Source organism: Dendropsophus ebraccatus, chromosome 9, assembly GCF_027789765.1.
Source record: "Dendropsophus ebraccatus isolate aDenEbr1 chromosome 9, aDenEbr1.pat, whole genome shotgun sequence".
Lineage (NCBI taxonomy): Eukaryota > Metazoa > Chordata > Amphibia > Anura > Hylidae > Dendropsophus > Dendropsophus ebraccatus.
The window spans coordinates 51,959,823-52,097,889 of record NC_091462.1 but is presented as its reverse complement, the minus strand read 5'-3'; the positions used below and the strand labels follow the sequence as shown (position 1 = coordinate 52,097,889).

The following is a 138,067-nucleotide window of genomic DNA, read 5'->3' as shown; positions in this document are numbered from 1 at the left end:
CCTTCACATCCACTACAATCTAATTCATATACTGTTAACCCCTTCAGCTCCGGGAATATTTTATTTTTTTCTAACTATATGTAAAACAATCCTAAAATTTTAAAGTGCTGCGGAATCTGTTGGTGCTATATAAATAAAAGATTATTATTATTATTATTATTATTATTATTATTATTATTATTATTATTATTATTATTATTTTAATTAACACCTATAAGAACATAAATGTATTTTGCTTCATTCCTGCACGTATAACCGCTTAAGGGTAACTTTACATTACCGGATTCGCAGCGGATTTCACGCTGCCAGTTTGCAGTGAGATTTGCTGTGAATCCTTGTACTGAGAAGGTGAATGGGGTTCCGCTTCTTGTGATGCAATAAATTTCGCCACATAATATTTACCACCTGAAAACCCGGCTCATTGTCATTTATTTCTCTCATTTGTCTTATATAAGAATCATTGTTACTGTAGGAATTTGGAGTAATGTGATGGGAAAGTGTCTATATGGGGCTATATGTCGCACTATTTGTATCCCAATAAAATCACGAAATCAAATTGTTATCCAATCACACTACCATATCCTAGAAGAACGCTTACTCTCGTACAGATTGTGTGATTTTCAGACATTTTTACTGTAGGAATTTGGAGTAATGTGATGGGAAAGTGTCTATATGGGGCTATATGTCGCACTATTTGTATCCTAATAAAATCACGAAATCAAATTGTTATCCAATCACACTACCATATCCTAGAAGAACGCTTACTCTCGTACAGATTCTGTGATTTTCAGACATTTTTACTGTAGGAATTTGGAATAATGTGATGGGAAAGTGTCTATTTGGGGCTCTATGTCGCACACTTTGAAATCCAATAAAATCACGAAATCAAATTGTTATCCAATCTCGTTACCATATCCTAGTAGAACGCTTACTCTCGTACAGATTGTGTGATTTTCAGACATTTTTACTGTAGGAATTTGGAGTAATGTGATGGGAAAGTGTCTATATGGGGCTATATGTCGCACACTTTGAAGTCCAATAAAATCACGAAATCAAATTGTTATCCAATCTCGTTACCATATCCTAGTAGAGCGCTTACTCTCGTACAGGTTCTGTGATTTTCAGACATTTTTACTGTAGGAATTTGGAATAATGTGATGGGAAAGTGTCTATATGGGGCTATATGTCGCACTATTGGTAGTCCAATAAAATCACGAAATCAAATTGTTATCCAATCACACTACCATATCCTAGAAGAACGCTTACTCTTGTACAGATTCTGTGATTTTCAGACATTTTTACTGTAGGAATTTGGAGTAATGTGATGGGAAAATGTCTATATGGGGCTATATGTCGCACACTTTGAAGTCCAATAAAATCACAAAATCAAATTGTTATCCAATCTCGTTACCATATCCTAGTAGAGCGCTTACTCTCGTACAGATTCTGTGATTTTCAGACATTTTTACTGTAGGAATTTGGAATAATGTGATGGGAAAGTGTCTATTTGGGGCTATATGTTGCACACTTTGAAGTCCAATAAAATCACGAAATCAAATTGTTATCCAATCACACTACCATATCCTAGTAGAACGCTTACTCTCGTACAGATTCTGTGATTTTCAGACATTTTTACTGTAGGAATTTGGAATAATGTGATGGGAAAGTGTCTATATGGGGCTATATGTCGCATTATTTATATCCCAATAAAATCACAAAATCAAATTGTTATCCAATCACACTACCATATCCTAGTAGAGCGCTTACTCTCGTACACATTGTGTGATTTTCAGACATTTTTACTGTAGGAATTTGGAATAATGTGATGGGAAAGTGTCTATATGGGGCTATATGTCGCACACTTTGAAGTCCAATAAAATCACGAAATCAAATTGTTATCCAATCACACTACTATATCCTAGTAGAGCGCTTACTCTCGTACAGATTCTGTGATTTTCAGACATTTTTACTGTAGGAATTTGGAATAATGTGATGGGAAAGTGTCTATATGGGGCTATATGTCGCACTATTGGTAGTCCAATAAAATCACGAAATCAAATTGTTATCCAATCACACTACCATATCCTAGAAGAACGCTTACTCTTGTACAGATTCTGTGATTTTCAGACATTTTTACTGTAGGAATTTGGAGTAATGTGATGGGAAAATGTCTATATGGGGCTATATGTCGCACACTTTGAAGTCCAATAAAATCACGAAATCAAATTGTTATCCAATCTCGTTACCATATCCTAGTAGAGCGCTTACTCTCGTACAGATTCTGTGATTTTCAGACATTTTTACTGTAGGAATTTGGAATAATGTGATGGGAAAGTGTCTATTTGGGGCTATATGTTGCACACTTTGAAGTCCAATAAAATCACGAAATCAAATTGTTATCCAATCACACTACCATATCCTAGTAGAGCGCTTACTCTCGTACAGATTCTGTGATTTTCAGACATTTTTACTGTAGGAATTTGGAGTAATGTGATGGGAAAGTGTCTATATGGGGCTATATGTCGCATTATTTATATCCCAATAAAATCACAAAATCAAATTGTTATCCAATCACACTACCATATCCTAGTAGAACGCTTACTCTCGTACACATTCTGTGATTTTCAGACATTTTTACTGTAGGAATTTGGAATAATGTGATGGGAAAGTGTCTATATGGGGCTATATGTCGCACACTTTGAAGTCCAATAAAATCACGAAATCAAATTGTTATCCAATCTCGTTACCATATCCTAGTAGAACGCTTACTCTCGTACAGATTCTGTGATTTTCAGACATTTTTACTGTAGGAATTTGGAATAATGTGATGGGAAAGTGTCTATTTGGGGCTCTATGTCGCACACTTTGAAATCCAATAAAATCACGAAATCAAATTGTTATCCAATCTCGTTACCATATCCTAGTAGAACGCTTACTCTCGTACAGATTGTGTGATTTTCAGACATTTTTACTGTAGGAATTTGGAGTTATGTGATGGGAAAGTGTCTATATGGGGCTATATGTCGCATTATTTATATCCCAATAAAATCACGAAATCAAATTGTTATCCAATCACACTACCATATCCTAGAAGAACGCTTACTCTCGTACAGATTCTGTGATTTTCAGACATTTTTACTGTAGGAATTTGGAGTAATGTGATGGTGAAATGTCTATTTGGGGCTATATGTCGCACTATTTGTATCCCAATAAAATCACGAAATCAAATTGTTATCCAATCACACTACCATATCCTAGAAGAACGCTTACTCTCGTACAGATTCTGTGATTTTCAGACATTTTTACTGTAGGAATTTGGAATAATGTGATGGGAAAGTGTCTATATGGGGCTATATGTCGCACTATTGGTAGTCCAATAAAATCACGAAATCAAATTGTTATCCAATCACACTACCATATCCTAGAAGAACGCTTACTCTTGTACATATTCTGTGATTTTCAGACATTTTTACTGTAGGAATTTGGAGTAATGTGATGGGAAAATGTCTATATGGGGCTATATGTCGCACACTTTGAAGTCCAATAAAATCACGAAATCAAATTGTTATCCAATCTCGTTACCAGATCCTAGTAGAGCGCTTACTCTCGTACAGATTCTGTGATTTTCAGACATTTTTACTGTAGGAATTTGGAATAATGTGATGGGAAAGTGTCTATTTGGGGCTATATGTTGCACACTTTGAAGTCCAATAAAATCACGAAATCAAATTGTTATCCAATCACACTACCATATCCTAGTAGAACGCTTACTCTCGTACAGATTCTGTGATTTTCAGACATTTTTACTGTAGGAATTTGGAGTAATGTGATGGGAAAGTGTCTATATGGGGCTATATGTCGCATTATTTATATCCCAATAAAATCACGAAATCAAATTGTTATCCAATCACACTACCATATCCTAGTAGAACGCTTACTCTCGTACACATTGTGTGATTTTCAGACATTTTTACTGTAGGAATTTGGAATAATGTGATGGGAAAGTGTCTATATGGGGCTATATGTCGCACACTTTGAAGTCCAATAAAATCACGAAATCAAATTGTTATCCAATCTCGTTACCATATCCTAGTAGAACGCTTACTCTCGTACAGATTCTGTGATTTTCAGACATTTTTACTGTAGGAATTTGGAATAATGTGATGGGAAAGTGTCTATTTGGGGCTCTATGTCGCACACTTTGAAATCCAATAAAATCACGAAATCAAATTGTTATCCAATCTCGTTACCATATCCTAGTAGAACGCTTACTCTCGTACAGATTGTGTGATTTTCAGACATTTTTACTGTAGGAATTTGGAGTAATGTGATGGGAAAGTGTCTATTTGGGGCTATATGTCGCATTATTTATATCCCAATAAAATCACGAAATCAAATTGTTATCCAATCACACTACCATATCCTAGAAGAACGCTTACTCTCGTACAGATTCTGTGATTTTCAGACATTTTTACTGTAGGAATTTGGAGTAATGTGATGGTGAAATGTCTATTTGGGGCTATATGTCGCACTATTTGTATCCCAATAAAATCACGAAATCAAATTGTTATCCATATAGTTATTGTTGTTGGAGTGCTCTTGGTAGACTACTTCCAATTACAGGAGGGACCAGTTTCATGGCTTATGAAGGATAACCATTGAAGGGGTTATCCAGCGCTACAAAAACATGGCCACTTTCCCCCTACTGTTTCGTGATTTTATTGGACTTCAAAGTGTGCGACATATAGCCCCATATAGACACTTTCCTATCACATTATTCCAAATTCCTACAGTAAAAATGTCTGAAAATCACAGAATCTGTACGAGAGTAAGCGCTCTACTAGGATATGGTAACGAGATTGGATAACAATTTGATTTCGTGATTTTATTGGATTTCAAAGTGTGCGACATAGAGCCCCAAATAGACACTTTCCCATCACATTATTCCAAATTCCTACAGTAAAAATGTCTGAAAATCACACAATCTGTACGAGAGTAAGCGTTCTACTAGGATATGGTAACGAGATTGGATAACAATTTGATTTCGTGATTTTATTGGACTTCAAAGTGTGCGACATATAGCCCCATATAGACACTTTCCCATCACATTATTCCAAATTCCTACAGTAAAAATGTCTGAAAATCACACAATGTGTACGAGAGTAAGCGCTCTTCTAGGATATGGTAGTGTGATTGGATAACAATTTGATTTTGTGATTTTATTGGGATATAAATAATGCGACATATAGCCCCATATAGACACTTTCCCATCACATTACTCCAAATTCCTACAGTAAAAATGTCTGAAAATCACAGAATCTGTACGAGAGTAAGCGTTCTACTAGGATGTGGTAGTGTGATTGGATAACAATTTGATTTCGTGATTTTATGGGACTTCAAAGTGTGCGACATATAGCCCCAAATAGACACTTTACCATCACATTACTCCAAATTCCTACAGTAAAAATGTCTGAAAATCACAGAATCTGTACGAGAGTAAGCGTTCTACTAGGATATGGTAACGAGATTGGATAACAATTTGATTTCGTGATTTTATTGGACTTCAAAGTGTGCGACATATAGCCCCATATAGACACTTTCCCATCACATTACTCCAAATTCCTACAGTAAAAATGTCTGAAAATCACAGAATCTGTACGAGAGTAGGCGCTCTTCTAGGATATGGTAGTGTGATTGGATAACAATTTGATTTCGTGATTTTATTGGACTTCAAAGTGTGCGACATATAGCCCCAAATAGACACTTTCCCATCACATTATTCCAAATTCCTACAGTAAAAATGTCTGAAAATCACAGAATCTGTACGAGAGTAAGCGTTCTACTAGGATATGGTAGTGTGATTGGATAACAATTTGATTTCGTGATTTTATTGGGCTTCAAATAGTTTTACATATGGCCCCAAATAGACACTTTCCCATCACATTACTCCAAATTCCTACAGTAAAAATGTCTGAAAATCACACAATGTGTACGAGAGTAAGCGTTCTTCTAGGATATGGTAGTGTGATTGGATAACAATTTGATTTCGTGATTTTATTGGACTTCCAATAGTGCGACATATAGCCCCATATAGACACTTTACCATCACATTACTCCAAATCCCTACAGTAAAAATGTCTGAAAATCACAGAATCTGTACGAGAGTAAGCGTTCTTCTAGGATATGGTAGTGTGATTGGATAACAATTTGATTTCGTGATTTTATTGGACTTCAAAGTGTGCAACATATAGCCCCAAATAGACACTTTCCCATCACATTACTCCAAATTCCTACAGTAAAAATGTCTGAAAATCACACAATGTGTACAAGAGTAAGCGTTCTTCTAGGATATGGTAACGAGATTGGATAACAATTTGATTTCGTGATTTTATTGGACTTCAAAGTGTGCGACATATAGCCCCATACAGACACTTTACCATCACATTATTCCAAATTCCTACAGTAAAAATGTCTGAAAATCACAGAATCTGTACGAGAGTAAGCGTTCTTCTAGGATATGGTAGTGAGATTGGATAACAATTTGATTTCGTGATTTTATTGGGATATAAATAATGCGACATATAGCCCCAAATAGACACTTTCCCATCACATTTCTCCAAATTCCTACAGTAAAAATGTCTGAAAATCACAGAATCTGTACGAGAGTAAGCGTTCTACTAGGATATGGTAGTGTGATTGGATAACAATTTGATTTTTATATTGACAGTGCAAGAATTAAAGGACAAGCTTAAAAATAATGAATACTCTCGGCAAGGAGATAAGAACGAAAGAACAATGCTTTTATTACCTTCCATTGCTCCCAGCACGCCACAGCATGGGGGAATCCCACCAAAGGCTTTTTCATTGTTGGCACTGTGTTAAAACGTCATTCGTGTCACCATGCATGACAGCCAATCACTGACAGGGTGTTGGACAGCGCCCTTTCGTCAGTGATTGTCTGCTGTGCGCGATGACGCATTTGAGTCTGCAGTGAAATTTGCTGCGAGTCCTGGTACTGTGAAGTTCAATGGGGTTACATACTTGCAGCAGAATTTTCATTCCGCTGTGAGTATATGACCCGGCCCTTTTAACCCCCGCAGCCGGCCCCCCGAGCATACATCACCTGCTCGGCACTGCGCGTGCATGAGAGGCGTCTGGCTCCTGTTGGTCCCGCTCAGCCAATCACTGCTGCCGTGCACTGACCGGCTGAGTGGGACCGACTGGAGCTTCACATGCAGCCGCAGTGTCGAGCAGGTAATGTATGCTCCGGGTGGCGGGCTGCGGGGGTGTTAAATTTATGAAAATTCCGCTGCAGGTATGTAACCCCATTGAACTTCACAGTACAAGGATTCACAGTGAATTTTGCTGCAAACTCTCAGCGTGAAATCCGCTGTGAATCCGGTACATGTGAAGCGTCCCTAAGGTGGATATAAGTGCACGAATGAAGCAAAACACATTTATTTTCTTATGGATGTAAATAAAAATTTTAGGATTGTTCAACATATAGATAGAAAAAATAAAATAATCCCAGAGCTGAAGGGGTTAATAGTATATGAATTAAACTGTGGTGGATGTGAAGGGGTTAAAATTGGATGAATTAAAGTGTTGTGGATCTAAAGGGGCTAACAGTGGATGAATTAGATTGTAGTAGATGTGAAGGGGTTAACAGTGGGGGAATTAAACAGTTGTGGATCTGAAGGGGTTAACAGTGGGGGAATGGACCTGAAGGGGTTTAGAGTTTACATTCTTTACATGTAGATGTTCCCCTCTGATCTTCCTGGTACATTCTGAAGCCTGGAACTAACTAGTCCTGGCTATTACCGTAATACATGGTATATAAGAGCACTGCAATTCCTAGTGCTGATAGCGTGACTGCAGTTTTGTGAAGTGCTGATAGCGTGACTGCAGTGTTGTAGGTACAGTGTGCTGCAGACTTATAGGAGAGATCACGTGATAGCAGCGACAGTCTGATAACTCCTGAATGCTGTACATTATATCTATAGGACCCTACAGAGTTACATGGCCGGCAGGGGCTCCACGCTGTGCTGCAGTGTGCCCCAACCTGTGGCCCACCAGCTGGTGCTAAACTACCACTCTCAGCATATCTTCAACAGTCTTCAGCGCTCCAGGCAGGCTGGGAGTTGTAGATCTGCAGCAGCTGAAGGGCCACAGGTTGGGAATCTGTTGGATGGAGCTTATGCACATACATACCTGCTGCAACATCTAGCAGCTGAGGACGCAGCCAGACATGGTCACCTAAAGCCCTCTGCATCTACATGGAAATGGATCAGTGACAGCAAAGACACTGGGGGCCCAGAGGTGGGAACAGGAGTTTCAACCACATGATCCACGGTGATCCACTGAGCTGGGGGCTGTGTTGTAAAGAAGACCTGCTGTGGTAAAGAACATAACCTGCTCGTATGTTCCTATAGCGCCGGATGGAGGATGTCATTTTCTTACCTTAAGCTGCTGTACCATTTTCACTTCAAAGAGGTACACCAGCACTTAAAGGGGAACTCCAGGTAGAGGGGAAAAAAATGAAACTTCTGCAGAAGCAAATACAATTACTTACCTATCTATCCCTGTTTTAAAACTACCAAAAATCTATTTGTTTTGGTGGTTTTTGTTCTGCATTGTGGGGCTGTACTTCCTGGTTGAGCAGTTGTATTCAGTACTACAGGTTTCAGAATGCAATGCTTTCCCTCAGCTGTTCATCACAGTCCTCCACCCTGCACATTCACGGCCCAAATCTGTTGCAGAGCATCTAGGCTGTGTTCACACATTGCAGTTTCAGGCCAGGTTCAGACTATGTAACTTTGCGGCTGTAATTGTGCGGCGGTATTTTTGGTGGTTCATGCGTACGCTGGAAAGTATAGGATATACGGCTGCACAGTGCACACTATGTATGAATCTATGGCCCGATCGTAAACGGACCCGTAAAAAATGAACAAGACCATTGTTTGCGGCTGGACATGCGGCCGAGGATTGACAGGCGGTCCGTAAGGAGTACTTCAAAAATAGCCGGCAATGATGCCGAATGCCGATGCCTCTAATAGTTAATATATTAAATTAATAAAACAGATTCTCTTTGTAATAAATCACTTTCGTTGGTCAATAATTTAATTCTAACGAATCCATCATTTTGCAATTAAATATACTGTTAAAATAAATAGATATATAAATAAATGTATATATATATATTTCTTTTTTGACAGTATATTTAATTGCACAATGATGGATTCGTTAGAATTAAATTATTGACCAACGAAACTGAATTTATTTCATCGAAAATGTGTTTTATTAATTAAATATTAATTAGTACAGGAAGCTCCATAAGCCGTTAATTCATATTGCCAGCAATAGAGCTTTCTGTACTAATCATCACTTTACTTTAATGAAAACATCAAATGTTTCTTCTAATTATGTTATCACAATAGCATTATTAGAAGAAACATTTAGAATTATATGTGCGCTCAGCTGATTGGCTGATCGGCTGAGCGCACATATAATGAGCCGGTCCGCAGCACAGTGATTTCATTGTGCTGCGGACCAGCGAAGAGGACGCATCGGGGTGAGTATAGAGCTCTCCCCACCCCCTCCCCAGCACTGCACCCCTCCCAGCAAGGAAGGGGGGTCAGTTAACCCCTTCCTTGCTGGGATGGGTGCAGTCTGACATCAGTCTGGCCCCCAAGGGGTTAAGGGGGATGCAATACATCCTCCCTTAACCCCTTGGGGGCCAGACTGTAAGCAGCGATCTGTAAAGATGCTGCATACTGTAAGGTGCACAACACCGCTCACAATGATGGGTGTTGTGCTCCTGTTTGTGTGTTTTTTGTGTGTTTCTCCCTTTTTATTTTTCAGATATCGGTATCCTGTGGATTACGTCGGATTACGTGGACTACGTCGATGACCAGCGTTTTTTTAATGTTTTTTTTTTATAAAATGGTCAATGAGGGGTGTGGGGGTGTTTTTATTTGATTAAAAAAAATTTTTAACTTGTGTCTTGTCTTTATTTCTTTACTTTATAGACTTAGTAGTGGAAGCCGTCTAATAGACGGAATCCATTACTAAGTTGGGGCCTAGTGTTAGCCGGTATAAAATGGCTAACACTAACCCCCTATTATTACCCCAGTACCCAATGCCACCAGGGGTACTGGGAAGAGCCGGGTGCCAGTGGTCCCGGAGCGTCAAAATTGGCGCTCCTGGACCGGGCGGCAGCAGGCTGGTAAGATTTAGGCTGGGGAGGGCCTAAACCAATGGCTCTTCCCACCTTGGTGTTACCAGGCTGCTGTCGTTTGGTTTTTAACCCGGCTGGTTATAAAAATAGGGGGGACCCTATGAGTTTTTTTTTAATTATTTATTTATTTAAAAAAAAAAAACGCATAGGGTCCCCCCTATTTTTATAACCAGCCGGGTTAAAAACCAAACGACAGCAGCCTGGTAACACCAGGGTGGGAAGAGCCATTGGTTTAGGCCCTCCCCAGCCTAAATCTTACCAGCCTGCTGCCGCCCGGTCCAGGAGCGCCAATTTTGACGCTCCGGGACCACTGGCACCCGGCTCTTCCCAGTACCCCTGGTGGCATTGGGTACTGGGGTAATAATAGGGGGTTAGTGTTAGCCATTTTATACCGGCTAACACTAGGCCCCAACTTAGTAATGGATTCCGTCTATTAGACGGCTTCCACTACTAAGTCTATAAAGTAAAGAAATAAAGACAAGACACAAGTGAAAAAATTTTTTTATTCAAATAAAAACACCCCCACACCCCTCATTGACCATTTTATTAAAAAAAAACATAAAAAAAACGCTGGTCATCGACGTAGTCCACGTAATCCGACGTAATCCACAGGATACCGATATCTGAAAAACAAAAAGGGAGAAACACACAAAAAACACACAAACAGGAGCACAACACCCATCATTGTGAGCGGTGTTGTGCTCCTTACAGTATGCAGCATCTTTACAGATCGCTGCTTACAGTCTGGCCCCCAAGGGGTTAAGGGAAGATGTATTGCATCCCCCTTAACCCCTTGGGGGCCAGAATGATTTCAGACTGCACCCATCCCAGGAAGGAAGGGTTTAACTGACCCCCCCTTCCTTGCTGGGAGGGGTGCAGTGCTGGGGAGGGGGTGGGGAGAGCTCTATACTCACCCCGATGTGTCCTCTTCGCTGGTCCGCAGCACAATGAAGTCACTGTACTGCGGACCCGCTAATTATATGTGCGCTCAGCCGATCAGCCAATCAGCTGAGCGCACATATAATTCTAAATGTTTCTTCTAATAATGCTATTGTGATAACATAATTAGAAGAAACATTTGATGTTTTCATTAAAGTAAAGTGATGATTAGTACAGAAAGCTCTATTGCCGGCAATATGAATTAACGGCTTATGGAGCTTCCTGTACTAATTAATATTTAATTAATAAAACACATTTTCGTTGAAATAAATTCTGTTTTGTTGGTCAATAATTTAATTCTAACGAATCCATCATTGTGCAATTAAATATACTGTCAAAAAATAAATATATATATAAATATACATTTATTTATATATCTATTTATTTTAACAGTATATTTAATTGCAAAATGATGGATTAGTTTAAATTTAATTATTGAACAACGAAAGGCACTTTATTACAACGAAAATGTGTTTTATTATTTTAATAGATTAACCATGAGAGACATCGGCATACTGCAGAGGATCGCAAACCCCGGTAATAGCAATTCATGTAAACTGTGTTCCCTGCTTTCCCAGATGCATCCAGAGGTGTTTGCATCACTTTCTTAAGATTTTATTTGTTATTTTTAGTTGAACCAGATTTCAAAGTAAATGACCGTATGTCTATTTTGCCGCATGTCTATTTTTTCCCACGGCCGGAGTTTCATCCGCACATTTACGGCCGCATAAAAAATACAGCCACACAGTTACATAGTGTGAACCTAGCCTCATTGTGTAACTGAATTATTTGCAGTACTTTATCATTTCATTGTGGTCCCACCCACACAGCATGCTGTATTCTCTACCTGTAACACCACACAGCACGCTGTATTCTCTACCTGTAAGTAACACCACACAGCACACTGTATTCTCTACCTGTAAGTAACACCACACAGCACACTGTATTCTCTACCTGTAACAGCACACAGCACGCTGTATTCTCTACCTGTAACACTGCACAGCACACTGTATTTTCTACCTGTAACACCACACAGCACACTGTTACTACCTGTAACACCACACAGCACACTGTTACTACCTGTAACACCACACAGCACGCTGTATTCTCTACCTGTAACACCACACAGCACACTGTATTCTCTACCTGTAACACCGCACAGCACGCTGTATTCTCTACCTGTAACACCACACAGCACGCTGTATTCTCTACCTGTAACACCACACAGCACGCTGTATTCTCTACCTGTAACACCACACAGCACGCTGTATTCTCTACCTATAACACCACACAGCACACTATATTCTCTACCTGTAACACCACACAGCACGCTGTATTCTCTACCTGTAACACCACACAGCACGCTGTATTCTCTACCTGTAACACCACACAGCACGCTGTATTCTCTACCTGTAAGTAACACCACACAGCACACTGTATTCTCTACCTGTTACACCACACAGCACGCTGTATTCCCTACCTGTAACACCACACAGCACGCTGTATTCTCTACCTGTAACACCACACAGCACGCTGTATTCTCTACCTGTAAGTAACACCACACAGCACACTGTATTCTCTACCTGTAACACCACATAGCACGCTGTATTCTCTACCTGTAACACCACACAGCACACTGTTACTACCTGTAACACCACACAGCACGCTGTATTCTCTACCTGTAACACCGTACAGCACACTGTATTCTCTACCTGTAACACCGCACAGCATGCTGTATTCTCTACCTGTAACACCACACAGCACACTGTATTCTCTACCTGAAACATCACACAGCACGCTGTATTCTCTACCTGTAACACCGCACAGCACGCTGTATTCTCTACCCTGTAACACCACACAGCACACTGTATTCCCTACCTGTAACACCACACAGCACGCTGTATTCTCTACCTGTAACACCACACAGCACGCTGTATTCTCTACCTGTAAGTAACACCACACAGCACACTGTATTCTCTACCTGTAACACCACACAGCACGCTGTATTCTCTACCTGTAACACCACACAGCACGCTGTATTCTCTACCTGTAACACCACACAGCACGCTGTATTCTCTACCTGTAACCCTGCACTGCACACTGTATTCTCTACCTGTAACACCACACAGCACACTGTTACTACCTGTAACACCACACAGCACGCTGTATTCTCTACCTGTAACACCGCACAGCACACTGTATTCTCTACCTGTAACACCACACAGCATTCTGTATTCTCTACCTGTAACACCACACAGCACACTGTATTCTCTACCTGTAACACCACACAGCACACTGTATTCTCTCCCTGTAACACCGCACAGCACGCTGTATTCTCTACCCTGTAACACCACACAGCACACTGTATTCTCTACCTGTAACACCACACAGCACGCTGTATTCTCTACCTGTAACACCACACAGCACGCTGTATTCTCCACCTGTAAGTAACACCACACAGCACACTGTATTCTCTACCTGTAACACCACACAGCACGCTGTATTCTCCACCTGTAAGTAACACCACACAGCACACTGTATTCTCTACCTGTAACACCACACAGCATGCTGTATTCTCTACCTGTAACACCACACAGCACACTGTATTCTCTACCTGTAACACCACACAGCACGCTGTATTCTCTACCTGTAACACCACACAGCACACTGTATTTTCTACCTGTAACCCCACACAGCACGCTGTATTCTGTACCTGTAACACCACACAGCATGCTGTATTCTCTACCTATAACACCACACAGCACGCTGTATTTTATACCTGTAACACCGCACAGCACCCTGTGTTCTGTACCTGTAACACCACACAGCACGCTGTATTCTCTACCTGTAACACTACACAGCACGCTGTATTCTCTACCTGTAACACCACACAGCACGCTGTATTCTCTACCTGTAACATCACACAGCTCACTGTATTCTCTACGTGTAACACCGCACAGCACGCTGTATTCTCTACCCTGTAACACCACACAGCACACTGTATTCTCTACCTGTAACACCACACAGCATGCTGTATTCTCTACCTGTAACACCGCACAGCACACTGTATTCTCTACCTGTAACACCACACAGCATGCTGTATTCTCTACCTGTAACACCACACAGCACACTGTATTCTCTACCTGTAACACCACACAGCACACTGTATTCTCTACCTGTAACATCACACAGCACGCTGTATTCTCTACCTATAACACCGCACAGCACGCTGTATTCTCTACCCTGTAACACCACACAGCACACTGTATTCTCTACCTGTAACACCACACAGCACGCTGTATTCTCTACCTGAACCACCACACAGCACGCTGTATTCTCCACCTGTAAGTAACACCACACAGCACACTGTATTCTCTACCTGTAACACCACACAGCAAGCTGTATTCTCTACCTGTAACACCACACAGCACACTGTATTCTCTACCTGTAACACCACACAGCACGCTGTATTCTCTACCTGTAACACCACACAGCACACTGTATTTTCTACCTGTAACCCCAAACAGCACGCTGTATTCTCTACCTGTAACACCACACAGCATGCTGTATTCTCTACCTGTAACACCACACAGCACGCTGTATTTTATACCTGTAACACCACACAGCACCCTGTATTCTGTACCTGTAACACCACACAGAACTCTGTATTCTCCACCTGTAACACCACACAGCACGCTGTATTCTCTACCTGTAACACCACACAGCACGCTGTATTCTCTACCTGTAAGTAACACCACACAGCACACTGTATTCTCTACCTGTTACACCACACAGCACGCTGTATTCCCTACCTGTAACACCACACAGCACGCTGTATTCTCTACCTGTAACACCACACAGCACGCTGTATTCTCTACCTGTAAGTAACACCACACAGCACGCTGTATTCTCTACCTGTAACACCACATAGCACGCTGTATTCTCTACCTGTAACACCACACAGCACACTGTTACTACCTGTAACACCACACAGCACGCTGTATTCTCTACCTGTAACACCGTACAGCACACTGTATTCTCTACCTGTAACACCGCACAGCATGCTGTATTCTCTACCTGTAACACCACACAGCACACTGTATTCTCTACCTGAAACATCACACAGCACGCTGTATTCTCTACCTGTAACACCGCACAGCACGCTGTATTCTCTACCCTGTAACACCACACAGCACACTGTATTCCCTACCTGTAACACCACACAGCACGCTGTATTCTCTACCTGTAACACCACACAGCACGCTGTATTCTCTACCTGTAAGTAACACCACACAGCACACTGTATTCTCTACCTGTAACACCACACAGCACGCTGTATTCTCTACCTGTAACACCACACAGCACGCTGTATTCTCTACCTGTAACACCACACAGCACGCTGTATTCTCTACCTGTAACCCTGCACAGCACACTGTATTCTCTACCTGTAACACCACACAGCACACTGTTACTACCTGTAACACCACACAGCACGCTGTATTCTCTACCTGTAACACCGCACAGCACACTGTATTCTCTACCTGTAACACCACACAGCATTCTGTATTCTCTACCTGTAACACCACACAGCACACTGTATTCTCTACCTGTAACACCACACAGCACACTGTATTCTCTCCCTGTAACACCGCACAGCACGCTGTATTCTCTACCCTGTAACACCACACAGCACACTGTATTCTCTACCTGTAACACCACACAGCACGCTGTATTCTCTACCTGTAACACCACACAGCACGCTGTATTCTCCACCTGTAAGTAACACCACACAGCACACTGTATTCTCTACCTGTAACACCACACAGCACGCTGTATTCTCCACCTGTAAGTAACACCACACAGCACACTGTATTCTCTACCTGTAACACCACACAGCATGCTGTATTCTCTACCTGTAACACCACACAGCACACTGTATTCTCTACCTGTAACACCACACAGCACGCTGTATTCTCTACCTGTAACACCACACAGCACACTGTATTTTCTACCTGTAACCCCACACAGCACGCTGTATTCTGTACCTGTAACACCACACAGCATGCTGTATTCTCTACCTATAACACCACACAGCACGCTGTATTTTATACCTGTAACACCGCACAGCACCCTGTGTTCTGTACCTGTAACACCACACAGCACGCTGTATTCTCTACCTGTAACACTACACAGCACGCTGTATTCTCTACCTGTAACACCACACAGCACGCTGTATTCTCTACCTGTAACATCACACAGCTCACTGTATTCTCTACGTGTAACACCGCACAGCACGCTGTATTCTCTACCCTGTAACACCACACAGCACACTGTATTCTCTACCTGTAACACCACACAGCATGCTGTATTCTCTACCTGTAACACCGCACAGCACACTGTATTCTCTACCTATAACACCACACAGCATGCTGTATTCTCTACCTGTAACACCACACAGCACACTGTATTCTCTACCTGTAACACCACACAGCACACTGTATTCTCTACCTGTAACATCACACAGCACGCTGTATTCTCTACCTATAACACCGCACAGCACGCTGTATTCTCTACCCTGTAACACCACACAGCACACTGTATTCTCTACCTGTAACACCACACAGCACGCTGTATTCTCTACCTGAACCACCACACAGCACGCTGTATTCTCCACCTGTAAGTAACACCACACAGCACACTGTATTCTCTACCTGTAACACCACACAGCAAGCTGTATTCTCTACCTGTAACACCACACAGCACACTGTATTCTCTACCTGTAACACCACACAGCATGCTGTATTCTCTACCTGTAACACCACACAGCATGCTGTATTCTCTACCTGTAACACCACACAGTACACTGTATTCTCTACCTGTAACATCACACAGCTCACTGTATTCTCTACCTGTAACACCGCACAGCACGCTGTATTCTCTACCCTGTAACACCACACAGCACACTGTATTCTCTACCTGTAACACCACACAGCACGCTGTATTCTCTACCTGTAAGTAACACCACACAGCACACTGTATTCTCTACCTGTAACACCACACAGCATGCTATATTCTCTACCTGTAACACCACAAAGCACGCTGTGTTCTCTACCTGTAACACCACACAGCACGCTGTATTCTCCACCTGTAAGTAACACCACACAGCACACTGTATTCTCTACCTGTAACACCACACAGCAAGCTGTATTCTCTACCTGTAACACCACACAGCACACTGTATTCTCTACCTGTAACACCACACAGCACGCTGTATTCTCTACCTGTAACACCACACAGCACACTGTATTTTCTACCTGTAACCCCAAACAGCACGCTGTATTCTCTACCTGTAACACCACACAGCATGCTGTATTCTCTACCTGTAACACCACACAGCACGCTGTATTTTATACCTGTAACACCACACAGCACCCTGTATTCTGTACCTGTAACACCACACAGAACTCTGTATTCTCCACCTGTAACACCACACAGCACGCTGTATTCTCTACCTGTAACACTACACAGCACGCTGTATTCTCTACCTGTAACACCACACAGCACGCTGTATTCTCTACCTGTTACACCACACAGCACGCTGTATTCTCTACCTGTAACACCACACAGCATGCTGTATTCTCTACCTGTAACACCACACAGCATGCTGTATTCTCTACCTGTAACACCACACAGTACACTGTATTCTCTACCTGTAACATCACACAGCTCACTGTATTCTCTACCTGTAACACCGCACAGCACGCTGTATTCTCTACCCTGTAACACCACACAGCACACTGTATTCTCTACCTGTAACACCACACAGCACGCTGTATTCTCTACCTGTAAGTAACACCACACAGCACACTGTATTCTCTACCTGTAACACCACACAGCATGCTATATTCTCTACCTGTAACACCACAAAGCACGCTGTGTTCTCTACCTGTAACACCACACAGCACGCTGTATTCTCCACCTGTAAGTAACACCACACAGCACACTGTATTCTCTACCTGTAACACCACACAGCAAGCTGTATTCTCTACCTGTAACACCACACAGCACACTGTATTCTCTACCTGTAACACCACACAGCACGCTGTATTCTCTACCTGTAACACCACACAGCACACTGTATTTTCTACCTGTAACCCCAAACAGCACGCTGTATTCTCTACCTGTAACACCACACAGCATGCTGTATTCTCTACCTGTAACACCACACAGCACGCTGTATTTTATACCTGTAACACCACACAGCACCCTGTATTCTGTACCTGTAACACCACACAGAACTCTGTATTCTCCACCTGTAACACCACACAACACGCTGTATTCTCTACCTATAACACTACACAGCACGCTGTATTCTCTACCTGTAACACCACACAGCACGCTGTATTCTCTACCTGTTACACCACACAGCACGCTGTATTCTCTACCTGTAACACCACACAGCATGCTGTATTCTCTACCTGTAACACCACACAGCATGCTGTATTCTCTACCTGTAACACCACACAGTACACTGTATTCTCTACCTGTAACATCACACAGCTCACTGTATTCTCTACCTGTAACACCGCACAGCACGCTGTATTCTCTACCCTGTAACACCACACAGCACACTGTATTCTCTACCTGTAACACCACACAGCACGCTGTATTCTCTACCTGTAAGTAACACCACACAGCACACTGTATTCTCTACCTGTAACACCACACAGCATGCTATATTCTCTACCTGTAACACCACACAGCACGCTGTGTTCTCTACCTGTAACACTACACAGCACGCTGTATTCTCTACCTGTAACACTGCACAGCACACTGTATTCTCTACCTGTAACACCACACTGTTACTACCTGTAACACCACACAGCACGCTGTATTCTCTACCTGTAACACCACACAGCATGCTGTATTCTGTACCTGTAACACCACACAGCACACTTTATTCTCTACCTGTAACATCACACAGCTCACTGTATTCTCTACCTGTAACACCACACTGTATTCTCTACCTGTAACACCACACAGCACGCTGTATTCTCTACCTGTACCACCACACAGCACACTGTATTTTCTACCTGTAACCCCACACAGGACGCTGTATTCTCTACCTGTAACACCACACAGCACGCTGTATTCTCTACCTGTAACACCACACAGTACGCTGTAATTTATACCTGTAACACCACACAGCACCCTGTATTCTCTACCCTGTAACACCACACAGCACACTGTATTCTCCACCTGTAACACCACACAGCACGCTGTATTCTCTACCTGTAACACCACACAGCACGCTGTATTCTCCACCTGTAAGTAACACCACACAGCACACTGTATTCTCTACCTGTAACACCACACAGCATGCTGTATTCTCTACCTGTAACACCACACAGCACGCTGTATTCTCTACCTGTAACACCACACAGCACGCTGTATTCTCTACCTGTAACACCACACAGCACGCTGTATATTATACCTGTAACACCACACAGCACCCTGTATTCTGTACCTGTAACACCACACAGAACTCTGTATTCTCCACCTGTAACACTACACAGCACGCTGTATTCTCTACCTGTAACACTACACAGCACGCTGTATTCTCTACCTGTAACACCACACAGCATGCTGTATTCTCTACCTGTAACACCACACAGTACACTGTATTCTCTACCTGTAACATCACACAGCTCACTGTATTCTCTACCTGTAACACCGCACAGCACACTGTATTCTCTACCTGTAACACCACACAGCATGCTATATTCTCTACCTGTAACACCACACAGCACGCTGTGTTCTCTACCTGTAACACCACACAGCACGCTGTATTCTCTACCTGTAACACTGCACAGCACACTGTATTCTCTACCTGTAACACCACACTGTTACTACCTGTAACACCACACAGCACGCTGTATTCTCTACCTGTAACACCACACAGCATGCTGTATTCTGTACCTGTAACACCACACAGCACACTGTATTCTCTACCTGTAACATCACACAGCTCACTGTATTCTCTACCTGTAACACCACACTGTATTCTCTACCTGTAACACCACACAGCACGCTGTATTCTCTACCTGTACCACCACACAGCACACTGTATTTTCTACCTGTAACCCCACACAGGACGCTGTATTCTCTACCTGTAACACCACACAGCACGCTGTATTCTCTACCTGTAACACCACACAGTACGCTGTAATTTATACCTGTAACACCACACAGCACCCTGTATTCTCTACCCTGTAACACCACACAGCACACTGTATTCTCCACCTGTAACACCACACAGCACGCTGTATTCTCTACCTGTAACACCACACAGCACGCTGTATTCTCCACCTGTAAGTAACACCACACAGCACACTGTATTCTCTACCTGTAACACCACACAGCATGCTGTATTCTCTACCTGTAACACCACACAGCACGCTGTATTCTCTACCTGTAACACCACACAGCACGCTGTATTCTCTACCTGTAACACCACACAGCACGCTGTATATTATACCTGTAACACCACACAGCACCCTGTATTCTGTACCTGTAACACCACACAGAACTCTGTATTCTCCACCTGTAACACCACATAGCACGCTGTATTCTCTACCTGTAACACTACACAGCACGCTGTATTCTCTACCTGTAACACTACACAGCACGCTGTATTCTCTACCTGTAACACCACACAGCACGCTGTATTCTCTACCTGTTACACCACACAGCATGCTGTATTCTCTACCTGTAACACCACACAGCACGCTGTATTCTCTACCTGTAACACCACACAGCACGCTGTATTCTCTACCTGTAACACTACACAGCACGCTGTATTCTCTACCTGTAACACCACACAGCACGCTGTATTCTCTACCTGTAAGTAACACCACACAGCACGCTGTATTCTCTACCTGTAACACCACACAGCACGCTGTATTCTCTACCTGTAACACCACACAGCATGCTGTATTCTCTACCTGTAACACCACACAGCACGCTGTATTCTCTACCTGTAATGCTGATGTTGAAATAAAGTAAATACATTTTTAAATTAAATTTTTTTTCTTTTTATCTCCACGCACATATTATGATCAAGCATCTTTTATCTTTGGAGTTGAGTCCCACAATAAGGACTTTATCCCATATTATCCTACATGGAATGCACTGTTTGTGCCTAGGTTTTTTCTCCAGGTGGGATTGGCAGTGCTGGTTCTGATCCTCTCTGCCGTTTAGCACCACTTAATTGTGTTACTGCATCATTTTTGTAAAGACGCTGCAGTACTGCAATGACACTTCAACATGTGTGAACACAGCCCTAATTTAACTACAGAGTTTTGTACCAGCATCAGCGAAGTTTTAGCACCTGCTTCTGGCTGGCCAGAGATGGTGAATCAGTCAGGAGATTGGGGCATCCAGCCAAGCCTCCTGTGACATCACGCCCTGCCCCCTGTCTGCATCATCAGCCTGTGCTTAATGTGACAATGTGGATTGGCACAGGGGCCATTTTTCTTCCCTTCCTGGGTTTCCATCAGCTACCAGTGTGGCAGAACCGTACAGATACAGTAATACATTGTATAGACACATCTATAAAACTTTTAATGTACTGTTAATAGAAAAAAAGTTCTCCTTATGTGGAGTTCCCTTTAAGTGCATTACATAAATATGCCAACTCTCTAAAATATGCAAAAAAAAATTTCCACCCCTCAATTTTACCCCCAAAATTACATTTTTCCATGGTTTTGGTATGGTTGAGTCATTGAGTGCACTTGTTTCTGAAAAAGCAAGCCCTTAAGGTGCATTTACACAGAGAGATTATCTGACAGATTTTTGAAGCCAAAGCCAGGAACAGACTATAAACAGGGAACAGGTCATAAGGGAAAGACTGAGATTTCTCCTCTTTTCATATCCATTGCTGGCTTTGGCCTCAAAAATCTGTCAGATAAATCTCTCTCTGTAAACTGAGGAGGAAAAAACAAAAAGGCAAAAATGAAAATTGGCATGGACCTCAAAGCCAAAATCCAGTGTCCTTGACACTGTCACCCCCTTCTGCATTACCTGCCCCGGCTGCAGAGGGAGCTTTATACCAGGGAAAAATGGCTTTTATTCCCCCGGCTCATGACAGACACGGGGGCGGGGAAGTAGTAATCTGGGCGGCTCCCCGTACGTGTCTAGTCACAGGGCTCTGCCTGACAGCGCACTTGGCAGGATGATTGAGAGGCCAGTAACGGACCTCTCTGTCTGTCAATCATTCCCGCGGATGGTCACATGATGGTCACATGAAAGCAATGGGGAAGGGGTGTGTGTTCAACATGGACCAATCAGGAAGTGAGAATCACAGAGCTGTACAGGAGGACAGTGACAGAAACGTTTCTATACAGCAGTGTGTATAGCTGAGTGTAAGTGTAAGCACTTTATTGCAGCAGTGTGTATAGCTGAGTGTAAGTGCAGGCACATTATAGCAGCAGTGTGTATAGCTGAGTGTAACTGCAGGCACATTATAGCAGGAATGGAAAGGATGGGAAACACAAGGGCTCACAGCGACTGCAGGGAGCATGAAGGAATGAGGAGGGCAGATGTGGGCACCTAGAGGGGTTACAGCTGTGGAAAGATTACCTCCACAGTCCTGTCCCCTGATGCAAGCCCCAGCCTGAAATTGTTCTGCTATGATTTGGAAGGTGAGGGAGACTTCCTGGGTGAGAGTACAGGGCTGGAGACCCTGCTATACAGATCACTCCCTCTGCCACTCCCCCTCCCACCCAGTACAGGGAGCTCTTAAACCAAAGCAATGCTCTTAAACCAAGTTACAATTTTAAAAAACTGTGAGCTTTTCTTGCAAAATGCTCTTAAACCAAGTTACTCTCAAACCAAGGTACCGCACTCTCTCTCTATATATATATAATAGTGGTTGCTGATGGGTAGCTGCATTGTGTGGCCAACACATGGTGTGGATGGCATAAAGCTGTCGCAGTGGATGTCACCCAGCTTTCTCAGTGTCCAGAATGGCACCTCTGCTCGGTTATGAACATTTCAGGCAGCCACATACGGAGACTTTTACATAGATTTATTATTCAGCATTTTCTGACGGATTGATGGCACAAGTTGTGGAGCTGACATGGTTGCCCTATAAGCGACTTTATTTCTATGCTGGACGCTCTTAGCGTATCTAAAGCGTGCTCAGTAACCATGGTTACTGTATACGCCCCTCTACTTCCGGTCCCGCTGCTATCGAGTCCCCGGCTGCTGCAGCCAGCAGCAGTAAGTTCCGGAGTCTTGTGTTCCCGCCCGCTTCTCCCCTGCATCATGCGCTCTCTTGGCAGCTTCTTCTTGGTGTTTGGCTGTGCGACCTTCTACCTGTATGTCCTGAGCACCCGCCTGCGCCCTGGCCGAGGGCAAGAAGCTGAGAGGTGGGCACTTACAGGGGGGTGCTGGGTATGTGTATGGGGGCAGCTATGGCATGTGGTAATCGGGTGTCTGACAGGAGTGTGTGCCAGGTAGAAGAGCCCGGTCAGTGCTCATGTGTGCACAGCTGTCAGTCACTGCCTGTCAGGGTGAGGGGTCCTGTTACTGGCTATGGTGTCATACACACTGATGGAATAACACTGGTTATAGTCTGCTGGATACACAGGTACTAGAGCAGTGTACCCTGCCCTGTGTCTGCGCCTGAGGTAGGACTATGCAGGGTGTGCAACACTGCTGTATAATGGGGCACAGGAGACAGCCTATATATGTCATTTTCTAAGGTTTCTATATCCATTATAAAAGAGCTGGTGTTTTATGCTAAGACATTATGTTCATGTATGGCATGGTCACTGCGGATGGTCACTGCGCATGGCATGGTCACTGCGGATGGTCACTGCGCATGGCATTGTCACTGCGGATGGTCACTGCGCATGGCATTGTCACTGCGGATGGTCACTGCACATGGGATGGTCACTGCGGATGGTCACTGCGCATGGCATGGTCACTGCGGATGGTCACTGCGCATGGCATTTCCTATTGTTAGCTGAAATCCCTGATCGCCTTTTTTTAATGTAAGTCAATGGGAAACAGATTCCTCTGTATGGCACACAGCAGCATTTATTTTTTCTGTTAATGTATGTATTTTTCTTTTTCAACTGTATAAAATGCATACATTGACTTTTGTTTGTGCCCCCAACATCTTAGCAGGCCCCCAGATGTCAGAATAGAGTTGCTTACAGCAGCCCATAGCCCATACTCTGCATTATATGGCATTACAGATAAAAAGGGGGAAAAATTGCATCAAATAAGTGGTAAAACAGGTTGGAATGCTGGGGGGGGGGGGGGGGGGGGGGGGGGAGAGAGTATTCCTCAATTATTACTGCGGTCAGAGTCCATTATCAAGTGTCGGAGGCAGCTCCAGAGTCCATTCATTATCATCAGTCTACAGAGTGACCTGGATTAGTCACCCAGAGTCCTTCTACAATACATGTCAGAGTAATGTTTAAGCCTCCGCATTCTAGATTAACAACTTGATCTTCACATTGTTTTGGGAGGCGTTATTCAGTTGCCACACTCTGGCCCCTTAAAGAGTTAGTGAATATTTAAACAAACTTTGCATAGATCAGTACAAGTGAATATAAAAAACTGTGTAATATATCTCATAAGAGAAAAAAAGCTGCTTTCTCCTCTTAGTACATATTATTTCTCCCCCCCTTCCTTGTAAACTCCTTATTTATCCTGAAAAACTGCTTATATCGGTCTGGAGACAGATCAGCTCACTGGGGGTGTTAGTTACCGTTTCCTATAGAAGCTTATAAAGGGGAATGAGGGGGACTTGCTGCAAAAGACCCATTTGGCAGCTGAAAGCCCCAGTAAGTTGTCTTTCCCCATCGACACGACAGCACCACCAGAGAGAGGGACTCTGCCTTCAGATACCGGAAACCTGGAGAGATAAAAGCTCCATCCACAGTGGTTTCTTGTCCTTGTGGGAAGCCTGGAGTGGGACCTGGAGTCTTGGCAATCATTATCTTATCCGATCTGGCCAGGGATCTCTGAACTTCCTGGAGCCGTGGACTTGTCATGAGGTTGAGGGGGATGCTTAGGCGACCATAGTTTTGGTCCAAGACCCACTTACCACTAGCAGCTGGGTATGGTCTTCTCCTTTACAACTGGCCGGGCTGGAGTTCGCCCGTTTGCTGAATTCACAGATTACACTGCTTAATACTGCTCTATAATGTCCTTCATATTGCAGCTGCTTCTTATGGTGTGTTTTGGAGATCTAGTAGAGCAGAATACCCCCTTCAGTGTGTGCAGTGTATGAGATGCTAGACTACATCTACTAGTTATATAACGCAGTTCTCTGAAATGATTGGTTTACTTTAATAGAATGCCATCACATGCAGTGGGGTTCTTCGGGTGCCATTGGTAACTGCCATGCTACATAATCTGTATCGCAGATTTGCAATCGGTAGAGGTTTTTTACACAGGTATGAACAGAGCTGTGGGACACTAAGCTGCATATTGAACCTGCAGCATAAAGAAATTTTTTGTGAACACTTCTATGAATCTTTTGCATCTTAATTGATGTGGGAACAAAGCAAAGATTTAGCATTCTATAAGCACTTCAGCCAGATCATTTATACCACTGGTCTCCCCAAAATAAATGTATCTGATGACTACTCCAGGCTTGACAGCCATGCAGATACCATAGTGTGACATATCCACAGCTAAGTATAGCAGAAGTGTGTGTCTGTGAAATCAGATAGCATCTTACTTGTTAAGTATTGAGGGGAGGGGAGGCCGGGCTGAGGCCTGAACTCTGACACTGTTTACTGCATGGATTGTGCCGCTGGGTCTGGGACTGCGGGTCACTTTCAGGTTACAGTATAACAGCGGTGACATGTTAATATTTTAAAAGAACTATAGAGAAATATTCTCTGTAACATGCTTATTGGTTTGCGGGACACTACAGCTGCAGTTTCCATACTGACAGAACTATTGTTTTTTGTTAGCAGGGGAGCACATCACTTCCATTAGATACACTACTCCACCAAGTAAAGATAATTGCATCCTAGTGGCTCACTTTAAGGCTGCATTCACACGTTCCAGGAAGTTGTCCGTGCTCACGGACAATTTTACAGCCCATTGCTTTCTATGGGGCTATTCAGATGTTCCGTGATTTCACGGATCCGTGATCCGTTCCGTTGAAAAATAGGACATGTCATTACTCGGAACGGATGCACGGAAAGGATTCCCCATAGAAATCAATGAGATCCGTGTTTTTCACAGATGTACACGGATGTGACATCCGTGTTCATCCGTGAGAAACACGGATGTGATGTAATCAATGTCATTTAAAATGCTGTAAGACAGATCCGTGAAAAAAACGGACACGGATACAAAACGGATGCAAAACGGACTTTTTTGCACGGATCACGGAGGTAGCTGCCGGACCACAATCACGGACCGGGAAAATCACTGAATGTGTGAATGCAGCCTAAGGGTCCATTTACACGTTCATGATATGCACATATAAATGTAACTTAATGATGGAACACAACATCAGATCTGCTGCGGAACCTGCCTGTGTGAATGGAACCTAAAGGGGTTTTCTGATCTTATTCAAATGACTATTCACTGTGTGACCCCCCCCCCCCTCATGTAACCACTGCCCCCAGCACCTCCCAACAGCTTGGTCAGAACAGCCTAGATGGCAGGATAGTCATTAAACAACCATTATACTTTAGCATGCGTCACATCTGGTACACTACCCAAAGGCACCAATGTGTGTACTTGCATTTCAATAAAATAACAATTTTGGACATATTATGTGTCCCCCCCCCCCCCCTCCTTCTAGAAAATATATGAATATATTGACAACTGGGTTTCTCAACAATCGGACGCTGTCCAGTCAGTGCTGACATCCTTGACATCCTTTACTAAGGCATATGGGCCTTCCTATGACTTAATCCTTGGTTGATTCATTTAGGAATTTTTATCTTTTTGCCTTCATACACTATTATCAGGTTTCAGCCTGTATTGAAGTATTACGTTTTCTTGCTCACTTATCTTGTTCTGTTTCTTACTATTGCAGGTCTTTGGTGTTTCCTTCAGATCTGGATGAACTTCGTGAATTGGCTGACTTCCTGCAGGACTATAAGAGGGAGCACCAATCCTATGTCACCCTCCTGTTCTGTAGTGCCTACTTGTATAAGCAAAGCTTTGCCATTCCAGGATCCAGCTTTCTGGTAAATCACTAATTTGTTCAATGAAATATGTGCTGTTTTACATTAAAAGGTTTATCCATTATAGAAAATGTATTACATTAAAGAAAACTTAGCTGCTTTCCTGTTAAACAGCGCCACACCTGTCCCTAGGTTGTGTGTAGTATGAGAACTCACTTCAATAGAACTAAGCTACTTTGAAGAAAGCAGCTATGTTTTTCTAATCCTGGACTGACTGGGACATGTCAAAAGATTTTTCTGTTCGGGAAACTAAGCGGGGAGTAGCATGCTGCACTCCTTACTGTTGGAGATCTCCGTTTAGTTGGCCCCATTAACAGAGATCGCTGTGAGCCAGGCAGTTAAATGTAGTAACACACACTACTCCCAGCTTATTTTCCTGATCAGTGGGGGTCTGAGCAGTGAGACCCCAACTGATCTAAACTTTTGATGTGTTTTTATACATGTCCCTATATGCTAAATCTGATGCTGCCAAATTACAAAAATCATAAAAAAAAAAATGCAGCACGTTGTAGTTAAGTTTCCACTGAAGAGCGACTGTTTGTTAAATTGGTTGTGTGTACGTACATTACTGACAGGCACAAGATCGGTTGTACAAAAAAGGCAAGTGGCAAATTCCTCCAATGTGACTATTATAGTTAGTAGTGTTTATTGTACTTTAGTGTCTTGTCTCTCTTTCAATAATTGAACCCTTCTTGTGTCTTGGCAGAACCTGCTGGCCGGAGCGTTGTTTGGCCCATGGATGGGCCTGTTTCTTTGCTGCACCTTGACATCCCTGGGCGCCACATTCTGTTACTTGCTCTCTCAAGCATTTGGCAAACAGATTTTAATCTTATATTTTCCTGAGAAAGTCTCCATGTTGCAAAATAAGGTAACTGTCCCGGTCGCGTTGCCTGATTTAAAGGATTTCCTTTTACATTTATAGCTTAATCTATTAAAGAAGTCTTCCAAAAGAAATTGATGGCCTATCCACAGGATAGGTCATCAATCACTGATCGGCAGGAGTGCTTACAACCCTTATGATTAGCTGCACTAGTGCCTGCTAAAGTTAACAGGGCCAAGAGCAGCTAGCTCAGTTTACCTTGTAGTGGTCAGGCCCAGTTACTGCAGCTTGGCTGCCATTCACTTGAACTTGAACGTCGCCTTCACTACCAGTAAATGGAGACAGCTGCTTTGGGCTCCATTCGCTGTGTACTGCACAGCTCTGGGAGTGGGGTCGTGACATCACCATGTTATCCAGGAAGTGAAGCCTTGATGCAGTCAGTAGTAAGTGCTGGGAAAAAGTATTTCCCGTAATAAGTGTAAAGGCAATACAATACTTTTAATAAAAATTTTGCCGGACTTCTCCTTTAATGTATTTATGTACTGCTGAATAAACAGAAGCATTCCTTAGAAATGTCCTGGCACTCATGAATCTTTATCTATTGGATATGTGGGGACGTCCCTTAGCATGTGCATCATACCTTTACAGATGACCTGCACACACAATGCCATAACATAGTGCTGACCTGTGCACATGATATTATAGCATAGTACTGAGCTTCCGGCACCATACCATAGTGCTGACCTGCACACACAATAACATAACATAGTATTGACCTGTGCACACAATACCATAGCATAGTACTGACCTGCGCACACAATACTATAACATAGTACTGAGCTGCGCACACAATACCAAAGCATAGTATTGGCCTGTGCACACAATACCATAGCATAGTACTGACCTGCGTGCACATACCATAACACTGTTGTACTGAGCTGCTCCTCTACTAAACAATGAAACAAGAGAAGAAGATGACTATATAGTGATGCCTGGAAAATGTAGAAGATGCCTAATCTTATATACACCAGTTTTTTTTTTTTTTAAATTTAATTGTCACTGTCGTTATAAGTTTTAAAATCTAAATCAACAGTAGATGTGAAATAAAGTTTGCAATTTACAGTCATTATTTTTTTTGCTGTTCTCATGCTATAAAACAAAGCAGAACTTACCAGAAATTCAGGTCCAGTCTTCAGAAGGCAGATTTTCTGACTTGTGCTGGTTGAAAAAAAAAAAAAAAGACTAAACACAGGAATTCTGGACAGTACAGAGAGTCATGGCTCAATGTTTCCATCAATCACATTACTGCCTTCTTTCTGTGAGGGCTCAGATGGCCTGGGATACACAGGACTTCCTGTTCTCTGACTGTTTCCTGTTTTTGAGAAAAAGGCCCCATTCCCACTGAGCAAAACTAGCGGAAAACGTTCATTCTTCAGCACGGACAGGGCAGGAGCGCACACCTCCCATTGACTCCCATTATGAGCGGGAGGCTAATGGCATTCCGCCGCGGAATTCCGCTAGTTTTGCTCAGTGGGAACAGGGCCAAAGAGTCAGAAAACAGGAAGTGCCGTGTTTTCCATGATAACTATAAAAAAAAAAAAAAAAAAAATGTAAATTGCAAACTTGCTTTATATCACATCTACTGCTGATTTAGATTTTGAAAGTTATAATGACAGTGACTCTTTAATTTCCTGTCACTGGCTCGCTCTGAAATGCCTGCTCAGCAACTTGGGGCCATCTCTGCAGTCACTGACTGCTGAGCGAGTATTTCATGTGGTGTTACAATGACACGGGAACTCAGGCGACACAGGAGACCAGCGGGTGATCATAAGCGGTAGAGCTACAGGGGCATCTAGATGGATATGTTCCCATCACCCCCTTTACCAAAGACAATTCTAGCAAAGTCTAGTGTTGCTGCAGACACCCGCAACTATCTACTTTAAAAAATTATTATTATTTTTTTTAATAATTGATGCAGAAGAAAAGTTAATTCTGTGCTGCTTGAGATATCAAAGTTAAAGAGTCCCTGTCCCTGACACAAAAAAAGTCTTCAGTTTTCTTCAGTTAGGGTCTGGGTCTTCAGACCCCCACTGATTACTAGAACGAGCTGGGAGAAGCACGGCGGTGAGTACTTCTCTCTCTCTTTCTTGCTGCTGGAGATGGGCCTCATAGACTTGATATAGTATTCATCTCCAGCTGGTGGATGGAAATAGCAGTGAGCCAGGGAGTTACGTGTTCAGCTGTGCCTCTCTCCCAACTCTTCTATAAGGCGTTGGGGTGTGACATTCAGTATAGGAAACACTTCTGGCATATAGAGACATGTAACCCGTTTTGATTGAATGACAGTGACACTTTAAAGATGTTACATTATCCTGGAGGTCATGTTCATTTCTGTTTCCAAATGTCTTTAATATAGATTGAGGAAAACCGTAGCGGCCTCTTCTTTTTTCTCCTCTTCCTGCGGTTGTTCCCTATGACGCCTAACTGGTTCCTGAACCTTTCCTCACCCATCCTGAACATCCCAGTAGGACAGTTTTTCTTCTCAGTCCTCATTGGTAAGTAAACAGCAATAAATTTAAGATGCTATAGTGTGTATGGTACTATGGATAAATCTGGATCATGTAGTCACTTTTTTTTTCCTTTTACCCATAGGTCTCCTGCCCTACAACTTCATCTGTGTCCAGACAGGCTCTATTTTGTCCCAGATCAAATCTTTAGATGACATGTTTTCCTGGGGAACACTACTAAAGTTACTAGCAATAGCGCTTGCTGCTCTTATCCCCGGCACTATTGTCAAGAGGTTCAGTCACCACAGTCCAGGACTAGAAGAAAAAGAACACATGATGAATGGCCGAAAATCCACGTGAAGATTTCTAAAAACCTTCTAAAGAATCTCAGAGACATTAATGGAAATATCTTGGATCGTTATGTGTAAAGTCAGGTATTCTTAGCATCTTTTATATAGGAAAGGTTGCAGCATGAAAAGTCTTAACTCAGCTGTGGGTTCTTGTTGCCGATCAGTCACTTTTCAAACAATCGTTTATATATATATATATAGTGTACGGTAAGACTCTGTAGTTTGTGGAAAACTGTATTTTTACCTCTGCTTTTCATAGAGATCTGCCTAAGGCAGCGGTAATACAGCTAGAAATGCATTCACTAAACAACCCCCCCAACTCGATATTATAGCACCAGCAGTCATATTCTGAGGAGGGCATAGGCGCCCACTCTTTGTGTCAGGTGACAAATGCTCTTAAATAGGAGTCCAGAGTGACATGGCCTTTCGTTTTGTGCACAATCCCTGTCTCCTATTGAAATCAATGGGAAATATCTTTTATAAATAAAGTGAAACTGCATACTTTTTGACATAGAAATCAATGTGGTTTCCATGTTAAAAAGCATGCAGCTATTGTTTGTATGAAGATTACATAAAGAGGTTTTTCCACTGACCTGTACACATCCAGCTGCTGGGATCCCCTACTGATCACAACAACAGAAGTCTAATGTCCCCTTAGCTGAATGGAGCAGCAGTCAGATATACAACATGCTGTCACTCCAGTCAACTCCTTGCGTCTGACAAGGCCAAACTCTGTACTCCCATCTGCGTGTATAGCTGATGAGTGTTGTTGGTGGCAAAATGTTCAAGGTTATATTCACACAATGTATTTTGAGGATCAAATTTCCACTTTCTTTTTTAAGGGGTTACAGGAAATGCAAATATGCAATTTGCAAACCAGCTGTTTTTTTGCACTGTAAACTGGTCACACCGAAATACGTGAGACTTTTTTTTGAGGCCTCAAACTGAAGTATTACAATGTTTTAAAATGAGGTCCAAAATACTGAGTGTGAACATAGGCTTATTGTGATCTACTCCAGAGGGAATGCAATTTGCAGCAGGCGCTCACTTCTCTCTATACACAACACATGTATATTTATTGTAAAGACAATCAGTTGTCTCTCCAGACTAGTTCTATTTTATAAGGGAATTTTCTGTGCCAATATTGCTGCTTATTGTTTTATCACCTATAATGGTGATTTATGTGTGAGTATTTCTCCAAAGCTGACATAAGGCTATATTCACACTACGTAAAAGTAGTGGCAACAACAGCCGTACTTTGTACTTCTGTGAACGCTGCCTTATCTGCTATGGGATCCCGGCCGGAGCGTATACACATTGTATACGCTCCAGCCGGGATCCCGTGCAGCCCCGCAAAGAACTGACATGTCAGTTTTCTGTGGCCGCAATTCAGTGAATTGTGGCTGTAGAAACCCCGTCAGTTCACACAATGAAGCGAGCTTAAGTACCGGCTGGGATGATCTTTGCAGAGACCGGCCATTCCGTGACCCGGCCGGGTCACTGAAAGGCCGGTCTCTTACAAAATGTTAACATAGCCTAAAACTGTAGCAGCCGGTGTTGGGTGACACATAAGCACATTTAGTACTGTAGAAACCAGTACCAGCTTACAGTGTGGAGAAATAAACAAAGAAATACTGAGGACCGCAAGGGAATTTTACCTGTATGTGTCGTATTTGTATGTAAACCTGGGTGTTGGGTTTTCTTGAGGCAGAACTAAAATATTTTAATTTTATTGATTTAAATGTTGGTAACACTAAAGCCTCATCATATTGATAAATTGGCAGCTAACAGGAGGCACTTTAAATTTACTACTTCTGGATCAACATAGGAGCAAACTAGGATCATATGTTGAATTTTGTGAAACTGACTTTCTATAACTATAAACTAAACTATATGTGTGACTGAATCTACAAACAATGACCTCCCCAGTTCTTGATTGTGAATAATTCATTTTCCAAATGAAAATCTTCCTGATTTTTATCTAAAAGGTTAAAATTTCTAAATTCTGCATATCCCTCATATTATATAAACACATATGCTAGTAATATAGGCCTGTGACAATAGCTGATACACACATACCTAGACAGCATAGTTATTATGACAAATGGGCTTTGGCAATACACAGTATGACTCTCTACTGAACCCTTAATCTCTCTTATGCTATGTTTGCACGAAGCGATAATTCGCCCAATCGACCGATTAGCGATTTTGAAGCAACGATTTGGTTTTTATAACGATCAGCGTTTAGATGGAGAAAAATCGTTAGAAGATTCGTAAGAAAAATCGTTATTGCGATCTTTTTTAAGATCGCTTAAGCCCATCTTTTACATAGGGTGAATCTTTGAAAGACTGTTTACACGAAGCGATCTGCGAATTTTTAACGAACGATGATTTAAGAACATGTGGGGGCTGGGTTCACACTATGTATATTTCAGGCTGTATTTGGTCCTCATGTCAGGTCCTCATAGCAACCAAAACCAGGAGTGTATTGAAAACCCAGAAAGGATCTGTTCACACAATGGTGAAATTGAGTGGATGGCCGCCATATAACGGTAAATAACTTCCATTATTTCAATATAACAGCCGTTGTTTTAAAATAACAGCAAATATTTGCCATTAAATGACGGCCATCCACTCAATTACAACATTATGTGAACATAGCCTTTCTGTGTTTTCAATCCACTCCTTGTTTTGGTTGCTATACAGCCTCAAACATACAGCCTCAAATATACGTAGTGTGAACCCAGCCTTATAAAAGATCAAAATTAACGATTTTTCACTCATCGCTTGATCGTTTGCTGTGTTTACATGGAAAGATTATCACTCAATGCAATCGTTTTTGCGAAAATTCGCCCGATAATCGTTCTGTGTAAACGTAGCATTAGGGTCCATTTACACAGAAAGATTATCTGACAGATTATCTGCCAAAGATTTGAAGCCAAAGCCAGGAAAGGATTTGATAAGAGGAGAAATCAAAGGCTTTCCTTTATTACCTGATCTCTGTTTATAGTCTGTTTCAGGCTTTGTCTTCAAATCTTTGGCAGATAATCTGTAAAATAATCTTTCTGTGTAAATGGACCCTGAGTCTGTGGAGCCTATAATAATGGCACACTACCATGAATCTACCATGGGGCGCACTCATAACATCAGTGTAGAGAGGCAGGTACCTATACACATGTTCCCAGCAGCATCTTTAAAGGGGTATTCCCCTCAAAATTTTTATTATTTAATAAAATGTAGAAGCATACTTACATGCAGTTTGTAATATGCATCTATTTTTTTTTTTTTACGGTTCCTGAGTTTGCCACATTAATTCTCCTTCTTGATTGAAGAATTCTTCTTCTATCCTGGTCCTCTCCGACACGCTTCTGTTCTTCTCCCCCATCCGTCGGAGACGGGGTCACGTGCTCCATGGCCTCGGTTAGCTAACCAATGAAGCTAACCAATAAAGCTAACCCAGCCCACAAGAAGACGTCACAGTGACCACGTGGGCGGGTGACAGCCAATGTCATGCTGCACATGGAAGCAGCGGGGCTTTCAGCAGTGACCCGGCAAGCTCCTTCTCCTGCCAGTACTCGGGTCTTACATGGAGGCAAGGTTCATCATCTCTCTTGCAGCAGGCTATGGAGGTTGTGAGTGACTGTGCCCAGGAATCCAGCCCCGTCACTCAGCCTCCACAGAGCAGTGATATACAGCCAGCAGAGCATTCTGTATGACACCCATAACACCCCCCTCCCCTCCCAGAGCAGGGCTGGAGCAGGAGTAGCGGGCGCTGTCACTCACAGCATCGACGGTCTGCTGCAGGGGAGATAACAAACTTTGCGAACTTCTCCCTCTAAAGCTAATGACCCCCTCCCCCCATAATTACTGTGTGCGGTCACCCCTATAATCTCAGTGTTTGCCACCCCAGCCCCCCCATGATAACAGTGTATGTTCTGTTGCACAGTAAACACCAGGTAATGACCTGCAGTGGGCAGAAAGAAAGCAAAGGGGGCGGGTACAAAATCAGGGAGAAGCAATGCATGATGGGAAATGTAGTTTCCTATCTTGGTTATAGATTGGCTTTCAGAAAAACTTTTAACTCAGGAATGGCAGCAGCTAGAAAATCAGGAGATGGCTCAAAATACTCAGGGGGACTTGGTGAGTAAGACCAGCTACGTTTAGGAGCATTTCATTTTTTTAGCCCTTGGGGGGAATACCCCTTTAATGATGACTAAGGGCCTTATTCCACGGGATGATTTTCGTTCAGATTATTTTTAAATCATTCGAATCCAAACAATAATCGTTCGGTTGATTAGCAGTTAACGACTAACGACCAAACGAGAAATCGTTGATCGTTTAATAAGACCTGGACCTATTTTTATCGTTGCTTGTTCGCAAGTCGTTCGCATTAAATAAGACGTCGTTCGCAGTAGTGACAAATGCAATAGCGACTACAAGGCGACAGCAAGAACGATCATAAGTAACGATTATCTTTCCATGTAAATGGATGAACGATTTCATGTCTTTTGCAATAGCAGTCGTTTGGATTGTTTATTGTTAACAATTATGTGAACGATAATCGTCCCGTGGAATAGGGCCCTAACAACCGGACAATGCTTTTACTGTTAATGATTGTCCCTGATATGTCTATGTGCTACCTAATATTAAAGTTGTTTTTTTTTACCTGACTGGTTATGTGTGGGTTCCCCCCCCCCTAAAAAAAACAAACAAATAATAAAGGGGTTCCCCCTATTTTTATAACCAGCCAGGTTAGATAAAAAAAAAAAAAAATAAAGCCGCAGCAACCTAATAGTTCCAGGGTGGAAAAGGACATTTTTTTTTAAAGTTTCCCAGCCTAATAACACAGCTTGCCCCTGCCCAGTACAGGGCAGTAAAAACACCAAACAAAAGTCACCCTAAAAGCAAGCCGTGCAGTCAGAACAGGAAGACTTCACCTACATACACAACTGACGAACAGCATACACAGGTATTATCTTTATGGCAATATCTAGTCATACTAAATGTATATACCTAATATTACTTTAATATAATATATTATTTTAATAAAATATTAAAAATGGAAGATAACCTTTAAAATATCCATATGACCTTTTAGGTTGTATGTTTTATTGCTGTGATATTAAATATATATAAATATCTGAAATTCGCTGCTAAGTATCTGTAGCCACAAGAGATAGTTCTGATGTTTGCACCGCTGTTTGTTTCTAAAACATCTGATCCTTCTACAGAAGTTACATAGTAGATTGTACAAGTTGCATAGTAAATATCCCAAAGAGTTTACAGACTGAGGCTATGTTCACACTAAGTAAAAGTAACAACGGCCGTACTTTATGTGCCTGTGAACACTGCCTCTACTTCAATGGGATCCCGGCTGGAGTGTATACACGTTGTATACGCTCCGGCTGGGATCCCATGCGGACCCGTAAATAACTGACGTGTCAGTTTTCTGTGGCCGCAATTCAATTAATTGCGGCCGTAGAAACCCATGTCAGTTCACACAATGAAACGAGCAGCTCCGGCCACTTGCTTCATTGTGTGCATTGGCAAGTTCTGATGCTGGCGCGCGTTGATGCGCCCGCATCAGAACACTACGGCCAGAAAGATCATGCGGCCGGTACTACAGGTACCGGAACGGCCAGTCTAATACAGAGTGTGAACATAGCCTAAAAAGTATAGCTTTGTATTGAAGCATGATAACTAAAAAAATGAATGTTTACTGCAAACATGCTTTATATCACATCCCCTGGTGATTTAGATTTAAGTATTAACTACAGTGACACTTTTAAGTTACAATAAAGAAACTTTGACGATAATCCAGATTACAGCTATCCCACTTGTCTACAATCACTGTGGGAAAAACAAAGTAAAACATAGGGGGGCTCACATAGTGTGAAACTGCAGCAAATGGGCAAAAATCAAGTGTGGCAGATAGGATGCTGCCCACCTTGGGTGATTGTGCTCCGAGCACAGAACCGCCATAAGTTTTATGGTTTGGGGAGCCGACTGCAGCCCTCTACTCATCCCGATAACCAGTATTCAAATGGCTGAAGGAAGTCCAGGGGCAGAACAAGAGTCCTGGAGAAAAACTTGTGGAAGTCCTGGGCACTATGCGGCTTCAATAGGCTGTGCAGGTTCATGTGGTCAAGCAGACCACGATATTAAAGCTGACATGTTTTATTAAATTAAGGACAGCGTGTTCCAAAGTTTAACTACATCTCTAGGCATGCGCCGCATCTGCTCCTGGTATTGCCCTACTTCCACTTCTCTTCATATTGATACAGTGCTTGATTAGTATATTGGAAAGGAGACTTGTGTTCCCTGCCCCTTGGAAGGGCGGTCACTTGGTAAACGTAATGCTTAACTGGCCCACCAGTGACATGACATATACCATGTATACCATCTCCTGGCCAAGGGGTGGGGAAACTCTCCTTTCCCCTATACTGTTTAAGCAAAGAAGAGGCAGGCATTACATGTCCTCGGTCTACGAGGGGAGGCGGTAGGACTAATGAGCAGAGATAGAGGGGAATAGAAAGAGGGCATTTTCTGCAGCTTTGGGGGGGTAAGTGATGTTGGAAAGCAGACAAACGGTGCAATTTATGAAATAGAAGCCTGTTAGAAAGATGGTTAGTTTAGGGATGGGGATTAGTAAGGCTTTTCCCTCAGTGGAGAACCCCTTTTACCTTCGAAACACATTGTCCCTAATTTAACCCCTTAGCGACCCATGACGTACCTGGTACGTCATGGTGCCGCAGGGGGAGTTCAGAAAGGGGTCCCGCAGGGACCCCGCTCTGAACGGCGCTGCTCCCGGCTGATATGTACAGCCGGGCAGTGCCCCTGTTAGCCGGCCCAGCAACATGACAGCTGCATTGAAGTGCTTTATAGTTCACGTCCCTAGTGTCTAGTGGGACGGATGCGATCGCTGGGGGGAGATCTGTTCTTCTGCCCGGGCCTCAGCGCCGCAATGACGCTGATCCCGCCTCGGCTATAGATTGCTGTGGCCTGCAGCAGGCCAGTGCAATGTATCAACGATCTAATGGATCTTTGCTGTGTATATACACAGCATTGATCTCCATGAGAGATCAGTGCTGTGTATGTACAAGTCCCCCAGGGGGACTTCTAGTTAATGTAAATAAGTATTTTTATTAATAAAAAAAATCCCCTCCCCTAATAAAAGTCCAAATCACCCCCCTTTTCCCATTTTATAAATATAAATAAATAAACATCGCCGCTCACGTAATCGCCCGAACTATTAAATTATCACATTCCTGATCTCGCACGGTAAATGGTGTCAGCGCCTAAAAATTCCAAAGTGCAAAATTGCGCATTTTTGGTCGCATCAAATCCAGAAAAAATGTAATAAGTGATCAAAAAGTCGCATATGCGCAAACAAGGTACCGATAGAAAGAACACGTCATGGCACAAAAAATGACACCTCACACAGCCCCATAGACCAAAGGATAAAAGCGCTATAAGCCTGGGAATGGAGCGATTTTAAGGAACATATTTTTGTTAACAATGGTTTGAATTTTTTTAAAAGCCATCAGATAAAATAAAAGTTATACATGTTACATATCGTTGTAATCGTAACGACTTGAGGAACATGCATAACAAGTCAGTTTTACCCCAGGGTGAACAGCGTAAATGCAAAACTCCCCGAAATCCAAACAAATTGCGTTTTTGTTTTTTTTTTCAATTTGACAGCACAAATGATTTTTTTCCGTTTTCGCAGCATATTTTATGGAAAAATAATGCCTGTCATTGCAAAGTACAATTGGTTTCGCAAAATAAAAGGGCTCATGGGTCTCTCGGTGAAAAAATGCAAGTGCTATGGACTTTTAAACATAAAGGGGAGAAAGCAAAAGTGCAAAAATGAAAATTGGCTTTGACCTTAAGGGGTTAATAAAACTTGTCAGCTTTCATATCACAGCGTCTGCCTTAATTCAACACGTCATCAGCCTTTTGAAGCTGCGGAGCTCCCAAGACTTCCTCAAGTTTCCCACTGTTCTGTCTACTACTCTTTTGCACACCTAGGTGCCTCAATGGCAACAGACTTCAAGCCCTGTGTTCTCTCATTGTGCAGTCATATGTGTGTTGTCTGTCACCAAGGGGGCACTTAAGTTTGCATAAGAACTGTAGACATAAAATGTTATCAAAGAATTGTTAAGTTTAGGTGCATTGTAGAAATCCATTATGTTACCTGTCATTAAACCCCTCTAGCCCATTTTTTTTTTTTACCTGTAAAATGGATTTTTTTTTCTTGGTGAGAAATGGCCCAAAATATGAAGTGTTACCATAGCCCCATAATAACAATACACAGAAGCCATTACTAATTTTACATGCTATCAGTTTAAAATCACATCACAGATTAATTATGGATTCTGGTGTGGACAGTGGACCACACTGATATTGCCTCTCATGTGTAGGTGTCTGAAGTTGCTGACCAGCTTTGTGGTTCTTTGTTCTGTTGTACAGCAGTTGCGTTCAGTGATATGTTGTAATTTGCACTGTACTTTACTGTAGCCCTAGTGAGGTTTCTTAGTCTTACCTGGTCTTATGCACATGTGCCTTACTACTGGTATTGTTTACGTGCAGAACACTGTAAATTGGTTTGATTTATCTTTGTTCTTTTATGTTCTTCTAAGAAGAAATATATTTTAATATATCAAATGCTTTTTGTCTATCTGTGAATAAATCTGTATTATCTTATAGTGTTTGATATTTTATCCTCTGCAAAACCAATGGAAATGTACTGGTTCTTAAAAGGCGAAAAGCCTGGCAGAAATCCGTCCTTCAAAGAGAACTTGAAAGTTCCATTTGATCTATTCTGTTCTAGGCTATTCTATACTGTGCACTGGAAGAGCTATTTCCTTACATTCTGAACAATCTTATAATCTTGCCTCTATTTCTTCCCATACACCCATATAAAGCCCTTTTCTCAGTAACAGAATACTGGTATATGAGCAGGTTGGTTATTATACTGAAGTCAAATGTATGTGGTTTTATATACCAGCAGCACTCAGCAGACCCATTTACTTTAATGGGTTCAATTCTTCTATCCTGCTGCTAGCTCCCCTTTAATCACTCATTTATTTCATTAACAGGAGCCACGGCTGCAACAAGTCACTTTATGAAATGTCTTCCTTCCTAGATCCTTCCATGAGCATCTGTGATTGGTATTATTGGAAAGTGAAAGCGATATGAGTTGAACGACTGTGGTTCCTAAAGTAAAGGTTAAAGTTACACTGAGGTGCATAAAAGTCACAGATTCTTTTCAAACTGCAGAGACCAAACGTCACCTGGTATTAATATCTGCACAAAAACTGTGCCTTGCTGGAAACTTCATAGCAAGGTTTTTATGGCTTAGAAAGCTGCATGCAAGCCTTACATCACCAAGCACAATGCCAAATGCTGGATGAAGTGGTGTAAAGCAGCCGCAAATGGACTCTGGAGCAGTGAAATCTGTTCTATGGAGTGATTGATCACACTTCTCTATCTGGCAGTCTGGGTTTAGTGAATACCAGGAGACCACTATCTGCCATTCTGCAATGTGCCGTCTGTAAAGTTTGGTGGAGGAGGGTAATATCAGGGTTGTGTACCAGAGTTTGACCTAGGTCCATAAGTTGCAATTTTAATGCTTCATCTACGCCTAGGGCTGTGTCCATGTTTTCCAGGACTCCCTAGGGCTGCATCCAACTTCTTAAGCCACCAGGTATCGATTTCCAAGATTTCCGGGTTCAGACGAACACAAGTATGTGTGAGTTTCGCTCATCTCTATTCATCTCTATTCATCATACCAAGACTTTTTGGACAATTGTATGTTTCCAACTGTGTCAGAATAGTTTGGATTCGGCCCTTCTCTGTGATAACATGACTGTGCCCCAGACTATAAAGACATGGCTTGGGGAGTTTGGACTGTACCGCACAAAGCCCTGAACTCTACCACAGCCAACACCTTTGGGATGAACCAGAACAGAGATTGTAAGCCATCCATTCTAATTCAACATCAGTTCCTTAACTTATCTGCCTCCAAAATCTTGAAGAAAGTCTTCCCAGAAGAGTAGAAAACTTACTACAGGACTATACCTGAAACGGGGGTAAGGGCAATTCCATACTAATTACTATGGATTAAGGATGGAATCTTCTATAGGTCTAATGTGTAATTGTTGCAATGCTTTGGTCCATATAGTGACTGGCCGCAACCAAACTGTGCCAGTTGGTTGCAGCCAGTCATATGATATTTTTTCTGTTTTTCCTATCAACAACATTCATGTATGCTCGCCACTTCCTCTAACTCGCCACATCCGCAGTCGGAAAAGTAATACAAGTCATCTAAGGAAATAAAGAGTGACACAATGGGGTAAGGTACACTGGCTTTTTATTCCATGCATTTGTTTGCTTTGATATTCATTCTGATTTTCCATCCCCATACAAACAACAAGAAGGAAAGGTCAGGCTGGTTCAAAGACCAATGTATGAACAGGACAGGAGGGCAATGTAATCAGGAAAAAAGGCTAGAAAACAAGATTATGTCACAAAGATGGCTTTTACACAGAGAACGGTATCATGGCTATTAAAGGAATATGCTGCCTGTAACTTCATAAAGACCTGGACTGTAATGGAGAACATATAGAGGGATCTCTCAGGGCAGCAGTATATAATCTGATATTACAACAAGCCTGTCGTAAAGGGGAGATCTGGTATCTACATCATCCATACCTTTATTCTTGGTACTCTTTTCTTAAACTGCATAACGCATGCGGTGCTCCAAATCCCTATTAATGTACTCACGCAGCCAAGAGATGAAAATAAAAGAGCAAAAGAGAGACGAGTGGGTGATAAGAGACCAGAGTTACTACACAAAGCTATGACTATTCAGCAAGAAGGTGTAGGAATGTTATTTTATGGAGATATATTGGAAAGGACATACAGCACTGAAAATCATATGCAGCTTAATGGTAGAAATATCACTATGCTTGGCCTTGAGCCACAATATTTGCAGGTGACTTTGTTGCATTTGAATGAATCTATTTAGTATGCTGCCCCCTGCAGGGAACAGATTATGTTGCATGGTTAAAAAGTATATGATACTTCAGTGAGTCTACATTCATGTTGTCAACTTGCTGGAAAAATCCCCACCAATATGTACTCTATGAGAAAACATATGCCAAAGAGAAGTCCTTATGTCAAACATTTGGCCAGAATGCATCAAGCTACACCCACACCTGTATTGAAAAGTGTAGTAAACTCCACTTTTCAATAAACACTCTATACAGTTGCATAAGTCTTATTACATGTTCAATAGGACAGTCTCCAACAGTCTGACTGGATGTAAATAACAAACCTGTTATAACGCATTTAACTTAAGCGGTTGTGTTCATGTAATACCCTATTAACATAATATTTTCTGCCTTCATTCTATATACTAGCAATCTTTTAAAAGGGATGCCAACAGATTCCTGGTGGGTCCATTAACTACAATGGGCCGAATAGTGTCTAGTAATAGCTACATTCGGTGCACTTTACTTTTTCTTAAACGGAATAAGTCCAGGAAAACGACCAAACGTAGACTACGTTCAGCCCATTAAAGTAAACGGAACCATGAGGAACCTGTAGGGTCATATTCAGCATCCCTTTTGGATACATTACATCTTTTTTCCTGCCTTCCATGAGGCTATAGAATTGCAAACAGGACCCACAAATACAGAGTCCTGTTTAGTCGTCCAAGAACGACTGTGTTCTTTTCATAAAAAGTATGTTGTGTAAACATAGCCTAACCTTACAACAATGGAGCAAAAGAAATGTAGTATTGCACAATGCCTAATAAAATCAGAAAATCAGATCTACTTGCCCATATCTCCTAACATATGTGCCAAATGTTACATTAAATGTATTTGCACCACATTTCTAAAGCATTTGATACACAATTTTGTGTACTTTGCACCCTTCACTTTAAAATTGCATAAAATGCTCTCCTTTTCGATAATCCCCTTCATTGTGCCCTGATAAGGAGAATACTGTCCCCTAATAGGGTATACAAAAGAGGGTTGTCCTGACTGAATGCTGCTTTAAGCCATACAGGTAGAGGTAAGTGAACCTACAGTATTAGTTGCCAAATCTAATGAATCAGCCATCAATGAATTAAGTTAAAGGGAACCTGTTAGCTGGGAGACTGGGGACGAACCCATCCTACCCCTTAATAGAGCGTCAAATACTTACCCTCTCCTACCGGTGCTGCTTCTGAAGCCGTTTCCACCGTCAAGATATCATGGCTGCTCATATTCATGCTCATTATACTAATAAGCAGAGATGAGTCCAATGTCCATAGAAAATCACTGAGATCATCATCAGAGATGAGTCCGATGCCCATAGCAAATCACTGAGCAGTGATTTCCTATGGACTCCGACTCATCTCTGCTCACTAGCACAATGAGCATGAAGACGAGTGGGACCAGCATCCGAAGCATCACAGAGAGGAGAGGGTAAGTACCCAGCCCTCTATTAAGGGGTAGGGTGGTTTCGGCCCCAGTCTCCTTGCTGACAGGTTCGCTTTAAAAAAATAAAAAAGTTATTCCAATTTCCAAGGAGACCTCAAAGTCTTGGATGTATCCAGGAAACAACTTTTTCAAGACTAAAAAAAATCAACAGCCAATTTATAAGATTCGGATACAAAGTTATTTTCCCCTTTTAAAAAAAGGGTTCTAATAGTGGGGAACATGGTGCGGTGTATGCTTATCTGACTACATATACAGTAGCTGCATATGAAATTCCCCTGCTGTACCTCCAAACCTTCATGGCAACTGAGACAAAACAGTTGCTTCATGATCTTGGGGCCCATCCATGGAATCAGAAGAGTCTGCTCCAATGCAATAAACAGATCACTCTGCACTGAAATCCGTAAACATTTCCATTGATCTCATCCCCATTTGTTCCCTTTCGACACACAAGAATTATTGTGCTGCCAATGATATACACACAGACGTTCCGATCTACAGAAAACAAATCATTACAGAAATAATAATTAAATGTCATATAACTTAAAATCTTAATGTAGTCCTGCTACATAACAAAATTAAATAATTTAAACTTCATACAATACTGTTTCCCATAACAATAAAACATTTCCCTTCATTCGTCCTAAGGTGCTATGCAAAACTTAACACTCGTGGTTGTCTGTCGCAGAGACTAGCTACACAATATGACGCTGCTGGAGTCTCTGGCAGCCACACAGTTAATTATACATTTAACCCCATTGCTGCTGGAAAATCAACACTGATATAGTAGATGAAGCAAAAATTATATTGAGCCAGAGCTGCCGATAGCCACTAGATCACTGGTTATTCCTAACCAAGATGAAGACATTACAGACGGCACCAATTAGTTTTAATGGACAACATGTGGCTTTTATCTGCACTAGGTTTTATAAATAGGGGCATGTATGTGATTGGTGACACTGCAGGAGTGAGGCATTTATGGACAGCACCAGATAGAGTATACTGTAACCACAGACACCAGTAGTCATGTATATAAACAGCACCAGAGTATACTGTATCCATAGACACCAGTAGTCATGAGTCTATAAAACCCAATACACTTTGGCAAAAAGTCAGGCAAACATGCTGATTTCAGAGGGACCGGCCTACTCTCTATGTATAGGGACCTCCCCAACAGATAATGCTATGGGAGGAAACCACCAGGCGTGTTGGATTTCAGTTGCCCGACCCCTTTTTTTTTTTTTAAATTAAGATCTGCCACCTTGGCAGCAGCCACGCAGTACCACCCAATAGAACCAACAACCTAAACACCGTTACCTAATCTCCTCATTCAATAAACATAGGAATGGTACATGGGCACCTTACTTTTGCACTGAACACCCAGATCTAATATACCCAAGTGAATATATAGAAATGCATGGATATATTATGCTACAGTTTATTACTGGGTGGTCACATACATTACTTTATACTTTTGAAAATATAAAAGATAAGATAGCACCAATACCATCTTAAAGGAGACTCCTTTGCCAATACTGGAAGCTGCCATTTTTCTGATCACGTCTGTATGAAGAGAGAAACCGGTAACACATCATGTGTCACCTGGGGTGGCAACTAGAGACAAGTGAACCTGACGAAAAGTTACCTATGGCTGTATTAATGTTTTTTTCAGGCAGTCCTCAGGCTGTATCTACCTTCTTCAGGCAGCGTGATTCAAATGCAGATTTTTCGGGTTTGTACGAACCTGAACGTTGGGAAGGTTTGCTCATCTGTAGTGGTTTCCAACTCCAATAGGATAGCTATGATCACAGAAGAATAGTCAGGACCTCACCATTTGGTCCTATTGCTACTTATCTTTATCAGATGAAAGATGGCCAGAACCAGTCACATTTCGTTTTGACTATTTTGAGAGGACCATAACTGGCATGGAGTCCTAAAAAGGCATAATTTGTCATACTGCTGTATTTACGACTTGAGTAACGTAAATGGGGTTAAAAGAGATAAATTTCTGAACCACAGATTGGCAGCCACCAACTTAACAGATGGAAGACATCAATCTTTAGAATAAGAAGAGTAAGTGAGACCAGATGATACTTTAGGGTGCCACCACATTATTTTACATAATCTATACTATTTTTAAGAAACATTCTGCCCATAATTTAGTGTTTTTCTATATCTTAGTTCTCATGTTAATCCAACAGCAAAGGGGTTAAATGTGCACATATGTGTAAACAAAATATATTAAATCCAGATTCAGGTATATAAATTGGGACTTACACTGGACAAACCAAGTGTAGAGTTGTGCTCCAAGCCCAAATAGAACCAACAACCTAAACACAGTGCAAGATGTCAAGCAGTGGGCTAACGTATTCAGCCGCACAAATTATATATATATATATATATATATATATATATATATATATATATATATATATACTCATTTATACAGTATCTCAGTAGTGATCTTATTAGTGCCTTTTTGGTTGATAGACTGCATAACCACAAATGGCTGTGTACACTGTGTTTAGGTGAAAGGTTCACTTTTAGTCCCAGGTTACATGAATCTGGGTCCTGAGGTTTTCAGGGAAATAAATTACTTGCCATAGAAATAAAAAAATTATGGCTTAATTCACAGAAATAAACACAAACATAATTAACAAAAACGTAAAAGAGACAACAATACAATAAATGGAAGAATGGTCCAATGATCCATACCCTATATTGAATTCTGATTGGCTAATTAACTTTGGAGTGATGTCACCACCCACAGCAGACCCTTCTGACAAGCAAAAAAGTGTGACATGTCCAACCCATGAGGAGCCTCTAAATTTAGATCTCCCCACAGTACAAATGCATGGACCTTTCAAGGCTAGAAACATGTTTTGTTTTTTTTAACATTAGCCAATAAGAAACTTTGTTCCCTTCCCTGTAATGTAAGTGCAGTCTTTTAGTTGGGGTAGTTGGATCATATTTTTGAGAAACAAAATATATATCAAGTCAACATTATGCAAAAAGAGTGGATTTTTAAGCTGAGTAATATCTATTTTGGGGTTGCATACTTTTTGTTGCCTTTGTCAGTTTTGCTGGTTATCTAAACCTATTGAATTGCAAGAATTTGGTTGGAAATATTCTCCACCACATTGACATCTCTGGAACCGTGCATTGTAGCTGGAAGTGCACCAAAGAATACCACACTGGAATTAGCTCTTTGATACTGATCTGAAGCCAAATAATTCACGTCAGAAGGAAAAGAGGGCCTCCCCTCCTTAGTGTGGTAATATATTGTCCTTTTCTCTTCGTTCCTGTATATCCCATCATGTGCTTTTAGTTGGTTGTGAAAGGCGCACCGAAAATGACACAAAATGACATGTATGGGGGATAGGTCATGCTAGAGAGAGAAAAGGTCACCACTATGAGACAATGGGAGGTATGGCGGGGAACTCTCCTGAGCAGGGCGGTGAGTGACCTCTCTACTCCCTGAATCTCATCTGCATCCAGGAGGAACAGAAGATGAATAGAAATCATGGGAGATGTTTCCAAGTGCTGGTGTCTTCGAACAGTTTGTAAAAGCTTGCCCCAAAACATTTACCCACTACAGCTTAGGGATTTCTGCACTTCTGCTGATCCGGGGTTTCATTTGGAAGGGCGGAAAGTTCTTATTAATCAACAGCGACTGAAGGTTTAGGGAATTTATAGAAAACAAAGTTGACTTCTTAGCCAGCAGTTCTGTCCATAAACCAGCCTAGTGGCTTTCTCTTTCTTCAGAAAATGTAACTGCTTTTGTCCTCATCCTTGTATCCACCAATTCTTATTCTATGTGGAGGATCATGCAGCAATAATCACAAACATGAGCAAATCATATTTGTCCACAGCATTATCCTTAAAGATACTGTGTTCTAGGCTTTGTTCTTAAGCATATGTAACCCTTTCATTTTCCTATATGAAGGGTATAATTTCAAGACTAATTTGTTGAAGAAAAACAAAAAAAAAAGACATTTGGTCCCTAAAAACAGCAGCAATCCTCTAGGCATCTGAATGTCCATCAGAAATGAATGCTCCTCCCAGTGTTCCATTCAATTAGTGCTATTATACTTTTCTCCTTTAGGCCTATCGTACAATAAAAGGGTCCAAACACACAAATAAAAATAAATATGGAATTTTACAGTACCTTAGTTTGTTAAAATATTTATCCCTGCCATACATAGAGTGATATGCTTCCACTGTGAAGCTTGTTCATTTTGAGGAGGGGTCTCCCACAAGTCACTAGGCCCTCATTATTGCAGACTTCAGTTAACTCTATTCCTATAATTGGACTGGAGAACCAACAACATATTGCTTTGCAATAATTTGCTGCCCCTCACTTGATGAATATGGTATTCCAAAAGATTTAAGGGAATGGGAAGCGGCCTTTACATTTCTCGAATATGCTGCTAGAAAAGTTCACAATTGGCATATGTAGGGGCAATGAAATACTGGTTGGTGGCAGACTGGTTTCACCAGGTGGAAGTGTTGCCGGGGTTGTTGGTTCGTACGGTTGCGTCAGAACATTCTGCTTCTGAGGAATCACAGTCCGATTCTCCAAAATTCCCTGGGTTCTGCAAACATGAAAATACATTATGAGTAAAGACTGCCTCCCCAACATTTTTTTTTACAGTTTAAGGCTATGTTCACACTACGGATGAGACCGGCCGTTCCGTGACTCCGGCCGGGTCACGGAACGGCCGGTCTCAGCCCAGATCATCACGGCCGGTACTTAAGTACCGGCTGGATGATCTTTCCTCCGTGGAGCTCTGATGCGGGCGCATCAGCACGCGCCCGCATCAGAGCTTCCCATAGCCCACAGTGAAGCAAGCGGCCAGAGCCCCTCGCTTCACTGTGTGAACTGACAGGTCCTTCTGCGGGCGGAATTCATTGAATTCCGTTGGCAAATAATGGACCTGTCAGTTGTTTGCGGCGCCGCATGGGAACCGGCCGGAGCGTATACGATGTGTGTACGCTCCGGCCGGGATCCCATAGCAAACAATGCTATGTTCCACCCTGCAAATCTACGGCTGTAGTTCTGTGGCGAGAACTACGGCCGTAGATTTACGTAGTGTGAACATAGCCTTAAAGGCTATGGACACCTTTGGGCCCTTTTTTATTGTTGTTCCTAAATGCAAAACAAAGGAACAATGTTCTACAATTCAGCTGCTGAGTCTGCCAGAGTCTGATGGACTTTCTGTTGTCTCAGTGCTAAAGATAGCAGCAGGGAGGGAGTTACACACCAGCTCGGAGAGGGGAGAGGGGAACCCTGCAGGGCAGCTTACACAGGATGAAAAAAAGAGATGGGGGAGCAAAATGCCTGCAGGGAGGAATCATGTAGGCTAAGAAAAAATATAGAGTATGTAGCACTCTGTAGAGGTTGTAGAAGCAAGAGTTAACAAAATTATTAATAAAGACCCTATGGATAATCTGATATGCAACATTAGTGTAAGGCAAAAGTAAAAAAAGAAATCCAAGGTTTCCATATCCTTTAAATCTTTTGTTTAGTTTGGATTAAGCAAGCTGGAAACAGATTTTTTACTATGACAGACACACTGAAAAGACATGCAATAGATACAAAAAAGGCTATTATTATAAGGCTGCCCTCCTGATTCTGGTTTATCCCCATCCTGTACCGAGAGAATAGTATAACTTTTGGTCATTTGTTGCCTCTTCTCCCACATGTAAAGATGGGTTCACAATGCCCATGCCTAACCTAAGCAGAAGTCCTCTTCCTCATGTCCCCCCATAGTTGCCACAGTAAGGCTGCACTCACACGTCTGTAGATTTTGCGGACCTACAGACGGAGAATGCATGCAATGTATTGTTTCCCCGCCTGGCATGATATGTCAATACCATGCCAGCAGTGGGGAAACAATCCATTGCATGCATTCACCCTCTGTAGTTCCGCAAAATCTACAGACATGTGAATGCAGCCTAATTTTGTTTAGGTACGTTTTAGAATGCATATTTTCCATTAACCTTCCCCTTACCTCGTAGCTGTGGTCCTCTGCACAAAGCTTGCCCAAGGACATTTGAGTCTTGACCCTTCTCACAGCACACTCTTTGTCAGACAGCCCATCTGACTGTGTGGAGATTTCAATGGGAATCTCTGGTGTTTGGGATAGCAGGTCTTCCAACTTGTCACCCAGTGGGTCCTTGCGGTTGCTTGCTAGGTCATCTGGGCTGTTAGAATGGTCACTAGTGTTTCCCTCTTCTCCGTCAGACACTGAGAAGTTTTCTGAGCTGAAGGTGGAATAGGACTGGCAGCTGCTCATTCCCCGAGGAGGACGATGTCTTCTCGGGAACTCGACTTCACTGTCAACTTCTCCCTCCTCTTCTTCTGATGATTCGTCACCGGTCTGTAGCATAGGTACAAAATTTATGTTACTTACTATACATTGAAAAGTTACATTATACATATAATACTCTACATTATGTTTGCTTTGTTTAGTAGAGCTGTAAGAAAGTTCAGTGTCACACTGTAAAACCAAACTTCTGTGTGGAGGCTTAATATTGAGAAGAAGACATTTTTTCATTCTGGGAAAATTAAGCACCATAGAAATACTATAGAAATGGTACATTCCTAGAGAATTGAGCACTGTGGCTCTAATGTGAAAGGGTGTCAGATATTTTAGGGTACATCTTGCAATACAACTAAGACAATTTTCTGGAATAATAATAAAAATAATTCACCAGCTCCACCGCTGGGGACTTATACCTGCAGATTCTTGCTGGCGATGTGGTAACCTAGGAGGCACATTAACCCATATTTTCTGGACATGTCCCCTCCTCACTCCCTTCTGGGCCCCGGTGATTAAAGCCATTAAAGAGATGTGTGGTGAATCTACTGTTATAACTCCGCAACTCGTACTCTTATGGCTACCCCCTACTGGCACCCACTTGTCCAAACAGAATCTGTTGGTCCATCTCTTCACTGCTGCAAAATTACTTATTCCAACTTATTGGAAACAATCCATACCACCTCCTATATCTGTATGGTATGCAAAGATAGAAAGCATGCGCACTATGGAGGAGTTGGCGAGTTGGACCATGCGCTCCCACACCACCTTTCTAAAGACATGGGCTCCCTGGAAACAATATGCCGTGACCCATCAACTTACGCTGTAGACTGGATTGTCCCCATGGACCTTTGCATCCCCCACCCCTATTCCTCTTTCACATGATATGATGGCAGCGATCCTCAACAATCCTCCCCCTCCACTCCCCCCCCACCTCCACTCCCCCCCCACCTCCACTCCCACCTTCTTGTTGATGTCCGTATGTGTCTACCGTCCTGTCCTGTTCGCCAGTTACGTAGTTCCTCTATTCAATGGCATCACCCTTGCCTCTGACACCACTAGCAGGGATAAGATATCTCACACCCGTATGATATCTACTATATCTTTCTCTTTCTAACTATGGGAATTATACTCCAAAACTAGATAGGAAGACCTCCTCCGCTGCTCCCCCACCTTGGTGTCCTACCCCAAGTTTCATATTGGAATACTATGTACCGATGGGTTGCCTACCAGCCTCAGACTGGTCATTCTGTTTTTATGTTTTTCTGTACTTGTTTCGTTAGGAGAAATATACTACCTGTTTATGACTAAAGTCATTTTGATTCTATGTATTTGTAAAATGAGAAAATTACTTAAATAGAGAATGTTTAAAAAAAATAATAATAATGATTGCACTGAAAAATATGCCACGTACATTAAAAAGGGCTGGTCACTTTAAGAGGAAAAAATAGAAAGTAATTTACATTGTATCTGATGAGATTTAATATTACTTACAGTGCTCTTCATACCCTGTCCGTCTTCATGAGAAAGGCCTCATACAGTGATTCAGTCCATAAAATGGCATGAGATATTCACATTACTATGTGTCCTCCATAAGAATACACGGCACATCAGGTTTGGTGGTGCACAGTGTATTTCTATAGAGGACACATACTGATCCTATATGTGCAGCTGCTTGAGCTGCACGGACAGAAAGGGGAAGGGCGAGCGTCCTTTCTCATTGAGACAACTGAGCACAATGTAAGCAAATTAAATCAAATGAACTAAATGACTTTCTAATTTTTCATATTAAAGTGCCCCTAATACATTTTCTCATAGGAGCCGCATAATGCTTACTTATTTTATATTACCTACTACAGACGACTATTTCAAGAATCTAACAGCTCGCTCCAATGTGACACCATATCGCACTCTCACTATGCTACTCACTAATGCTACCCATTATGCTAATGTGTTTCCATTCTTGCATTAAACAGTTCTGTGGCATTTGTGGCCAGGAGTGATTACTTCCTCCAAGCTGTTTGTGCTATTACCCGCTGGCCTTCCTCATTTATGAAATAGTAATGTGTGTGTGTGTGTGTGTGTATTTTCTATGAAGCCATATAGAATTCATGGATTGACCCTTTTGCCCCCTTTTACTCTATAGGTAGCTTCTAACTAGAGATGAGCGAAACGGGTTTCCGAACCTGAACGTTCGGTATTTGATTAGTGGCAGCTGCTGAACTTGGATAAAGCTCTAAGGTTGTCTGGAAAACATGGATACAGCCAATGACTATATCCATGTTTTCCACATAGCCTTAGGGCTTTATCCAAGTTCAGCAGCCACCGCTAATCAAATGCCGAACGATCGGGTTCGGATCGACTCGAGCATACTCGAGGTTCGCTCATCTCTACTTCTAACTATCAGCATTATGTAGACAATTGTAAATAATACAGCAGTATGTAGACAATTGTAATTAATACAGCAGTATTTCTTATATCCTTGATCCATTTATATAAGCTTAGATCTAAAGCTTTCTGCTCAAAGGTATTAAGACATTATGGGAAAAATCTGTGTCTATAAATGAATGCCCACGGTGTGAGCTGATCCCACCCTCACTTTACGAGGGAAAGACAGATTGACTCCAGCATACTTATAGGTAGTGTTGAGTGGACTGGCTGAACTGTTCAGGTTTCGGCAACATTGTCTGAACCTGAACACTCAGCATTACTAGAGCCTGTGGCTGTATCCCTGTTTTCCAGGACTCCCTAGGGTGACACCCAATTTCTCCAGCCACCAGGAGTCAAATGCTAAGCGTTCAGGTTTAAAGAATGCTGCAAAATCTGAACAGTTTGACAAGTCTGAAACATGTTCTTTTTTTCTTATCTGTTCTGCTTTCTGTTGTATTTTATTATTTGTACATTATTATGGTAGGGGTCAAATATGTTTTGTCCCGACAAATAGTACCAAAGTCCAGTGTTTGGTTTTGGAGAATGCAACCTCCAAAATGTATTTCTGAATAAATGAGATTATTAATCTTACTATTAGTAATAATAGTAATAATAATAATAAGATGAAGCAAGCCTAGGGTTGTTATCCCTAAGGCCCAATTTTAGGCATGCTCTGGGACCTGTGCATAGATAAAGATGCAGAAAGGGGAAGAGGGTAAGCTCTGAGCATTACCTTTTGTGAATAATGGATCCTCTGTTATCTATATCCTAGCATCACCCTGAACTCTAATCCTGCATGTGATAATAAAGAGGACACTGCTAAAAAAAAATTTCTTTTAAAGAAAAAGACGTGGCAGCTTAATATAAGGCTTAGGAGCCAGACTGACAACTGCGAGATTTGAAAATTATTTAAAAATGTATATGGTAACCCAGAAAATTTGAGAAAAAAATCACCAAAAATCTTAAAACAAGATAAAAACAATTGGTCATTTTCTAATGTAATATTCCCTTTAAAACAAGATTTTTCAAAAGTACGTACAGAATACAGTAACATTTGCATCATTATCATGTCAGGGTTTCTATGAAGCTTTGTTCGACCCTGCTACAGACCTATGCTATATGAGTCCAAATATTGCTGTATTCTCCATAAATTTCTTAATATAAAAAAGTTGCTGAAACTATTGTGCATTCCTTAATGTAATATCTAAAAATATAAAGACTATATATAAAAATATAAAAACTAGAAAAAAAGAATATCCAAAGAGATATTATAATACAGTTTGGTCACAGTTCATACCTTTGATATATAAGACATATATCCATATATATGTTAAAGTAATTTTCCATTATACATGTTTATATAACACTTCATTGGCAATCATTGCAGGCCTCTGCCCTAGAAGCTCATTCGTAGCTAAGAAAGCTTGTAGAAAGAAATGTCCCTGTCCCTGTGAGCAGCACTTCTGCAGCCCAATGCTTCACTGAGAGCCCGCAGCCTCAGAAGACACACATATACTGATCTAATTATAGGCTGCATGGCCAGAAGCCATCATATGATTTCCTCAGCCACAGTCATCACACTGAGCAGTGACTTCAGATTCAGTACTGAAGAAGTTGAAATTACCTTTCTAAGGGTCCGTATTCTTCGGGGAAGAGCAGGAGGTGTAGGAACAGCGAGGGCGCTCACACCTACTGCCGCCCTAATTGTAGGAAACTGGTCGACTCCACTCTGCGGTGGCTCAGATGCCTCCTCTATTTGATGGTGTCTTGGAGACTCTGGAGGGTTTCTCTCCGAGTTCCTCTGCTCTGTATTATCACTTCTAGCATTTTCCCAAGTTTCATGGTCCATATCTGGAGGATGGGAGGCCTCTGGACAACCAAGACAGGGTTTGTAAGGATCTTGTTGACAGTAGTCCCAGTCTGTTTCTGACTGCATGCGAGTGTCAGCTTCCAGCGTGCTGGACAGAAGGTCAGGGCTGGAGCCAGACATACACCTCTGAGCATGGCAGCTAAGAGGACTTCTTAGTGCAGCTGCTGGGCCAAAGTAACGCAAATTGTTGGCACAGTTGGCAATATTCTGCCCATGCACATTGAGGGTTTGATGGCGGGTCAACACAGGCTGAGCAGGCTCATGCCGAGGGCTGGGAGGGGTAAATGAGGGAGTAGCAGGAGGCAGATGATGAGTAGCTTGAGATGGTGAAGGAGAGTCCTGGTTTTTTATTGCACCTATGAAGTCAGCATGACTGCCCTTGCTGTTCCCTCGCCGGTGACGTGGTTTGCTTCGGTAACGATTCTTTCCTCCTGAGGATATCTTTGGACTTCCAGATATTGGAGAAGAACTAGGGACGTTTGACTCCACACTAGCAATACCATCTGATTTTAATAGGTCAGGCCTACAAAAAAGACATCTAGATTAAAGCTCAAAAAATAAAATTGGTCAGCAATACAGAAATTATGACCCTAATAGTTACTTACCGTCTGGTCTGAGATGATGATTTAGAGCAAGCACCTTTCTTTTTGATAAGTTTCTCCACAGCATTAGGATGAACTATAGGGCGAACAGGGTGCCGTTTATATGTCCCAGGGTATTTTTTCTCTACAGCTTGTTCACGCCTAGAAAAGTCAATGCTATTTTATATTAACTTTAGAATATATAAATTAATGTCTAAGCAAGATTATATTATATAGATTTATCTTTAGTATAAATGCTTTATTCAACATGTGTGATTGGTCACCTGACACTTATCTCTCCCATCCTCCAATCTCCCACCCACATGAACATTCAGAGTGACCAACATTCTTGTGTTCCTTATGGGAAGGCTACGCCACAGCCAGACTGCTTTGGTGGAGGCTTTTCCCTTTGAAAACAATACAGTCAGGCACTGAAAATCCATCATGCCCAACCCTTCTTACCAACATTATCTGTTGGCAGAGAGTCGGGAGGCTTCCATACACCTCATCTGACTTTGCTAGCAGTCACGGGAGCACACAGTCTTCTACCGAAGGAGAACTAAATTTTTCAAACTAGTTTCATGTGCACATTGAATTTATGAAATGGTTAAATGGGGGAGGGGTCAGAGAAAAAGAATAAAAATGGTGTCCATTTGGTTATAACACATCAATTTTGTTGAGTTAACTGTAGGCTCAAGCAGGGCTGTAGAGTCGGAGTCGTGGAGTCGGAGCTAGTTTAGGCTGAAGTCGGAAAAAAATGTACCGACTCCAAATCTTAAAAAAATGTAGAATTAAATTTGATATGAATTTTACAAGTTTTGCTCATGAATATATATTATGAGCAACATTCTAATAGGACACTGGCCCTATTAGATAATGGTGGTCATGGAAAAGTTGTCAGTCACTATTTGGCAGTTTGTTTCTGAGCTGGAAGAGTCCATTGTGTGAGGGGAGATCTGTGCTGTTCTCTTCCTGGATGCTGGATGATTGTATATGAGCAGCAGTGTAATATTAAGATATCCTGTGTAATATAGAGGAGGAGGAGAAGAAATAAGTAGTGTAGGTGTAACCTCTGTCCTCAATGTGGTGTTTTCTCTCTGGGAGAAGTGTGTGTGTGTGTGTGTGTGTGTGTGCTATGGCTGCAGTAGGCTGTGTGTGTGCTATGACTGCAGCAGGCTGTGTGTGTATGCTATAGCTGCAGCAGGCTGTGTGTGTGTGTGTGTGTGCTCTATGGCTTCAGCAGGCTGTGTGTATGTGTGCTATGGCTGCAGCAAGCTGTGTGTGTGTGTGCACTATGGCTGCAGCAGGCTGTGTGTATGTGTGCTATGGCCGCAGCAAACCGAGTGTGTGTGTGAGTGGTGTGTGCAATGGCTGCAGCAAGCTGTGTGTGTGCTATGGCTGCAGCAGGCTGTGTGTGTGCTATAGCTGCAGCAAACTGTGTGTGTGTGTATGCTATGGCTGCAGCAGGCTGTGTGTGTGTGCGTGCTATTGCGTGCCCCCACAGTGACCTTCTATATCACTGTGTGACCCCTCTCTATATCACTATGTGTGACCCCTCTCTATATCACTATGTGTGACCCCTCTCTATATCATTATGTGTGACCCCTCTCTATATCACTATGTGTGACCCTCTGTATATCACTATGGCTGACCTCTATATTACAGGTATCTGTCATTGTTAGCAGTGTTTCTTTAAGTATGGTGAATATTTAGTTAGAAACATAGAAGACTGTCAGCAGGAAAAGACTACCTGCTCTATCTAGTCTAGTTGCGAGTAGTTCAGGACATGGAGGCTGAAGACTGGCTACATACACTGCAAACACAGGAAAATCTGCTTTATATACAGTATTCCTTTATTTACTCAGAAGTCGCCACAGGATCATGTAGGACATTAGGGAGAAGCTGCTGAACCAGTGTGATAAATAACTCCCCTGGTATATGACTGGCCATTTATGAAGGAGCAGGAGTCTGAGTCGGTCCTGATAAAATTTAGGAGTCAGAGTCGGGAGTTGGCCCTGATAAAATTCAGGAGTCGGAGTTGGGGTCGGAGCTGCGGCTTACCAACTCCACAGCCCTGGGCTCAAGTATAGGGCACACATCTGACTTGACACTGCAGCCTGATTTCTCAGTTTACTTATACATGTACTAAGACAATTCTATTATGTAACTTTGCTTAAGTACCTGATGAGTTCCTTCTCACGGACTTCCAGCTGCAGCATGATTGCACTTAGCTCCATATACAGGTTATTGGCTCTCTCCAGCTTGCGTTCATAGTGCTCACGGATATCCAGTGCATGCCTAGTGGTGATTTACAGATTTGTGTCAAATACCAATACTGACAAAACAAATGCTGCAATAACAAAACAGTCACATATTAACATAGTGTATAAGGCTGAAAAAGAAACCTACGTCCATCCACTTTAACCTATTACCCTGAAGTGTTGATCCAGAGGAAGGCAGAAAACTTGAGGTGAGAAAATTTCTTTTTTATCTTAAGGCTATGTCCTGACACTGCCAAAATGACAGGCGTTTTTAATGGAAGGTTGTCATTTAACAACTAATATCGTCCGTTGTCATCCAATAAAGACGGCAGCCATTTTCACAGTGTGTAAACATAGCCCAAATCTGATTATCAGAACAAATGCCTGGATAAACCCCTTCTCCAAACCCAAATATCCAGACACTGGTTGCTACAGGTAAATTTCCTGTCAAGTAAAACTCTTAAATCCTTTTCCATGTGAGTGTTATCCAGTAATTTCCATTAATATATCATTGTACCATACCCTTCCCATGTGCTAATACACAGTAAGACCAGTTACTACCAACTCGTAGCTCAATTGCTACCGGTCTTTTAGACTGGTCTTTTTTTTTTTTTTTACAATCAATGGTTTAAACTGTTCCTTGATATATACTAATATACATAGACCTACCGCAGTTCCTCTCTGCGCCTACGGATCAGTTCCTCATCTAATCGATGGATACAGGTCCCTTCGCTCTTGATCTTCTCAAAATGCTTCTTGACTTCTTCTCTCCATTCAGCCTGAAATAGATAAAATAACTGTGTCAAGTAGCTGAACTCATTCATGGGGCCCGACTGTAGCTCCTTATGCCTCTAATTTTATTAAAAAGAAAATTGTGGCATGCTCCACCGGATGCCCCATTATAGGAGCATTCTCCTCTAGGAGTTTTGCTTCTAGGGGAGAATATGTCTGTAATAATGTGCTGTACTATGCCTGCAAAGTGGCATACGGAGTCTTATATAATCTGTCATCATTGTACAGATAATGCACTCATATCAGCTGCACTAGCTGGTGGGGAAGACCATCTTATTTCTCTATTCCCTGTGTCAAATCATAGGAAGCTTTTCAGTAATATATTTGCAAAAATGTAGAGAAACCTGAAATTATATATATATACACATCTCAAAAGACAGAGGCTTTGACTATAGATCCTGAAGGCAAAACAAAGGAGATATCTGGGCAGTCTAAGCACTGAATTAATAAAGCAGAAGAAGAATTGGAAGCAGCAGAGAGCGGAAGCACTCTAGTTCTAGAAGGCTATTAAAGCTCTTTCAGAGGAGCTGACAATACATGAGGAGCATAATATGCTCACAAATGCTCCAGCCACTTCAGCCGTCATCAGAGCAGAAAAATGGGCTATTTTTGTCTTGTGCTGAAAACCTCTGAGTCATGTGCGCACGGAGGAGGCTGCATCAGCTCGCACATTATCTCTAACATTCAAGATGTGCACTGACTCACCTGGGGGCTGCATGGGGCTTGTTTCAACACAAAAGATATAATGATTGCCATGTCCCCCCACCTAATCTACATCATCTTCATGTAAATCATTGAGAATACGTCACCAAAAAGAGAATAAATCAAAACTATTGGATTTTAACTGCTATTAAAAATTGTCTCAAACTGCAGATTTTTCTTAAAGGGCTTTTTCCAAACTTATTATTGCCACTGCTGACATTGATACAGGGTGTGAGAGGTTGTTCAATCCAGTAATTGGCTGCAGCCAAGTGAACCTCATAGCTGCAGCCAAATGAACAAACCTGGCAGGGGGGACTGGAGCGAGGGCACTGGATGTAGCAGGGCTTAAACAAGGTACTATTCCTTTTATTATTTTTACCTGTATTTTGTAGTTTTTTTTTTTTGTTTGTCCCAGGCTATTTTTACCTGTATTTTGTAGTTTTTTTTTGTTTGTCCCAGGCTTTTGTTACCTGTATTTTGTAGGGTTTTTTTGTTTGTCCCAGGCTATTATTTTTTACCAGGTATTTTGTAGTTTGTTTGTTTATAGTTTGTTTGTAGTTTATTTTGTTTGTCCCAGGCTGGCTTGAAAAATAAAAAAAAATAACTTATGCTCAACTTCCCTGATTACCCCTCCCACTGCTGTCCAGACATTCCTTCAAGCTCAGGGCTGCCTGTTTTTTTCTGTTCACAGGAAATGCCCACTTAACCAGTCACTGACAGGTCTGTGCTACAGTCAGTGAGTGGCTGAAGCATTAGGCAGTGGAGGTGGTATGGACAGCAGTGGTGGGGGATCAGGGCAGGTGAGTGTAAGTTTTTTCTTTTTGTTAAAGGGGTTGTCCGGCGATAAAAAATTATTCACAGAATAACACACATTACAAAGTTATACAACTTTGTAATGTATGTTATGTCTGTGAATGGCCCCCTTCCCCGTGTCCCACCACCCCCACCCGTGTACCCAGAAGTGTGGTGCGCTATACATTACCTGTCACGTGCCGACCACGGTCTCCGATCCTCAGCAGTGACGTCTTCTTCGGGAGGCCAGCGGATCTTCCCGAGTGCCGGCCGCCCTCTGTAGCGTCATCCGAAGCTCAGCCGCGATTGGCTGAGCATAACTGTGCTCAGCCAATCGCGGCTGAGCAGATGATGACGTGGCCGCGTCATCAGCCGCTCAGCCGCGATTGGCTGAGCACAGTTATGCTCAGCCAATCGCGGCTGAGCTTCGGATGACGCTGCAGAGGGCGGCCGGCACTCGGGAAGATCCGCCGGCCTCCCGAAGAAGACGTCACTGCTGACGATCGGAGACCGTGGACGACACGAGATGCGGTGAGTATAATGCACCACACTTTGGGTCTAGCGTGGGTGGGGGGAAACACGGGGAAGGGGGCCATTCACAGACATAACATACATTACAAAGTTGTATAACTTTGTAATGTGTGTTTTTCTGTGAATAATTTTTTATCGCCGGACAACCCCTTTAAGCCTCATATGCTGGATAAGAAGCCTAGCTTGTACAATAAATTTACAATATATTAAAGGGGTAGAAACAGTCTTTTGATACAATACTGTTATCATGTAGTGACAAATAGGATGGTGCCAGAGTTGACTGCTCAAATGAGACATGATACTCTTTGGCTAATATAGAGTGATTTTAAGATGGTGGCACTCTGTTGCATTCACATATGCAGTGACTGTCTGGGTTGGCTAAAGAGGTTTCATAGGCTATAATATGATATTTCTGAATAATTAAAACAAATGAAGTATAACACCGAACTGCCTGACTCTTCCCAGAAACTGAAGAACAATATTATCTTTCTTGCAATCTTCTCTGGAATATACAGCTGTAACAAGATCCAGACAGTGGGGAATGCAGAACCAGATCTCAGTAATCACAATTATTGATCTTCTTGCGCTTACAGAGGAACAAAAGGACAAAAATATAACACATCTCTTCTTATACCTGTTATACTGTTGTAACCTGTAAAATGCAATTTGTGTGGGATATAAGCTAAATCTAGTAAATAATACTGTCATACCTGTGATTTAAAATACGTCTCCTGAGGTGTCCCCAGGACATCGGCTGAGGCTATGTCCAGGTGCATGAGGATCTGTCTGAAAGAAGGACGGTTCCTGGGTTTGCTTTGCCTATAGAATCAAGTTAAAACTGTTTACTAGATATCATATGATGCATCCATTTGGGGGGGGGGGGGGGGGGGGTTGACAATTTTCTCAAAGTTAACATCCATCTTGTGGGACTAAAAGCACAGAAGAGCCCATTTTCTGTTTCGCAAAATTAGGCTATGTTCACACTATGTAAGTGCCGTAGTGATCACAGCCGTGATTACTACAGTACTTACATAGTGCAGCCTTCTAAGGAATCCAGGCTGGAGTGTATACACATAGTATACACTCCAACTGGGATCCCTGGCGGCACTGCAACTATTCATTGAATAGCGGCCGCAGAAAACCCTGTCAGTTCACACAATGGAGCGTGCGGTGGTGGTAAAGTTTATCCGGCTGGTACTGCAGTATGATCTTTTCTGATACCGGCCGATCCGTAACCAGGCTGGGTCATGTAACGGCCGGTCTCTTACAGAGTAGGAACATGGCCTTAATATTTTCAGAAAATAGACCTAGCATAGTCAGGGCCAGCTCCAGGTTTTTCAGGCCCTCAGCGGGCCCCTCATCCATCCATCCACTATGCCCAATTAATTAAGACACCACTTACACAAACTCACATTACTGACACATACACTACTAACTGAGACACACACACACACACACACATTACTGACTGACTGACACAGACACACACATTACTAAATGAGGCACACACACACATTACTGACTGACAGACACACAGCACTCCCTCTTCCTATCTGCCCAGCCAACCTCCACACTGTAATTAGGTTGAGGACCTGCGGGTCATGTGATCAGGTCCTTCATTCCTCTCTCTCTCTCTGCAGGAGGCTGGCAGGTCCTGCTCTTTCTCTGTTTTCTGATGTTCAGCTGCTCCTCCTGCACTACAGTGATCAGGCTGAACATCAGAACACCAGGCCCTTCTCCCTCTCAGGGCCCCTACACTTGCCCGGGTAAGCCCTGTGATGACGCCGGCCCTGAGCATAGTCATTAGATGACTACTATAATAAAATGAGTGGGCCCATCGGGAGCATGCTGCTGTATACAGTGAAAGGTTTCTAATATAGACCCTTAAATATACAAAAACGAACTGATGGGTACATGGTCTAATCCTTTTAAGGCTTATTTACATTTGTGTTAAGCATTTCCACCATTTTGCTCTGTCACATGATCAGAAGAGTAACCTGCCAGTAGTGCTGGATCTGTTAAAAGACAGCAGCAAACAGCACTCAATGGACCTCATTGAGTAGAATAGTGTCTGTTGGGTTTCCGACATAGTGTCCCATATATTACTGGTCAGAATACCACTGAAAGCTGCACTATCTTGTCCAGGATTTTGACTAGAAATGACATAACAGAACCTCCAACACAGATGTGAACAAGGCCCGATTTACATATATTTTTTTTAATGTAAGAAAAATGAAAATACAAAATATTTTATGTATACAAATCTGTTAAAACGTTCTGCCTACGAACATCATTCACCAATCAATATCACATCCTGCATATCATCTCCAGTCATTAACATAGTCTGCATGAAATATTAATACCTATATTCTGTACAAGCTCCTGCCAATGTAATTTATGTAAACTGGAGGTATAATTAAAGCCTCTGTATATAGAAGAAGCAGTGATTACAATTAGGAGGTTGAATAGATTAACAGAGATAATTACTGTATAGAGGATGTAAATAAATGTAGGTGTCGCAGTTCAGCATAATGGGACTAAGATATGAATACAGAGATTTATTTCCTGAATGATACAGATATCATAGGATTTATGGGGAAAATTGTGGATTTGGCCTGGGGTATAAAGAATGACAGAGTTGTGCTGAAAGGTGAAGATATCAGGAAATCAGAATGAGTGGGGATTTATCTCGAACTTTAGACTGCCAAATGTTATATAACAATATAACAATGACTGGTGTCGTACTATACTGTATTGAGTGACTGCTCTTGACTTCATCTCCAACTCCATCTTCAGCCATTTACTTTACCTTTGTTTATCATACACTACAAAAAGTGAACTGCAGCTATACAACCTATAGTTGTGATAGGAAATTTACTGTTTGGCACAAAGGCCATAACTGCTTGGGTGTACTCTACATCTAATGTATAGAAATTACACCCTGGATAAGCTAAATCATATAAACAAGGCCAGCCTAGGAGGCGTCCTATCTGTATGATCACACAGTGCAATTCACAATTGATGGATCAAGGGGGCGCCACCTTCTGTGGACTCCCCATGTAGCTATGTAAACTATACAGCCCTTTTATTCCCTGATGACCTGCATGCTCTGCACATAATTGCTGGTTTCCCATATTGTTACTATGAACAGACAGACCGGATAGACTGGCACGGGGACACTGGTCTATTACCGAGCACCAGCCGGGGGTGAAGCACTGCAGGTGGGCCCGCCCAGCACCAGTGTGATGAAACCCCCTTCCATCTGTGATGCAGCTCCATTAGAATCAAAGGGGGAGGGCCAATCATCACACCGGGTGCGAGCGGGCCCACTTCCAGTGCTTCACCCCCGCCTAGTGCTTTGTAATAGACCAACGCCGCACGTGGAAACGGAGTAACAGTTCAAAAAAAGGACCGCGGCACTGGCGTCCCTGCATCGGCGCCAGTCTATCCATGTAAAAATCACAAAAGCGATGTACTGGTGGTACATGGGTTTTAACACTCATGTGGTGCAATCCTAAAGAAAACCCTAACAGTAGTATCAACATCCTGACATCCTATATGATACTGATTTATCGGTTATATTATGATCATTTATTTAAATGCAATGTGTAAAACATTGTATGAGTTATAGACAGGTTTTATGTTAAAAGTATGTCAAATAAATCAGATAATAGACAATAGAGACACTAGAGCACTCTTACCATGTCTGCTTCATGAGGATTTTGAACCCATCAGGACAAGTAGAAGGAACTGGAAGATGGAGGCTGTTGCTTCCTACACCCCAGATAATGGCTGATGAATCCACATCCTTGTATGGGATCTCCCCGGTCAATAGCTCCCACAGCAAAACCCCAAAAGACCTGAAATATCATAGGTGCAAAGTTATTTCAATAAAACTTCACAATACGCCAATAAATCATTGAAAATGAACATGGGATCAGCCATTGTGCACAGTGATGAAAACCAGGGTTTTACTGGTTAAGTCCTGCCTTTAAGACAAGCCCATCAAACATACGGCTAAATGTGAGTATGGCCGCCTTTTACTACACCCTCAACTAATAATCCTTATCCAAATCCAATGTGCAGTTAACCTGAAGTTTAAAAACACCCATAAAAACTAGAGACCGTTGTATCTGTCCTCGGCATCAACATTCTCTTGGATCACAGCACTGCCCTGGACCCCAATGCATGTTTCGCACTAGCTTAGTCTGGGAATCTTAATTTGAAACTTAATTTAATAATTTACCGAGGAGGCTGTAAACATTTGCAGAAAAACCCTGTGCTACATTATGTCTATTACAAGGAAGATATCTCAGTAATAATGTGTCCAACAGAACAAGGTATAATCTTTTTTCTGAGTGTCTTACTATGAAAAAAAAGATATATGGGGGTAGAATAGGGCCCCACAGACTTCTTTGGGAGTCATGTTACAGCTCTGTACAAATCTAAGGATGTATGGAACGGCAATACAGTAGTGTACAGCAAAGCCCTTATGGATATAACTATTTTATTTGTGTGCCTTTTAAGATATAATATAAATCTGTGCCGGTACAAAAGAGACACATGACATACTATGTTCTTATACATCGGCGGCTACTCACCAGATGTCCACTTTTTCTGAGACAGGCTCATTACGGATGACTTCAGGAGCCATCCACGCCACAGTACCGGCAAATGACATCTTGGTGCTTTTATCACTAAGTTCTTTGGACGTTCCAAAGTCCGAAATCTTCACTGTGTCTGTGTGGGTGACTAGGACACTGTAAGGAATACAAATATAATCAGTATTTGCCTTCAATTTCGCACAAATATAGAAATCTACACATAATTAAGGATGTAAATCTAATAATACTTTTTCTACTTCTACAACTACCAATACTTTATTTCTAGGGCGGATTCAATATTTGCTTCAAACTTACTTGGGTGATTTGAGATCCCTATGGATTATCTTGTGCAGATGCAGGTAGTTCATGCCGCTAGCAATCCCACTTGACCAGTCCACCAGGAGCCGAGGGGTGACCTTTCTTCCAGCCCTGAGTACCTCATAAAGCTGTCCATGAGCGCAGTACTCCATGATAAGGCAGTAACATGGAGCCTGTGTACAGACACCTCTGTATGGAACACAGGAGACAATATCAAAGACCAGGTTAACAAAGAGAGCATAGAAGTTCTCACATAAGGCAGTAACCGTATATGCAGCAAATAAGATCTGAGATGTAATCATAGTACAGCAGTGGTATTGTGTCTTTTAGAGTCAATATCTGGTGTACAGTCATTAAATGACATTATACATGGGACCGACAATAGCTGATGTAATGTGAGAGGCCAAGACAAAAGAGGGACATTTGTCCGTGTATATGGCGGGCGGACATGATCAATAAAATCGCTTTAAATTTACAAACAATGCTAAATTACCCCCTATCTGGCATCAGGATTGCAGCTATTGGATATATCCCCAGTAAATATAATAAAATGATGGACTCTTGTCTTTTTTCATCCTTAATAAAGAGGTTATTCAGCGCTACAAAAACATAACCACTTTCTTCCAGAGACAGCACCACTTTTATCTCCAGTTTGGATGAGGTTTTGTAACTCAGTTCCCTTGAAGTGAATGGAGTTTAATTGCAAACCACACCTGACCTGGAGACAAGAGTGGGGCTGTGTCTGGAAGAAAGTAGCCATGTTTTTGAAGCGCTGGATAATCCCTTTAACTATGTAACTATGATGTGAAGTTATAATCACAAGTAACCATAACTCTGTATTTCACGTCAAGCTTTAAAAAAATCCATCTTTTTTGGGAAATCAAAGTTACAGCCTATGTATCCTCCACCATAGGTTTCTACATTCTTATCCCTGTCTAAGTACATATCTCTGCTGTTAGTACTGTTAGTATGTCAGGTACAAAGTGCTCATTTTTATTGTAGTGCCTCCACGGGGGAAACATAGCATTAAATGATATATACTGAAATCAATAAGCTGTCTGTCCAATCAATAGACAGGCTGGGTCATCCAGAGCTGGAGAAAAGAAGAGAGAGATGCTGTATGTAGATGCTTCCAATTCTGGCTAACTTAAAGGGAATTCTGAGTAAGGATTTCCCGATTATTAACTGAGAATGCCTTCACAGGGTTTTCCAAACCAGACAATCCCTTAAACCACAGAAAAGTTTTTCCAAAGTAGAATTTCCTATGATCAGCAGAATATTACATGGTCTCATATAAGAGATGAAGTAAAATGACGTGGAAGCAATTATTTTAGAATTCGGAAGAAGTGAAATTACATAAAATAATCCTTCTCGGGTCCAGCGATTGTTACTGATCCAAACTACTGTGAGATCCCAGCAATACACCTAAATATTTGCTAATTTTATTTGATAACTGATAAATTTTTGACTGCAGAATAGGTGGAGGGCGGAAGGAAGATTGAGGAGACGGTGGTGTAGTGCGCATCTGCATACAGTGTCTTCTGAACATCCTAACTTTCCAGCCTCCCTCACCTTAAATGAACCGGTGACGAGCTCCGGCTTGTTTACTGTATGTGCCACAAAAATCAGATAGGGGGAAACAGAGAGAAAAGAAGAACAGGAACAAAAGGCGTACAAGAAAATACAATGTATCAAGGCGACTACAAGCGAATCGGGATTACTCAAATGTGAGCAACAGCAGGTTAAAAGGGAGCCAGCAATGTTAAGTGAGCAGTGAAGAAGACGGGGAAAAAGAAGTCAGGACGAGATTATGGCTGTGTTTACCCATCAGATTAAAATCCAACTGGTATTTCTGTGGACAAAATCCGAGGCTGAGTACAATACATAGTTGCACTGCGTGTGAATAGGGTTGTGGGTACCCATTCAGCTGCATGGGATTCAGACAGTCATCAGCATATGTTGGATGAATTACAAATGCTGAGGGGAATTTTACATAGGTTTGGTTGATAAATTTTATGAAGATACCGAGACAGTCATTGTAATAATCTGGGCCTGACAATCTAATGTTGTAACAGATTGGTCATACCAGTTTAAGAGCCAACCTCAGTTACTGTGGCTTCTCACAGCCAGGGATCCTAGCTGCAGAAACTGCAAAACTGCTTCCAGCAGATGTTGATTTGTTTTATGTGTATGTGAGCAGGTGTAAATCATGATAAATCCGATGCGATAAAAGGCCACGCCTCCTTCCCGCCTTGTCGCACCCCTTGCCCACCCATCAGGCTAGCAGGGATATGACTGGTGTACGCCACAGAAAAGGGATAAATCTGACCCTTTTCTGTGGCGTACAGCAGTGGTAAATGTCCCCCCTGGAGTTGAACCTACAAAGAGAAAAACTACACTGGAAAGAAGTGCTCTTCTTCTGTGTTTTGGCTTACAAGTACAAATGCAAAACACTGACCAAAAAATCAGAACGGAAATAGCCCTTTTAGGGTACGTACCGGATCCGCAGCGGATTTCACGCTGCAAGTTTGTGAACGTGAATGGGTCCCATACACGCAGCGGATCCGCTGCGTGTATGGGACCCGCCCCCTTTAACCCCGTTGCCACCAACCGCCTGCAGCTTGCAGCCCCGGCCCCTTTAACCCGGCCGTCCACCCGCTCGCAGCCCCAGCCCTGGCCCTGAGCATACATTACCAGCTCGGCGTCGCGGCTTTGTGAGGCTACCGGCTCCCCTCGCTCTTCATCCAGCAGCCGGGAGCTCCATACAGCCGCGGCGCTAAGCTGGTAATGTATGCTGGGGTCTGCGGGCTGCGAGTGAGCGGGCGGGGGGCCGGCGATGATGGGGTTAAAGGGTCCGGGACCCATTCACGTTCACAATACAGGATCCGCAGCGGATTTAGCTGCAAACTCGCTGCGTGAAATGCGCTGCAGATCCAATACGTGTGAACATACCCTAAAGGTCTTCTTCATACCAAATGCACTAACTTCACAATGGTCATGCAATCCATATGAAGGAAGCCTGACTTGTTACACGCAAGTCTGTCTGTTGCACGAGCTGTGCACTAAAGAAGAAAAAAAGGTTGATGACTATTTTCTCCTTTTTTTGTATTAAATATGTTTTATGGTGACAATCTGTATTTTTCTTACTCGTAAATTGAAACAAGTAAGGCATCATCTTAAAAAGGATTATTACTGATGATTCATTCACAGGATTCAATAGGTATCTCAATGAGTCATGTAATGGGCGGTAATAGCGGTACATACTTGAAAGCAATGATGTTGGGGTGCTTCAACTTCCTCAGGTGCTTAATATCAGTCTCTTTTTGTTCTCTCACTTTCTTTATTGCAACTTCCTCTCCTCGAAACTTCCCCAGGAATACTGCTCCTTGTGCCCCGCTGCCAAGCCACTGCAGTTCCGAGATCTCCTCGAATGGAACCTCCCAAGTGTCTAAGAAGCAACAAAAAAATATTTACATTATGAAATTATATATATGACACAATTCATGTACATCTGGCGTACAACAGTTCGATATGCAACTTTTTTTTTATTTTTTAAAGGGTACTATTACAGGGGCCGATCTGCTAGATCGGCGCTCGATTACAGGGCTTATGACATGGCCCTATAATCGTTTAGCAAGAGCTGCAAGGACATTGCTAGTGATGTCCATGCAGCTCTTACCCAAGCAGTTACCGCTCCCGGTCTTCTCCTGCACTCTACATGCTTCCCGGTCCCGCGGCTGCAGCTTCACAGTGGTCTCTGAGCTGACAGGCCGCTTAGCCAATCACCGCCTGGGACCATTGCGGCCCCCTGTCAGCTCAGAGAAGCTGCAGTGCGTGGTGCCGGGAAGAGAGCAGAGACCAGGAGCTTGGGCAGGTAATGTATTAACTTTTCAATCGTTAGCCATCGGCCGTGCATCGCTATTACACGTAGCAATGCACACCCAACGGCCAATGGTTTTAGGTCAGAGCCTAAAGAAACGATCAGCCGATGATCGTTGCAGCGGCCAATTGTTATCTCTATTTCACGGATCAATAATTGGCCAAATTGGCCCAATTCGCAGGATTATCGCTCTGTGTAATAGGGCCCTAAAACTTTTAAAAAAGAATGCGGCATGGCTTCCCGTAACCTGGTGTTGAAAAATTGCTAGAAATTGTGTCAGCTCCAGCTCATAAGTATGTTGAACAGGCAGTGAGAAAGATGTGCCAAATCCTTGGGGGTTTCACTAATCTTGATAACATAGTTGACTTTCAAATAGCACTGCAGGCTGCGCTATTCCTAATGGTAAGAATACCTGAATGCCAAAAAGAACCCCCAATGAAACACAATAGGGCACTTGTGAACAGAGCCTTATATACCTCTGGGGTCCCCACCTCAGCTGCTGACCGGCTAAGTAGACCTGACAAGTCACAACCTGGGTGACCACTCAGACCAGGAAACTGACGGGGACTGGATCAGCAGTATGAGACCACCAGCGCTGAAGCCAGGGAGGTGAGAGCTGGTTATTTCTTTTATATTTCCCCTCACCGGCACTTGTGAAAAAAGAGGTCTGCCCAGACTACTCCTTTAAAAGGGTTGCCCATGAATCGTTTGGGATTCCAAAACAATCCTAAAAGACTGTTAACAGCGGTTTTAAAGGAATGTAGAGTATTTTATCCATAAAAAGGTCTTATTTAATTTTTTGTTTTTGTGTGTCCCTAGAGTGCTGCTGGGGGCATATTTTTGGGCAGAATCGCTCTTCTTCCCCCTCTGGCAGCTGATAATATATAGTGTCTTCCTATGTCTCATGGGGAGTCTCTGCTTCATCCCTGACAAGTAGGACAGATTCTATTTCTACTGGCTGCTGGTGGCAGAGACAGGAGAATGATTGTGTATGTGTGTTCACCAGCACACAGCCCATTATGTGGACATGCACATAGATATACACTCTGAATAACAGGTACATTTTTATAAATGTACATTTTTAGAATCTATTTTTATTTCTATTTTATGATGGGACAATCCCATCAATTTAATTTTAAGTACTCCAACATGTTGTCCTAATGGGTAATCTATGGGATTATGTGTATATGCTTCTTCAAATATTCCAAGGCATGCCATTAGTGGGACTGGTTCATAAATATCATGGGTTTTCCAAAGGTGATCAAGCCTATGCATTAATACTTCTGTGTGACCATGGAATCCATCTTGGATGTTTTTAATAGATGCAATACTGTGCAAAATAATTTTATGGGCCGAAGTGAAGACATTTAGAATGACAGTACTGCTTTAACAAAGAACTATGTATTGTACTCTGTGATGTTTTAGCACTGGGTTACCTCAGGGCCTGTTCTCTATCGCTAGCCTATTTATTACCAATGGATATGCTAGTTACTGTTTATATTCTTTGTTCTATCCCCCTGCATGGAAACATGACCTGCTCTTTTGCTATCATTTTTCATATCTAATAAAATACCTAAAAGCAATGAACTATATCTCAAAAATAAGGTCAACCTTGCAGTTTTACATTATGGGCATTAAACATGTGCTGTTGTTAGCTGCTCTTCTCCCTGGCTCATAGGGGGAGGATGGAACAAGCATGGCTTCCCTCTCTATCATGTCCTAATAGGACATGCGGAAGTCAACTTAGTGTTAATTATTTGCTTTTTGTACATTCTCCTCTTCTATAATTATGTTTGGCCTGGTGAACAGAAGGGCATCTAGCATGCATAATAGTAGGGCCTATACTGTGTAGTATAACCAAACAGACATGCATAATCCGTTACTGTCCAGGGACTAACAAACAGCTGCCAACTATATATTTCACCCCCTTCCTAATAAAGAAAACACCCACATGTCTGTCATGGCAGGCCCAATCCCCCTGACAGCAGAATATATTATAAGCTTCTGTGTCCTAGACCCCACTCCCACCTTTGCAGCCTAGCCTTGCCCTCCACATGACTAGAAGACATGGACACAGACTGACACACAAGCTCCTCACTCACTAGTAAACAATAAGGGCTATAATCCGTGTCCTGCTGCTGCAGACAATAGTCAGTGGAGGGGAGGGGGTTAGCCATCTGCTCAGCGACATCAGGAAAGATGGAGAAACTTCAATGCATCTCTCCGACTAGCAAAATACAGAGATCTGTGCCACAGCGGGCATTTATTTTTGTATTTTGCTGATGCAATGCTGATTGATAGGGTCCAAGCGGATGCTGACGGCGAGATTTGTCTATTTATTCCACAAACATTTGCAGAGAATTATAATACAGCTGCATTTACCCCTAAGCCTTCTCATCCGGCCTGCTGAGATCTGTGGGGCTCTCCTGCAGCTCTTTCTAAATGACACATCAGAAGACCCTGACACCTGAGAACGCCTATAATATTATAGCTGGAAAACATAGGTAATAATTTAAATGGTAAAGCTTCACCACAGGTTTCACCAGTGACTCCATTGAATGAAAAATCACAGATGGGTCGTCAATAGAGATGAGGGAACCTCGAGCATGCTCAAGTTCATCCGAACCCAAACGTCCGGCACTTCATTAGCGGGGGCTGCTGAAGTTGGATAAATGACAATGACTATATCCATGTTTTCCACATAGCCTTAGGGCTTTATCCAACTTTAGCAGCCACCGCTAATCAAATGACGAACGCTCGGGTTCGGATGGACTCGAGCATGCTCGAGGTTTGCTCATCTCAAGTCGTCAATCATGGACCCCAATGTAAGGTAAAAGGTAATGTATGATGCTGTTAAAGAGGGTTTAAAGACCCGGAGTTGTGTCTGTAATACAGATGCAAAAATGCACTCATGTGAGACCAACAATATTCTTACTTTTTTGTTCATTCCCATTCTTTCTTACCTTGCTGTTGCAGCTTATAGTCAGTAGAATAAGCCTTGCCTATCATATTCCATACTGGCCGCAGACAGCCAAAAAGTCCCTCCAAGAATCCTCCATTTCCACTCCCAGAGCGACTAAAGTGTATCTTGATGTCTTCAGTACCACTATTACTGCCGCCATCTCCTGAGTGGCTGCTGCCTTGAGGTGCAATGTTCTCCACTTCATCTTGGTCCCTTAGCTGCAAGACACTGTTCTCAAACTGATCTCTGGAGTCCTCGCTGATGGAGGTCAGGACTGCTGCAGTGACTGGGCTGTTGGCATTTTCTAAGTTATCACACTTCTCCTGAATCTCCTGAGACTGATGGTGACCGGATGTGGTGTGATCACCATAATTCACTATGTACTCCTTATCTTCCCGTAATGTATCAACAATGAGATTAGGAGAAGATGACCAACTCAATGGATCATGCGGACTGGCCATGGTACCATCGATGTGCATGAGGCAGCCAACCCCAAGACACCAGATCTTGAGGTGGTTTGTTCAGCTCAGCTTTGGAACTGGAAGCAGTTCACATGGACCTGTAAAAGAAGAAATACAAAGTAAATGTATCATATCTCCCTGTGTGAACAAACAGTTGGAGGTAACTTTTCAGGATAATGGTAAGTCTTGTATGTGGAGAAAGAAGATTTTTTTTCAGATAAGATATATTACAGTGTTTCTTCCTGTATTTACCATAAGGTATGGGTTGGCATCATTTATCAGAGGTATCAGGACACCTCAACTGCAACCTGAACTTGACTCGATTGATTGACTTTTTGGCATATTTTGTCCATTTTTCATGAAACTATACTTATATGATCCCTTATCAAGGTTGAACATACAACAAAGGCAGCTGCTACAGGGCCCATGAATAAAGGGACCCAAATGAAGGTTTCTTCTCCACAGAGACTTTTACATATGAGGAAAGAAAAAATAGCTTACAAAAAGTCCCTTCTGTGATTGATAAGAAGAGTTACAGGCGACAGACTGTCCTCATTCAAGAATGGCATGGTAGCATGATGAACCACCAGCAGCAAGCCCCGCTTCACTGTCCTATAGGGTGAATATTCTCTTGGTCTATCCCTGCCCCCTATTTTGTGTATTATTAGTATATTCCTTTCATGGTTGATTTATTCTGTGAAGGAATGGGTTAACGCATAGTAGAGCTTTACTGCATGGATGTAACATTTCAGCTACAGACAGACAAGCCAACTAGATAAGTAAATAAGTGATATGGCTATAGGTGGTGTCCGCTTTTACTATGCAGACTCTGCCGATGCCCTGTGCAGTGCTCACATTCAATTACCCATAATGCACTGTACAGGAATTAACAGAGCGTGACTATATCAGAGCAGAACCTCTGGTGACAGCTGCCTACCACAGCCTGTCCTTGGGTGGAATAAACCCATTCAACTTGAAGTTCATTAGAGATGTTCTGCAGGTTTATAGGAATGTGAAGACAACCCTGCGTAATGACATACCCTGCAGTCCAGCGGCCGCCTCCATCTTCTGACATTTCTAGGCTTTTAGCAGCCTCTTTAATACTTTCAAAAATGAACATTTTAAAAGCTGCTTCAGAAGTAGAATGGAAATTGTTCACTATAGTAGTAAGGAATAAGTGCACGCCATCTAACTGGCATGTACAATACCATGATAAGATGTTGTGTGTATCAGGACAGCGTAACACAACTAGACAACAACAGATCTTTCCTTGGCTGTCAAATTGTATCTGTCTCTAAGGCTGGGATCACATCTGGGTAGGATCCCCTATCCCATACTCATTGTCTGCCAGTCTCACAGGGTCACTGTCATTTTTGTAGCATGTGTATTTTTTTTCTAGAATGACAGATATCACAGCAGAACCCAGTGGATCCCATTATACTGTAAGCATATTGGGTCTGTTAGGTGAATTTGGTGCCTGTCATGGAACAGATCCAGCAATATCACCATCTTCAGTCTATATGATGGAATGAAAAATTGAAATTTAAAGGCAGGTGGGATCCTAGCTTTAGAGATATCCATTTCTAGGAAAGGTAGCTTGTAGAAACTTCAAGGACATTCGGGATTGTCCAAACCCAAACTCTTGGCATTTGATTACCGGTGGTTGAAGAAATTCTTTAGCCACTGGTAATGAAGTGCAGAGAGTTTGGGTTTGGACAGACCCGAGCACACTTGAAGTTCTCTCATCTCTAGTAGCTAGCTCTCACTACAAGTCTTCCAGACTTCTACATAGATGCAGAAAATGTCCGGCACAGCTACAACAATCATTTACCACCAAGTAAGATAATATGGGACCAGCAATGTGTAGCCAGCTCAGTTCGGATCGGATAAACTTCTAGTGGTGCTCTGCCTGAATAGACTTCTCAATATAGCAATTTTAGATAAGTGAAATAGGCGGCACTCACCAACTGCGATTCAATGGTTATTTATTGTAGAAACAATCACCGATCATAACACATGTAAGAGACAGCTAATAGCAGGCAACAGCCATTTTATCTTATTTACCGTTTCACATTATTCACTTTATTCTGGCCAGAAAATGCATGAATAACGTAAATCGCAGTTAATGATTGCCGCCTATTTCACTTATCTAAAATTGCTTCAACATAGAAATACAAAAATACCCTTAATTTGTCCGTCAGTTTACAAAGTTTTTGGGATTGTTAGGTGAGGCATTTCACTCCCCTTCGTCTTCATCTCGCTCTTACTAATCCTTGCAATGTCGGGGAGTGGGGAAGAACAGTGGAATTAGGGTGACCAAGCCCTCAGGAACTACTTTTCCTGGTGGTTAGGAGTGTGATGGTATCACGCAGCACAATACATACACCATACTCAGTTTTTAACTTAGATGCGCTCCCCTTATGTTCTTCCCTGTTCCTGTTAGTAGATTTGCATACTTTAGAAATCCTCACGGTAGCAGTTTTGTTGTCACTTGGCTTTTCCAGAATCAGAAAGAGAATTTTACAATAATAATTTTTAAAGGCATTTGGGGGGTCCTATACTTGTGCTGTTGATTTGTACTTGTATTCTTGTACTGTTTATTTTACTTTTACTGTTTTCCACCCAAATGAATTTAGTGCTGGCGTGTACTGTCTGATCAGGAGTTCCTTTTTTGTGTAAATATCTGTACACTTGAACATCTTGTAGGACAGCCAAACCAAACAGCATGTGACAGGGACCTGGTAGTGAGAAGAGATCAGGACTTCTATCACACAGAGGGAGTCAAAGTACAACCCAGGTTTCATGGTATCGCACTCTTGTGTACTGAGAAAACATTACTGGCTGTACAAACAAAGGCAATGCTTTCTGGTCATGTGGAACAATTATTACTTATACTGTATAGACCCAATAGATAATTAAAGTGCAGGTACGGTTATAGATTTTGCATAAGTACTGTACATGAGACTACAAACTACATTACAGTGAAAGTATTAGGGCGCTGTATGTGTCGAGTGTGCAGACTGATGCATCACTGTCCTTTTACAAACATGTTATAGACCTATGTCAAAAATGATGATTAGGGTCAGTGTTCAGACCCCACCAATCTCTAGAATGAGCCAGGAAAAGCTCCCATATGGCTCACCTCTAGAAATGGATTCTATAGTAAATCTATGGAGCCTGTCTGATGCAGCAAGCCAGGGAGAGAAACACTCAGCAGAATAGTAGGCATACGTAGGCAGAATGGGTCAAGAAATCCTTGTGTCTATGCATAGGTGAAGAAGCCATTTCTTACTGTTCAATTCTATTTAACACTTTAAATACTGAGAAGAAGTCTTGAGAAATGTCTGTCCCCATGATCATTACTTTATCTTCTCACCTTCTTTGCAGAGGAACTTACTTATACCATTCCATATTTCCTAGAGATTATTATATAAAAGTTTTGTATGTTATTAGTGCATATTGTATATTGAATAAGTCTTGATGTTTAAAAAACATTTATATGCGTCTACCTACCTAAATTATAGCTACTATTAATCTAAGAATGCTCAGGCTAACATTGCCCTTCACTATCATTACCTCCACTCCCAGCCAGCTATCACTTACACTTGTTTCATTGTCAGAATCTTGCATCAGAAACCTTACAAATCTGTAAGCAGACACAGGCTGTTGTGTGGTCTGGATTTTATTGACTGATCCTAGGCTGCCTAAAATTCCAGCCTGTATGAAGGACTATGTTAGAATAGTTGGGTTAGGGCTACAATACTGTCCAGTGGCAGACATATCACTTGTGCAGCCTGTTCAGCTGCACAGGGGCCCAGGCCAACAGAGGGGTCCACAAGCTCGGACTTAGCCTGCCGGGCCACTCCGCTGTCCCGGGCTCATATAGCTGATATGTATAGTCCTGCCACCCTCAGCCCGCCAGTGCCGAGATGCCTGCAGCCGTGGCCCGCCCCACACACAACACTCCTGTTTTGGATACATGAGCCACGTCCGGCCGCAGTGGCACCACGCTCCTTCCGTGCCTCAGGACATGTGCACCAGTGACATCACCTGGTGGTCGCGATCGCGGCACTGAACATCCTTATGACCTGAAGGACCACTGGGGATGGGGGGCAGCCAGGATGGGTTGTGTTTGTGGGGGTGAGGGGCAGCCAGGAATGGCATGGTTTGCTTCTGGGGGGGGGGAGGGCCCAGGCCCAGGAAAATTTGTTGCAATGGGGCCCTATGCAGTCTGTGTCCGCCCCTGATACGATCTACAGACAGCCCACGTCTGCTGATGGACATCTGTAGTGGAAAATATGAAATCTCTCATAACTGTAGAAAATACTACCGGTGTAAGGGCCATATTACACGGTCTGATCAATAATGTAAATGAGCCCCGATAAGAGAAGACTTTTCTAAGTACTGTACATTGTTCTAGAAAAAAATATTTACATAATTCATGGGGTGACTATGGTAAAACTTCACATTAAAGTAAAGCTTAAGTGAAAGTTATCCGATGAGAGGAGAAAGTTAACAAAACCTTCTTCTATATCTTACCATCAAATATGACACTTTACAGCATTTCTAGTTTAAGGAATTTTTTAAGCAGTTTCTTAATATTTGGCAGCACAGTGTTGTGGGTAGTCCCTGGCACATAATATTCTGCCTCTCTGCGTGTGCCATGCCTGTATCCGGCTGATAAATGAGAAGGTGTTCTTTAATGTACACAAACACACTATATCACCTGGGTAGCAGTTAAACACAGGAAGAAAAGCCAGGAAATAGCTCCTCTCCGAGAAGTATTACACCGCTTGCAGGTAGTTTCTGCTGACCTGCGAGCACAGTTTCATAATAAACCTGCAGAGGTTACGGCTGTACTATGGTTACGAGTATCAGTACAGGTATTACTACCAGGGTGCCTTTTACAGTACTGCCCTAAAGCATTATGTTACAGCATATAAAAAAAACTACTTGTTTTCTGTGTATAAACTGGTTATTGCTTTCTGTTTTCACCAGATTTTCTCATTGTCTGACAGGGTTGACAGTCATTTATGTATTTGGCCCCTGCCCTCTCCACCAATCTCTAGTGTTCCTATCGTTATCCCCTTCATACAGTGTCGGACTAGGGTATCTGGGGCCCACCAGAGGAAATGATCCTGAGGGCCCACCAATGAAGAACCAGTGAAAAACAACATGCCAGTCAGTGTAAGTGCAGGTTCTAAAGCTAAGAGTCCACAGAAGGATCCTCCAGTCCTCTGGTGGGCCAGTCCGACGCTACCTTCATACATGGGTAGATTACAGTGCAGGCTAGCCCCCATAGAACATAGCTGTAGTAGGGACCATCAGATCCTGAATCAACTCCTGGCTCCATTCCTCACATCATCCATATATTTATATACTACTGCCCAGTGCTTAGGCTGCATTCACACGTTCTGTGAAGCTGTCCGTGCTCACGGAGAATTTTACAACCCATTGCTTTCTATTGGGCTTTGCAGATATTCTTTGACTGCATGGATCCGTGATCCGTTCCGTTTAAAAATAGGACATGTCATTACTCGGAAGGGATGCACGGAAAGGATTCCCTATCGAAATCAATGAGATCCGTGTTTTTTATGGATGTACAGAGATGTGACATGCGTGTTCATCCGTCAAAAACACGGATTTGATGAAATGCTTTAGGGTAGCTTCAGACACACCGTATCGCAGCAAATTTTCTGCTGCGGATCCGCAGCAGATTTGATCTAAACAACTGAACACAGCATTAAATACACAGTGGTTGCTCAAAGCCATTGCTGCATAATAGGTGCCATTCACCTACTAATGTGCCAAGGAACCAACAGCATTCAGGTGATTGGCCATGCAGCAGCCATTGCATGGGCACAATCAGCTCCGCACAATATGGCACTGTTATCCAACGTGCATGGTTTTGCACACAAATTGCTGCTTACCCGCACAACTGCACAGCTAATAACAATCATTCTGAAAACTATGCGGTAAAACGCATGTTGGCGTAGTTTTCGCCCAGCTCCATGGCCGCCACATAGGAACTCATCCTAATCAACAGCTCGGCCACAGCTGCCAATTAGCTGTACAAAGAAATTTAAAGGCAAATAATCCATAAAATTCTCCCCCTCCCAATGGCACCTTAGGGGCTTATTTCTTGTCTCAACCCCGGTGTGAGACACAGCTGTCCCCTCCTAGTGCCAGCTTAGATGTCTGTTAATACTGCCAGCTGTAATAGTGCCCATAATGTGACAACCTGCTCCACACTCCCCTCTGATACATGTGAACAGTCTACTAGAGAGAAGATTGTTCTAACCACGACAAGACAGTAATGTCTTTAGACTGTAAGGGTTAACGCATAGCAGACAAGAGTATCTTATTTATGTATCTGTGACATTTCCAGAGGCTTTTTTTGCGCACCCCCTTCAATTCCCATAATCACTGTTAAAGTAATGGAAGCTAGATGGACAGCTTGGCCCCATTGTTGTCGTGTCCTAAAGTAGCAAATGGACCCAAATATTCATCAATATAAATAACCTTCTGGTTGTCGTCTGACAGCCTGATGGTATCACTGCGACCATTATACTTCAGTTAAGCTACCGGTTCCTAGAGATCAGTTGTTACTCCAAATTCTAATACATCAGTCAATTCTCTAAAAGTAAAGGCTTTTGTGTACCGTGTTAGCCAGCAAATGGAAGTGATAAAACTTCAAGATTCTCTAAACCAGCACATAAAATATACAATCTACAAATACACATTTAGGTTACAAACCCACTTGGCGGGTCTGCAGCGAGTCTCCATGCTGCGTTTTTGCAGCGAGACTCGCTGCAGATCCCGGCCCTATACTTTTAATGGCAGACAAACACGCAGCAGGGATGTACATCCCTGCTGCGAGTTTGTCTGCAGCCCGCCCCATTAACCCCCCGGCCGCCGGAGCTGATACTTCACCTGATCCCGGCTCCGGCGGTTCCCGATGTCTTCAGCAAGCCGGAGCGGGGACCAGGTGAAGTATATGCTCCAGCCAGCCGCCCGCAGCCCTGGCCGCCCGATCGCCCCCCCGCAGCCCCGGCCGCCCGATCGCCCCCCCGCAGCCCCCGGCCGCCCGATCACCCCCCCGCAGCACCGATCGCACGCCCCCCCCCCCTGCAGCCCCGGCCGCTCGATTGGGGGGGCGTGTGATCGGTGCTGCGGGGGGCGATCGGGCGGCCGGGGCTGCGGGGGGGCGATCGGGCGGCCGGGGCTGCAGGCGGCTTGCTGGAGCATATACTTCACCTGGTCCCCGCTCCGGCTTGCTGAAGACATCGGGAACCGCCGGAGCCGGGATCAGGTGAAGTATCAGCTCCGGCGGCCGGGGGGTTAATGGGGTGGGCTGCAGACAAACTCGCAGCAAGGATGTACATCCCTGCTGCGTGTTTGTCTGCCATTAAAAGTATAGGGCCGGGATCTGCAGCAAGTCTCGCTGCAAAAACGCAGCATGGAGACTCGCTGCAGACCCGCCAAGTGGGTTTGTAACCTTAGGCTATGTTCACACTGCGTATGAACCCATCCGTAGTGCGAACCGCGAATATACGCACGTAGTTTTGAGGTTGATGCGTTCGCTTTAAAGTATACGATATACGCCCGCACAATGCACACTACGTATGAGCTTATGGCCGGATCGTATACGGCGCCGTGAAAAATGAACAAGACCATTGTTTGAGGACGGAAATGTTGAAACTCACGGCCGTGGATTTCCATGCGGTCCCGTACGAAGTACTTATTTCAGCCAAATTGAACTTGATTTTTCGATCCAAAAGGTTCTGTGTGGTTTACGGGGTTGGGCGAAGATTTCCAAGTAAATGACCTGCCTCAGATCACTTCGAAACAAGCTAGGGAAGCATAACTGTACTGCGGGCATATGTTCGCGGTGCGTACGCATCCGGCCACATGCCGATTTTTCGCACGCCCGTAGTTTCAGCCGCACATGTACGGCAGCGTAAGACCTGCGTACGGATTCGTACGCAGTGTGAACATAGCCTTAATCTGGGGCCATAAGAGGTAACATCTATCAGTATCAATAGAAGTGCCACCAGTAATATTTTATGTGCAGTGCCTATATGGCTATAAGGTAAAGGCTACTCTCCTAAGGATATATGTGTGCGTTGCACTTTATAATTGAACGTGTTTTATGTGTGTCTTTAACAGGAATTAGACTGGTTGGAAAGTTAAAGAAGTCAGGGACTGTGGCTGTAATATTCAACAATTCTATATACTGTTGACCATGCTCACCCTCCTCTCCCATGTAGTAGCCATGACACCTTAGCTACAGGGGTCTATGAAGGGTGATCACCCGACTGGGATGGGCGATCAGCTTGCGCACTTTCAAGGTAGGTTGCACCTGAGGTTTTGGCAGAAGTGGTCCATTGGACTATTGATGGCGTATATGAACCAGGGACACACTTTGTAAATATGGTTCATTGCAAGACACATTCAGAGTGCAGCCGGCAGCCAGCAGCTTCTTTCAGACAGCCATGTAGGAAGAGGATTTACCTGTAGTTTCTCCAAGTGTGAAACTACAGGTTTGGGCCTCAACCTGGGTAAGAGCCCCGATTTAAAGAAACAAGGTTAATGTGACAGCTTCACTTTAAAATCCTGTATGTTTTAATGTATCCCAACACAAAAAAATAAAGATGAAAGTTTTACTGAAGGCGTGTTTCCACAGTGAAGTCCTTGTCACAGCTTCTGTATGCAGCATGGGTGCCTGGCATATTTTCTTATGCACCAAACCCTGAATTTCACCTCACAGTGGTTTGGAGTAGAGAATATGACTCTGAGAGCATGCTCTGAGCCTATAAGCACTGGTAATCCTTAGGAGAGCCACACTAAGAGGATTTGGTTGAGCCAGTGCCGGGAAGAACGGATTTCTAGGCCCACGTAACCCTCGTTCTATTACTCCCTAGAGTAAATCTGACAAGCAGAAATTTGTGATTCAGGGAAATAAAAAATACAGATACTGCAGGGGAAGGGATTAGTAAAACAAGCACAAAAATATAAATTGGGCAAAGCAGCAAATCCACTAAAATTGCAACAGTGGGGATTAATGGAAGCAAGTTACATGTAACTACTGGACCAAAATCACTTTACATTAAATAAAGGTTGTTTAAGGTTTTATAGGTGATTTAACATAATAATTGTTATATATCACTGTTATACACAATAAAACACTGAACTTCATTGTACATAGTTCAACACATAGAAATCTTTTATGTGGTGGCCCAGACCTTCTGGAAAAGAAAAGCAGTCTTGGACCATTAAAAGATATTGTAGGTTTTGGCTAAGGTATATACTGTATATATCCGCATAATATATATATAAGTTATATATATCCGCATGATTTCCATAGTGTCTAAGGGCCCTTAAGGCCCTATTCCACCAACAGATCTGACGACAGATTATCTGCCAAAGATTTGAAACCAAACCCAGGAGTGGATTTGAAAAGAGGAGAAATCCAGTCTTTCCTTTATGACCTGTTCTCTGATTATAGTCTGTTCCTGGGTTTGGCTTCAAATCTTTGGCAGATAATCTGTCGTCAGATGTTGGTGGAATAGGGCCTAGAGGGGCAAAATTTTGTCCTCCTATGAATTATGCACTAACACTGCAGACCAGCACCAAACCATCACAGTCCAATGACCAGCGGATGAGGACCCCTAACTTACAGAATTAGTGTACTGCAACAAAAGACTATTATATTTATTCAATATAGATGCAGACAAACAAACATAAATGAACAAAGAGGGGCGCTTATGGTGCAGTAGATTGGCTTAGTTGAAAAAATTCACATCAGGTAAGGCAACTCACCTTCTGGTGTTGTGCGAGCAATAGGCACAACACTAGTAGAGCTTGTAAATACTGTGGAGTCCGCAGCCTGGCACCCAGCATATAGAGGATAGATCCGTCACGATACCATCACTCGCAATACAAAGGGGAAGAGACTAAAAAAAACAACTGGGAATGGCCTTGGCGCTGGACGTAAAATCAATCTCCAATTCTTGTAGAATACTTCTTTATTATGAGCAACGCGTTTCGGCGGCGTTCTGCTTGATAAAGGCGACAGAACGCCGCCGAAACGCGTTGCTCATAATAAAGATGTATTCTACAAGAATTGGAGATTGATTTTACGTCCAGCGCCAAGGCCATTCCCAGTTGGTTTTTTTAGTCTCTTCCCCTATTTATTCAATATAGGCATTTTCAGGGGGCTTTTACACAGTGCAGTTATCCAGCCGTTCTATGATGTAGATCATAATAACTGACATAATATAAAGAACAGATGCCACTTCTACTCTTTTTTTAATCCATTCTTATTAGTTCTCATAAGAGGGAGCTCCTGCTCTGGTAGATTCAATATAAACATCCATGAATTATATAGTTGCACATTCATTTGCATTGGTGCCATGTAAATCTACAGTAAGATGCAGCATAGAAATAGACCACATAAATTAGAAAATTCAGACCAGTGTATAACAGATATCATGGCAAGACAAGTGAAACTGGAGAAGCTTGTACTTTGCGCTGATATAACATTTCCAGGAAGGCTGAAGGTTGATCTATTCACATTTAATATTTTGAATTTCTCACGGAAGTGAAAAGCTTGAGTGATTAAAAGTAGGAATTCAGAGAAACAAAAGACAGATAATGTAGTTTACATTACATTACATTTACAGCTCTATGGTCGAGTGCATTTTCTGTTTTAGGTCTGTGGTCATTAAAACTAGACCCACTTGACTCCATGGCTGCTGTAAAACCACAGAAAACACAGAGTAGTCTCCACACCACATAAACTGCAGACTAAGGAAAAATTATTAAGAGAATTTCCTTTGCTGTTGAGCAAAATATGGGAGGCGCGCGCTCAAGCTCTGTACGCGCTGAAGAATGAACATGTTCATTGTTCAGTGCGTACAGAGCAGGAGCACGCGCCTCCCATAGACTCCCATTATGAGCGGGAGGCTAACGGCATTCCGCGAAGGACAATTCCGTTGCGGAATTCCGCTACTTTTGCTCAGTGGGAACGGGGCCTAACATTGCAAGATTCAGATAGGACTCGATCAGAGCTGATCCAGGTTCCAAATAAGCCAGAGTCAAGTTGTGATTCCAAGGCAAAGGAAGGGAATCAGTACAATATACCTAATATTTATATATATGATCCAGAAAGAGAAGATCCAGTATGGTCAAAACTAGAACTTTTCTTTTCATTTTAGCAGTCTTTAGAAGTCTGTAACACAGCTAACTATGAAGAAAGTGAAGGACTTTCCGAATGCACTGTAACTATATATCACTACTAAGGGTTTTTGTCTATTGCAATCCCAGGAGAGAATGAGATGGCCTGTATGAAAGCATGAGAAGAGTGCAACGCAGCCTGGCTGGATCTCTCAAATCAATAGGGCTTCATTTCCTTCTGTCCCCTGCAATGTCCCTGGGGACTTGCCTGTCAGCAGCTGCCCACTTGCTTTGTGTTATACAACTGATTCATGTCATGCATGTGTAGGTAGAAAAGACTCATAATTCTAAACTGCATACGTGCTTGGGAGAATTTGAGGCCTCCAAAATCGGTATAGTGTAAATAATAGCTTTTATACTGTATGCCAGTCACTAAGATAAAACTGGCATTCAATTATATGTGTAGAAAGAATCCCAATGTGGCAGGTGTTGGCACCACAGAGGGATTAGTCCATTCTAGTAACAGCTGGATCTTTGGCTTCAAGTGTGTCCTTCTTTCTTACAATGTTATCAAGGTTCCCTAAATGTTCTTTGTACACCAAGACTATAATTCATGAAACTTTGTAAATGCTTTTTATTTCATCTCTTGGGCAACAATCTCAAATGAACATTTTTTATTTCCCCTGGATAGTTATTGAAAGTCATTTTATAGCGTCCTCCTTCCATGAACAAACATATGTCTCGTGAGCCCTTGAAGTGGAACAATGCTATCTGCACAATTCAGCACAGCTCTCACATTTACATGTAAGTCTTTATTTAGAATCCCAAACCTAAAGGGGAATACAGTAACAATGATAGCCTAGGTTCCCACCATATCATTTACCAATCTATATATAGATATAATCTATATAATCATTTTGAGTAACATTGCAAATACTTTTTTTTTATAATGTTGGTAAGATATGCTGTCAAATGCAGATTAATACTGGTGGCTACTGGAATCGATCAACACCAGTATGTATTTCAGTACTATTGAGATGTATCCAATGAGATCTGTGTCTGCATCCCATGAATGTGCCTGTTAAGCTAAGTGACCCAATGTCAGCAGTATTCTTACTCAGTCTATAATATAATACACACCAATGAACCATAACATTAAATCCACTGATAGGAGAACTGAACAGTGATTATTACATTACAATAGTATATGGGTCAACAGGGGCGGCTGCTATGGGGCCCACCCCATCAGGGGGCCCCGTGGCCTGCTCCTGCAATACACTGGGCCCCCTGAGCTGTCATCATTTGCAGCACGAGTTGGCCGAGCAGGCCTCCCGGGATCTGCAAATGTCCCTTTAACTGAAAGCACTGGAGTTATGACTACACTTCACGGCTTAGTGGTCAGTAGGGTGGGGGCCCAATCAAAAGTTTGCTATGGGGCCCAGCCATTTCTAGTTACGCCACTGTGGGCCAAATATATTAGGCAGCAAGTGAAGCAGGAAAAATGGTCAAGTGTAAGGGCCCTATTCCACGGGACGATTGTTCGCATAATCGTTAACGATAAATGATCCAAACGACCGCTATTGCGAACGACCTGAAATCGTTCACCCATTTTCATGGAAAGATAATCATTACTTATGATCGTTCTTGCGGTCGTCTTGTTGTCACTATTGCGTTCGTCACTACTCCGAATTATGTCTTATTCAATGCGAACGATTTGTGAACGAGCAACAATAAAAATAGGTCCAGGTATTATTAAACGATCAACGATTTCTCGTTCGTTCGTTAGTCTGTAACTGCTATTCAACCGAACGATTATCGTTTAGATTCGAACGATTTAACCATAATTTGAACAATAATCTTCCCATGGAATAGGGCCCTAAGGATCTAAGTGACTTTGCCAATAGCATGCATGTGATGGCAGGATGACTGAAAGAGCCTATGGCTGTATTTATGTTTTCCAAGACTCCCTAGGGCTGCATCGAAGACTGTTGATGAACCCAAACATTTTGGCCTCTCCACTCAACACTGACCCCTGTAGACTTTCAGAAAGGCGTACAATAAGCATATAACCTAAAATGAGCATGCACGCATCAAAACTGAACCATTGAACATTAGAAATAGTTGACCTGGTCTGACTACGCACATTTTCTTTGACATCATATGGACAGGTGCATATGTGTTGCTTATGTGGAGAGAGTGCACCAAGATGCACTATGGGAAGAAAGCAAGCTGGTGGAGGCAATGTCATACCCTGGACAAAACTAGGAGACTTTGGGACCTGGCATTCATGTAGATGTTCTTTTGACACATACCACCTACCTATACACTGTACAGAACATGTATGGTAATGCAGTGGAATTTCATTAAGGAAGTGACCTCTTTAACAACATATTATGCCCTGCCATACTGAAAATTATGTTCAGGAACGGTAGAAAAATGACTAGGGGATCAGATAATGTCCATTTTAAGATGTGCTGTAAAACAAGTTTCTATGTTATTACACACATAAATCGAATTATCTAGTGTTATTGTCCTCAAATACTGAAGATATTGGAGTCCATGTCTGAACAGGCCTGAGCTGTTTGGGTGGCACAAGGGGAGCTATTAGACAGGTGGTTTTATTGCTATGGCTGATATGTGTATTTGACGTGTAAAATTTATTTCGAGTCAATTGACTGTATGGATAGGTGATGGTTTGTCACAGCTTGGATGGTGTCCAGTGTTTTATGGCAGCTGTAAATGTCCTATTGCCGGTTACCATCTCTAAACAAATTATCTAAAGTGGAAAATGTCTGATTATTGTATGATTTACTAAAACAAACCTTTACACAGATACTCCAAGGAAAAGGGGGGCGACACAGGCATTAGCAAAGAGTGACACAGGCCTCTCTGCTATCACAAACGTTCATGTCCAAGCCCTGGTCCCCACTTTCCTGCTCTTATCCAGCGTTGGTGTACGAGCCATATTAAAGGCACCATGTGTAGCTGTGTAAGGTCCCAACTTTCATGCTGCACATATCACATATATTTTACATGCTAAATATTCACCAGAGGTGAACAGACAAGTAAATGTTCTTTGTCCTTGTAAATGTTCAAGGATGTTTGCCATAATTTTTTCTTAAAGGGGACAGGTAGCATCACTAATGCAAAAGCATAGGAGATGTACCCATAGGTATTACTTTACCCAGGTAAATGATGTATAAGTAAGATTAATGTTTGGACCTGTATCCTCTTTCATCATCCTTTCACACGGTCAATGCTATGAATGTTGCTCTGTTCATGTCTATATTGATGCCATTTATACTTACTGACATTAGATTAGTGGTTAACCTGATATCTTATGGGGGCTCAAATGCAGCCTTTAACTCCTTTGGAGGGGCTGCACATTACACTCAGTCAGGGATGGGAGGAGGAGGAGGATTTAGGTTACCAAATGCAAAAGATGGCACAATAAGTACATAGGAAAACAGGGAGGGAATAAAAAAAGACAGTTCTGTTCGTTGCCTGTCTGTGATTTTTAGAAAAGTTGTCAGCTCTGTGATTTTTGGAAAAGTTGTCAGCTCTGGAACTCTGATGGTCACTCCTGCTCAGGAAATACATACATGCTCACAAGGTCACTTGCTGCTCTCATACCGCTTGTGGGAGATCATTGCAGTTAATACCAAAAAAGTGATTCCAAAGTTTTTGTATTACAACAAGCAAGTCACACTACTCAAAGACCAACAGCAATATAGCCCTTTTAGATGGGCCTATAAGGGGAGGTAAACCAGCACCAATCTCTTCGATAGGCGCTCATTTGCTGAGCCTTTTCACAGCTTGATCAACTGTGGCAGTGACCGCTGCATTATGCTTGCTGTCCTTTGAATTCGACTTTGTGGGGCACATATTGCCCAATGTAAACAGTAACAGTTATTTTATTGGCCACACAGAAAAGTCAATCAATTAACGTATGTTTGTTGGTTTGTCGGCTGAATGCTGGCCCTTTCAAATAGCTCAATTATCGGGAAAGAACATGAACATTTAAGGCTCCATTCCCCTCATGTTTCACCAATATATCCAAGGCATATCCTGGGATATCAGCAATATTGTATGCCAGCACAGTAGGCTTTTGTGTCCTATACACCGTGGGGGGATTTACCAAGACAAGCATACTCGTATGCCGGTTTTAAATTACACCCGCCCCTTTTTCCCCGGCTGAATTCCCTAAGAGACGCATGCCTTTAGTGAATGTGACCGGCCGCACGCCCGACCCTGCGCCGGGCAAACCATATCTGCTTCCAGCAGGTGTAGATCTAGATAATGGTTTATGCCTGCGAGCATAAATGTCCCCTAAAAAGTATTCTTTCATGGACATAGACTGAAAATCTCAAGTGGATTACGTTCAGACCATTAAACTCAATAGGCCTGCAGTATACATTCTGATACTTTTTTTTGCCAATATTCTGAGATATCCCTCATGATATGAATGGGTGCTGAATGGTGATCTGGACCAAATTTTAGAACAAAGTAAATTAAAAGTTTAGGGCACATTTAATGGTCTGTTACTTCAGCCGTACAATTACACTTTTTTTCCCCATAAATTAACTACAAAGACTAAATAATAACCTGGGGATAAAACACCTATATAACTAGCATTCATAAAGCGACAACACTGTGGTCATTCATCTTACATGAACCATTCTATGATAATGGGACATAAAATAATTTTATTATTCCCTATGTAACCCTCCAGACAGTACTTCCAAGGTTAGGTCACGAATGGAAATCAATATAAACATAAAAACCAGTAAGCGGCAGAAACATTTAGCATGTGCATACGAGAAAACTGCAGCTTACAAAGACACGTCTAATCGATGTTTACCAAGTTTGTTAACACAGAACCCATATTACCCTGTGTAGGCAACAATTTACACAAGAAAGTCTTCTTCTGGATACAACAGTCTGTATTGAACATCAGACAACGATGCCATTCACATAGCATATCAGCTCCAATGTGACAGGCACCCAGCAATTTTTCTGCCTGCCATGTGCAGACATACCCAAAGTGCAAAACGCCTGGTCCATGTATTGTCTATATACTGGTCACTTGCTGCATCCATCCAGACTGCCCCTAGGTTTCAATATTACAACATCAGCCTACATTCTAGGGACAAATATTAAACAGGGAAAAGTTAGCTTTATACTCTGCACTGATAGCACTAGAATTATTATATTCTGCAGCTGAGCTCTAATGTGCATCTGATGTGAAACTAGGGCTGGGCAAGTAATCAAATTATTTCCATTCATTTGTCCTAGATTTGAAAATCAGTTATTTTTTTTTTAAATTGCTAATTCAGTTTTCAAAAAAATAAATAAATGTGCCCTCCGACCTGCAGGGGGAGTGTTCTGGGCCCAGGCAGTTCAGTTACCGACGGCCCCCAGCTTGAACATGGAGTGTGACTGTGCCCAGAGTACTCCCACTACAACTACACCACTCCCCACTACTACTACTATTACTACTACTTCCACTATTACTGCTGCCACTACTACTCTCACTACTGCTACCACTACCCCCAATAGTTTCACTACTACTACTACTACTGCTCCCACTACTAGTACTACTACTCACAGTACTACTCCCACACTGGATTCTAAAACTCCCACTATTGCTGCTACTACTCCCACTACTTTTGCTGCTACCACTCCTGATACTACTACTTTCACTACTGCTGCTACTACTTCGACTACTATTGCTACTACTACCACTCCTGATACTACTACTCCCACTTCTGCTACTCCTCTTATCTACTACACCCAAAATCATTAGCAAAAAATCGAGATTTAAATCGAGAATATAAAGATTTTATTTTTTGGCCATATAGCCCAGCCCTATGTAAAACTACAATTTCCAGAATACCCTGATAGCAACAACTGGCGCATCTCAGCGTAAAGACCCCAGATCATAAGACAGATATACCATTTTAGGAATATCTGTATTATTGGGCAAATGTAAGCATGTTAACAAATTTCACTTTGCTTCTATGCATCTCAAATTAACATAGCTATTACTGTGTAATACAGTGTTGCCTATGGGCTGGATAGGTAATTGGTAGGTACAGAATGATCAGGCAGCGGCCTTGCCATGGTGGATACCTGAATAAGTTATTTACAATGTGAAAGTCTCATGGAGAAATTACTTTGTTCTTCAAAATGGATCTTCAGTACAAACCAGTTCACAGACTGTTCCACTCGGTTTACATGCTGAAATTTTCCACCCAATTGAACTGACATGAAAAAAAGAGATTGGGATATTGTGTAGCTATTATAGGGTAGGAACAGATATATATCTTAGGCCCCTACTTAGCAAGTCGCCTGTAGATAGATAGGTAGATTGATAGAGTGCTTAGGTTGGATGTCTAAATCAAACACAACCTTGAATAAAGAACCTGTACAATAAGAGTCTTCTTAGGTTCTTCCACTCAGGTTCTTCCACTTAGCAAGGTTCCCTTTAAAGGGGTTATCCTGAGTTAGAAAAAATCTTGTCTCCAGTGCAGGTGTTGATTACAATTAAGCTTCATTCACTTCAATGGAAATGAGTTGCAAAACCTCATCCAAACTGGAGACAAGAGTGGTGCTGTCTCTGGAAGAAAGTGTCCATGTTTTTCTTATGCAGGATAACCCCTTTAAGTGTCAAAAGTGTTTCTTTCCAAATGGCATATATTGATTAGACGCAACAAAATGTAAGAGATTCAAGGGAGCCTATCACATCTATAAGTACAAATATAGAGAGAGCTGTCAATCACTCAGCAGGGCCGCCCACTTGACCACTTAGCCCAGAATAATCAGACGTTTACATGAATAAATGACAAGTTTTCCTGGATAAATTATACGTCAATCTGCTAAACTTCTCCTGCTCTATAACATGATGTCTGCGGGTTGGAGTGTATCCTCACTGTGGTGGGTTCACTTTAAGCAGATGGGCTGTACTTTTATTCCATGGTACATTAATGTCAATTACATAGTCTTTGGGAACATGAAAAATCAGTGAGGCCTTATTCACACATATAGATGGCACATAGCATCTATATGCAGATTTCTGTCTTGCATCCATATGTTAGAGAGATCAAGGAATGTGTGAACATCCATTTATGACTGATATAGCTAGTGAAGACCTAGAAGAACTGCTTGCAGAAGCCAACATTCACATATAGTAAAGATATTAAAGAATTATTATTAAAAGCCTGTGCTGCACTTATAAGTACTAGACAGTAATTTCATGGCAGGTTAGACCATCTCCATCCAGCTTTACCTTAGCTATTCTTGCCTGGGGGATGTGAATATGGAAATGCAGGCCTTGGAGGTGAAGGAAACGGTTACCTGTTTTTCACTGATATGAAAAAACTGAAATCCTTAGTGCAAATAGTTGTCTTTACTCCAGGAAGGAATCTGCATTTTAGACTTGTCACAATTTTATTTTTATTAATATTAATCATGCAAAAGCAAATAAGGTGAATGCACTCTGGGAAACCTTGTTGACTTTGTTTTTTTTTTCTTTTTTTTTTTCCAGCCACATTACAGATGATGTTTTTACAGGATCTAAAGGTATATCTAAAACTTTGCTTTCAGCCTAGGGTTAATCAGAAATAAGAAGGAGACAACTACTTTACTGCCCTACATGTTCCGGATCACTGTGTGTGTATGAAAGCTTTCCATGGAACGCCTACTAGGCACAGTACATTAGGAAAATGGTGGAAGAGGGGAAATTCAATAACACTGGTGTTTCATATAACGCATCCTTATAATTAGGATAATTTATCAATGTTTGATATGTTGGGGCCAGAATTCAGCCATAAAAATTCAGATAATCTATCTTAAGGATAGGCCACTGATCTTGATCATCTATCGGAAAGCAATAGCCAAACTATGGTGAAATGGTGGAAAGCTCACAAAGGATGGATACTGAAGGCATGGAGATGACTTGATGAAGTCTAAAAAGTTGACTGCTCTAAATCCATTGTGAAACACTGCTGGGGTTCCTGTATGATTTGGTCCAACAGTCATCTCCAAATGTAAAACAAAAGCACAGAAGTATCTGGATATTCTAAGTGACCAACTTCATCCCATGGTCCAGACTTTGTTTCCAAATAGTGATGCAATCTTTCAGGATGACACGTTCCTATCCACACTGCTGAGTGAATTGATAATGGAAGGTGCATTAACATAAAGTTTAGCATCTACCTAGGCCTAACCCAGTCACCAGACTTAAATATTATTGAGCCAATTTAGGGTATTTATAACCCAGAGTTGTGAATGTGGCTCCCTCTATCCAAATTGCATCAAGATCTCTGTAAGTGACCACCAGTGTGATCATAATGGAAGCTAATATACTATTTGACACACAGTCACTGTTTGTACTTACTACAGACTCCATGATAAATGAAGAGCAATACTTGAATTGTCTACTTTGTTCAGTAAACACAACTGATATTTGCAGGACAGAGTCCTGATCTTACGTAAGGCTCTGTTCACATTACAGGTGTGGTTTTCAGCCATAAATGGAAACCATGATGTGGTGCTTGATTCACTGTATGATGGATGTTGGTGTCAACCTCTGGACCACACTGCCTCACAGTGAGGCATGCTGGCTTTCACCACAGTGTCCATCATTTTTACATAAAGGACAGCACTGCATGCTCTGCTATTATTCTTCCAATGATATATGACAGAATCTCCAATGGAGGCAACTAACAGAACCTCCAATGGAAGCGTGAATGCTGCTATAAATAATACATATAAATACATAATAACAAAAATTATAGATTGCTAGTCTACAAACTCGAATAAATGTTCCAGTAAGGCCGCAGATCTGCAACTGTTAAAGAGACCCCAAAGAATCATCATCCAACAAAACTTGACTCCATCTCTTTTCCCCATGGGTAATGTGCAGAACCTCAGAGCCCTTCTTTTCTGCAGGTACTGCAAAAAAAAAAGTGGCCTGAAGAAGAATGGAAGAACGAGTGGCAGGTCCTCTCTGACCATGGTAACAGGCCTATGAACCAATGGCTAGAGGGGGCATCCTTCCTTGTATACTGAAGACTATAGTTGACATTTTATAAGGAAAGCCATCAAAAAAAGGTCTACAAACCATAGGATGGTACACCAATACAGCCATAGGCTATAGGATTTATTCATGTTTTTCCACCCTAGGGCCATGTGCAGACTACGTAAGAGACTGGCCAGGTCACGGAATGGCCTGTCTCTAAAAAGATCATTTAGGATGATCTTTAGGGCCCCCGGAGTTCTGATGCGGGCGCATCCGTGCGCACCCGCATCAGAACTCCCCACTGCACACTATGGAGCAAGCGGACGGAGCCGCTCGCTCCACAGTGTGCACTGACAGGGTTTTTTGCGGCCGCTATTCAATAAATAGCGGCCGCAGAAAACCGACTTGTCAGTTGTTTGCGGCGCCGCTAGGGATCCTGGCCGGGATCCTATAGAAGGCAAGGCAACGTATATTTTCATACAAAGTACAGCTGTTGTTGCCGACTTCAACAACGGCCATACTTTTACGAAAATATAAGTTGTGTTAAAATAGCCTAGGGCTGCATCAAACTTCTTCAGCCAACGTTATTCAAATGGCAATGATCGACTTGAGCATGTTCGAGTTGCGCTTATCTCTAACAACAATCCCTGGAATTCCAGATATATCATATAAGCTCAAACACTAGATGATATATGGCTGTATATCATTTTTAGGGATTACAATAAAATGTACAAGAAAATAAGACAAAAAAACTTTAAATGATTAAGCATCTAGGCTTTATAAATATATGCCTCCGCTACAGCAACGTCTTTTTCCTTTACTCTAAACTAATAGCCGTGCTGTGTCCTTAAATGGCCTATTCAGATGCACCACCAGAGCTTTCTCCTTAGATCATGTGTAAGGTAAAAGATCCATTTATAGGTTGGATGGTATATAGATACTGGAGTCCTTCATTTTTGTTTTCCTAGGATTCTTAATGACAAAATACTAGACAGATATATGAATTCTATAGGGGCATTAATATATGTTATTTAATGTGAAATATGTGATGATCCAGTTCAGGCCCTTGTCTGAAAACAACTACAATACGACAGAATTCTGCATCAGTGAGGGTCACATGACATCACAGGTCTATAGTAATGTCATGTATAGTAAAGTATAGTATGAAATATCCCGAACTATAAATACTCAGACAACGGACACATATAATAATAATAATAATAATAATAATAATAATAATAATAATAATAATAACAATAATAATAAAAAATACAAACCTAAAAATCTCAATTAAAATATCTTCCTTTTCGGCTACATTCAGACCAAATCTAATAAAGTTATGCATAGATACAATTAACTGTAATGCTATAGAAGACACAACAAGTCCCAGCATGCCCTGTGATTTGTAGTTCTACAATAGTAATGAACCATTGGTTGCCTACCATTGCTCTGGATAGCATGAAACACTAAAATGCCTGTATTGAAAAGTATAAAGTGCATGATATATCTGCATTATATTTCGACTCCTCTAGGGATAAGCTGCAAGCAATTCATCAAGGAAAAAAAACATTTCAGTAACTCGCTGCAAAGCACATATATATTAGAAGAGCACAGCAAGATCCCATCAAGTACAAATATATAAGAAGAATCCATTAAGATACCATTCAGCGCAAACATGTAATAAGAATCCATTATATTGTAATCCCTAATAAATGCCACACGTTCCTGCTAGTTAAAATGTTATTTCCATTTGGACACATGATAGTAATGTAAGCGGACAGTACATATAAATCAATCAAATCACCATTCAGGAACAGAGCTGAAAGATTGCACAATTCCATTAGTTTTTCTTACAGTTTTCATCTTATTTCTTTTTTATACTATTTTTATATATTATTATTTTAAAGTTATAGTGTTATATACCAAGAAAGGTGATAATGACATATACAGCCCACCGACCCTGAGGCCTAAAACATACTTCTGTACAATGCATTAAAAGGAAATCTTTCCTAAATGTATTAACCTTTTTGTTAACTCATTGGCTACTACAGCCCTATCCATAACTAGGAATCAGCATACCACTGACACAGAATAAGAATACACATTACCATATATAATATTACAACCAGAAATAAGTGACGGTTTACCAGAACTTGTAGAAGGGATCATCCGGGGCTACTGAAGGTTCCAGATATGTGGTTAGAGAAGATATGGAAGGTAGAAGAATAAAGGTTGTGCGTCTCCTGCAGAAATCTACTGGTCCCCTGCTGCTTATCTCTGCTCAGCTGTGGCCCAGTATAGTCTTACAAAGGAAAATTGCACTTCATTTAGAAGGGGGTTTGACAGGGCAGCGATGGTTACAATACAGCAGCTGAGCATCTGTGTGGCAGGATCCATCCTGCAAGGGAGGTATCAGGTTTCTGGTCCCACAGCATCATTATTTGCCCTAGAGATCTTAGGAGACAGATGGACCATCACCCATCCATCTGTCCTTCATAGCACGAACACATAACCCCCCCTCCACCCTCTCTACTACCTCTGTGCCCCCGCTGTAAGGAATAAAACAAAGAGGTTACGCTGACAGCTGATACTCACATTGCTGCATAAGGCTGGTGTCCATGTTGTGTCTTTAAGGATGCCAAGAAAAAGAATGAACTAGTAACAAATCAGGAAATATAGATACACTAAGGTGCAGAGGGGGGCTGGAAAACGAAATTGTAGGGGTAGGGAAGATGCCACCCACACAATCTTGCAGCCCACTGCAAAGAGAGCCCAGGGCTCTTCTGACGTCACAGGAGATTCATGAATGGAGAGGGATGAGCTGCTTTAGGATTCAGCACGGAACTCGCAGTGACGTCCACAATGAGCTGAGCTAGAAGGGGGAGCAAAAAGCAGCCAATACTGAGCGGTGCACATGCAGCCAGCCCTCTCCGGGAAATCAGCGAATAAGCAGAGTCTACCAGTCACAGCCACTCATCATGTGCCTGTAAGTGCTAAAAGGGCAGCCATCTGAGACACAGAAATCCTAAATGTATATCTATATATCTATATATATATAGAGAGAGAGAGAGAGAGAAAGAGAGATATGCATAATTTATCATATCTATATTTGTTTACATCAATCAGCCATAACATTAAAGCCGCTGACAGGTGACCTGAATAACACCGATTATTGTAAGAACATGGCGTCTGTCAATGGATAGGATATAATAGGTAACAAGTGACCAGTCATTTCTTGAAGATGATGTGTTGGAAGAAGGAAAAATGGGAAAATAAAAGAGGCATTCCAACTTAAAACTAACTTGTCCCCTATCCACAGGATAGGGGACAAGTACGAAATTGTGGGGGTCTGATCGTCGTACCCCCCGTCAATGTCAATATTGACCCCTGGCTCCTTTGTTTTGAATACGCCGTGGGTACGGAACATGACCTTTAGCTCTATTCATTCTCTATAGAGCCGCTGGAAAAAGCCGATTGCTGTGCTTGGCTCTCTCTGGTGGCTCCATAGAGAATATAGGGAGCCACCGGAAAGACACGGGTAGAGCTCTTGGTTCTTTCCAGCGGCTCCATAGAGAATGAATAGAGGTGCGGCTCTGGAAATGGCTGAGAGGTACGAAGGTCGGACCCCTGCAATCTCTTACTTGTCTCCCATCCTGTGCAAGTTGGAAAACCTCTTTAAGGCTAGACAACCAGCACCATCTTGTGCAGTGTACCCAATGTGCAGTGTTTACCCCCTGACAAAAGTGGTCCTCAGAGGGACAACTGGTAAGCCAGCAACAGGATCATTGGTGCCAAGGGTTCATTGATGCATGCGGGGAGCAAAGGCTACTGAAAAGAACTGCTTGTGTTAAAGTAGTTTTTTGTGTAATTGCACTAAATTTGCTAGTCTTCGCTCCCAACTGCATGTCACTGTCACTGGTTAAAGAGCTGTAATTTGTTAGGCACTAACAATTGGATATTAGGGACACCAGAATACCTGTGGCTTTAGAGATTTCTCCTATTTCGTATTCTAACCATCGCAATTTGTTCCTTGTCAAATCCCTTATATCCTCACATTTGTCCAGTTTACTGCTTCTGCCACATTGTAACATACACAGTTGAGTCACATTATTGTGACCACAAGCTAGTATTCAGAGTGTCTACCATGTGAAACATTAACAACAGTTAAATGGGCTAAAAGTGGCTCAATAAGGTTCTGGTATCTGGAGTCATGCTGACTGCAGTGCATCCCACAGCTGCTGGAGGATCCATAGAGCAAACGTGATGATCAAGGTGGTCCCTCAGATGCTTAAAGCGACTCTGTACCCACAATCTGACCCCCCCCCCCCCCAAACCACTTGTACCTTCTGATAGCTGCTTTTAATTCAAGATCTGTCCTGGGGTCCGTTCGGCAGGTGATGCAGTTATTGTCCTAAAAAACTACTTTTAAACTTGCAGCCCTGTGCCCAACGGCCAGGGCTTAGAGTTTGTATGCATTAGGCTTGCACCACCCCTCCATCCCCTTCTCCCCACCCTCTTCATCGTAAGGAATGCCACTGGAACATTTTCTCCTGTGTGAACATTGCACAGATGCCTTAATGATCCAGCCCATGTTCAGTATTCACACAGCTGAAGAATAGGTGAATACTTGCCTGGAGCATTCCTAATGATGAGGAGGGCGGGCACGGGGCTGACAGTTTAAAAGTTGTTTTTTAGGACAATAACTGCATCACCTGCCGAACGGACCCCAGGACAGATCTTGGATTAGAAGCAGCTATCAGAAGGTGCAAGCGTTTTTTTGTTTGTTTGTTTTTTTTTGGGGGGGGGGGGGTGAGATTGTGGGTGCAGAGTTGTTTTAATTTGGTTCAAATCTAGGAAATTAGGGGGCTAGAGCAGTAGTTGAAAGTCTTGATCATAGTCTTCCAACCAATGTCAGACTTTTCCAGCTGTATGGCATGTTGTGTTGCTGTAAGATTCCACAGTATGCCATGAAAACATCCCCCAGATCACACTGCTGCCACCACAAACTTGTGTTCTTCCCGCAATGGTGGAAGGGGGTTTATTTCTCGCGTCAACATATGTTTAGTGAAGCCAATATTGCCAATCAGTGGGGGTTCAGTCACGAACTGAAGCTTTTTTTTACTGATGCAAAGTGCAGTGACCATCAATCTGCTTTGGAGCCCCATACGCAGTAGTGTTTGCTGAACTGTTGTTTGAGACACACACCTAGTAGCCCCTGGTTTGGAGGTGTGCTGCTCCACTGTAGCGTGTTGGTCCCAATACCATACAGGTACATTACAATATACAGTGCTGGGTGGAGGATCCTCTGTCTTCTAGTGCATGGAATCTCGGCCACTTCATACAGCCATTTGTACATAGGGTATATTCAAATGTAAAAGATGTGTTGCAATAAAGTTAATGCCTGTCCTATGTAACTGAAAAAGGTTTGCATGGGTCATGGGTCACTTATTGTTCCCTTCTAGTCTAACCCACTTTCCAATCTGGTTACAATAACTTGTTCAATTATTTTAACCAATGGCCGCATGTCCTAACCTGTAACTATAGAACCCTATAGTGCACACATAACTACTACTAAGCTGGAGGCAGTCAATATAGCTGACATTACATGTATACATGGCTTGTCATGCAGCAGTTCTACAAATCTGAATAAACATTTGCATAACAATACAGGAGTACATAAACTGGCTGGTAATCTGTTTCTGGAACAGCTAGGTGACAACCCCAACCCTCATATGTGTAGTAGTTTACCTATATTGGTTGTCACTGGCATTTTTGGAATAAGCTTAATAAAATATATATCCATCAATAGGCGAACTGGGTTCTTGCTAGATGACTAAACAGCGTACTTTACTATATGTGTAGAAACCCATTTACACAACATCTCTATTTAATCTATTTCTGCTTGACCAATCTGAGCAGCATTTTGCTGGGGGCTCCTTATGACAACGTGAATGCATTTCCTATGGATAGACATGCATTTCCTATGGACAAAATAAATGCTTTAGTGGGCAGTGGGGGCTATCCTATACAATAACACAAAGACTGAATGCACTAAACCTCTAAAGATTTAAAAGGAACTTTACTGTCTAAAGGAACTACCGCCAATGTGGAGTATAAAATTAGGCTATTTCCGTTCATGCCCCAATAGCTTTACAGTGCATTTGTCATCATAGATTAACATAGAAATATCAACGTTAAAACCTGGTAAATGGGTTAATGAATGGAGGGTACATCGGGAATGGATAAAACCTCATTCACAAGGCATAGAGAATTCACAGAGAATGTCATATGGTTTTCATACAATACAGTATTACATTGTCAGGACAGGGAGGTACGGACACAACAAGACAGTGGGCCCTGAGTCTGAACCCACCCACTGTCCCTACCTACTTGCCTCAGTTGGCCCTAGGCGGCCGTGGACAACCACAGAGGCATTCCCTACGCTGTATATGTGGAACACTCAACAGGACAGACAAACAAACACAATAAGGACAGTCAGCGAGCCAAGTCAGAACCAAACAGACAACGCTGTACAAAATCAGCAACCAATCGGATAGTCAAGTAGTCAGGCGGGAGGTCGGATAACAAGTCGAGCAAACAGAGAGATTAGGAATGGGTATCACAGGAGCAGACAGGGAAGCTGGGACCAGGGAGTTAACCTAATAGCCAGCAATCAGTAAATGACCGCTGGCTCTTTAAATACTAGACCAGGAGCCCGAACCAGAACATCATTGGTCCGGACTCCTGAGTCTTCATTATGTGCACCTTTTACACTGCAGAGCGAGTAACAGTGACATCTGTCAAACACCGCTCAGCTGAGCGGCCGTGTGAACGGAGCCTGCGGCGTCCCTGGTTACTAGGGACGCTGTCGGGTATCCGTGACGTCACCCGGGAGGACGCTGGGAGGCGGCGCCGCGGCCCAGAGGCTGAGGACGGCGCTGGATCCTAGTCATGTAAGTTCCTGACATACATACTATATTTTTCAGCGTATAAGCTGACCCTCAACTTTTCCAGTTAAAATATAGAGTTATACAAGTAGGATACAAGGGAGGACCAGATGGGTGAAAAAGTTGTGTTTTTCGGGGCACAGCACCACTCTGTATCTGTATCTCTTCTTTTTATACCCCGGACACCCCCACACAGAGTAAAACTGGCGGCCGGCCTCTGTGTCATACTGGCAGTCTATGGGAGGTTCGCACGCTTCCTCTTCTTCCAAGCTGAAAGTAGAGATGAGCGAACTGCTCGGACTTTTGGTCTGAAAGCAGTTCGCTCTCTTATCGTGTCTTTGATCCCGGCCGCATAGTTGCGCTCACGGGAACATGCGGCCAGGATATTCCAGGAAATCGCTGTTGAATTCCCTGGAATATCCTGGCCGCATATTCAGGGGATCGCAACTATGTGGCCGGGATCAAAGGCATGATAATAGAGCGCCGATGCCGTCGGACCAAAAGTCCGACGGTCCGCTCATCCCTGGCGGAGAGGCGCAGAGAGAGGAGGCGCGCGAGCCTCCCATAGACTGTCAGTATGACATGGAGGCTGGCGGGATTCCACAGCAGAATTTTACTCTGTGTAAACTGGCCCTTAGTGTACAGAATTCTTTGCGTTGCTTCCTAGTTCCTTTGCAACTACTTCCTAGTAATCCAAGCCCACCGACACGTCGCATTGCTCAATCAAAAGATGTTACTGTGGTTTGGGAATATGTCCTGAAGATATCTGTGCTGATGGTCAGCTAACCGGTCCTAATAACGCTCACTATTCAAGGATGGTGGCATAATGACCAATAGTCCTAGGGCACGTCAGGAAAATGCTCTCCAGACTATGACATCGCCACCACTGGCCTGTTGAACCCCAATGCTTTATCCATGGAATATGGCCTCATGCAGTTTATGCAGCATGCAGAGCCAGCTAGCCCCAGATTCATTGGGAAGCAAGACTTGTCACTAAAGACGACTTTCTGCAATGTGTCAAAGGTTCACTGACGTCTTCCCTTGGCCCATGAGAGGCATTGTTTGTGATCATGCCAGGTCATCAGGGGCAATATTGTTGGTCTTCAGACAGTGATTGATTTAACCAAGGTATGTTGCTTGCTTAGAGTGGAAATATGTGTTTCATGTCCTGCTGCTGTACTGCTGGCTCAGGTGTTCCACTGTGGTATGCCACTGCTGAGATACCAAATGTGCTACTGTTTTGTCTTCTGCCAGACATCCAGTCTTGTACACTCTTGATACTGTTTGTCAGGAACAGCCAACACGTGCCGCTGTTTCAGAAATACTGGTGCCACATCTTCAGTCCCCAAAAATGTACTGACTCACTCACTTAATTGTGGTTATTTGAGTCTCACCATGTTTATCTAGAAAAAAGCAAATGTTGCCTTTTGCTGTGTAGCACAGAGGTCTATACATTATCTGAAACTGAGTGCGACACAGCTACAATATGGCATTACGTTATTGGTCACAAGATGTCAGAAGCCAGCTTTACTAATGCAGTGTACGGACACCTTTATAAGGACAGTATAAGGACACCTTTATTCATTGTTCACGAGCATACTGCCAACTGTATGTAAAAATGTGGTGTGAATAGAGTCTCAGATAACCTGAAGAAAAAACACATTTACAATCAATTGTACCACTGTCACAAATCACTGAACCAAAGATAAAAACCTAAATAATAAAATGTATCAGATTGCTTATTTCAGTTTCAACATGGCTCTGAAAAATGAGATCTGAAATAGAAGAGCTGCTATGGGCGACTGCTTCACACAGAGATTCAAAGAACATGTGCATGGCTCCGGGACCCAAGGAACACAAAGGGCACAATACCTGGGCCATACATATTTCCCTCTGGCTCTGCACTAGACATTACACTATACACATACTACACACTATACATGTAGGACACCAGACTATCCATATACATGGCACTGCAGGGGCACAGGAGTTGTCACAATCAGTAGTGACTATAACATGTAAGGATTTTGTTAGAGGGATGGCTCTCCCTCGATCAGGTCATTGGAGTCCCTTTTTTAACTAAAAATTATTTTACTTCACAACAACCATAATCAAAACAATCTACATAATAAAAGTGAAGGGGTTATTCCAAGGTTAAAAGTTTTTCCCTATCCACAACATAAGTAGCTGATTGAAGAAAGTTCCAATGACCAGACCGTCACCAATCACAAGAACAGAAGCTTTGCCCTTAAATGATTGGGATAGCAGCATGCAAACTGAGCCACTGCTCCATTCATTCCCCATGGGACTTCTGAACACAGCTGAATGCTCAACAATGTTTGGAAGTTTCACAAGGAGTGCATGCGGTGATGGCCAGCCATGCATGCAGCATTCACTCAGGGGACGTAACATTGGGAACCAGCTAGTTATCCCCTATACTTTATAGGGGACATTTATGAAGACCGGCATACTTGTTAAATTAGGTCCCTCCCCAAATTGCCCAGCGGGATTCACTAAGAGCCTCTTAGTGAAACTGGCCTGACAAGGCCATGCCTCCTCCCCGCATAGGCGGATGGGGGATACAGCAGGTGTATATCAAGAAGAAGAAGAGGCGAATCTGCACCTTCTCCCTGGCGTACGCAAGTGGCGCAGCCTTCATAAATGTCCCCCTATATGTTTAACTGTGTAAAATACTTTGGGTTGTAAAGGGCATTTATATGTCCATTTTAGAGCGGTTCTGACCTGATCAAACACAGTCATAAAATACAAAACCATTCCATTCAGTGACAGCTGATGTCTTTACTTCTGCATCTTGCCCTGGCAGCCATGACACCTTCTTCTGACACATGCAGACTTTACCGTCCAGACAGCTTTGGCCCCCTCACCACTACAGCAAACCCCATCCACTATAGCAACACAAACTTCCACCCTCTAATACCACTAGCCTGCTGCTACAACCAACAATATGCCTGCTGCTATATGTGTTACCATTACTGTATCAATAGTATGTTGAAAAAAGCTCAAAATACTACACTCCAGATATAACAGAGGACAATAATAGAGATAGCAACAGAAGGTTACTCACTAAATAATTTGCAGACCAAACTGCTAAAATAATATTGAATATTCCATATTATAAACCTACCCATGGGATAGGTTATAAATATCTGATCATGGGTTCAACCACTGGAAGTTGGAATCCCACTGACCATGAGATCAGAGGTCCCTCGTTCACTTAGTGAATAAGGCTGCAGCAGACAAACTTCACCCCTTCTCCAATAATTCTCTATGAGACCTCTATGAACATTGCTAAGTACAGTGCTTTGCTACGTTCAGAAGTGCCATACACAATGGGACACAGAAACCCTATACTTTTTTTTTGGGGGGGGGGTCCCAGAAGTCAGATACTTATCACCTGTTATGTAGATAGGTGATTGGTTTAAAGATTGGGATAACCACTTTAATTCAGACCTCAAAACAGACCAAAAGACCCCCCCGCCCCCTCTTCAGACACTGCTCCCACAAAAAACAAGTCCTCATTTAGAGGAGCCAAAAAGTCTTTGGCAGACTCGGCCTATCCATGGAATGCATGATCATCTATTCAATTGAATAATCTTTACATTAGGCTTCATTTCTCCTACAGCAGTCCCTATTGCATGCGTAACCATCCGCAGTTTTGCTTGGAGTTTAGAATTAAATAAACAATATAGCAAATAAAGAGAAGGTGTTGTCTTGCACATTTAGCAAACCTGTCAGCAGGCTCGGACTGGCCCACAGGGGAGCAGGGCAATCCCCCGGTGGGCCCCTGAGCAGGAGGTCTGCATCCCTGTTTAGCAGCTTCAGGATGACATATAATCCCCCAGTTAGTTTCATGGGACTTCACCTTTCAAGAAACTTAAGTGGACGGCTGTGCTGTTTGCATACAGCAGGGATGGGGAACCTTCAGCCATCCAGCAGTTGCAAAACTACAACTCCCATCATGCCTGGACAGCTCCTATACACTAGAACAGGGATGGGGAACCTTCAGCCTTCCAGCTGTTGCAAAACTACAACTCCCATCATGCCTGGACAGCTCCTATACACTAGAACAGGGATGGAAAAGCTTTGGCCTTCAGGCTGTTGCAAAACTACAACTCCCACCAGTTAGTAACAGTGAGCGAGCATTGCTGGTCACATACACAGCACTGTGGAAATTCGCTATAGTAATGTGAAAGGTTTGGCACTGGGTATTTCTGTTGTATGTAGGGTGGGCCCCTAGCATAAAATATTCCCTGGTGGGCCCAAGGTACCCCAGTCCAACACTGCCTGTCAGTCATAGATGAGTGTATAAACAAATACAGTACACATGGTGCATATAATGGGAGACCACACGGTCTCTGCTCTAGTTCTGAATACCAAAAGATCATGGATAGCTGGAAACTATGTTAGTCACTCTGCTGGATAAGCCACTGTAATGTACAATTGGGGCTGTCACCAAAGTGTTCACCACAAAACACATGGCAGGATATTAAGTATACTGGGACATATTTCAAGATCCATAACTGGACAGCTGAGACCAGTCAAGCACTGTACTCAAGACTAACTTGATTAATAATATACAAGTGTATAGCATAGATATGTGCATGAGTGGAAACCATCTCCACGTGGGCTGTAATGTTAGCGGCTACAAATCTCATCTCTTCAAATCCTTTCTTAGGGTACTATTACACAAAGTGATTTTTGGCCGATTATGGGCAGCTCTGGACAATAATTATTTTGTCTAATAGCAACAATCAGCCGACATGCACAATGTTGGCTGATCGTTGCCTTTCTGCATGAACCCAAATCCCCATAATGATAGCTGCTGCTCTGTGTAAAAGAAGCCAGCAGAGCGCCGCTATCTTCTTTGGCCAACCTGGACGATCCAAACATCATCCGGGCAGCCCTCCCAACAGCTCCTTCCTGCTTGATGTTTGTGCATGTAATAGCAACAGTAAGCGGTTGTCGCTTGCTTGCTCCTAATATCAGGCTAATACGCTCTTAGCCTATGTTCACACACGTCCATTGTTAGTTGTTAGTTGGCGGCTGACCAATAAAAACAGCACTCATTTTGATGGTGTGTGAACACAACCTCATAAAATTCTTTGTGTGATCATAGACCGAACTAAGGTCGAGACTAAGAGACTAAGGTTACAATAACTAAACAATTACAAAGTGACATGGTTAAAAGGTTATCTCCTTGCAGTTTAGTGAGGCTGCTGTGGCTGGATTCATGCAGTGAACAGGGTTGGACGCATAGTGGCCATGCCTTGGTACTGCAGCTCCTGTCCCATTCACTTGAATGACACTCCTGCAGATCAGTGAATGATGGCCTGTCCTAAAGATTAGCCCTCAATCATTTTTGACTGAAAAACCCTTTTCTTTGGATTTTATTTTTAAATCTGCCAGCTGCAATTCATGTGGCAAACTGCTGACACTGTTAGGCCTTATTCACGTCAGCTGAAAGCAGCAGATCGGAAGCTTGGGTAAGCCTCTCTCACTTTGCACTGAAGAATAAAAGCAATTTTCTACATTCTTGAAGCAAAGACGGATATATAAAAGGTGCAGCATATCTCCTGGCCCTAACAGCTATCTTAAGCCTTATTCACACTTTCCGTGTTTCATGGACGACATGGACGTGGAAGGCTGTAGTGTAATCCCCCTCCCTGCACGGCAGCATCTCCAATATAATGCTGGAAGCAGGAACCTGTATGAATACAGTATGAACAGCGCTGTAATGAAGCAGCCAAATGGCTAAGGTCAGATACTCATACAAACACACCTTCAACCATGGGAAATCGTAATCTCTTATTGATTAGAAAATATCATCGCACCCCCTTACTGCCCAACTCCAGAGACTGGAAACAGAGATGAATGCCCAGTCACCCGGTCTACAAATGAGTCTGCAAATGTAAAACTGCTCAACCCACAGAAAAACAACATGTTATCAGACGTGGCCAAAGGTTGAAAAGAGCAAAGGTACATTGATTATACTGTTTGCATACAGTACATTAGGGACAGTTTAGTCTTTAAAGGAATCCGATGATATAAAAGACTTTATGAGAATGTGACCTCTTTACCAAGTATTTGGTATAGTATTATAGTTCATTACTTCATATTTCATATCTTTCAAAGGAACAAATTTCAAAGGAAACTCCCCTCTTTCAGGATCTGCTAGTGACAAGTACCTGTGTGCTGGACAGATGACAAAAATTCTTGAAGAAGTATCCACCCATCACCTGATCAAGTGACAAGTCAGCAGTAATAATACATCTACCAGCTCTATAAGAATCACATTTTCTTAAAGGGGTTTTCCGGGCTTTGTAGTCACAAGTAAGTTTGGCTCATTAAAGAGATAGGGTGCTGATAGAGCTGTGTGTGTGTGGGGGGGGGGGGGGGGGGGGTTGGGTCACCCGTGCCCGCCCCGGTCTGGGGTGCCTCCTGGGCTTGGTCTGAGCTGGATATGTGGGTTGTGTGTGTCTGTTTTGTGCTTATGTCTATACGGGTGAGTGTATATGTGCTTTTTTTGTTAGTTTTTTTCCTTTCTTTTTCTCTGGACCCTGGGTGGATCTAGACCGTGCATAACCCCTACAAGTGTGGTTGGTTGGTAAACCGATGGTCCCGGCTATCCGTACTGATCACAATAAATGGTTTGACGGTTGGCTGGGTTGAAGTGGAATGTGTGGTACTTCTGCAGCGGTTACTGTGGAGTACTGACACTGGTATGTTTAAGAGAAGAGGTCCTCTCGCGCATGCTGGTCGCCTCCTCCCCTAAGGGAGAGGAGGGGGGTGGCGGGCGTAGGCAGGGGGGATTAAGTATGTGAAGGTATTGTGTGGGCAGGGTAGACACGGAGGATGGGTTCACCTGGAGATCTGATGTATTTATGTGGTTTATTTATGTGGTTAATAAGAAGGTGATAAGTTTGTTATAAGTTGTGAAGGTATGGTCCGGCTGGAGTGGCTCAGGGGGCGGGTCTGGGCTGAGAGGGGGGGGAGCCTCCGCGCAGATAGAGAAGGGTAACTATTGCTCATAGTAGGGGGTGGCTTATTGGGGGTCAGATAGGCACCCCAGGATTTTTGGCTAATGAAAAGTTAGGCCGCGGGGAGACTCCACAGCACTTTAAATTGTTGTAAGAGGTCGGTGATATATATTTGGGAAGTATTCTCTGTACTGGGCTCGGAATGGGTTAAGTAAATAATTGTCAGGTGTTTTCTTGTGTATTGGGTATTTGCAAAAGAAATAAAACATGTTATAAATTAAAAAAAAGTTTGGCTCATTAAAGTAAATGAGCATGTTGGCAACCAGTTTTCTTGCTGACAAGATAGCTGACATAGAGCCTGGTGGATACACATAAAACAAGTGTAAGGTCTGAAGTTACCAAAATTATCCTGTTTAACATGTTCTGAAGGCTACTCAAAACATTTTTCATGGCTGTCCACTGTAATATGCATAAATCAGCCTGAGCTTTCTGAGGTATGTACAATGTACTGGACATCTGTATAGAATCCAGAGGACAAGTTTTAATAGAATCACAAATTTGGAGAATCTTAAGCGTGTACACCAGGTAAATGAAGACTCGGAACAATAACTCTAGTAAAGAGAAACAGCAGGAATGAAAGTACACAGAGAAGCAAACCAATAAGCCAGTAGTTGTTACTATTTGTTTAAGCTATAGATTTTATTATCATGCTATAAAGCAGTCCATAAAACACCAGCAATTGATGGCAGAAAGCAGAACACAGTCTATTATACACTCACCGGACACTTTATTAGGTACACCTGTCCAACTGCACGTTACCACTTAATTTCTAATCAGCCAATCACATGGCGGCAACTCAGGGCATTTAGGCATGTAGACATGGTCAAGACAATCTCCTGCAGTTCAAACCGAGCATCAGTATGGGGAAGAAAGGTGATTTGAGTGCCTTTGAACGTGGCATGGTTGTTGGTGCCAGAAGGGCTGGTCTGAGTATTTCAGAAACTGCTGATCTACTGGGATTTTCACGCACAACCATTTCTAGGGTTTACAGAGAATGGTCCGAGAAAGAAAAAACATCCAGTGAGCGGCAGTTCTGTGGGCGGAAATGCCTTGTTGATGCCAGAGGTCAGAGGAGAATGGGCAGACTGGTTAGTGCTGATAGAAAGGCAACAGTGACTCAAATAGCCAACTGTTACAACCAAGGTAGGCAGAAGAGCATCTCTGAACGCACAGTACGTCGAACTTTGAGGCAGATGGGCTACAGCAGCAGAAGACCACACCGGGTGAGGCTACATTTTGCACAAGCTCATTGAAATTGGACAGTAGAAGATTGGAAAAACATTGCCTGGTCTGATGAGTCTCCATTTCTGCTGCGAAATTCGGATGGTAGGGTCAGAATTTGGCGTCAACAACATGAAAGCATGGATCCATCCTGCCTTGTATCAACGGTTCAGGCTGGTGGTGGTGGTGTCATGGTGTGGGGAATATTTTCTTGGCACTCTTTGGGCCCCTTGGTACCAATTGAGCATCGTTGCAACGCCATAGCCTACCTGAGTATTGTTGCTGACCATGTCCATCCCTTTATGACCACAATGTACCCAACATCTGATGGCTACTTTCAGCAGGATAATGCGCCATGTCATAAAGCTAGAATCATCTCAGACTGGTTTCTTGAACATGACAATGAGTTCACTGTACTCCAATGGCCTCCACAGTCACCAGATCTCAATCCAATAGAGCATCTTTGGGATGTGGTGGAACGGGAGATTCGCATCATGGATGTGCAGCCGACAAATCTGCGGCAACTGTGTGATGCCATCATGTCAATATGGACCAAAATCTCTGAGGAATGCTTCCAGCACCTTGTTGAATCTATGCCACGAAGAATTGAGGCAGTTCTGAAGGCAAAAGGGGGTCCAACCCGTTACTAGCATGGTGTACCTAAAAGTGGCCGGTGAGTGTACATTTCCTGCAGATACAGCCCCTTCAATAAGGTGAATGGCTGGGTGTTGGGAGTCAGAACCCTTCTCTTTTTATATTTAAGGTCTTTTCTGTGAATACCCCATACATTTTATAAGGCTGGATAACCCCTTTAAGACTTCGCTGCACTAAAACTAAGAAGTTAAGCCTGATATTTAGAAGAAAGCCCTAACTCTTTACAGTAAACACTCTTCAATCTATGTGAAGTCATGATGTCAAAGTCCTACCTGTCAAACCCATGTTTTTGTCTGGAAAAACAAGACTCGACATGCCACATGATGTGTTTTTATTGCCCCAGGCACACTACTCCAGTCAAATCTTTTGTTGTGTAATATAATCTCAGTCTTCTGTCCTCTTCCTTGGCCATAATGACCTTATCAATGAGGTTGCATGTTAAAGTTGGCCACGTGCATTACATAAATATCCTCTGAACCCTACAATTTTTATGGGACTGGCCAACCATCTGCATGGTGGCCTCCTGACTCTCTCCTGACTACAGATTTAGGAGCTAAGGATCAGGTGGTTGGATCTCAACTTCCCAATCCTTATTTAAGTTGGAGCTAGATGTAATATTAATGCTAAGTCCAGACAATGTCTGGACTCATGGATACAGAAATTCAAACACTGAACGTTCGATTTTGGATAAAGTTGCCGAAGCTGAACATTTTAACAAATTTGCTCAACGCTACTTGCAATGTGCCTTACCCCCCAGTGGTCTTGTTCTGTAAGATTAGAGAAAGAAATTTTTCCCCTATCAATGCTTTGTCAAAAGAAAAGTCCCATAGGATCCATTGCCGATTCTTACAAGATGCATATATTTGCAGTAGAACTTGAATGCAAAAAAAAAAAAATTCAATTGCAGTTTACAACAAAAATTTTCTAATGATCCATAAGTTGTCTCCAGCAATGTGATGGAAAGCAATTGGTATGCCCCTATAATCTTCCATGACAAGACTTAAGAATAAAACTAGACACATAATAGCCTTGCGGCTGGTAGAAGAATGTTAACAGCTGCCTGTTGGTGAAAGACCTCTGCTACCCTTGTGCAATTGGTGCTTTGTTACTGTAAGATATTTAAACAAAGCTTTCAGAACAAATGAGGCATTAATAGTATAGATTCTTCTCTAAGACAAAAAAGAAAAACAACTGAATAAAGCAAAGTGTAGATCTAAAGGGGACATTTAGATAACCTTACAGATGTATTACACAGCCCGAGCTGCTGAGTAAATGAGCACCAATCTCCTACAGAACCTATAACACAGCTTGGTTAATTGATGATTGGTAAAGTGGTAAAACGCCAAAAAAACTTCTATGCTATTATACACTAAATTAAAAATGGCCAAAAAAAAACAAAAAAACAAAAACTGGGCATTTTTTTTAAGCGAATGTACCAGTGGTACATTGCTTTTCTGTTTGTACCAGGAACAGACTGGCACCAGTACAAGGAGGCCGGTGCCGCTGTCCTTTTCTTAAACCGCGGCCCAGTTTCCGTGGTCTATTGCTAAGCACTAATGCATTCTAATGGAGCCGCGTCATAGAGGGGAGGTTGTTTCCTCCCACTGGGGGCAGGCAGACTGCATCCATTGCTTCAGGCCAGGCTGGTGCTCTGTAACAGAACGGCACTGTGTGCAGGAACCGGACTGCGTTTCAAAGAATGGACTGCGGCATTGGCAACCCTGTGTCTGTCTAAAAACAGAAAAGCAATGTACTGCTGGTACATTCGCTTTAAGTCCAAAAATGCACCCTAGAACTGAATAGATTTCACTGTCAATAAACTTTTAGGCGATCTTATATGTTAACTTGTATTTATATTGAAGGTAAAGATTAGTTTCTACCTCCACAATATTTTGTGTACGCTAGGACAGAAATGTTGTGATGAGGGAGTACACCACAGAGTGATTGTTATTGACTTTTTCTATTAATTGTGATTGTCATTCCATCTAGTAAATCTAGTTGTATTATACTCCACCACACTTTGTTTAACTTGGCAACATCATGATGGTCCAAGTTATTTCTACTTCCCAAAACATATTTCACTCAGGCTACAAATGTAGCAAACGTTAACTTGACATTTATCGCTTTACACACAATGATGCAGCAAACTTTAAAGTGTTTAAAGTTTTTAAAAAAAATCCTGTTGACGTGTCATACAAATGTCAAAAGTTTTGAATTCCTAACAAAAGAGGAAAAGTCTATAGATATAGAACCCCTTTAAGAACATTGAGAGGGAATCATTACTTAAAATGCTTGTGGGTGTAATCCATCATTTTCAGACTTAAAGAGGCTGCCCGCCTTTAACAAGATTTTTTAGAAAGCATTGCACTATAATATAGGACTTGCTGATAGAGGGTATCTTCTTTGAACCCCTGACATGAGGTCTAATGGGGGTGTTCCTAGTATACAGTGGTTATTAGGAGTGAACAATTCTCCACCAGTAAAGGACGACTATTAAACTGGGGATGGAAGTGCTCAAGGCTCGATGATGCAAAGATGGCTACAAAGGCTAGCAGTCTACACAACCACACAGAAGAACTACTGTAGTACTGCAGCCATGTACAGAGATTACCACATCTATTTCTGTCTTTGTTGTGGCCCATAGTCTAACTTAAGTAAGTTTTTGAAGGGTATGAGGAAACTCATGCAAACACAGGGAGAACATACAAACTCCATGCATATGCTGCCCTGGCTGGATTGCTACCCTGGACCCTAGTACTGAAGGCCATAGTGCTAACCACTGCGCCACTGTGCTGCCCATTATTGGCAAAGATCATGCTGACTACAACAGAAAGGTGTCACAATGCACAATGTATCCCAGCTTGCTGTACGGCCACAGACTAGTCAGACCTGTCCATCTCCAAAAGCCTACAATGTGGACATGAGCATCAGAACTGGACCACAAAGCAATGGAAGTAAAAAGTCTGGTCTGATGAATCACATTTGCTTTTATATTATGTGAATTAATGGCTTTGTGGGCATCACATACCAGAGAAAAACATGGCACTAGGGTGCACTATGGGAGGAGAAAATGGCACAGGCAGTGTGATGCCCTGTGCAATATTCTGCTGGAAACCTTGCATCCTGGTATTCACGTAGATATAACTTTGACATGTGCCTACTTCTACCTACACATTGTTGTAAACTAAGGGTGCTATTACATGGGCCAAGAAGGGCCCGATAATAACTGTAAATGAGCGCCGATCTGCTAGATTGGTGCTCGTTTACTGGGCCTATTCCGCGTCCCGATTTTCGTTTAACAAGGGCTGCATGGACATTGTTAGCGATGTCCTTGCAGCCCTTGCTTAAACTTTATACAATACCTATTCAGGCTGCAGGGCTCCTCTTGCAGTCTTCTTCTTCACGGGTCCCGCACGCTCAAGCTACAGAGCGGCCTGTCTCAGCTGACAGGCCGCTCAACCAATCACTGGCCGCGGCGGTCCTGGACAGTGATTGGCTAAGCGGCCTGTCAGCTAAGGGACCCGGGAAGAAGAAGACCGCAAGAGGAGTCCTGCAGCCTGAATAGGTAAGGTAAATCGTCAGTCACCGTCCGCGCACTGCTATTACACGAAGCAATGCGTGGTCGGCGCCGACAATTATAGGTTCAAACCTATATCAAAGATCAACTGATCGTTGTATTTATTCCACAGAATGATAATCGGCCGAATCGGCCCGATTCGGCCAATTATCGCTCCGTGAAATAGGCCCCTAAGACAATCCCTTTCATGACAATGGTATTCCATAATGACAGAGGCCTCTTTCAGCAGCATAACTGAAAGGACTGCAGCAACTGGGCCAGTGCTACATTCTGTCCAGTTTCCCAAGCACAGCACCCACTGTAATTGGTAAAAAAGAGACCATATGACCATTTCATGGGCAAGTCACCAGGCTCACTTTACCATGGGCTGTGTGTTATGTATGGTCGGTGCTGTGACAGAAACATCAGAATTTCATTGTCATGTGTGATAAGCCGCTACTGACACAATGGTGTGAGAGGAAGAAGAACAGAATGCTGGTCCATGTGACTACTACCTGGGCTGTGGATAAAACAATACTATGCAATTCCTATTACTGGACATTTCCAATGCCTACTGAGCAGTGAGAGAGAGCAGCCTGAGAGACAGCTGAGGCCATAGGGCTCCTGAAGAGATGACAGATGAGTACCACCTATGACATGAAGATCACCTGGGTAAATGATGCTGAAGCAGCACCTAGACTAAACAAAGTAAGCGCTAAAGCAGAGTCATCTGAGAAAGTAATGAGTTTTTATACATGAAAATTAGCAGTGTAACCGCATGATCGACAAACACTCAATCACTGATTTGTCAGCTGATTGCTAAGATTGTGCAATGCTAAAAATCGTAGTTGTTTGACTGACATATACAGTATATTCTTATATTATGCATGGGCCTGCCTGTCTAAAACAGTCCTTTGAGACTGTGTTATAGTAAGCCCTTCATGCTGGGGTCCAGTACTAGGACTTGTGACCTTACAGAAGTTCTATGGGGACTCAATTTATATTAAGAGGGACATAACAACCCCCTCTGCTGCCACCAATGTTTTGTGTCAGTTCCTGGACCCCTGCTCTGAAAAAGTATTGCCCCACAGCGCTATGCAGAGCAACCAACCCCCTAACTACCCCGCCTACCCTCCACCGCACTGTATAGTCTTATACAGTACCCAGGGGAGGCTGACAGTAGCTAGCGAGCACAGCGCAGCGAGCAGTAAGTGATATCGCCACTAGCAGAGAGAGGCTGAGGCTCTGTGATATATCAATGGGCAGCCTCCCCCTGGGTACTGTATATAAGAATACACAGGAAGGACCCTACTCTGCATAGCGCTGTGTGGCAGTGCTTCATCACAGCATGGGAACTGAAGGGCTTAGACATGTAACTTCTAAGCACAAGGCCACCTCTCACGCTTGACCCCTCCTACCTGTACAACATTTGTGTAGGATGCATTCAGGGAAGAATTATTTGTCTTCTCCAGCTACAATGGCCGTAGAGGCCCAATAATACAAGGCCTTTCATGTCCATTACTACGTGACAGTATAAGCCTACTATCTGAAACATAATAACATACAGGCACTAACATTTAGCCTTATCACTTGTAGTATTTTTTTTTTATAGATTGAAAAGTATAATGCTGCGTTTACACAGGCGATAATTCACCCAATCAATCGTTTAACGATTTTGAAGCATCAATTTGGTTTTTATAATGATCAGCGTTTAGGTGAATAAATCATTAGAAAAAAGGGTGAATCTTTGAAAGACTGTTTACACCAAGCGATCTGCAAATTTTTAGCGAACGACGATTTAAGATGTTGAAAGATCAACAACATCGCTTGATCGTTCGCTATGTTTACACGGAACAATTATCGCTCAAATGCGATCGTCATTGCGAAAAAATTCGAACGATAATCGTTCTGTGTAAACGCAGCATTGGAATAACATTCTAATAGATACGTTATACTGCCGTCCTGAGACTGACAGCCAGCCAGTTCATTAGCTTTGGATAATATCTAGGTAATGTTAAACCTCGAAGGCAGAAGGACACACCTCATATATTATTCATTTAACATGTCTGAGCTAGCTTGGTTTATGTAGTCTACAATGATGCCAAGTATCTTTATGACCATTTACCCAATATGCTGTCATGACAAAATCCGTAATCTATTGCCTTAGCCCGGAGGATGGGAAAATATACCATACATACAATGTAATGGACTATAAACTCACTACAATTACAGAACACAAATCATCAACGTGCAACTAAGTAGCCATATAGCCAAGTAGCCATATATTGTCATAAGTAGCAGAGCTAGATTTCTTATGCTCACAGTTCATCACAATGTTAGGATGTGTAGTTTTACAACTTCTCGACTATGCGGAAAGCCATCACAACACATTAATATACTCTGTGCTATGTAAGGACACATTACAGAATTCTCACTCATTACAGTCAAAACAGATAGAGATACACAAATACACAGAAGTGTGAGCCTCTCTGGTGTAAAACCTGGCCTTGTCTTATAGACAAAGGAGCCGTATGTCTGTCCCCCAGGTGAATAGCAATCTACAGAGCAGAGCAGCCAAAACTCCCAGCCTCCTGGGACCTTATTCATATGGGGATAATAACAACTGTGAGCAGAGGAAGTGTGAGGAGATAGGGAAATATAACACAACATGATCGGTGCAAGACACACATACCAGACATTGGCAGGTGCTGTCACTTCTTCAGCCTTTCCTGACACATATGATCCGGCACTTTCAGCATTGCGTGGTCAGAGTACGGAGGAATGTGGGAGGCGACAGGAGAACGCTCACCTGCGCCTGTGTGTATCCAGTGACACGGGGACATGAGGAGGGGGAGGGCTAATGACTAGGGCGGAAGCTGCCTCTACAGCTACACAGGTGATTCAACTACAGGTCTGTATGGAAGCCAAAAGGACTAAATACAAACATTAAAGCCAATAGAAAACAGCTAGAACAGTGCTACAGGTAGAAGTGACATACAGTAAAAAGGGAAGGTATACAAACTGCAAAAATGATAAAAGGTATATCCAGTGCAAAAATGATCAAGGAAAGGTATACCCAGTGCAAAAATGATCAAGGAAAGGTATACACAGTGCAAAAATGATCAAGGAAAGGTATACACAGTGCAAAAATGATCAAGGAAAGGTATACACAGTGCAAAAATGATCAAGGAAAGGTATACACAGTGCAAACATGATCAAGGGAAGGTATACACAGTGCAAAAATGATCAAGGGCATTAAAGGAGAAGTCTGTCGATTTATAATATCGGGCAGCCGGCGGGCCCGTGGTAAGCGGCGGGACCAGCCTCGGGACCCCTGCTGGGCTCCGAGTTCTCCAGCACTGACACATCACAACCCGGCTGATGGACAGGCCACTCGGCCAGTTAGTGACTGGAGCAGGATGGCGCTCCTTCCAGTGGGGGTCCCGTCGCTCACCACGGACACGGGAGAGGTAGGTCCGTACTTGTATTCAAATTCCCCCCTGCCCCTCGCCAGACTTCTCCTTTAAAGGAAAAAAGCTACCATTCAAGGCAGTATCTGCTACTAAGAGATGAAAAGTCCTTTTGAGGGTGGGTTCACATGTACTGTATTCGCAGCAGATTTCACACTGCAAGTTTGCAGTGAAATCCGCTGCTGATACCTTCCCTGTCACTTCAATGAGATTACATACTATATAAATGCCAACCCCCTTAACCTGCCGCCGCCCGGAGCATACTTTACCTGATTCGTGCCCCGGCTGCATCTGAGACTCCTTGTCCCCGTAGGTCCCGCTTAGCCAATCAGTGCATGGCCCCACTGCAGTCCCTGATTGGCTGGGTGAGACCTCCGGGAGCCTCAAATGCAGCCAAAGCATAGACCAGGTAAAGTCCATGCAGGTTAAGGGGGCAGCATTTACATACTCGCAAGTATGTAAATCTTGAGAATATGCAATCTCCTTGAAGTGACAGTACGGCACGTTTGAACCTACCCTGAAAACGGATTGTCTCCTGACCATAAGCTGATGTCGGGGTTCCCCCAGACACAGCTTTTTTGTGGTGTTTAGCTGGCTCTCAAAAAAACTGCCGAAAAGGCACCAAAGTTTATCTTGCTTTTTTTTAGGCAATTGTGTCCTTTTTTTGGTATTTTTTCAGCCTTTGTAAATGCCTTTTTTTGCCTTTGGCCTTTTAGAGATGAACAGAAGAAATTTCATTGAACTCTATGGGAGAGAAATGCCAACGCATGCTGCGTTTTGGAAAAAAAAACTGCCACAGAGCCCAAAAAAACACCATAGAGGAGAGAAAAACGCCAGAGAAAACAAACACCAAGGGGGACATGCATCATCCGGCGTACTGATGATTTTCGGCGTAAAGTGCTGATATGCAAATTATTTTATTCGCAAATGGCCGATTTACGAATAAAAAATTTGCATATCGGCACTTCGCGCCGAGTACGCCGGGGGGGGGGGGGGGGCGGGGAGGGGCAGTGGAGGGGGCGTTACGGGGGGCGTGGACTCAGAGTCCGCGCGATTTATCATTTTTTCAGCTCAAAGATATGCCGAAAACCTACTCCACCTTTCAGGTGGCGTAGGTTTTCGGCTGTGCGCACCGGCGCCGACTTAATAAAAACGCCGGACTTAATAAATGTCCCCCCAAGTATGTATGGCATCTTATAAAATTTCATAGACTCACAGCTAACATCTGGTTGCAATGTTTTTGCAAAAAAACTAAACAAAAATAAAAACATGGTGTTTTGTTTAGTTGTTTTTTTTTTTTGGGGGGGGGGGGGGGCGTTTTTGCTAAAAATTTAGCTAGTGTGAAACCAGGCTTAATGGGAATCAACATTGGACACCACAACAATAAGTTGTGGGGAATCTGCCAGTACGTGTTCAAACTCCCTGTATCGCCACCACAGGAAAAAGTATGCATTACACATTGCTCATTCACATCAACGAGATGTCTGTTATAGGGTAGGTGCACACTACGGAACCCGGGCGGATCACCCACCGCGGATTCCGCAGCTTGCCCCTGCTTGCATCTCCACCTGTGCCATAGACTCCATTCTATGCACAGGCGGATTTCGCCATCTACCCGAAGAATAAACCTTTTCATTCTTAGGGTGCATGGCGGAATCTGCCTGACCATAGAATGAAGTCTATGACACAGGCAGAGAAGCGAGCGGCAGGTGATTCGCTCGGGTTCTGTAGTGTGCAACTTTACGAAGGACAGGTTCTCCACAACAAAAAACACTCTTTTTAACCACTCTCCACTCTGCTCCCTCTAGTACAGGCATGAGAAGACTCTGGGCCGCAGTGCTAGTTTTCAATGGAGCAATATTGGGATGGCTGGCTACTATTTGGGACACTATTGGGAGGGCTGGCTACTATATGGAGCACTATTGGGGGCCTGGCTTTTATATGGAGTACTATTGGGAGAGCTGGCTAATATATGGAGCTCTATTGGGAGGGCTGGCTACTATAGGAAGCACTATTGTGAGGACTGAGTACTATATGGGGCAATACTGGAGAGGATGACTCTATGGGGCACTATTGGGGGATCATTACTATATAGTACACTATTGGGGGTCTCACCGCTATATTTGGAACTATTGGGAGCTCACTACTATATGGGATACTCTCGGGAGGGCTGGCTACTATATGGGACACTATTTGGAGGGCTGGCTACTGTATGGAGCACTATTCGGAGGGCTGACTACTATATGGGGCAGTGTTAGGAGGTCTGACTACTGTATGGGCCACTATTGAGGGCGCTGGCTACTATGTCTCTCTTAAGCTTCCTCAACCTTCCTATACTTTACATGTCATAGCAATTTATCTAATATATATTTATCTAAATATAATTTATGACACTGCACAACGCAGGCACACACACACACACACACACAACACTCTGACAGTGTCAGGAACACCACACACACGCTTCAATAAATATCAAGGTTGGCTCGCGACTTTGTCCAATTTTCAATTTTGGCCCACTGTGTATTTGAGTTTGACATCCCAGCTCCAGTAACTCAAAATTCCTTAACAGGATATATACTGGGCAACCCTTTTAAAGGGGTACTATGGGCTTTATATTTTCCTAGAAAATAATAAACACCCTAGTTTTACCTGAGGATGATCGAACAGCCAGAATTTTCAAGTTTGGTCGAACTCGAACCATTAGCTTTTCATTCAAAATCGATGGTTCAAATTCTAATGAACCTGAAAATTCCCTGCTCTTCGATCATCTCTAGTCTTATCCCACCACGCTCCCCTGGGGTCCTCCTGTCACATCTTTGGCTCCCCTGCTGTGGCCGCTACTTTCAGGGCAGACTCGTCTCAGTTACAGCCCGCTCAGCCAATCACTGACTTACTTGTCTAGGTGACTAAAGGCTCAGCCAATCACTGACTTACTCGTCTCAGTGACAGCCCACTCAGCCAATCTCTGGCTTAAAGTCAGAGAACCCCAGGGGAGTATAAGGAAAAAGTAGGATGTTTTTTATTTTCTATGTAAGAGCAGCATAATTTAAAATAAAAAAAACTTCAGTTGCTGCACAACCACAGGACCCGGCATCATGGGAACAGTTAAATCCTACAGATTGGGGAACACTGACTTATGGGCTAGTGGTAGGAAAGTTAAAACGACAAACATCCGTGCAGATAATGGTATCATTTCTAATGGAAGGATCACAACTTTTTCTCAGAGAATTTCTATTGATGCAATTCCTGGAAGCAGCTGGTACTGTGCACAGAACATAACAGCAAATAGATATTGTACCAGAAATCGCTGCTAGTGTTTATCTACGTGCGTTTTAATTATTTAACAGTGAAACTGGTGATGTCATCTTCAGTGAAATAAAATACTGACAGAGACTTTACCAGTTGTGCCGATACCAGGTAAGGTGGAGAGGGGAATTCCACACACATTCTAGTTAAAGGTTAATCTCTCAGCTCTACCGGCTGCACTCTTGACATTTCTTTAGCCTTTCCATCAAGAAGATGATGAAAGAGAAGAAATGAGAACAAAGTATCAGTCCTGTGCACCGGCTGTTAGGAATAGAGGGTATGGTCACAGCCAGTGCCTGAGATACTCCAGCTATCAGTACAAAATGTATGCAGTCAGTTGTGTGTGTGGGGGGGGGGGGGGTATTCTGTGGATCCTGCTGCAAGTTCTCTGCATATTTGGTAGAGTTTTGGGGGGCTTAAAAACACCACAAAACATGGGAACTGGCAGTTTTTCCTGGCATTTTCTCCTCCATTTTTTTTCCCAATAAAAGTCATGTGATTCTTTATCATGGGATTAGGTTTTATAAAATATGCATGTATACATAACATTTTTTATAGTTTTTTACTACCTATATAAGTCTATGGAAAAACACTGAACGCAGGTCCTGCTGATTTTTAAAAGTAATTGCACTTTGCAAATCTGACTACAGTGTTTTTGACCCCCAAAACCCCACCACCATGTGCCAAATTAGTAGGCATTATAATGTAGTGAGCTCTAAAATAGTAACACAGTGTCAGTACAGTAGCGTGAAGATTTAACTATTTTAGAGCTCACAGCATTAGAATGAATGATGACGCCAGGAGTTCCAAAGTCCGGTCCGCACCACATAGTCCATAAGCAGAGTCTGTGTACAGAACATGTGATGGTGGAATTCGCCAGCAAATATCATAGAGTCTATGGGACGGGCGGAACTTCAAGTGGAAGCCGCACAATGGAATCCGCTTGAATCCCTGCATGTATTCCGTAGTGTGCACATACCCTTACACCACATGCAGATATAAGCAAAGAGTCAATACTAAAATACTGACTGTTCTCTCAGTGCCAGATCCCTGCTACTGCCTCCTTAGTGGTGACATAAGAAAATGGGCGCATAGATTTGGGAAATCACCTGATTGTAGTCACTAGCTGTCTATGTTTGGGCCATTGAAGTTAATGGGGTCCATGTCTGTGTGTGCGCATATATATGTCGGCACACCTTTGCAGGCCTATACATACCATAGAGGGCACAATCATGATGTGAAGGAGCCCTAAGCTGTAGGGTAGGATGTGTGACAGTGCACAATGCTGACACATAAGGCCGGGTTTCTCCAGCTGATTTCTCCAGCTTTAGCTTTGTCTGTCCAGGCATGATGGGAGTTGTAGTTTTGCAACAGCTAGAGGGCCAAAGGTTCCTAACCCTGGGCTAAAGCTTTGTCTGTCCAGGCATGATGGGAGTTGTAGTTTTGCAACAGCTGGAGAGGCAGAGGTTGCCCATCCCTGTTTGTTCTGTTATTATGATCCGTTAATCTACATCACAGATGAAAACTCCCTCTAACCATAATTCTGGAGAAAACAACAAATATTACAAAGACTACTGGAGGACAGACACCCATAATGCATCATAGGTGTGATTACTGGAGTCACACTGTGTAATAGCAGGGCTACAATTTTACTACATTTCCCATGATGCCTTGCCCAACGTCACGTTTGCACTCAGGACGTCTTGCAGGTCAACGTCCATCACACGACGTCTCAGCAGCACGCCACACACTTACTAAGCTCCTCCTACTGCTGCCCGGCCCCGGGGCGACCTGTCTTCCGGTTACAGCCCAGCAGTCTGACGTCCAGCTTCGTGTTTCTTTGTAGAGGTTACAATGCATTACCTATAGTTATAAGGCAACATCGCCATCTTGTGTCCACAAGTATTATTACAGTTAGATTTTTTATTTGTCAAAAACATTATTTAAAAATGTTTTTCCAGATGGCATACCTGTGCATTGTGTGTAATAAATGGCTCTTATATGCCATTAAATGAAAAGGTTACCAAATTATTACCATGACTGATCTTTCAGTCATGTTGTGACAGGTATCTTATCCTTACTTGCGCTTTAGAAAACAAAGCTGGCTTCAAATTCCATTCCTTTTCCCCTATTTTTTTTTACAAGCAGGGGGTGAGTCATTAGATCTGGGGTCAGGCTGAGACTTATGAATGTAATACAGATGCAAAAATGCTGATTTTGTAACCCCATTTTTTTCAGCCCTCTTGCTCTGACCCTGGTCTGAGGTGCTCATCATAAATATTTCCCTTCCAACATGCAGGACGCGCCCATTCAGACAATCACTATCTGAGATCACCACTACGGACACAAAGGTGGTAAAGACAGGCTAGCATATAATTTGTTTTGTTTTTACTTGGTTTCCCCCAAACCCTAGCCTGGGCACAAAGATTTTACTTGTGTGTGACAGCTCCTGTTAGGACTACCTGCAGTGTATTTAGGTCAAACAGTTCAAGAGGTCACACATTTTTGGAACTGCATGAGGTCACACATTTCCAGAACTGCTTAAGGTCACACAATTTCGGATCTGTGTGAGGTCAAACTTCCGGGAATGCGTGAGGTCACACAATTCTGGAAAGCATAAGGTTACACAATTCTGCAACAGCTTGAAGTCACACAATTCCGTAACTGCTTGAGGTCACAATTCTGTAACTATATGAGATCAAGGAATGCATGAGGTCACACAGTTCTGGAAAGCATGACCTCACACATTTCCAGAAAGTGTGACCTCACACAATTCCAGAAATGTGTTGGGGTCTCATAATTCCAGAACTATGTGAGGTCACACAATTCTGGAAATGTGTGAAGGTACACAATTCTGGAACTGCTTGAGGTCACACAATTCCATAACTGTGTGAAGTCATACAACTCTGGAACTGTGTGAGGTCACGGAATGCGTGAGGTCACACAATTCTGGAATGCGTGACCTCACACAATTCCGAAAAGCGTGACACAATTTGGAAATTCCAGAACTGCGTGAGGTCACCCAATTTCGAGAAATTTGTGGGGGCACACAATTCCGGAACTCATGGGGTCACACAATTCCGGAACTGCATGAGGTGACACAGTTCTGAAATTGCTTGGGCTCACACAATTCCGCAATGTGTGACCTTGCACAATTTGGAAACACTTGACCTCACACATTTCCATAACTGCATAAAGTCACACATTTTCAGAAATGTGTGAGGTCACAGAATTCCAAAACTGATTGAGGAAACACAATTCTGGAAAGCGTGACTTCACACAATTCTGGAATGCGTAATCTCATTTCAAAAAGCGTGACCTTGCACAATCTGTAAACATGTGATCTCATAATTTTGGAACTGCATGAAGTCACACAATAACAGAAATGCCTGAGGTCATACATATCCAGAATGTGTGACCTTACACATTTCCAGCACATTTCCAGACAGCATGACCTTGCACAATTCGGAAACGCGTGATCTCACACAATTCCAGAAATATGCAAGGTCAGACAGTTTGGAACTGAGTGAGGTAACACAATTCTGCAACGCATGAGGTCACACAATTCCAGAATACGTGACCTCACACAATGTTGATCACACAATTCCGGAATTGTTTGAGGCCATACAATTCCAGAACTGTGTGGGGGTTACACAATTCTGGAACAGCATGAGATGTGAAAGAGGGCAGCCTTGTCTGACCCCGGAGAGCACCGGAAAGAGGTCTGTCTTCCAGCCGTTCACCAGTATCGAGCTGTAACTATCAAAATACATAACGTTAGCAAAACAACAAAACATTTCACCAAGCCCCAGCCTACGCAGTGCCCTGCCCATGAACTCATGAGAGACCCGATTGAAAGCCTTCTCCTGATCAAGGCTGACCAGGGCCGCATGTGCACAGCGGCTTTGGGTGTAATGGACTGTGTCCCTCACTAGGGCGAGGCTGTCTGCGATCCTGCGGCCAGGGATGCAACAGATCTGGTCAAGATGGATGACCTCCCACTAGCCAGAAACCTACTCCACACTGATGAGGGGCAAAAACCCTGAAACAGCTGTCTGTGGATGGATACCTTGCTGAGGTGGTTTCCTTGACTGGAGAACGCCTTTGGCTTGGTTGTTCCTTCCCGGAGGGAAGGTCTGGCTAGCTCACTGACGTCGAGACATGTGATGGTGTCTCTGCAGTGTTCTTTTGCATATTTGATTTCCCAGGGGGCAATGTTCTAGAATACACTGATGTTGAGACACGTGATGGTGTCTCTGTGGTGTTTTGGTTGATCTCCCTGAGGTCAACCAGCGTCCTTTTGCATGCACTTACTAGTCATTGCTCCCACTAGCCAGAAACCTATTCCACACTGATGAGGGGCAAAACCCCCGAAACAGCTGTCTGTGGATGGATACCTTGCTGAGGTGGTTTCCTTGACTGGAGAACGCCTTTGGCTTGGTTGTTCCTTCCCAGAGGAAAGGTCTGGCTAGTTCACTGACGTCGAGACATGTGATGGTGTCTCTGCAGTGTTCTTTTGCATATTTGATTTCCCAGGGGGCAATGTTGTAGAATACACTGACGACGAGACATGTGATGGTGTCTCTGCAGTGTTCTTTTGCATATAAGATGGATGACCTGTCCGATGACAGACTTCAGCTGGTTGCCAGCACCTTGGCGAGGATTTTGTAGTCCACGTTCAAGAGAGAGATGGGACGCCAATTTTTCAAGTCACATCTCTCCCCCTTCCGCTCATACAAGATCGTAAACATGCCCTACCTCATTGATGGAGGCATTCTGCCCTCCACCACCATCTCCTCGTACAGCTCCAACAGGTTTGGGCAAATGAGATCCCCCAGCGCTACATAGAGCTCCGCTGGGAGACCATCACTGCCCGTGGTCCTGCCAGGCCTAAAGGATTTAGCGGCAGAGAGCAGCTCCCCCACTGTCAAGGGGCCTCCATGGCCGATGCCCCCTTGATGGTGTCCCATATGCCACAATGCAACTATTTGAAAAATAATATGAGAAGAAGAATAGTATGCCGCACTCACCATTCTGTAAGATGTCCAAGCTTTTTAAATTTGTGACAGAAACTGTCCAGAGCAGTAGCAAATCCCCATAGAAAACCTCTCCTACTTTGGACTGTTCCTGACATAGACAGAGGTGGCAGCAGAGAGTACTGTGTCAGAATGGAAATAATACTCCACTTCCTGCAGGACATGCAGCAGCTGATAAGTACTGGAAGACTTGAGATTTTTAAATAGAAGCAATTTGTGTAACTTTCTGACACCAGTGGATTTCAATTTTTTTGCAGGGTACCCCTTTAAATGCTTCCCTGCCTGATGTTCACACACAGTAGGGCTTATTCCCACGTTCCGTGAAACACGAACAGCACGGATAGGGAAGCCCTGTAGTGGAGTTTTTCCCTGCACGGCATCATGTATCAATATAATGCCAGGAGCGGGTGAAGTGTTTCAATATTTGTGGCACTGTAATGACACAGCCCAGTGGGCAGTACAGATTTGCTTTAATTTATTACCTGCCTATGTTAGGGCCCTTTTACACAGAAAGATTATCTGACAGATTATCTGCCAAAGATTTGAAGCCAAAACCAGGAACAGACTATAAACAGAGACCAGGTCATACATGAAAGCCTGAGGTTTCTCCTCTTTTCAAATCCAGTCCTGGCTTTGGCTTCAAATCTTTGGCAGATAATCTGTCAGATAACCTTTCTGTGTAAAACGGCCCTTATTCATTAACAAGGGCTAAAAGGAACTATCAGCAAGTTAGATGGGCAGTGCTCCTAACTGCTCCCGGACAAAGATTACACCGAGGAGGAAGGTAAGACACATACCTTCCTCCTCAGTGTCCCAGGCGCTATAGGGGGCTATCAACAGGTTAGATTTGTCTAACCTGCTGATAGTTCCACTTTAAGGCTATGTTCACACTACGTAAGTTTATGGCGCGTTCCGTGAATAAGCGGCTGGAGACTTACGTAGTTTGCGTACAATGGAAAGTATACGATGTACGGCTGCACAGTTCACACTACGTACAAACTTACGCCCGGATCGTACGCGGCGCCGTAAAAAATGAACCAGACCATTTTTTGAGGACGAAAATGCCGTAACTTACGCCCCTAGCGTTACATGCGGTCCCGTACGTAGTGGTGATTTCTTCATTTTTGCAGCTTTTTGTGCCGATCCAAAAGGTTCTGTGGGGTGTCCGGAGCTAGGCGAAGATTTCCAAGTAAAAGACCGCTGTCAGATCGCTACGTAGGGCGCTCGGGAAGCGTAAGTAGACTACGGGCGTAAGTTCGCAGTCCGTACGTAGCCGGCCGCAAGTAGCGTAAATCTCCGACCGGAATTTACCGCGTATATGTCTGGCCGCGAAAATATGTGGCCGGACATATAAGCAGTGTGAACATAGCCTTAAAATAAATACATTTTAACCCTTTATTATATAGATTGTTTTTACTATCATAGTTATGGCTAGGGCAAGACTAGCATTACCGCTCCTGGACTTCCAGTTTCAGGCCACATTCTCCTGCCCCCTGGAGCAGAAGACATTTAGGGTGCCTTCACACCTACCGACTCGCAAGTCAGCTAGGTCCTGGCAGATCACTGTCAGTACATACACGCAACGGTCTGAACGACCGCTGCGTGTATGTAAATCTACCGGCTGCTTAACCCCTTCTGATGCCGGCCACCTCCCGCTCAGCTCTGTATACATTACCTCCTCGCTCCACGGGGTCCCGGCGTCCTGCTCTCCCGCCCGGCCAATCAGTGGCTGCGGCAGGGCAAAACACTGATTGGCCGGGCGCGAGAGCAGTACGCCGGGACCCCGTGGAGCGAGGAGGTAATGTATACAGAGCTGAGCGGGAGGTGGCCGGCATCAGAAGGGGTTAAGCAGCCGGCAGATTTACATACACGCAGCGGCCGTTCAGACCGCTGCGTGTATGTACTGACAGTGATCTGCCAGGACCTAGCCGACTTGCAGCGTTATTAACGCTGCGAGTCGGTAGGTGTGAAGGCACCCTTAGGGGGACATCTATCAAGACTGGCGTACAAGTACACCACCTCTTATTAAAGTTGGACTGCCCTGCACCAAGCACAGACATTACACAAAAACCTACCCCTGCTCTGGATCAGGTGTAGATTAAGGCATGATAATTTAGGCATGGAAGAAGGCCACACCTTCTCCCCACCTTGCCGCTCCCCCTCCGCCCGCCCTTCAGGTGAGTGGGGGTTATGGCTGGCACACGCCAGGGAGAAGGCAAGAATCTGTCCCCTTAATGTTTTAATATAGAAAATAGTGATAGCTCCAGCAGGGGACTGGGGAACTAAGTATTACCTGACTCAGCTAAGCCACCATGCTTGGAAAGAAAGAGTTTGTTATGAAATATATATATTTAAATTTATTTATCATTATTATTAATTATTTATTTATTTATTTATTTATTCAGTTATAGGGCTCATGTATGGCTTCCTCCTTCCTCTACCTAATCTCTTTCTCAGGGGGGACCAGGATGACCAATTCTTATGCAGAAACTGGAATAGCTCCAAGTGATCCTGGCTCTGAAAATCTATCTGCTGGTGTAAATTAAATCCATAATTTATGCCAATTCCTGCTGTTTATATGGCCCTGGATACCATTGATTATAGCAAAAACAAATTGTGTTTTTTGTTTTGTGTTTTTTTTCAAAAGGGCTCCTGTCACAAACATTCTATAAGTAAAAACAGTTCACTGTGGTCCTATTGTGGGCTATGGTATACACTGCAGTACTGTAACAGTGATAATACATAAAATTAGATGTTACCATCCTTTGATAGTAAGCGTATCCTTTTATCACCCTGGCTTTTTTCAGCTTTGAAGTGCTTCCTTTGAAGTGTTTTAAGGATTTCATGTCTTGTGGTGCAACAATGTAAAACAGACAGGTTTTATGTTCAATGCTCAAGAGATTGTTGAGATGATTTAACAGTTCAGCAAAGGTGAAGAAACATGGTGCTTCAATCATTTCACGGGAAGATGTTGCAGACAGATGTGAAGGACATGAAAATCATGAGAAGGATCAGGATAAGCAGACAAGGCTTTAAAGGGAACCAATCAGTAAAAAAAAAAGCCTATAACACTAGGAAAATGGGCTGATGCATGACCCAGCACTCTTCCCAGACATGTTCCTATACCCTGTGTCCCTGCCTGGTATAAGCCGTAAACTTTCTTTTGTAAAGACCCACATTCTATGTACAGTAAATGAGCCTTAACTAGTCATCTGGGCGTTGTCATTTTTGTAAGTAATCACCGTCCCCTGGTTGTGTAATCACGCCCCCTCTTGGTGTTGCCATTACTTCATTGCAGGGGAGGCCTTCCCTCACGTTAGTGCGCCAGCATCTTGGATAGGAGCCACTGTACTGTGTATACACACCGTTATAAAAACGTTATCGGGCCGACATGAGGAGAGGCCTATGAGCACCTTCAACTTACATCGCAGTCACAATACAGACGCAAAAAAGAGACATTGTTATATAAACAATATATGGTAAGCAAGACGTTGTACCAGCTTGACTGCGCAGGATCGGAAACTGCTGACCATCTATGGATTGACCTATCAGAGTGTGATTGTATGTGTCTTGTGACTTGAAACCCCGCCTGTATTGAAAGTTTATATATTTCATGTGAAACCAAATAAAGCATGAGTGTGCACTCCTAACTCAGCTGAAAGAGGAGGTTATACCGTCTTTTTGCCTGGTGTCATGTCCTCATTGATAGCACTCAGCTTACTTAATTTGGTCAGAGATAGTCACTTGGGTAACAAGGCGGATAAAAAGTAAATCCGTACTTCACACAGGTCTTCTGATAAAAATGAGTCACTGCAGATATGGATACGTCTTTTCATAGGATTACAGTAGTAAATATATAAGATTTCATAGAGACATTACTTAAAGCTCCAAGGTTCCAATTGTTTACCATTTTTCCGCACCCTGCCTGCCTTCCTCCCTTTTTTGTGTTTGGTGGGACTTCTCTTTTAATGAATGTGTTTCGACCTACATGTGAAAATGATGATCGTTATCTCCTCTTTCATATAATTGGTCAATCACTTGACTATAATCCTAAAAAATCCCTGACAAGTATACCTAGAAGAATTAGTTCTGTTTTGAAGGCAAAAGTCGTCCATACACACTTCCTGTCATGTACACAGATACATATTTATCTTTATTGGGACATTTAGGAAGAGGGAGGTATGTTTTTAGCATTCTGCCTTATGCCAAATGATGCTACAAAAAGAACAGACAGGGTTCTTCAGCCTTCCTGTGCAATAGTCTGGAGTGAAATGTCCTGCAAAAACTTTGGGTGGGGAACTGACAGGAGTTAGCAGAGTGGGAGGTCTGTGATGGAGAGCTGAGGGAAAGCAATACATTCTGAGAATTGTAGAACAGTGGTACCTGGGTTTAAGAGTAACTTGGATTAAGAGCATTTTGCAAGAAAAGCTCATAGTTTTTCAAAATTGTAACTTGGTTTAAGAGCATTGCTTTGGTTTAAAGTGTCACTGTTGTTTCGTTGTTTTTTTTTTTGCAGAAATCAATAGTCCAGGTAATTTTAACTTTGTAATTGGGTTTATTAGGCAAATATGCCATTATCTGCATTCACTGCATTCTCATCCACTGCTCATTATCAGGAAATCTTGAGTCTTTTACACAGTCGGGTCCTGTCTGTTCTATGAAGAGGGGAGGGGGGAGGAGGGAGGAGGGAGATTAGTCGCCAGCAGAGAGCAGAGAACAAAGAATTACACAGTGGGAGCTGTGTGAAGCTGGTATTCAGAGGTCAGAGAGGTCAGTGCTGAGTCAGAGGAGATAGCCTGGTGATGTAGCTGTAAATTAACTCTTTGTTGTCCTGTTTTGATGCCTCATCTCCCTCCACCCCTCTACTCTTCATAGACAATCATGAAGACAGGGGGGAGAGCTTCAAACTGCTTTTTCATTATAAAAATGAATTTTCGGCTAATAAACCCAATTACAAAGTTTCTTAAAATTGCCTGTGCTATTGATTTCTAAAAAATTAACCGACAGTGACACTTTAAGAGCTCCCTTTACTGGGTGGGAGAGTGGGGGAGGTGCATGGTCTGCATAGCATCGTCTACAGCCCTGTACTCTGACACAGGAAGTATCCCTCACCATCCAAATCCTAGCAGATCAACCTCAGGCTGGGGGTTGCATCAGGGGACAGGACTGTGGAGTTATTCTCTTCATAGCTGTAGCCCCTCTATGTGCTCACATATGCCCTGCTCATTCCTTCATGCTCCCTGCAGTCTTTGTCAGTCCTTGTGTTTCCCATCCTCTCCATTCCTGCTATAATATGCCTGCAATAACACTGTCTTTCTGCACAGCTCTGTAATTCTCACTTCCTGATTGGTCCATGCTGAACACACACTCCTTCTCCATTGCTGTCATGTGACCACACAGACCTCTGACAGCAGCCCTGCTTCTCTATTCTAGCATTTTGGGATGGGGAACCAATTGTCTACATTTCAATGACTTCTCATGGGAAAATTTGCTTTGGTTTAAGAGTGATTTGGATTACAAGCACCATCCTGGAACGAATTATGCTCATAATCCAAGGCACCACTGTACTCAGTAACCAGGAAATACAACCAGTATTTATGCAACTAAGACCCCCAAATAGATCGATTTTTGGTTGGGCAGACAGGTAAGCAATGCTATATGCTTCTGTAGCATGTTTATTTTTTTTTTTACCTATGTCGGAGTACCCCTGTAATACTGCTATGTTTGAAAGCAATTTTACTGTTCTACCAATTCCTCCACACCTGCCTAAAACTTTTGCACAGCACTGTATATTATTCATATTGCATATAAAGGCATTTCATCAAAAGTAATGAAAAGGGAAAGCATGTTCTTATTTTAACTTGAGATTTACCAGACACAGCTAAGTGCAGGTCAGCAAGTATTGTTCCATTAGAGCCACATGACATTTATATAAGTATTTGATGAAGGTTGCACAACAAATTCCCACTAAATTACCTACAATATTCCACTGAGCATGCCTCCTCTGCCTAATGGAAAATCCAGCCTGCTAGCGCATATTATACACTAAAAGATGCTAATTCTCCAGAGCTGCATTAGGAAAATGTGGCACCACATTTGTTATAGTGTAAAGCTATATATTTGTACTCTCATAGAAGACCATGAAGTGGATGCAGATAGTTCAGAGCTCTGTGTAAACCAGAACTTTACATCTGAATAGAAAAGAAAATATAATCGGTATTCATGAACTTGAATTCTCCTTTAAAGGGTAAAACCTTAAAGCATTAGATATTTGATATTTTACTGTGCATAACAGAATAAACATTGTTGGTGTTGTTTGTAGCACCAGTCATTCTAAATACACAATATAAGTACAAAAAGTCTCTGCGCTGACTCCAACATGAGTGTCAGGGCCAATTCTTAACTGTTGGGAATGGTTTAAGAATGTGTATACAATGATAACAATGCACTAAAGTTCTATTTCAGTGCACCTCAAAAATGGTAGCAGAAGCATTTCAGCAGTTCAGTTATCACATGAATAAGACCCACAGATGTCATAACTTATTGCAAGTGACTGAGGGCACAATAAATACATGAAAATGTAGAATATAGTTGCAGATGCAATCCAACTAAAACTAGTACCTTCATGAGTAGTGGTGTTCCCAACCTGCAGCTAGATTACATGATGAGGACCTAGCTTATATAATGGAACCTACAGTATATCTCCCAACTTTTTCTGGGAGGAAAGAAGGACATTCATGGCAATGTACCATGCCCCCATAGCCACACCCCGTGACTACATCACCTATTAACATTATAAAAAAAAACAAATATTATCATCACACCTTATACCATTGCCACATAACATAAACTATACAAAGACCAGTATCTTTCCATACACTGACCCATATGGAGGTAGATACAAATGGTGCACAGGCTCTGCACACCAAGTTATTACAGTGCAGCTACGTCCAGTGACTCACAGGGGGTGTCTTCTCTGATCTGAGTTGTTCACTTTTTCTTTTATTCTTCATGATGGCCCGGCTGGTGAGTGGGTGAAAGGTGAGATGCTACCCCGCCCCCCCCCCCCCCCCCAGCTGACAACCTCCTCCTACTTTCTAGCGATAGTCCGGCAGCTGCTCACGGCCATCAGCTGCTGATTAGGTGGGACACATGGGGACTTTGCCGGGATGGCTTGACTCTCCCGCTGGATCTGGGACAATTGGGAGGTATGAGAACCCACCAAGAGACCAGTCAGGGGGAGACAGATGAGCCATTAAGAAAACAAAGACAAAGTTGAGGGTGAGAACAGAGTCAGGATTAAGGTCAAAAGTAGGGAATAGTTGATGCTTGTCTGAGCACCTTGTGGCACTCGGGTAAAGGAGGCTATACACCTTCAATAACTGACAGCTAAACAATCGTTCGTCAGTCAGTTATATTTCCTGCCTGCCGCAGTAAGGTATGCATTTTTAGGGAACTCTACAGAATCCATGATGTACCTTCATTTTCCAGACAATGGATGGCAGGATGACTCCTTATAAGCCGCCAAGCCTGATGTCCTCAGCAGACATCTTTTGCCCCAGGAAGTCATTACCAGGCTGAAGCCATAGCCATAGAGAGGAAGAGGAAGATGAAGTGAGGGAATGTGGCAGTGGTTAGGACTTGCAGTCATTATACAAATGCAAAAATCTGTCCATATGAGACTAGTGTGAAAACAGCTGAGGGCTACAGAATGTCAATTTCTGCTGTGCATGTATTGCTGATTTTCCAATTGACTTCAGTAAGTAAGGCAAAATCTAAAGTGTTGCAAATTCTGATGTGGAAAAGGTTGTGAATCTACCTAAAAAGCTAAAACAGGATCTTTTTCAGCTCCATCTGTTTATTCTAGCATTAGCACTTTTTGCACCCAAATGTACACAATTTGGTGCAGATTTACCTGTGTAGAGTTTCTACAGCAAATCATTCATAACGTTTTTGCCCAACGTGAATTTACCTGCCTACAGTAGTTCATTATTGCCCATAGTAATTAAATTAGATTGTCACTACTTATTGAGACCACTAGGTGGCAGTGATCTCTTGGAAAATCACACTATTATAAAAAAAATTTTAATAATTTATTTTCACAGCTTTCCATTTCTATAAATACATGTTTTTCTTACCCATTTGACAGATACATAGCAATTGTAATATATATATATATATATATATATATATATATATATATATTATTTTTTATTTTTTTTTTTTTAAACAATCTTATATACAGCATAAAGACATAAAGAAAAAATAGCTTTACTATGTGTTTGTGTGTGTCTATATAATAGAGAGATAGATAGATTACATTATCCAATTGGCCTTTTCAAAGGCATTAAGAATCCTGACTCACACACAGCACACACATTCATTCACACACAGCAAATTTGTAGCAGACATTTCTGCAATTGTTCTCTTTCACATTGCAATGGCCCAAATTATTTACTTGCTGCCAAAAAGTATTCAGACTAATGGAGTGGATTTTTAGTCACAGGGTATTTTTGTGGAAAATTATAGTTTTTATAGGTTTTTTTAACCCTTTGAGGACCAGGCCCAAAATGACCCAGTGGGCCGCGCCAATTTTCATTTTTGCGCTTTCATTTTTTTCCTCCTCCCCTTCTAAGAGCTCTAGCACTTTCAGTTTTCTATCTACAGGCCATGTAATGGCTTATTTATTACGGGAATAGTTGTACTTTGTAATGGTGTCTTTCATTTTACCATAATATGTATGACGGAATCCCAAATATATTATTTATGAAGATATAAATAGGTGAAATCGTAAAAAAGAATGCAATATGGTAACATTTGGGGGGTTCCTGTGTCTACGTAATGCACTGTATGGTAAAATCGACATAATACCATTATTCTATAGGTCAGCCCCGAACACAACCATATGCAGGTTTACAAAGATTTTCTAATGTTTTAATTTTTTTTTATGAAATCCTTTTGTTTATGCAATTAATTATTAATAAAATGGGCCTATTGTGACGCTTACAACGTTTTTATTTTTTCACCTACGGGGCTGTATATGGTGTCATTTTTTTGCGCCATGATCTCTAGTTTTTATTAAAGTGACACTGTCACCCCCTTTGTGCATTCTGACATCTCTACACAGGTGTAAAGGGTAAATTTAGCGTTTTTCATACCTTATTTCATATCATACATCATGGTGCTTGTTTAACCCTTTAAGGACATGGCCCATTTTCGTTTTTACGTTTTCGGTTTTTCCTCCTTGTGCATAAAAGGTCATAGCACTTGCATTTTTTCCACCTAGAAACCCACATGAGCCCTTATTTTTTGCGTCACTAATTGTACTTTGCAATTACAGGCTGAATTTTTGCATAAAGTACACTGCGAAACCAGAAAAAAATTCAAAGTGTGGTGAAATTGAAAAAAAAACGCATTTCTTTTATTTGGGGGAAATGTGTTTTTACGCCATTCGCCCTGGGGTAAAACTGACTTGTTATGCATGTTCCTCAAGTTGTTACGATTAAAACGATATATAACATGTATAACTTATATTGTATCTGATGGCCTGTAAAAAATTCAAACCGTTGTTAACCAATATACGTTCCTTAAAATTGCTCCATTCCCAGGCTTATAGCGCTTTTATCCTTTGGTCTATGGGGCTGTGCGAGGTGTAATTTTTTGCGCCATGATGTGATCTTTCTATCGGTACCTTGATTGCCCATATACGTCTTTTTGATCGCTTTTTATTACATTTTTTCTGGATTTGATGCGACCAAAAATGCGCAATTTTGCACTTTGGGATTTTTTTGCGCTGACGCCGTTTACCGTACGAGATCAGGAATGTGATTAATTAATAGTTCAGGCCCCGCTTTGAAGTGCAAGTGAGGACATATGACGTACCGGTACGTCATATGTCCTTAAGAGGTTAAGTAAAAAGTGTCCTTTTATCAACTGAAGATTGTATTAAGTGGGCGGGGCCTCGCAACATTAGCGTCAATTAGCCCAGCCCACAACGACACCATTGGCCCCGCCCCCTTGACGGCAATTGACACCTGTTCCAATAGCCCTGCCCACTTAACACAATCTGAAGTTGATAAAAGATGACTTTTTACTTGAACAAGCACCATGACATATGATATAAAATAAGTTATGAAAATTTACACCTTTACACCTGTGTAGAGATGTCAGAATGCACAAAGGAGGTGACAGTGTCACTTTAATACCGTATTTGTGTAGATGTTTTGATCACTTTTTATTAGTTTTTTTATATATATATATTTTATTAATTTTGTATGGGACAATCAATGGAGGCTCGTAAATGAGTACTCCATTGGAATTTTTCACTGCTCTCCCTGAGTTCAGTGATTGCTGTGTTTTGTTGGTCTATTTATCATTGCCCCAGTAGCCAGAATCCTGCTCCACACTGACGAGGGGCAAATACCCCAAAACTGCAGTCTGTGGATGGATGCCTAGCCTTGGTAACCCTTGTCTTATGTCGTTATACTCGCCACAGAGTTAGACTTTGACTTACAGGGGCCACCCTGGTGTTTCCCTATTTGGGTCCCAAAGCTCGCAACAGAGTGAGGACCTGAGGGACTATGTATCAGGGTGGTTTGGTGCTCTCCCCACTAGGAGGCACCCCTTGGCAATGGGCTTCCTTCTCTGGAGAGAGGGATATCTGGCTATTCCCGTGTTTTGAGACTTGTAACTGAGACTCCACGGACCCCTGTTTTGCACATTGAAATTTTGTATGGGACAATCAATGGAGGCTCGTAAATGAGTACTCCGTTGGAATTTTTCACTGCTCTCCCTGAGTTCAGTGATTGTTGTGTTTTGTTGGTATATATATATATATATATATATATATATATATATATATATATATACAAAAAAACGGTAATCCTGGCGCTTTTTTCCCTCTTTTCGTCTACGCAGTTCACCGTACGAGATGGGGATTGTTATATTTTAATAGATCGGACAATTACGCATGCTACAGTATTATAATATGTTTATTTATTTAATTATTTTTATACGTTTTATTTATATCATGGGATGGGGGTTGATTTTAACTTTTATTGGGGGAGGGGCTTTGGGGTATTGTAAAAAAAACATTTTTAGTTTTTTTAAATACACATTTTAAGTCCCCCTGGAGGACTTGTACATGCAATACTTATATTGCATACACTGATCATTGCTATGCCATAGGCCCATTTTCTATGGATTATGTACAACTATTGCCAACCATCCATTTCTGCCATCACATACACACTGGTTAGGGAGTGGTGGGGTTAAAATGTTTGCTGAAATTTGACTTTAAAAGGGAATGTACCATTAGGGACATTGCTGCTTTTTTTACCTTAATGGGGATGTCGATGGCACGCCGGGCCACTCCAGAGCACTGGGGGCGGGCCCGCCAGCCCGCAGTGTGACGAAACCCCCTCCCGCCTGTGATGCTGCTCCATTGATTCTAATGGAGCCTTGTCACAGAGGGGAGGATTTATATAGTCACACTGGGGGGGGGGGGTTACCTCATTGTACATTCGCTTTAAAAGGGGGTTTCGAGTTTAGAAGACCCACATTTATTTGCCTTGTTAGGGATTTCTAAGTAAGTAGAGATCTGTGGTTAACCAGCTGAATAGTTCATGGTGACCACCAGTCAGTACACCAATAAGCTACCCTTATCCATCTGCCAAATAAAGAAACTGACATGCCTTGAAATTGTCTTCATTGGTTTAATGTCAGCTTGGAAACCAAAAGCAAAAAGTGACACCAGTGCCATGTTAATGTCTGTGGAGTGTCCTTAAGGAAACGTGCCATTCGTGGAAGAACACTGCACCTATAACAGCATCATTTATAACAACAGAGCCTATATACTATTTTTTAGTGCATCAATAATAGCACCATCTTGTGGACACATAGGGCCTCATTTATTAGCAATGCGTCAGTTTAAGCTGTTATTCTGTCATTTGTGTCTGTTTTTTTCACGTCAAATTCACTAATGTGGTGCACAACCTTAGTAAATCTCAAAGGTTTTTCCCAGGATAAAACTAAAACCGACCATCCCGCCAAACTAGAAGTGGCTGGTTTTTACAATTTTACAAACACCCGTAAAAAAAAAAAAAGACAGTTTGCTTACTAAATCTGCAGGTTGTGGCGTTTTTTTTAAAGAAAACACCCATGATACACCCACAACGCGCCCACTTGGCAGTTTTTTTTACAAAAATTATGGGTTTATTGGGTTTTTGGGAAAAATTGATCGCACACCTTTTGTAAAATGTGTCGGAACACTAGTGTGAACATAGCCTAAAGGGGTATTCCATGAAAAATTTACTTTTCCCTAATCCTCAGGATAGGAAAAAAGTAGGAGTTCATGGGGGTTCTGACCTCTGTACCCCCTATGATCTCTGTATCAGGCCCTGCAGCTCTGTTATGAATAGTGCCGCGGGTCCTCTTTAACCCCTTAAGGAAAATTAAAATTTGCTTTGGTTTAGGAGTGGATTTGGATTACAAGCACGGTCCCAGAACAAATTATGCTCCTAATCCAAGGTGATCCAATACAGTGGTGTATTGCAAAGCTGCTCATTCAAAATCTTCCAGTGTGCTATCTCCTCAGTCTGTTAAAAAGGCATGTGACCAGGCTATTTCATTTGACATTTAGAGAGTGCACCAAGCAATTCGGTTTTGTTTGTCACTTTTTTTTTGTATGTTTACACAATAAAAAAAAAACTTTTAATAAAAAAAAGGTTGGGGGGGGGGATAGTAGGGAGAGTGAGGAGGCATTCCAGCTTACTGCACTTCACGAGCTTGTGAAATCCTCTTTTTGTAGCACAGAATAAAAGCATTTATGTATATTATGGTGCTAAGACGAATGTATGAAAGGTACTGTGTGTCTCCTTGACCTAACAGCTACAGTGAACATGAGTTGCAGTTGACAGATTCCCTTTAAAGTTTCTTTAACGGGAATCTGTCTCTAGGTTTATGCTGCCTTAAATGAGGGCAGCATAAACTAGTGATATAAATGCTGAACAGATTGGTGTAATACATACATGATTTTGTTCAGCTAATCTCCTAACTTGCAGGAGAATATTGCCACACCCCTCCCCCCGCCCTCTAGCTGCTGATTGACAGTTAACTGCTTCTACAAACTTGCATAGATATATGCCAATCAGCAGCTGGTGGGCGGAGCTTTCTGCTTCTAGTGAATAATGAGGACTAATGGGCTCATGCACATAATGGAAAGGACTACTTATTGCCCATGTTATTCAGGATATCTGCACAGAACAGTGTAAGTGATATATCGTTCTGTTCAGCTTCTCTGTCACTGGCATATGCTACCCTTAGATAGGATGGCAAACCTACTGACAGAGTCTCCTTAAAGATGCTTGTACTTACAGCAAAACACCTTTTTGTGGATGATGCCAAAGAGGTCAAATAGTTAATTTCTGATAGATGGGCTATGTAGTACAAGGCTTACCAGAGATCCTGTCTCCTTTTGAGAAGACAATATTTCATGGATTTCTTTTGAAAGATTGTCTAAAAGTCTGCTTCATTTTTCTATCAGGCTTTTTCCTTTATAGAGCTGTTGGCAGTAACACATACATATAAAGTCCAGAACTTGGCTTTATTTAAGTCGAAAGGAAAAGAAAATGCAGAACAAGGAGTAAAGTGCGGGAAATTTTAATGCATAACAGTTGATACAAGAATAAACAAAAGACATTCACAGAAATCAGCTGTATGCTTTCTACAACTCTTATGCTCTGTTCACACCACATCATGCATTCAGTTCTGTGTATATATGTGTGTGTGTGTGGGGGGGGCATATAGGGCATTTATGTCATTATCATACATAGCAGCTGGTCTATATAGAACTTTGCTGTTTCTGTAACACCAATGGGCTATGTTCACACTAAGTAGAGGAAAGGCGTCCGCTCTTTATTTTTAAAATGACGCCCGTTTTTATTGATCTTGATGGAATGCATTGAAGCCAATAGAATGACGGCCACCCAATGGACATTACATTATGTCTCTATCTTTCTTCATTGCACACTGTGTTGTAGGGAGCAAAGATTGCTGGGCTCCACTCCTTGGTTAGCCCCCCCCCCCCCCATTATGTCAAATGAAAATGTAGAAGATGAGAAGGAATTGAAAAGTTGTAGTGTCTGCAAGATGTCTACAAGGCTGAAGCGACATGCAGAAAAATTCTCGAGACAGATACTAAAACGGCTTTTATTTAAATGGTCTTTATTGTTCATGTATTGGAAGTACAAAACAAAGCTCCCTATCACCCTGGCCTGGCAGTATATATATTCAAATCTTACCACCATGCTTAAAGTGTCACTGTCGTTATAACTTTCAAAATCGAATGGAAAACATGGCACTTCCTGGTTTCTGACTGTTTTTCTCCCCAAAGAGTCAGGAAACAGGAAGTCCAGTGTTTCCCAGGCCATCTGAGCGCTCACAGAGAGAAGACAGTCATGTGATTGTTGGACACATTGAGCTGTGACTCTCCTGGCCTGAATTCCTGTGTTTGGTCTCTTTTTTTCAATCA

At 42.5% G+C, this 138,067-nt stretch overlaps 2 protein-coding genes across 4 annotated transcripts; one reads left to right on the top strand and one right to left on the bottom strand.

The window, feature by feature from the left end:
* The first annotated feature begins 23,416 nt into the window (after nucleotides 1-23,416).
* On the top strand, nucleotides 23,417-33,562 carry TMEM41A (transmembrane protein 41A). The gene is made up of 5 exons (XM_069985243.1): nucleotides 23,417-23,607; nucleotides 27,258-27,411; nucleotides 28,115-28,276; nucleotides 30,645-30,783; nucleotides 30,881-33,562. Exons 1-5 carry the CDS (start codon nucleotides 23,504-23,506, stop codon nucleotides 31,093-31,095), a joined length of 774 nt encoding a protein of 257 aa, XP_069841344.1. The 5' UTR covers nucleotides 23,417-23,503; the 3' UTR covers nucleotides 31,096-33,562.
* Nucleotides 33,563-41,446: 7,884 nt separating this feature from the next.
* Nucleotides 41,447-114,493, bottom strand: MAP3K13 (mitogen-activated protein kinase kinase kinase 13). Of its 3 annotated transcripts, none has more exons than XM_069983275.1 (13): nucleotides 114,415-114,493; nucleotides 71,627-72,184; nucleotides 68,048-68,231; nucleotides 64,781-64,972; nucleotides 64,463-64,621; nucleotides 63,563-63,721; nucleotides 60,572-60,680; nucleotides 57,714-57,823; nucleotides 56,965-57,081; nucleotides 54,808-54,960; nucleotides 53,957-54,725; nucleotides 49,594-49,962; nucleotides 41,447-48,174 (listed from the first exon to the last, which is right to left on the bottom strand). In XM_069983275.1, exons 2-13 carry the CDS (start codon nucleotides 72,102-72,104, stop codon nucleotides 48,073-48,075), a joined length of 2,901 nt encoding a protein of 966 aa, XP_069839376.1. In that variant the 5' UTR covers nucleotides 72,105-72,184; nucleotides 114,415-114,493; the 3' UTR covers nucleotides 41,447-48,072. The 3 variants fall into 3 exon arrangements, with proteins under 3 accessions (XP_069839376.1, XP_069839378.1, XP_069839377.1); XM_069983277.1 differs by having other exon boundaries at nucleotides 54,808-54,945; XM_069983276.1 differs by lacking the exon at nucleotides 114,415-114,493 and adding an exon at nucleotides 94,882-94,954.
* Between the last annotated feature and the right edge of the window lie 23,574 nt (nucleotides 114,494-138,067).

Bases quoted from the DNA above. Each gene is read 5' to 3' on its own strand.
- TMEM41A (XM_069985243.1), top strand. From the start codon at position 23,504: ATGCGCTCTCTTGGCAGCTTCTTCTTGGTGTTTGGCTGTGCGACCTTC. The intron at 28,277-30,644 runs GTAACTGTCCCG...TCTTTAATATAG, and splicing joins TCTCCATGTTGCAAAATAAG to ATTGAGGAAAACCGTAGCGG. The intron at 30,784-30,880 runs GTAAGTAAACAG...TTTTACCCATAG, and splicing joins TTTCTTCTCAGTCCTCATTG to GTCTCCTGCCCTACAACTTC.
- MAP3K13 (XM_069983275.1), bottom strand. From the start codon at position 72,104: ATGCACATCGATGGTACCATGGCCAGTCCGCATGATCCATTGAGTTGG. The intron at 64,973-68,047 runs GTATGTACCGCT...TGTTCCATACAG, and splicing joins CCCAACATCATTGCTTTCAA to AGGTGTCTGTACACAGGCTC. The intron at 48,175-49,593 runs GTAAGGGGAAGG...TCATGTTTGCAG, and splicing joins CAGAGGACCACAGCTACGAG to AACCCAGGGAATTTTGGAGA.